This window comes from Equus caballus, chromosome 1 (assembly GCF_041296265.1).
Source record: "Equus caballus isolate H_3958 breed thoroughbred chromosome 1, TB-T2T, whole genome shotgun sequence".
In the NCBI taxonomy this organism is placed as follows: Eukaryota; Metazoa; Chordata; class Mammalia; order Perissodactyla; family Equidae; genus Equus; species Equus caballus.
Genome location: NC_091684.1, coordinates 131,800,939 through 131,940,627, shown reverse-complemented (window position 1 = coordinate 131,940,627; position 139,689 = coordinate 131,800,939). Strand labels below are relative to the sequence as shown.

Genomic DNA, 139,689 nt, shown 5'->3' with positions numbered 1-139,689 from the left:
AAAAGGGCTTAGCATAGTATCTAATGCATAACAGACAGTAAATTTTAGCTGCTATTATAGCTTGAGCCCTCAGGTGGGCACTGGCAAAAATGTGAAGCTGAATTAGACATCTAGTAGGGAAGAGAGAGAGGAAAGCAAATCATCACTAGATAATAAAGTGTGATCAGTTCTACTAGGCATAGACAAGAGTTAAGGATAAAAAATTCTAGATTTTCCAAACACCCTAGTTTCCCTTACAGATATATTTTTCTATGTGCAGGGAGGGTGGTGTGGGTTGTGGGCTCTGCCTATCCCAACTGTGAAAATTAATGAACAGAAACCTCATTTAAAATGGAGTTGAGGGGCCGGCCTGGTGGCACAGTGGTTAAGTTCGCACGTTATGCTTCTCGGTGGCCCGGGGTTAGCCGGTTCAGATCCTGGGTGCAGACATGGCACCACTTGGCAAAAGCCATGCTGTGGTAGGCGTCCCACATATAAAGGAGAGGAAGATGGGCATGGATGTTAGCTCAGGGCCAGTCTTCCTCAGCAAAAAGAGCAGGATGGGCAGTAGTTAGCCCAGGGCTAATCTTCCTCGGAAAAAAATGGAGTTGAGAGGCCAGAAAGGGGACCTCTCACACACCTACCACTCAAGGTCAACACAGACCTCAACAGGAAGAGACCTACCTTGCATCTCCAGTAGGAAGTGATCCTACTTTACTACCTCAGAAGGAGAAAGGAGATTTCTCCTTGCTCAGCAACAGCTCAGCGAACGAGTGACTGTCACAACTCAGCCAATGAAAAGCCGCTATACTGCAAACTCCCAGTCTCCTCCAATAGACTCTTCATTTATAACAGCGCCTCCCAACTCCCCCTTCTCCCCTATAAAACAACATAGCTCTCCTTCGTTCTCCAGATTTGCATGTGGTTCATCATAGATTGCATGTTTCAAACTGCAATTCTTGGCTATTCCCAGATAAACTCATTTTGCTGGTAAAATAAATGGCTGTTTTATGTATTTTAGGTCAACACAACCACCTAAGTTCTTCCTTCCGTGTGCAGAGATATTATGAGGAAATGACTCTAACTCTGGCTTCAGTGGTGGTGGTAGTGGGAGGTACTCCAAGAGTCTCCTGTGCTTAAAGTAATCCCTCATTGTTCTCCCAGGAGGTTCACATGGCTAGAGGGGTGGGGATGAAGGGAAAGAGAGGATTCAGAGGTAGAAGGTATGTGACAGGTGCTGTTAGTCTGATTCTTATGTTTTCCACTTTACTATTCTTTAGTGTATAGTGAAGCTTCCTTTGAAAAGCAGGCTGATTTATCTGAGCCAGGGGACCCCAGAGAACGTCACCCTCCACAGCTGGGTAGAACACTACAGAGAAAACAGTACCTCTCTCTCCCTGGGCATGTGTGGTAGAGGCTGTGGGAATCAGGGTGTGTGTGGGGGTGGGAGGGAAGGCACAGTCAGGACTGTAGCCCTTCACTCCAGGCTCCCTGGATCTTTGGTTGCTGTGCTCCTGGACCCCTCCAGCTGGCTACTCTCCTCCTATGCTGTTGACTGAAGAAGTCTGGGTGCCAGCCCGGTGGCACAGTGATTAAGTTCACATGTTCCACTTTGGGGGCCTGGGGTTCACCAGTTTGGATCCCAGATGCGGACCTATGCACCGCTTGTCAAGCCATGCTGTGGCAGGCGTCCCACATATAAAGTGGAGGAAGATGGGCACAGATTTTACCTCAGAGCCAGTCTTTCTCAGCAAAAAGGAGGAGGATTGGTGGCAGATGTTGGCTCAGGGCTAATTTTCCTCAGTAAAAATAAAAAAAATAATAAAATGATAAATAAAAGATAATAATAATAAAGAAGTCCAAATGTCAGAGCCTTTCTCTACAGGATACAGCAAAGTTACTCCACAGCCAAGGCCCAGCCCAGCCTTTGCCATGCAGGGCTTCTGGTGACTCTCCTGATTAATGTGTGTGTGACTTGTGAGCAGCTCAGCCTGGAGGAGGGGCTAGGGTTTTTTTTTAATAAAACCTTCGTTTTTTTTTTTTTTTAAGATTGGCACCTGAGCTAACATCTGTTGCCAATCTTCTTTTTTTTCTTCTTCATCTCCCCAAAGCCCCCGAGTACATAGTTGTATATTCTAGTTGTGAGTGCCTCTGGCTGTGCTATGTGGGATGCCGCCTGATGAGCAGTGCCATGTCTGTGTCCAGGATGCGAACCGGTGAAGCCCTGGGCCACTGAAGCAGTGCGCATGAGCTTAACCACTCGGCCACGGGGCTGGCCCCAGGGGGGTTTTGAGTCCTGCTGTACCTAGGCAGGGAGGATCAGAGGAGCATTGAGCACTGACTGCCTTCCTGAATCCCACATCATCCCATCCGACCCTCCAGCAAGCCTGTCACGTGGCATTATTATCCTCATTTTACAGAGGAAGAATCTGAAGCTCAGACAGATTAAGGGCCTTGCATGTGATATTTGTCATCATCGTCAAGCATCAGTGAGTCCCTGCTTAGATCATGGCAATTCTTTGCTCAAATCCGCTAATGACTGAGATACTCAGAGGAAAACCGGAAGTCCTCACAATAGCCTATAAAGTTCTGCCCACTGCCTTTCTTTTCTGATCACTTCACTTCCTCCTTGTTCTGCTCACTCTGGTCCAGCCACATTGGCTTCTTTGCTACTTCCTCCTGAATATGACAGACACATTCCCACGTTCCCACCTTAGGGTCTTTGCTCTAGCTGTTTCTTCTGCCCAGAACATTCTCTCCTCCTCACCTCCAAGTCTGTGCTCAAATTTCACCTTCTCAATAAGGCATACCTACACAACCTTTTAAATTCTGCAAACTGCCTCCTACTCCTACCCATCCCCCTTACTTACAGTAGCACTTATCTTTCACCATGCTATATGATTTACTTATTTATTATACTTATTTGCCAGTCTTCCTTCCCCAGAATGTAAGCTCCAAAAGGCAAAGGGATTGTTATCTTGTTCTCTGATGTTATCTCCAGCCCTTAGAACAGACTGTGGCATTTACCACGTTCTCAATAAAATGTGTCCCGTTGAAGGAATGAATGAATGTATACTGACCCAGGATTGAGGGTTGGAAGCCTCTGGGTTCAGCAGGGTTCCTCCTGAACTCCTGAACTCCTGGAGGGTGGAAGAGGGACTCCGAATGTGGGGAGCGGCCCGGCCTTTGAGGAGGCGCTCGAGGAACTACATTTCCCATGAAGCTCTGGGCGTAGAGGGGCCGCGGGTGCTGCCGGGAAGGGCATACGTGCGAGAAGGCAGGTTCGGGGCCGCAAGGATGACCGCTCAGCAAGGTGAGTTGTTGGCTGGGGTGCTGGCCAGCGTGTGGGTGAGACGCGTCCTGGGATCTTTCCAGACTTGATAAGCCAGGTCGAACACACCCTTGGGGCTCCGAGGAAAGATGGATGAGCGCTGGGTAGAGAAAGGAGCACTTGCGACAGGGATTGAGCCGTTATTGCAGCCGGCGAAGGAGGTTCTTCAGGGGAGGGGGAGGCATGGAATAGATACTTCCTGTTCGCTCCCCTTCACCTCAGTGCAACTATCTGCCTCACGTCAGCAGAAGATGACTACTGCCCGTTTTACAGATGGGAACATCAAGACCTGCAGAGAAGAGTCTCAACTACCTACAAACTCCTTACTTGATTTTGTCCGCCAGCCAAAACCCTCAGCTGTGTCTAGTTTCCCTGGACAGTAGGGTCAGGTGTCAGGAGTGGAGTGGAAGCTGACCCTCTGTCTGTGCCCCCAGTTTTCCCACTTTCCTGTGTGGTGCAGCAGTATGCCTGGGGGAAGATGGGTTCCAACAGTGAAGTGGCTCGGCTGCTGGCCAGCAGTGACCCACTGGCCCGGATCTCAGAGGACAAGCCATATGCAGAGGTGAGACCTGGGCTGTATTTCACCCCACTTTACCAGCAGCTGAGACCAAGGGACGTCTCCACTCGGAGAGCCTGAGGCAAGTCATGTGGATCAGCTGGAAGAGGGGAGGCAGCAAAGAAGAGACCCTCTTGGCTCTTCTTATCAGTGCATGTTGATGAACCCAGATGGTGGCATCAAAAGAAGAGAGGTTTTGTCATAGTGGGCTGGGATTTCCAGTATCATTCTTCCCCCATGAACTGTCAGCACTTAGTGAATTTTAATTCAGCCCTCTTTGACAATTAAAATTTTTACTTTGACTTTGACTTTTTTTTTTTTTTGAGGAAGATTAGCCCTGAGGTAACTGTTGCCAGTCCTCCTCTTTTTTCTGAGGAAGACTGGCCCCAAGCTAACATCCGTGCCCATCCTCCTCTAACTTATATGTGGGACGCCTACCACAGCTTGGTCTGCCACACGGTGCCATGTCCACACCCGGGATCCGACCCGACCCGGTTAACCCCGGGCTGCTGAAGCGGAACATGCGCACTTAACCGCTGCGCCACCAGGCCGGCCCCAACTTTTACATTTTTAATAACCTAAAATACATATTTCTCCTGCCCTTTAGTAGAGAAAAAACCCAAAGCATAGGAAGACTTTAGCTTCTACTTCTGAGACTGGAATAAATGACTATTAACCCTTCACAGAGCCATTTGAGAGTCAGAACTTTTCAGTGACCTTGACAGTGCAGGTGTCATTCTCCTCATTGGACAGATAAAGAAACTGAGACCCAGAGACAGGAAATAACTAGCCCAAGTTTAGAGGTAGAGCCTGGGTGTCCTGACTCTTGGTGTTCTGTGGTCTGCTGCCTCCCTATATGTGGGTGATGGCATGAGCATTTATACCCAGTCCTGGGAGACCCATCTCAGGACTCAGCTGCCCCGTGAGGAGCATGGAGTGAGTAGGTTTGGGGCAGGCCAACTGGTACTGCTAGGTTTTCCCCCTTTCCGCCCAAGTTTCCTGTTTTTCCAGATGTGGATGGGGACCCATCCCCGGGGAGATGCCAAGATCCTTGACAACCGCATCTCACAGAAGACCCTAGGCCAGTGGATTGCTGAGAACCAGGACAGCTTGGGTTCAAAGGTCAAGGACATCTTTAATGGCAAGCTGCCCTTCCTCTTCAAAGTGCTCTCAGTTGAAACAGCTCTGTCCATCCAGGCACACCCTAACAAGGTACAGAATCAGACTGGGGCACAGAGGTCAGGGTAGAGAAGAGCTTCTGTCAAGGCCCTCCCACGATTTTTGCTGCTACATTTACCCTACCCATGCCAGGCTCCAGCCCAAAGCTAAATCCAGGCCTGACAACTCCCACTTTAGCTCTGCAAGGCCAGATGCTGGTGACACATGCTGGCAACTAAGTCTAAGTAGACAGGTGAACAGCCTGTGCCAGGGAAGCTTCTCCAGGCTCATTCCTGGGATCTTGTTCCTGGGTTCCCCTTACCCAGCCCAAGACCATTTATGTCTGCCATTTTCCCACCTGGCTCTGTAGGAGAGTTCACTTTCCAGGGCAGGGCAGGGCAGGTACCCTAGCTGTTGCCTCAACTCTACCCCCGTAGTCTTTGCGCACAAGTCTCTGAGTCACAGCCTAAGCATTTGTCTGTCAAAACTCTTCATTTCTAGATGAACAAACGAAGACCCAGAGAAGAATGGGGTTTACCCAAAGCCACACAGCTTGTTAGGGTCAGAGCTTGGCCTGGTGTTAGGGTTCCTTCATTCACAGTCCCGGTCTTTTAAAGTCTGCCCAGCTTTCCCCCAGATTTGGCCCATGTCCCTGCCCTGGGTTGGCTGAACCTCAAGTTTCCGCATTATGCTTTGCCTGGGTTCGTTGCCAGAGGTAAGAGGCCACTGCTGTCTGGTGACTGGGGAGGGTAGAAAGCAAGGGCGGGGTGGGACTTTCCAGCTAGGTGAGGGCTGCACCTTGACCATCCTCCTCTTTCCCTGGCCACCCCACAGGAACTGGCTGAAAAGCTGCACCTCCAGGCTCCACAGCACTACCCCGATGCCAACCATAAGCCAGAGATGGCCATTGCCCTTACCTCCTTCCAAGGCTTATGTGGCTTCCGGCCAGTTGAGGAGATTGTGACCTTTCTAACAAGTAAGGTTGGGCAAAATGCTGAGAGCATGCACACTGGGCCTAGAATGCATGGGGGACCCAGGCCAGAGCTGAACAGTGGCAGAGAACAGAGGCTGAATGCCACAGGAACTGAGGGGCTGGTTGGCCTTACGAATTCTTGGAGCCACTGGGTAGGCCTGTGAGACCAGGCTCAGGTATGGTTGCCGAAGTGGGGAGTGGTCAGTTTTCACTACAAAGTTTGCTTAGCATTGCCTGGCTCCATGGTTAGGGATGGGACGAGGAAGATTCCTCCAACTCCCCACTTCTGTGGGTTCCATCTTGCCATTCCTGATGTGGCCCTGGCCTGGCCTTTCTGCAGAAGTGCCTGAGTTCCAGTTTCTGATTGGAGATAATGCAGCAACACAGCTGAAGCAGAGCATGAGCCGTGACTCCCAGGCCACGGCGTCTGCTCTGCAGAGCTGTTTCTCTCACCTGATGAAGAGTGAGAAGAAGGTGGTAGTGGAGCAGCTCAACCTGTTGGTGAAGCGGATCTCCCAGCAAGGTGAGTATTGTCATAAGCCTGGGTGCAGTGCTCCCTCCTGGGCCCCCAGCACAGACACTAGGCTGTGGGGACAGGGTTCTCAACCCCTTTGCTCAAGTGGAACATTAAAATGGGCCTGACTTAGATGGCCTGTTAGCAACTTAGCATTTCTTTCCCAGTCTTTGTGGAGCAGGGCCCTAGGTTGAGTGCTGCTTCCTAACTTGTCATCTTCTCTAGATGGCTGGAAGCAGACTGGCCTAGAAGTCTCTTAGGATATCTTCCACACAGGCATTCTGAGACTTCTCCAGCCCTACAGCTGCTCCCCATGGATGGATTTGTACTTTGGGGCTAGAGAGCAGGAAGGGGACAAAGAGATTCCCCTCTCCTCCAAAGGGCTGATGCCCAGAATTCTCAATTATGAGATCTTTCCTTAAATACTTGCTCTGTGCCCAACCTTGTGCTAACTAAGGAAAGTTCAGGAAATGACTGTGATGGGTGTGGTCCTGTCACCTTTGGGTTAGGGAGTCAATAGAAGCAGCGTAAAACACAAGGCAGTGGACTCCCAGGTATGACCTTATGTGGCACATGGGGCCCCAGCCCTTTCTCCAGGCAACTCCAGAGCTCTTCTGGTTCTTTCTCTAGGCATTTCCCCTGCTACCTTTGAGCCACAAGGAACTATTTACTTTACCCAAGCATACTGTATGTTTTCTTTGCTTGCGTGTCTCTCCCTTTAGGGCTTCTTGCACTCATAGCAGAACCGATTACTCCTGCCCGGAGCTCCCATAACACCCTGTTTGTATGTCAGGTATAGCCCTTAGCACCTGTGAGTCTATATCATCAGGTGCACACTTGTTAAAACTGGGGTTATCTCCAGGCCAGGGACCTGTCTCCTTGACCTTCGTGTCCTCGCAGTGCTTAGCACAGAGTAGGTATTCAGCAGTTGCTGTATGAAGATTCAAAACCACCCTCCAATCCAGACCAGCTAGTGTCTTCACTGTGGCACTGATATACTATGTTTCTACTTACAAACACCCTCCCCCCTTCTCTGCACACTGCAGAAGACTCAGCGCACTGACCTCCCCTCCGACTTCCCATAAGCCTTCCTTCACCACTCTGGCCCAAGCTGAGCTCATCCTCCTCTGGTCAGTCTCCAGGACACATTTTGGCCATTGGAGCATTCTGCCTCATGCTACCTGGGGTGACCAACCACCTCAGTTTGCCTGGGACTGAGAGATTTTTTGAGACGTAGGCTTTCAGTGCTAAAAAAGAGAAAGGCCTGGGCTATCTGGGACAGTTGGTCACCCTACGTGGAACTCTCAGATATCTCCCTAACTAGATTTTGAGTTCCTAGAATAGTGGTTCTCAACCAGGGGACATTGGCAATTGTCTGGAGACATTTTTGGTTGTCAAAACCTTGCTTAGGGGTGCTAATGGTATCTCATGGGTAAAGTCTAGGGATGTTGCTAAGCATCCAGTGCACAGGACAGTCCCCACAACAAAGAATTATCTGGCCTAAAATGTCAGTAGTGCTGAGATTGAGAAAGACTGTGCTAAAAGGACCACACTTTAGCCCTTTTAGTGCCTAGTATAGTGCTGGGCAGATAGACAGTCAAAATGGGAAAAATGGCACCTCTCTGGGCTGGAGTATCAGGAAGCCTGGCACCCAAAGGACTAGAGGTGTGGCTAGGACATGCTCACCAGTTTCCAGATTCATGTGGGCAGGGACTTCCTAAGAGCTCCCTGGGCAAGGTGGGGCTGTGAACACCACTGTGTGTTCCTAAGTGGCCTTGGGGTGTTCTGTGACCCTCAGTGGCTGCTGGAAACAATATGGAGGACATCTGCGGGGACCTCCTGCTGCAGCTGCACCAGCAGTATCCAGGTGATATTGGATGCTTTGCCATCTATTTCCTGAACCTGCTTACCCTGAAGCCAGGGGAGGCCATGTTTCTGGAGGCCAACGTTCCCCATGCCTACCTGAAAGGAGGTGAGCCACACTGCAGCAGTGAGCCCACTGCCATCCCCTTGTGCCTTGTTTCCCCATTGGGACAAAGGTGGAGAGGGTAGTCAAGCAGACCTTCTTTAAGCTCCCATCCAGCTCTGACCCCCCAGGGTTCCTGGGGTCAGCAGGAAAGCAGCTAGTGGGGATGATGAATGCCAGCTTGGTGTTGTACACTGCTTGAATCTTCACACTAACTCCCCTCGTGATACTCTCATGATAAGTCCTGTCAGAACTACAATTTGAACCCAGGCTATACTGGATCAAGGCTGCTGTTCTCCCCAGCATCACACTGCCTTTGCATGTCTGTCCTATCTACCCAGAGATTTTTACATTAAAATACACGTTACCACAGAAGGGTGTCACATTTTGACTGTTGGCTGTTTATCCACTTAGGGACAGGATTCTGTGGTAGAAGTGGAGAATACAGAATCTGGGGAGGGCTGGGGCTCCTCCAGGGGTTAACATGACTCCCCTGACAATAGTGGGTGATGTGTCACCTGTTTTCAGTATCTGATGTCTTTGGCTGGCTCTCCCAGAGACTGCAATTCACACATTTTTACCTACTTCTGCAGGGGGTTCATGGCACTCAGGTTAGGAGGCCCAGCCCTGAAGAGTCAGATTCCAAGGTATCCTTCATCAGCTTAGCACATAACTGTCTGTCCCCAGACTGCGTGGAGTGCATGGCATGTTCAGACAACACAGTGCGTGCTGGCCTGACACCTAAGTTCATCGATGTTCCAACCCTGTGTGAGATGCTCAGCTATACATCCAGCCCCAGCAAGGACAGGCTCTTTCTTCCAACACGGAGTCAGGAAGACCCCTACCTCTCTATTTATGATCCCCCAGTGCCAGACTTCACTGTTATGAAGATGGAGGTGAGTGGGGGGCCATGGTAGGTGTTGTGTGGCATGAAAAACCCTGGCAAAGGCTACAATTTGGAGTATACCTAGGGCTGGGTTTCCTTTCTGTCCAGCTCACTTCCTGGGGGATGGCCACAGGGCCTGCTCACTCCTCTCTGTAACAGGGACCAGATGTGGGCATCCATGCCAACAAGAGCCTGAGAGGTGGCAGAGCACTCCCTCTCACTGTGCTTGGGGTTGTTGTGGGCCCTGTGAGCTACACTATCCTATTGTTTCTTTTTGCCCAGGTCCCTGGCTCCATCACTGAATACAAGGTCTTAGCGGTGGATTCTGCCAGCATCCTCCTAATGGTACAGGGGACAGTGACAGCCAGCACTCCCACAGCCCAGTCAACAATCCCCCTGCAGCGTGGCGGGGTGCTCTTCATTGGGGCCAATGAGAGTGTCTCATTGAAGCTCACTGTGCCTGAGGACCTGCTGATATTCCGTGCCTGCTGTTTACTGTAGAAGCCACAGCCTTCTGGCTCTCTTCTGCAAGTCACCCTAAATCCTAGTCAGCCTCACCTCCGACCCAGGCCAAACCCCTTCCTGCTCTGGACTCTTTGGGTACACCCTGGAAGAGCTGGGGTAGAGGAGTGAGCTTGAAGGTATGACTCCTGAGCAGACCTAGGCTGATCCATCTTCTTCCTGGGAGGAGGGACCCATGTGAGGACTAAGGGCTGACACTCCCCCTTGTATTGTTGCCACACCTGAGCCAGGCTCTCCTCAACACAGGAGGCAGCAGCTCTGTTCCAGCCTACAGCATTAGGCAGGCTGGTGAAATCTATGATTAGCTCAGCATCAGTCACAGCAAGAGGGTAGGTAATTAATTTCTAAGAACAGGGTTCTGGCCCTGAGACTGCCCATTTCCTTAGGTGCAGAGGAGGAGAAAGGGTAAGCCTGTGGACTGATAAATTGTTCTTCATCACCCTCTTGTTCTGTCAAAGCAATTAAAGATCACTTGTGTAGAGGCTGTGGGGTAAAGAGCACTCAGCCTTTGGCATTCTAGTCTCTGAAGTGGGCTGAAAGATGCCTCCCTGGATGTTATCCCGCTTCTGCTTTATTCCTGCTTCACACAGCTTCCTCAAGTGGGCAGGGTGGACTCCAGAGCCCTTTTATGGGAAGGTGTGGGAGAGGCAGCTGGCTTCAGCCTCAGATGGAGAGCTTTCAGACAAGCCTTGGGCCCTCCAACCCTGCAGACAGTGAAAGGTGGGTCTAAAGATACTATGCATTGTCAGTGCAAGCTGCTTCTCTCTAGTGTTTCAGTTGGCTCTAGGGCACGGATCAGCAAGCTAAGGCCAGCAAGCTGGATCTGGCCACACCCATTTGTTTACATCCTGTCCGGCTGCTTTCAGACTATAATGGGAAAGTTGGATAGATGTGCCAGACTATGTGGCCTGCCAAGCCAAAAGTATTGACTGGCCCTTCATAGAGAAAGTTTTGTCAAGCACTTCTCTAGAGCACATTCAGTCATTCTAGATAGAAGGAAGGACCCGGGGACAGACCGATCCAATTCTCATTGTGAAGAGAAACCTAGCTACTTTTTCTAAACTGGCTGCGGAGTACCTAGGAGAGCATCTAGTCTCCCTTTTCCTACCCTCTTGAGGTGGGACACACCTCCACAGGAGGCTGCACAGCTGTCTGCTTTGCCACTGAAGTTTCTGACTGGTAGTCTTAGATCCTGTCACCCCAGACTAAGCAGAGACCTAGGCTATTGGCTCCTTCCTGTGAGGTAAGGGTTTAGACTGGCACAAAAGGATCTTTCTGAGCTGCTGCCCACAGTAGACCCCCTGTACAATGTAATTCCTTCAAAAAAGTTCTGATCAATCTGTTCTGTTTTTATTGGCTTCCAAATTTTCTTCAGCTAAAAAATAAAATAAAATGACCTGGGAAGAAAGGGTCTGCTAAAGGGAACCCATTTTAAAGAGAAGTGATGTGCAAAGGTCTAGTCCATCTGTGGTCTCCAATGAAGCAGGCCTGAAAATGAGGCCCATTGGGAATAGCAGAAAGGAGAGAATGTCCTAGGAGGAATGGTCACAGTTGGGGTTATTAGCCTATTTCTTCATTTCAGAATTCAGAAAGAACAGTGATTTTTGTCTAGGCCTTTCTTAAAAATCCTATTGCAACACAGAGACAGCTCTACTATCATGATTCTATTTATTCTTAGAAACTTACAGAGCTGTAGAAGCATAAGCCAAGAGTTCTGTACTCTGTAAATACCATACAGTGCCACTCCCACCTGTGAGGTAAGCCCAAATACACACCTCTCTCCCCACAGCGGTGTCACTTGCAGAACACCCAGCACTCTGAATTAAGGCAGTTTGGCTCTGGGCACTTTGGTGCCTTTTATTGGTGACATTTTAGGCCGTGGCCTGGGGCCCCAAACAACTATTTCTACCCTGCCTTGCTGCACAGTGTCCTCTGTTCCAGGTTCCTGCAACTTTTTCCACAAAGGTAATACCTCCCACATGGGGTCAACCAGCTCTGAACATCCTCTCCAGGGACAGCTGCAGCCAAATACACCACTGCTGATTTATAGCAACAACTACCCAGAGGGCCTTGGTCTTGGAGTCCTGCTGCCACCCTCCCCCCCCAGCAGCTGCCAAATGTTCAAGCTACTCTGCCTTAACTAACCCCCACAGAAATGTGGCCCCACAGTTAGCTTCCAGAGCCGCTTTCTGGCCCCCACTGGGTTTCCCACTACCACCACTTTTTTTTTCTTTTTACACTGTCCTGCTTCTGAACCCTTTCTTCATGTGCACTCTTCCACATCTGCAGAGACCAGAAAGGCCTGGATGTAATCTCTGTGGGTGGCCAGGGGCTTCAGAATGGAGATGTTCTCACTCCCTGCAGAACTCTCATTCTCATCCCATTCCAGAACAGAATAACTATCTGCCTCCCCTATTCCCCAGACCCCAACCTGAAGTACCTCTGGTCTCTGTTCCCTCTCGCTCCTGCTGTGATGCTGCTAGATTGTAGAATAAAAGTTAGCCACAGCCCCCTGGATACCGTATACTCCTCACAACTTTCTATGACTTGAGAAAAGCACCAAGATAGATGCCAATTGAGCAGTGAGAGGATTATCCTCACGAGGACAGTCGTATGACAAATAAGGCCTTTTTATCGATGTTTTTCAGTCTTCCAATCACCCCATGTGGTAGCGGAAGAGACTGTGCCATCCCTCATATATTCCTGGCAGTCATAGGACATCAAATGAAGCAAAAGACTGGCACTTTCCCATGTTAAGCCTACACCCCAATCCTGACTGCCATGCCCCTTAGGCTGGGAACTCTGTCCACTCCCATTCAGTCCTCACCACAATTCTGGCTGAGGCAAGAAAAAAAGGAACCATTGCAAAACTAAGTTCTAGAAGGAGGCCTGATATAGCAATAGATGTTATCTAGTGGTAATCACAGGGGAGATCATGCCTGTCTTTGCTGTTGTGTTCAGACTGGGGCCTGAGAGAGGCTGTGTTGCACCCAGAGGTTTACTATAAAGCCCAATGCTGAGTATACACCATGAGGCCCATGCAGTGGTCAGAGAAATCTGGAGGGCTGGATGGCATAGAATGGACCACACTAGGATGCAGGAAGGCCTTCTGCAAAGGCAAATTATCTCCTCAGGCAGGGGCCTTGGGACCCGGCACAGGTCTCTCTTCCCCATCCTGTCTCTGGGCTTCCGTCTATGTCAAAGCCCACGTAACTGTGCCAGTGTACCTTTCACCCATTGCTAGTCAAGTTTAAAAAGCTAAACAAACAGGAAGGCACCTGACTGCTCCCTACAGCTCCCTCTGCTGGTAATCAAAAACTGCAGGCTTCTGGGTGAGCTCCAGTCCCTTCAGCCAACCTTTAGCTCAAAGAGCAGGTGGAGAACTAGCTAAGACCAAGGCGAAGAATGGTGACCAAGGAAAGACAAATAAATATGTACATAGTGGAGCAGTTTTTCTCTAACTAGGGATGGCCTGACCAGAGTCACTAAACCCACTCAGACTGTTGGACCAGTTGGGGATGCCCTGGGTCCAGTGATTCTGGAACCTTGATCCTGGTGTACCATCAAGCAACCTGCTATACTCCCTGCCAAAGTCAGACAGGCACAACCAGATGAGAGCCAAAGGGCCCTGCTTTATGCTCTCTCAAAGGTCAAACATGTAACCCACGTTGGAGCTAGGAAGAGGAGAACACATGGAATTTCTTGAACTGGTCCCAAATAGTTAAATTAGCTTTCAAAGATTCCCAGCTGCAAGTCATAAAGTGCTATTTTCTGCCTCCATATAACACCATCCAGCATAGCCTGGGCACAAAAGCTCTCTTTCCCCCTCCCTAGAGTATGATAACAAATACCAGTCAAGAAGTCTGCAGGTGCTTTTCTTAGCCAACTTTGCCACTCACCATAAGATCCACAATTACCTCTGTTCTTGCCCTTATTAAAGTGGTTTCTCCAAAGTCTGCTCCAACAGCAGAGGAAAACTGCAGAATTCCACCCATCACCCCATGACCCAGATGGGGGCCTCTGGCCTGAGAAGCACCAGGTCACTGACCTTCCCAGAGGGTCAGTGCCTCCAGTGATTCTGGGGCTGACAGTAGTTCCCACTGCACTCTGTGAACTATGAATAATGGCCAACAGGGCTCTGCTGACATGGAGAGCAGGGCCCATCTTAGAGGGTTATGTCTACTGGAGGGTACAGGAGGAAGAGTCCCCAAGACAGCACCAGCAGCAGGAGCACGTTGAGGAGGCCATAGGCTTGGGGGGAATGAGATCCAAGTCCTCATCATCTGGAATCTCATCTAGGTGATACCCATCCTGGAGCAGCTGCCGGCTCACATCCTGGTTCACCTGCTAAGAGCAGGAGAAGAGAGAACTATAAGCCAGGCTGCAAAGCAAAAATAACTGCTACCCAAAAGGCAGACCCACATTCCCTTACCGGAGCTTCCTGTCTATGCTCCCTCCTTAGGCCAACCTGGAGGAACTAGGAGGAAGTAACACCTTTTCCTACCTGTGCCTCGTCCAGCAGTGAGGGGCAATCAGGGGCCTGAGCCAGTACTGTCCAGACTGCACTCCCAAGGGAGATGCTCTCACTAAAGAATCCTGAGGCATCTGATGTAAATATCAGATCCCAGATTATGTTTGAAAGTCAATGCCCTGACCATTCCCTATGAAGGCTTAAGACTATGGGGCAATGATACAAGAACAATGGGGTAGAAGAGTAGAGGAATCTGGTTATAGTGGAATGGGGTGGGGAGAAGCTTTGTCTGCACTGCCAGTTAGATGTGCCATCCTTCGATGCCAGCAGAGCTCGTTCCCTACAAAGTGGACCCTGTCAGCCTGGCTTCATCAGTTCCACTGAGCAGAAGGAAAATGAGACTGGGAATAGTGTAGTACTTTCTCTGGCTCTTGGCTAATTTTTCTTCTCTTAGCTTTAACAATCTTAGACACCCAGATATTCAAGGAAGATACAGTTTATAAACTGCCTGGGGGCCAGCCCGGTAGCGCAGTGGTTAAGTTTGCATGTTCCACTTCTCGGCAGCCCAGGGTTCGCCGGTTCGGATCCTGGGTGCAGACATGGCACCGCTTGGCAAAAAGCCATGCTGTGGTAGGCATCCCACGTATAAAGTAGAGGAAGACGAGCATGGATGTTAGCTCAGGGCCAGTCTTCCTCAGCAAAAAGAGGAGGATTGGCAGTAGTTAGCTCAGGGCTAATCTTCCTCAAAAAAAATAAAAAACAAACTGCCTCTACTCTCTTTGGCAGAAACTTAGGGGGTGGCCAAGAGTTTCCAGGAGAATAAGGAAGAAATACCAGTGGTGTACAATCATGTCCCCAGCACTTCACCTCTGTCAAAGGCAGTAAGCTGCACATGTGAGAACTTTATGTCCCTTTGTTTCTGTCTGGGACAATCACTCTGGAAACATGTCCAAAAGGCCAGCCCAGGAGTATCTCAGTCTGAGTTCCCATAGATGGAACAACTGAAGGAACAGAAGTCGTTGGCCTGGAAGTAAGTAAGCTTGGTGGAGGATGGCTGGGGGAGGGACATGAATGCTGACCTGAGAGAAAGGACAATCAAAAGAAGGGAGACTACAATTACTGTGTGACACTGCAGGGCAGGCTTAGGACCACTGAGTCCAGGCTGCAGGAGACATTTCAAATTGATAATCAAGACTTCTCTAAGAGCTACCTGAAGAAGGAATTGTGCATGTGTGTGTATTTGCGGGAGGGCAAGCAGCAAGGCTTCTTGGAGGTAGTTGAGTACCTAATTATAAGAAGCATTCAAGCAAGCAGAAGCTAGTAAACACTTAGCTGAGATATATCAAGAGGATTCCTTTTCTCAGTAGTGACCTGGACTAGAAGGTTTGTGAGGTCATTTCCATCCCTAAGGTTCTGTGGTCTCCTGGATTTTCAACAGCCCTTCTCAGACACCTATACCTCTGTTGGGGGAAGAGGGCAGAGTAGAAGATTGGAGAACAGACCGGAAGTCTGGCACAGTGCCGTGCACACAGCAGGCACCAGACAAGCATTTGGCAGTGGCGGTGACGCTGCCTGCAGCCTGGCCTTGCGCAGAAAGGCGCTCTGGACTTGCCTCTGCAGAGGAATACCCGGAAGAGTATCTGGATTCCAGCTCCCCATCACTAGGAGAAGAGGAAGACAGTCAGTTCAGGGGGATGCCTGTGGAGCACAGCTGCAAATGGCAAGGTAGAGAGCATGCAAGGGGTCTGGAGGACTTGTGAAGCAAAGGCCACACACCATAGAATTCAAGCCCAGTATCTGCTGTGAGTACAAATAGCTCCTTCAGTTCGCTCCAGCAGGGAAAGGGTCACCGTCACTAACAGTACAGACATGATAGGGTAGGATGACTCCCCCAGAGAAGGTTGGTATTCCAAATCCAAGAGCAACACGTTCACCTAGGAGTCTGCTAACCAAGCCTTCCTGGGAAGGGATAGTGCTCTGAAGACAGCCCTGGAACATGCAGGAAGGGTCTTGGAAGAACAGGGAACAAGCAAAGGCACCAAGCTACCTGCAGTTTTACCCAAGTCACTCCCCAAGGGGTATTTCTAAGGAGAGCACTCACCTGTCAGAGTCGAGGGACACCAGGTTTTCATCTGGACTCTGACTAAGAGCAGTATAGCCCTTGTTAAACTTCACCGACCTGAGGGGAGATGGAGGAGAGACCAAGCATAGATGAAGCACCAGTATTTCACAGGGAAAGCCAAAGTCCTCTCCCTTATGGGAAAAGAAGGGACTGCACTACTCCTGACTTGCCTTCTCCCTGGTCACACAGCCATCACTGCCTGCCGTGTACTATCTGGCATTTGCACTTCCTCGCACCACTCCCCCCTAACTGTTCCTGAGGAAAAGCCCCTCCCCCCACCTTACTTAACCAGAGAACAGAAACGGCAAGTCCCTTCACCTCTGAGTTTTACCTCTTATCTGTAAAAGAAGCACTGAAGAAGCTCCAATTCAGCCCTCAGAGTTTACCACTCTGTTAAAAAAAAATAACAGCGCTGGCTGTTCCCACACTGCTCTCCATCCTCACTCCTGGGGACCCAGCTACTCTGCTCCTCCCTAACTTGGTCAGACAGTGATGGATCGCAGGCACCGACTAAACTCTCTCATTCCAAAGCGCTTTCCCTGAGACCATCACATCCTTAAAGGGAAGGAAAAGCTCGCTCCTCTTCCGGTTTTAAAATAGAGAACCTGACAGGCTGGCGTCATGGGATTCACCAGCCTTAACCGTGAGTACTGTCGCCCAGCCTGAGGACCAGGGCCTTCTCTGGAAAGTGCTTGCACAGGGGAGGTGGCGCCTGCTGGACCTTTTCCCGGAAGAATCGGGGCGCTTCGGCGAGGCCCCCAGCATGCCTTTTCTCCGCAGAACGGCCTTGGCCAGGTCCCGGTGCTTCTCTGGAAGTCAAAGGGCCCGGGTCAGCGGGGTCTTCCCCACTCGCCGTGGCTCCCAAACAGATTTTCGGGGGCGGGAGCGGGCTGCAGAGCCCCTCCGAGGTGGCCCAGAGGGGCTCCGGAGCCTGCCCCGGGACCCGGCAGCCCGCCCAGGCACAGACCCGCTATCGGGCCGCACTCACGCAGCTTGGCCTGAATGGAAGGCGCTCGCGTCACCATGTAGGGCCCCCGCTTCTCCACAGCCGCCGGGGTCCGCTCCCCGAGCCTGGGGACTCCGCTGCCCCTTCGCCCAGAGGGCGGACCCGCAGCTCCTGCCACGCGGGCCGGGGTCCCCCCGGGCCGGGCTGCAGGACTAGACGCCCGCGCCGCGTGCACGCCGGGCTCCGCCGTCGCCATGGTCTGGCCCCGCCCCGCAGGGTCTGGGAGCCCCGCCTCATGGCTAACGAGCCGTCGGCCGGGGGTAGGCGGCCTCTCCTTGAGCAAGATGGCGGCGCGCAGGTGCGGGCCGCACTCTTCCGAGCTTTCCGACCCCGCCTCCTGTGGGGTTGGCCCAACTGTTCCGTCCTTCCGGGGGCTGGGTAGTTTCACTCCCTCCTTTCCGGCACACTGCGGTACTTGTAGTTGGCCTGAGGCTGGGATGTGGAGGCCAGTTCTGTCTCTAGTTGAAACTGAGTATTGATATTTATGGCAGGCCGCGAGTGGGCGCCCGCGGGCCGGAGGCCGAGCCCTTTACGCCCTGGCACGCGCGCGCTCTCCGCAGTGTCTTCTCGCAGGTCATCTCGCCACAGCTGGAGCTCCCCAAGGACGAACCCGGGAAAGCCCGAGTCGAACCGAAAAGAGCTGTATGAGAAAGGGAGTTATTAGAGCCCTTCTCCAGAAAAGGAAACAGGCCTGAGAGAGAGGTTCTAGGACCTTGCGGAGGTCACACAACTAGAGACCTCCTGTGCTGATCCATCTAACTGACGCCAAACCCGCGTTATATCCAACACCACGCGGTGCCTCAGACGTTTGACAAGGCCTGACCCTCCCTAGGCGTCAGTTTCCACATTTTAAAGTAGAACTGACGTCACTACCCGCCTTAGAGGGACAAATAAGGGAAAAGTAGGCCTTGAAAAGAAGGGTGAAAGTGCTAGGAGTCTGTTTGTGGCAGGGCACAGAGCTGTCACGGCTCTTGACTTCTCTGGCCCCAAGGGATGTGCTTGCTTGTGGCTAGCTGGAAGGAAACTCCAGATCCTCGAAGGAATTGCCAAATCTCACGAGGCTGTCCCAAGGCTAATTTATTGGCCTCCTCAGGGTAGGTCAACACTGTGCAACTTCTGAGCCCCCAGGACCACCCAATCAGTTGAATAGAACTATGCCTTAGGGAAGATAGGAGAAAAGAATTTAGGGCTGGAATTTTTGAAAAGTCAGAAGCACAAAGGAATGCTAACTGTTTTGGTAGATTCCACCCGTGTTTTTGACTTCTAGAAACAGCAGTTTCCTATGGCTCAACTTAATCTTCCCAGTGAAGCCAGTTGTTACTGCTGTTATGCAAATAAAGACTTAGACTTGGTCAAATTCACCAGTTAAGTGGTAAACCTTGGAATCTGAACCCCAGCTCCCAGTGGACTCCAAAGAAATGGTTCTTCTCGTGGCTATGCTGCCTGTTAAACTGATGGGGACCCCACCAAGGACCAAAGAAAATGCCATCAAAACCCACTTGATGTCACAAAATCTTTTGTAGTGAAAAGAGTCTGAGTGCCCTCATCTATGCCCCTCCTGCGTCTCCCATCATTAGTTTTCAGTTAATTGCTATGTGATTGAACACGGACCCTGAATCCAGATTATTTGCTCTGCCACTTGCAGGAAAATTATTTAACCTCTTTATGTGTCAGTTTCTTTAGCTGAGAAATGGGGATAATAATAGTATGTATCTAATAGAATTGTGAAGTTAAACTGTAACGTGCTTGGAATGGCACCTGGCATATGGTAAGCACTCAAGAATGTACCCTTACAAAGCTTACACAGTGTTCTAAGGACTTAGTGTTTATTCTCTCACTTGGCTTTACACTCCCCAAGGGCAGACTGCCTTATTCATTTTGTATACCTTGTTTTTAGCACAAAGTCATAGTAATACGTATTTATTGAGTGGCTGTCCTATTTCTCCTCTTAACTTTTAGTTAATTTAGAATCATAGAACTTTGGGGCTGGGAGGGACCTTAGAGACTATATAGTCCAAATTCTTTTTTTTTTTTTTTGAGGAAGATCAGCCCTGAGCTAACATCCATGCCCATCTTCCTCTACTTTATATGTGGGACACCTGCCACAGCATGGCTTGACAAATGGTGCGTATGTCCACACCCAGGATCCGAACCAGCAAACCCTGGGCCCCGGAAGTGGAATGTGGGAACTTAACTGCTGCGCCAGCAGGCCAGCCCCAAATTCATTTTATTAATGAAGAAATTGTGATTGCCCAACTGTCCTGACTTGGGTGTGGGCAGTTCTCTTTTCCACTGAAGATATTATGTTCACTAGGAACCTAAGAAAAATAAATTACTCTTCGCTCCCCAAAACAAACAACAAAGAATAAAATCCAGGTTGTGAGGGGCTGAGTCTCCAGGGCAAGAACTGCCACAGCACACAAGGCACAAAACCCCTCCTGCTCACCCCTGCTACTCAGATCCTAACACAGAATGACTGTGCTCACTCCCCTGATGGGCCTGGGGGTCCTCAGGTCCTCCATTCAGCGAAGGTTTATTCATCTCCTAATGTGTGGCAGGTGTTATGCTAGGCCCTGCAGATCTAATGATGAACAGGACAGATAAGGTCCCTGCTAGTACCTGATTCTCCGTCTTGTTTTATTCTTTGTTGTTTGGGGTAGGGGGTGGATTCTTGGCTGTTAAGAGCAAAGGCTCCCGCCCTGGCTTTCAGGTCTTCCTGCCCACATTGGGGAGTTATATCCTTTATCCTTGGCTTCAGGTCATGGAAATCCCACCCAGTCCCTAACCTTTCTTGGTCCTGGGACGCATGAATCATGATCAGTTGAGAATTCTGGTTCTGCTGTCCATTGGAGCCAAATTCCTTCATCTAGGCAGGTATCTGGGATTAGGCATAGGAAGGGATGGGGGACAGTGGTGAATTTTTCTTTTTAAAGCTTTATTAGCAGGCTTTTTTTGGTGAGGAAAATTGGCTCTGAGCTAACATCTGTTGCCAATCTTCTTCTCTTTTTTTTTCCCCCAGAGCCCCAGTACATAGTTGTATTTCCTAGTTGTAAGTCCTTCTAGTTCTTCTATGTGGGATGCACCACAACATGACTTGATGAGCGGTGTGTAGGTCCATGCCCAGGATCCACACAGGTGAACCCCGGGCCACTGAGGCGGAGTGCACGAACTTAACCACTATGCCACTGGCCAGCCCCTGAATTTTTTTAATTGAGGTATAATTGTCATATAACATTATATTAGTTTCAGTGTACAACATAATGATTTGATATTTGTATACACTGTGAAATGATAACCAGAATAAATCTAGTTAACATCCATCGCCATATACAGTTATAAAATTTTTTTTCTTGTGATGATTACTTGTAAGATCTACTCTCTTAGCAACTTTCAAATATGCAATACAGTATTAACTACAGTCACCATGTAGTACATTACATCCCTATGAGTTATTTATTTTATAGCTGGAAGTCTGTCTCATTTGATCCCTTTCACCCATTTCACCAACCCCCAACAACTGGCAACCACCAATATGTTCTCTGTATCTATGAGCTTGTTTGTTTGTTTGTTTTGTTTTTCAGATTCCATATATAAGTGAGATCATACAGTATTTGTCTTTCTCTGTCTGGCATTTTCATTTAGCATAATGTTCTCAAGGTCCATCCATGTTGTCACAAATGGCAAGATTTCATTCTTTTTTTATGGCTGAGTAGTATTCCATTGTGTGTATATATATCTTCTTTATCCATTCATCCATCAGTGGATACTTAGGTTGTTTCCATATCTTGGCTATTACAAATAATGCTGCAATGAACATGGGGGTGCAGATATCTTTTTGAGTTAGTGTTTTCATTTCCTTTGGATAAATACCCAGAAGTGGAATTGCTGGGTCATATGGTAGTTCTATTTTTAATTTTTTGAGGAACCTCCGTACTGTCTTCCATAGTGGCTGCACCAACAGTGCAAAAGGGTTCCCTTTTCTCTGCATCCTCGCCAACACTTATTTCTTGTCTTTTTTATAATAGCCATTCTAACAGGTGTGAGGTGATTTCTCTCTGTGGTTTTGATTTGCATTTCTCTGATGATTAGTGATGTTGAGCATCTTTTCATGTGCCTATTGGCCATCTCTATGTCTTCTTTGGAAAAATGGTCATTAAGTAACTACCCATTTTTAAATCAAATTGGTTTTTTTGCTATCAAGTTGTATGAGTTCTTCATATATTTTGGATATTAACCCCTTATCAGATATATAATTTGCAAATATTTTCTCCCATTTGGTAGGATGCCTTTTCATTTTGTTGATTGTTTCCTTTGCTGTGCAGAAGCTTTAGTTTGATGTAGTCCTACTTGTTTATTTTTACTTTTGTTGTCTTTACTTTGGAGTCAGGTCCAAAAAATCATCACCCAGACTGACATCAAGGAGCTTACTGCCTCTTTTCTTCCAGGAGTTTTATGGTTTCAAGTCTTACATTCAAGTCTTTAATCCATTTTGAGTTACTTTTTGTGTATGGTGTAAGATGTCAAATTTCATTGTTTTGAGTGTGGCTGTCCAGTTTTCCCAACACCATTTATTGAAGAGACTGTCCTTTCCTCATTGTATATTCTTGCCTCCTTTGTTGTAAATTAATTGACCGTATATGCGTGGGTTTATTTCTGGGCTGTCTATTCTGTTCCATTGATCTGTATGTCTGTTTTCATCCCAGAACTGTGCTATTTTGAGTTCTGTAGCTTTGTAATACAGTTTGAAACCAGGGAGTGTGATTCCTCAACTTTGGTTCTTCTTTCTCAAGATTGTTTTGGCTATTCGGGGTCTTTTGTGGTTCCATGTAAATTTTAGGATTGTTTGTTCTATTTTTTGTGAAAAATGCCACTGGAATTCTGATGGGGATTGCATTGAATGTGTAGATTGCTTTGAGTAGTATGGACATTTTAACAATATTAATTCTTCCAATCCATGAGCACAGATATCTTTCCATTTATTTGTGTCTTCTTCAGTTTCTTTCATCAGTCTTATAGTTTTCAGTGTGTAGGTCTTTCACCTCCTTGCTTGATTTTTTTTTTAAAGATTGGCGCCTGAGCTAACATCTGTTGCCAATCTTTTTTTTTTTCCTTTCTCTCCCCGAAGCCCCCCAGTACATAGTTGTATATTCTAGTTGTACGTCCACCTAGTTGTGCTTTGTGGGATGCTGCCTCACCATGGCTTGATGAGCAGTGCCATGTCCGTGCCCAGGATCTGAACCAGCAAAACCCTGGGATGCCGAAGCAGAGCATGTGAACTCAACCACTCAGCCACGGGGCCAGCCCCTTCTTGGTTAAATTTATTCCTAGGTATTTTATTTTACTTTATTTATTTTGTGGTGAGGAAGGTTGGCCCTGAGCTAACATCTGTTGCCAATCTTCCTCTTTTCTTTTCTCCCCAAAGCCCCAGTACATAGTTGTATATCCTAGTTGTAGGTCATTCTAGTTCTTCTGTGGGATGCCACCATAGCTTGGCTTGATGAGCGGTGTGTAGGTCTGTGCCCAGGATCCACACAGGTGAACCCTGGGCCGCTGAAGTGGAGCACATGAACTTAACTACTTGGGCCCGGGGCCGGCCCCCATTTTATTCTTTTTGATGCAACTGTAAATGGAATGGTTGTGGTTTTTTTTTTTTTGAGGAAGATTAACCCTGAGCTAACATCTGCCACCAATCCTCCTCTTTTTGCTGAGGAAGACTGGCCCTGAGTTAACATCCATGCCCATCTTCCTCTACTTTATATGTGGTACCACAGCATGGCTTTTGCCAAGTGGTGCCATGTCCGCACCTGGGATCTGAACTGGCAAACCCCGGGCCGCCGAAGCAGAACATGCGAACTTAATTGCTGTGCCACTGGGTCGGCTCCTGGAATTGTTTTCTCAATAGCTCTAATAGTTAGTTGTTAGTATATAGAAATGGAACAGATTTTTGTATATTGATTTTGTATCCTGCAACTTTACTGAATTCGTTTATTAGTTCTAACAGTTTTCTGGTGGAGTCTTTAGGGTTTTCTATATATAATATCATGTCATCTGCAAATAGTGATAGTTTTACTTCTTCCTTTCCAATTTGTTTGCCTTTTGTTTCTTTTTTCTTGCCTAACTGCTCTGGCTAAGACTTCCAATACTATGTTGAATGAAAGTGATGAGAGTGGGCATCCTTGTCTTGTACCTGATCTTAGAGGAAAAACTTTCAGCTTTTCACCATTATGTTAGCTGTGGGTTGGCTGTATATGGCCTTTACTATGTTGAGGTACATTCCCTCTATACCCACTTTGTTCAGAGTTTTTATCATAAATGGATGTTGAATTTTGTCAAATACTTTTTCTGCATCATTTGGATGATCATATAGTTTTTATCCTTCATTTTGTTAATGTGGTGTATCATGTTGATTGATTTGTGAATGTTAAATCATCCTTGCATCCTTGGAATAAATTTTACTTGATCATGGTGTATAATCCTTTTAATGTGCTGTTGAATTTGGTTTGCTAATATTTTGTTGAGGATTCTACATCTGTTTTCATCAGGGGTGAATATTTTATCATGCTACTTTCCTCTCAGGCTCTCTTTTCTCATCTCATCAGGTTTCAGACTCTAGCCTTCGACTTTTCCCATTGTTGGTAGAACAAAGATAACTGACAGATGAAACTCATTAATCTGCAGGTCTTTCTGGGCTCCGAGGTCACTGGCCCCACCTTCATCCAGATATTAATTCATGTCACCTCTCTCTGGGGAAGAGATACTTCCCAATCCTCACATGGCACTGTCATACACACTTCACATATGTATAAGGAAACTGAGGGTCACAGGGGTTAACTGATTTGCCTAAGGCCACAAAGTTGTAGAGGTGAGAGTTGAATCACCTGCCTCTAATGCCTGTCCTCCTTTTATACCAGTAAGCTGTGTCCTTTTTTTTTTTTTTTTTTTTTTGGGAGGAAGACTGGTTCTGAGCTAACATCCATGCCCATCTTCCTCTACTTTATACGTGGGACACTTGCCACAGCATGGCTTGCCAAGCAGTGCCATGTCCGCACCTGGGATCCGAACTGGTGAACCCTGGGCTGCCGAAGCAGAACATTTGAACTTAACCGCTGCGCCACCGGGGGCCAGCCCCATCAGTGTATTTTATTCTTGTATTTTTCTGTACTGTTTCATGAACATGTATTATCTTTATATTGAGGAAGATCAGTAAAGACATTTTTATTTGAAGGAAAAAAGGCCACCACCAAAACCTAAAAAAAAAAAAGTTTAAAGTCTTTCTTTATTGTGGTGGTGCTTAAAAATATATATACTTTGAGATATTCCAAGCTATTGGTTTACAGATGAAATGACATGATATCCGAGATTTTATTCAAAATACTTGGAGTTGGGGTGAATGAGGATGAAATGACATGATATCTGAGATTTTATTCAAAATATTTGGAGTTGGGGTGAATGAGGATATAGACGAAAAAGAGTGGCCAGGAGTTGATAATTGCTGAAGTAGAGTGATGAATATATGGGAATTTATAATGTTACTCTATCTTGTAAATGTTTGACATTTTCTTTAATAGTTACTCTCCCTTTCCCTTCTAAATATACCTGCTCCTGCAATTTCAGCCACCAGCTTATTTCACATCTGCCTCCAAATGGCCTTCCTTAGAAATCTTACTTTTTGCTGTTTCGAACCTTAAATTCTTCTCTCTAGTCTCAATCTCTTTTCAGAGCTCTAGGCCTACTTTGCCCATTGATACCTGATATTTAACAGGTCCAGAATGAAACGCAGTACACCTTCTCTACCCTGCATAAAGCCCCTCTTTTTGCTGACTCCTATTTTCCTAAGAATGGCACCATCACTCAAATCTGTAAGATGGGCCTTCCAAGAGTTCTCACTCCCTTTCACTTAATTACACCTCAAAAATGTGACTCTCAAAATTAATCTTTCTATTTCTGCTACCACCCTAATTCAAAATCTTAAGTTATAACTACAGTATATAACTTCCTAAATTGTGTCCCTACCTCCAGTTTCTCCAGGCTCTAATTCTGTCTCTGCCGTTCACTGCTCTATCTTCAGTACCTGGCAAAAAGCTTGGTATATAGTAGGTGTTCAATAATTGTTTGTAGCATGAAGACCATCATAGCACTTATTTCACCCTTGTAGATAGTTGTGAACCTATGTTCCCTCCTCAGGCTGCTCCCATAACCTTAAGAGCTGACACCATTGTATTTTATTTATTTACTTATTTACTTATTGAGGAAGATTAGCCCTGAGCTAACTGCCACCAATCCTCCTCTTTTTGCTGAGGAAGACTGGCCCTGAGCTAACATCCGTGCCCATCTTCCTCTACTTTATATGTGGGATGCCTACCACAGCACGGCCTGCCAAGCGGTGCCATGTCCACACCCGGGATCTGAACCGGCGAACCCTGGGCTGCTGAAGCAGAACGTGCACACCCAACCGCTGTGCCACTGGGCCAGCCCTGAGATCAACTTTTTATAAAAGGTCATTTGTGTTAAAACCTTACCAAAACTGATTTTCTCCTTACGTGGTTTTAGGAGAGAAGACATCTCAGTTTCAACCTGATATTGATCCCGTTCCCTGACACTGCAGTCTGAACTGGCTAGACTAGAAGTCACTTAGACCTGGAACCTCTTTATCCAGTAGCTGGTTTCCAGTACTATGGGGCTTCTGAAGTAAGACAGGATTTGTGTATTTTATTAATTCTCTCAAGAAGTAAATCCATTTAATCCATTTACTCAGTTCTTTAAGCAGAAAGTCTCCAAATCCACCAGGTAAATTCTTTTTGTCCAAGGCTAATCCTGCACTTCGAGGGAAGAACAGGCAGGGAAGGAAAGGGGCACTAACGAGCTGCCCACCACACAGCACGTCCTCAAGACTATCTCAGTGACCACTTTTAAACTTTATTTCACCTCTTTTAGGAAGGCACACAATTTGATCTGTCCCCACAGACAACCAATCCCCTAAGTCTTTGGTGCTTGCTGGTCCCGTCAACAAGAAAATTCCATATACGTAACTATTAGCCTTTAGCTAATTTACCAGCCAGTGCCCAAAGTTGTTTAATTAGCTGACTTTCACATCAGATGGTTCCCAGAGAACTAAAGCAGTTCTCTCAGCGCGTAAGGTGGCAACAATCGTGAAATCAATGGCCCTGTAACAGTTTATTTTCTGCTTTTCAATGTAAACACATCAACAATACCTAATTTCCGTTCAAACTCATTTCCCTTTTATTAAAGTCCAAGTTACCATTACATGGTTTGGTACTCAATAAAGGAAAACTTGTTCAAATAAGGTAATATGTTATCATCAGTATTTCCAGGTGACTGTTTACAATCAAGTAGCATTATCAATAAATCCTTGGGAAGCCCATCTGTAAGAGAAAAAAATGAAGAATCAGACAGGATACAAAAAGGAAGAAATCTTACTAAAACAACCTTTAGAGCAAGAGTCCAGGGAAATCACTGCCTCTGTGTAGCCTTTTCTGCTCTTACTTAATCTTGCCTAGAGTCAACTTACAGGGGACTAGCTGTGACTTTTTTGTTGTTTATACACCTGGTACTTACTAGAGTAGTCTTTTCCAATCAGCAAAGTATTGGGGAGTTGCCCTTTTAAAAAAATTTTAAAAGAAATATAATGCTGCTGCAACTAGAATATATCCAAAACACAAAGATCTTCTGAACTTCTTGGAATAATACTTGATAAAATGAAAATTAAGCCCAAATGTTTAGACAACCTTTTAAGAGTCCATTATGGAATATGAACCACAGACAAGAGCTTCAAAAATATAACTAGGAAATCTTCTATTCTCAATAGTTTTCTCCAAGTACTCACAGAAACTTTTAATAACACACACAAAAAAACTCTTTCCATTTATTACAAAGATGAGCTATCTGATTTTAGGGAGTTGGTGACGATAGTGGTAGTATTGGGGTGGACAAAGATAAAATTAAGACTCCTGCTCCAAAGCAAGCTTTAAAAAGAGATCCCAAAAGTGGATTATAAACCTTAGGCATTTTCTGCTCAGTTTGTCAGTAGGAAGACTGAATATAATAGGGATTCTTTGAGTTCCAAGATTTTTTTTTTTTTTTTTTTTTTTTAAAGATTGGCACCTGGGCTAACAACTGTTGCCAATCTTTTTTTTTTTCTGCTTTATCGCCCAAAACCCCCCCTGTACACAGCTGTATATCTTAGTTGCACATCCTTCTAGTTGTGGGATGTGGGACACCGCCTCAATGTGGCCTGACGAGCGGTACCATGTCCGCGCCCAGGATCCGAACCCTGGGCTGCTGCACTGGAGTGCGCGAACTTAACCACTCGGCCACGGAGCCGGCCCCGAGTTCCAAGATTTTTGAATACATGTTTCAATATGTGTTCACTAATGATGTCTTAACCAGGCTCAGTGGTTCTTTATCTAGTGAGGGATTTGATATTAGCTCCGTAAATAATTTTAAGACCACTTTTATTGAAACTTTTATTGATAAGACAGTATTTCCAGTTTTAAAAATAAACTCCCTCTTACTCTTATGAAACAAATCCTCTCTTTAAGCCTCATTATTTACCTCTGAGAAATAAGAGCATGGCCTTAGTAAATGCCTCAATACTAAAATGGTATATAGGACATGTGGCATAGTAAGGACAATGGACTCCGGAGCCAGATTGCCTGGGTTCAAATGTGGGTTCCACTAGTAGTTGTATGACCTTGGACAAGGTGCCTCAGTTTCCTCATTAGTAAAACAGTAAAATGGGAATAATTATAACAATACTAACTACCTCACAGGACTGCTTATGAGGATTGAATGAGTTAATATTTATAGAGCACTTAAAACAGGCCTGACACATAGTAAGAGTATACACAATATGTGTTTGTTAAATAAAATAAAACTTTGAGTTACTGCTTATATTATTTTCTGTTTCACAAAGAATTTTCTGCACACTGCTCACCACATTAATCCTATGGCTGGTTTTATTACCTAATCTGTCCTTCCATAGAGAACAAGGTATCAAATACTTCTTTTTTTTTTGCAAGGAAAGATCCACTCTGAGCTAAGATCTGTTGCCAATCTTCCTCTTTTATTTTTCCTCCCCAAAGCCCCAGTACATGATTGTATATCCTAGTTGTAAGTCGTTCTAATTCTTCTATGTGAGCCACCACCAACAGCATGGCAAGTGACAGATGAGTGGTGTGGTTCTGCGACTAGGAAGTGAACCCAGGCTGCCAAAGTGATGAGCGCTAAACGCTGAACTTTAACCACAAGGCTGTCAGGGCTGGCTCTCAAATAAGTTTTTATTATTAATGAGTACTTACTTGACTATTAAATTCTAACTTGGGCACACAAAAACAAAGCCATCAAATTAATAAAACTCTGCTATTAAAAATAAACAATATGAATAAAAGCAGGCATGATGAACACCTTGTATGCCGTGGATCACCTTTAGTTTGCGGGAGGCTAAAGGGCTGGAATTAAGGAAGGGTACACAGAGGGCTTCAACTCTATGCGAAACCAGTCATTTCTTGGGGGGGGGGGGGGGTGGTGGAACCAAAGCAAATATGGCAAAATAATAATATCTGAAAATCTGGGTGTGGTTACACTTATTCTCTATGCTATTCTTTTTTTTTTTCCTGCTGAGGAAGATTTGCCCTGAGCTAAGATCTGTTGCCAATGTTCCTCTTTTTGTATGTCAGCTCCTGCAGCAGCATGGCCACTGACAGACGAGTGGTGTAGGTCTGCGTCCAGGAATTGAACCCAGGCCACCAAAGCAGAGCATGCTGAACTTAACCACTAGGCCACTGGCACTGGCTCTCTATCCTTGAAATACTGTATATAGATTTTTAATTAAGGAGGTTTTTACTTGCCTTTACACCAGTAAGAGAAGAATTATAACAATTCTAGCTCCTTAAATTTATCATCATTGGTACTCTCTAAACCTCTATGCTCACAGCCTCTAACAAGGCCATTAAAAGGTCTTACTCTGAGAATACTGAAATGTCGCTCATTCATCTCTCTCTAGATTCTTTCCTGCCTTATTCAGTAGTGAGTTGCTTACCCATGGGGTTTACACTTTGTCAAGGCCCAGTTCCTCTGGAGTGGAGATTCCCAGTTCATTTAAAGTTGGTCTAAGTTCCTGGATCACATAGGGGTATATTTCCTTATGAGGTCCTGCTTTGTCCTGACAGCAAAGAAAATATTCACATTTAGCTCTCTGAAAAGCCATCTCTATTACAATGAACTTGAAAATGCTTTTAATCAAATATACAGAGGATAGTGACAGAGAATACAAGTCACCTACTTCTTTTTAGGACTTTTATGGCTCGATGAGCAGTACACAGGTCTGTGCCTGGAATCCGAACCTGTGAACCCTGGGCAGCCAAAGTGCAGCATGCAAACCTAACCGCTACACCACCAGGCCAGCCCCGAAGTCACCTACTTTTAAGTTAACATATTTGTTCAATAAAGAGAACAACTTATGTAGGCACTATTCAAGGTAGGTTTTTAAGATACCTTGAGAATACCTAAGACAATTAAGACTAAATCCAGGGGGAAAAAATAAATATTTTAAAGCCTTGAGTTACTGGAAAAGAAGGTGGTGATGACAGAATTTGGTGAAGGTAATTAAATGTGCCCAGCAGGCAACAGGAATAATTAAGTTAACACAAGAAAAGTTTTTAAATTTGTCTCTAATTTCAGACTCTAACTGAATTAGCTGCTGGTGCTGAACGGATTGATAGCCTACAGAACCCTTAATTATCGTACCTGTTGTAGAAAAAGTAATGTCACATGTTCCCTCTTACAGACTTTGAATCTCTTTCTTCTAGACCATAATATCTTTTCCTGGAGAGCTACGCTTAGAGAACACTTATTTCCAAGACAAGAGAGTTTTGACGAATACTCATTCACTGTGACATATAATTTTATCTATACTGTCACAGGGTACCTCAGGGACAAACATTAAAAAGGCAAATGGATTAACACAGCGCCAAGCTGCTGTTCTTCTGCCTTTAACAAATTCTAAGTCTTTTTAGTTCTATTTTTTTATTTATAAAATTCTTGTTTAAAATGCATTGTATTTATTTGTTCATTACAGAAAAATCAGAAACTATAATCAAATAACAAATAGCACAAAGGTAAATTGTAGTTAAACCTTTGTATATCCTTTTTTTTTTTTAAGATTGGCCCTGAGCTAACATCTGTTGCCAATCTTTTTTTTCTCCTTCTACTTCCCAAAGCCCCCCAGTACGTAGTTGTATATTCTAGTTGTAGGTCCTTCTAGTTCTGCTATGTGGGACGCCACTTCGGCATGGTTTGATGAGTGGTGCTAGGTCCACACCCAGGATCCAAACCGGTGAAACCCTGGACTGTAGAAGTGGAGTGTGGGAAATTAACCACTCAGCCATGGGGCCAGCCCCTTGTAGATCCTTAATTATTTCTTTAAGATAAATTCTCAAATGGAATTGCTGAACAAAAGGATATCAAGCACAATTTTTAAGGCCTTGGATAAATTCTGCCAAACCGCCCTCCAGAAAGATTCTAACTGCAATGTACATTCCCTCTAAAAATGAGAACTGATTAAAAACCACAGAATATGCTGACACCTAATCAACGGCCCACCCACTTCCAGAACTTCTTTAGCATTATTATTTCACTGACCTTGACAACCTCTAGGATGCGAACTGCACTAGCAAAATCATTTAACCGTCTGCATGCCCGCAAAGCAGCATCAATGATTTTGGGTTCTGGAACCAGATCATAGCCAACAAGTGTATTCATCCCTGTCAAATTAAAAAGAGGGGCCATATCAACCTAGAATATCCTTACTTAAACTACAGTTTAATTATCTATATTTGTATTGAAACAGACATGTGATCTTGTCTGTTTAGGCCTCTATTATCTACAAAATGAGAGAATCTGCCTTTAACAAATTCTAGATGATAAGATCATAGTGGATCTTCCAGGGAATTAGTGGAAAGAAAGAAGTATGCAGTAGCATGCAGACTGAAGGGAAAAAAACCCAAAAGTTTTCTTAAATGCAAACACAATTTTCATAATAATTAGCTGGTTTGTTTTCAAACAAGAGGGCTATTTTCAACTCATATCTTTAGATCTTAGTACAATGTATGTACTTTGGTTGCTTTAAAATAAATTTGATTGGAAAGTAATCTAAAAACACCCAGAGAAATGCTTAAGGAGAGTTAATGAAGCCCAAATGAGGACATTAAGGAGATATAGAGAAATATTAGCGCACAGACTCATAAACATTCAACCAAAAAGTGACTGGACATGATTACTTTAGGCTCTGCACAAAATGACACATCATAAAATTTAAGATTCTCTTAATGGGAAAGCAGAATTGCTATTCTTTTCATCACTTCTACTCAAGATTATTCAATAAGAATTTCCCTGGTTGCAGCAAAATTGAGTCATTACATTCCTGCAGAGAAGTTTGAAGCACTTAGGTTTCTTGCTTTTATTTATTTTAAAATATTTAAACAAAGGACACCAGTGACTACAATGCTAGAATACAGTCATAAAGACTGAACTCTTGGTCTGAGATAAGTTGCCTACACTTAAAAAAAGTTATCTACTAGTCTAACTATCAGACTAGTTATCATTTTTTCTTTAACATTTTTTTTTTCATTTTTCTCCCTAAAGCCCCCGGTACATAGTTGTATATTCTTCGTTGTGGGTCCTTCTAGTTGTGGCATGGGGGACGCTGCCTCAGCGTGGTTTGATGAACAATGCCATGTCCGCGCCCAGGATTCGAACCAACAAAACACTGGGCCACCTGCAGCGGAGCACGCGAACTTAACCACTCGGCCACGGGGCCAGCCCCAAGAGACTAGTTATCATTAATACTACTCACGTTAAATGTGCATCTGCAAATTTAGGAAAAACAAATTCTAGCTTACTTAGACTGGGCACTTATTCAGGGCAAGACAAATCATAACTGAGAATAAAAATAACAAAAAACCCAAATTATTACCAAGAAGGGAAGAGAACCAAATGACTACTTGTATAAATTATTTAAAAGGTACAAAACTGTTAACTCTTGCTCACCCTGATCTATCATGATAGCCGTGGTTTTCAATCAGGGGTGATTTTGTCCCCCAGGAGACATTTTTGGTTGTCACAACTTGGGGGAGCTTGTGGCATCTAATGCATAGAAGTTAAAGATTCTATCTAACATCCTACAATGCAAAGGACAGTGCTTGCAACAAAGAATTATCTGGCCCAAAATGTCAATAGTGCCTGCCTTAAAACAAACACTATGGAAGTTATAAACTTTCTTAACTGCAAGTTGCAAGACAATACCCAGTTTACATGATACATGTTTTTAAAATAGTTGCTTTCAACAAAGTAGTGGAAGACTACAAAGCAGTTCATAATTCTATACCAAAATAGACAAATATGGCTATGTTCCAATTACCTTTACGCAATTCCCAGGCATCAATATCTGGCTTGTTGAAGTACGTCACCCAGCGAGCATCAAACTCCTCATCTGTCTCATGTGACCCATGGGAGTAGCAGCGAACCGACTGGACAGCTACAATGGAGAAAGAGCAATAACTTCAATATACAGAAGTAGCATTTGACACGTCTCGTCAGTATAAGGTTTTTGCTTGTTTTTTCTTTTTATTGCATTAAAATTACACACAAAATTTACCATGTTAACCATCTTTTAGTGTACAATTCAAAGGTATTAAATGCATTTGATTTGTATCATTTTGAATCAATTATCTATGTCATGGTAGGAAAATTATTCAGCAGGTCAAATGAAACAAATCTTTTGTATTGATATGAAAAAAATCTTAAAAATTAGGCAAAGAAAAACCAGTAGAACAAAAAGCACTATATATGTATGTTTATGCTTTCTTCCCATTAATGTGTAATGCTAGCTTGAAATTGTTAACAGTGGCTACCTTTGGAAGGAAAAACTTTACTTCTTCATACACTTCCATAATGTCTGAATTTTTGCAATAAGTAGAGTATTAATTCCTAATTTAAAATAATGTCAATTCTAAGTTCCTAAGTAAATTTATAAGATATATATATTTTTTTTTTGAGGAAGGTTAGCCCTGAACTAACTGCTGCCAATTCTCCTCTTTTTGCTGAGGAAGACTGGCCCTGACATAACATCCATGCCCATCTTCCTCTACCTTATACGTGGGACGCCTGCCACAGCATGGCTTTTGCCAAGCAGTGCCATGTCCACGCCCAGGATCCGAACTGGCAAACCCCAGGCCGCTGAGAAGTAGAATGTGCACACTTAACCGCTGCGCCACGGGGCCGGCCCCTATATTTTCTTGATAAAATTTTTTTAAAATCTTATGCCCTCCATTAAATTATATTTAAAAATAAATTACGGGGCCAGCTCAGTGGCGCAGGGGTTAAGTTCACACGTTCTGCTTTGGTGGCCTGGGGTTTGCCAGTTTGGACCCCGGATGCGGACATGGCACCACGTGGCACACCATGCTATGGTAGGCATCCCACATATAAAGTGGAGGAAGATGGGCATGGAGGTTAGCTCAGGGCTAATCTTCCTCAAAAAAAAAAAAAAGGAAGCCAGGTAATACTTTGCCCAGGGCTTAGCACCTTAAATACTCAGTAAATGCCAGCTATAAATTAATTTTATCTAAAAATGTCTTAGTTGATCTTCTATTTATGTTAATCATAATTTACAGAAATAAACATTCTTCAAATTGCATTTCCTGTTACATGAATTAGACAAGCTTAGTATAATTTCTAATTTTTTGGGGGGGGATGGAGCGTGAGGAAGATTGTCCCTCAGCTAACATCTGTGCCAATCTTCCTCTATTTTATATGTGGGATGCCACCACAGCATGGCTTGATGAGCAGTGTGTAGGTCCATGCCCAGGATCCGAACCTGCAAACTCCAGGCCGCCAAAGCAGAGCACACAAACTTAACCACTCGGCCACAGGGCTGGCCCTCTAGTTATTTTTAAAGGCTTAACATATCAAAAAAACAGTAACTACTCAGAAACCTCCACTGCAGTTCTAAGAATACTCCAAAATCTAAATGTCAGGAATATCCTATACATCCTTAATGCAATAACTGGCAGGAGAAAGAGCAGAGAGAAAAAAAAAAAAGAAAAGAGACAAAGATGGAAAACTGGCCAGTCCTGGAGATGGACTGTCACTGCTAGATCAAGGACAAGAATTCTCACTTAAATTACTATTTGAGCCTATAGCAAAATACCTGCCAAAGTCACAGAGGATCACAACACAAGTCCCAATTTTCTCAGAGACCTAAATTAGCTCCACAGTCCAGGCCCAGAACAAAGTGGGAGATGTACATAAATGGGCTGGAATTGGACACCCTTTAATTTCTATGACAAGAAAAAAGAATGGATCCCTAGATCTAAACGAACTTAGTAAGTGCAAACATTTAAACAAAACTATGTGGGTATTTAATAACTCATAAGGACTAATATTCATTTAATATATTGGAAAGCATAGATCACAACAACCCTCTAACCCACTGTTAGCAAAAACTTATAAGCTACCTTTTTCAAATATTAAAGTTACCCTTAGCTGAATATTTAAAGTGCAAATGTAAAATGCTACAACTTTGGAAGACTGTTTAGCAGCTTAACAAGTTAAACACATACCTATTATACTATGCAGTAATTTCACTTCAAAGTATTTACCCAAGAAAAGGGAAATAAATGTATTCCCTCCCCAGAGGTAATTATTAAGCGCACCTTTCCTATCACCCAGAAAAGTGTTTCATGATAACCAATTCCTTTTGCTCACTGCTGGGCATGGATTTCACCAGGTGACTGGTAGCTGGACTTTGTTTTCCAAGTGAAAAAGATGAGCAGCAACTGCAAATCCTAGTCAAGGACATCAATGCATCACCTTCAATGATTTGTTCACCTTCCTTCTACGAGTCCCAAATTATAAACTGGTTGTACTCCAAAAAGACCTAATATGAAACAACTATTTAGAATACCAAGCACGCACCCCTTACAGGAGGGCAAAAACAGACTTTCCCTCATGGTTTAAATTATATTCCTAATTCCAGGAATGGGTAGAATAGGATCTATTCTCCTAGCTGTGAACATGTCCCCCATATGCTTAATGTTTTGATTCTTAGGTAAACTAGATAGGCATTCTTTCCCTCTCCCCACCAACCCAACTTAAGTACAGTGTACAGCATTTCCACCTAGTTTTAAGGCTTGCAGGGCAACCTATCTTGGAAAACAACTGCTCAGAGCTTTTATAGAACCTAAAGTTTCCAGAGCAGGAAAAAGGAAGTAGGTGTAAAAAACAGGGACACACCTACGGCCTCAAACTAAAAAGCAGAAACTGCTTTTTGGCATTCAATTAAGCACTCTATTAAAAAAAAAAAAAGCTAACATATTTAGAAAATTAAGAGGCTCATTAATCTCTCTGGTTTAAGTTTAGTTAAATCAGATAGCTTTCCATCTAATAACTGATCAGCTCAGACAAAGCCCAAAGAATGGTCATTTTGGTGGTAGTAATGCTAGGAGTAAGAGAAAGAAACAAATAATGTGAAGGGCACATGAACAAGCTCAAAGGCAGGGTTGTTGAGGTCCAAGGCTTAGAGCAGCCCTACACCTTGGGGCCCAAAGGCTGGAAATTTAGAAATGTGGAAGTGGTGCAGAAAAGAAGGTTGGAAGGTAATAAAAAGTGCTACTTAAATTCAGCCCTGCACCAAGAAAGGGAAAGAGAAAACTCCCACCCTTCCAGGTTGTATAGGTTTTGAGGGCTGACTAGAGAATCTAACCAATATTCAAAACATTTTAGGGGCCGGCCCCGTGGCCGAGTGGTTAAGTTTGGGCACTGCACTTCGGTGGCCCAGGGTTTCGCCAGCTTGGCTCCTGGGTGCGGGCATGGCACCGCTTGTCAGGCCATGCTGAGGCGGTGTCCCACATGCCACAACCAGAGGGACCCACAACTGAAAATATACAACTATGTACCGGGAGACTTTGGGGAGAAAAAGGAAAAATAAAATCTTAAAAAAAAACACCAAAACATTTTAATTATCCAATTTCAGCAGTTATTGGAAAAAATTCTGTTTCAAGTTGGAGGCTTCTTTACAGACCAAATATGGAATTTGAGTTACTACTCAACTAGAGCAAACTTGAGGCCCCTCAGGTTAACCCTTCTGGAGCTCTCTTTCAAGTATACTCTCATCTGACCTTGGATAGCCTCATCCAAGAACCTTAATCCTTTCTGACTCACAAGTGCATAAAATCTCTTCAGTTTCATACTGATAACAAACCTCAACCTATAATATACAAAAGTGAAAGGCACTATAATAAAGCAAATACGTACTAAGCATTTGTGGCAGGCAAGGTGCTAAGAGTTACATTATCTCATTCAAACCTCACAACTACCAAATATTATCCTGATTTTAGAGATGAGGCAACTGAGTCTTAAGGTTAACATGTCCAAGGTCACAGCTAGAAAGGAGCTGACATAAATGTAACCAATACTGCCTCCTTGTGGCAAATATTTAGGTATATGGGACAAACACCTAAGATAAAGCTTTTTGTTTATGAACTATACTCAAGAGTGGGAATAGAACGCCTAGAAGATAAAACACTATGTCCAAACTTAGTAAGAAAAGAGGAACTCCTTAATCTGCAGTTTGCCAAAAACCTCTGCCATTTCCGAACCTGCCACAAAATGCAGCTATTCTTTTGAAGGGGACCTAAGAAACCTCCCCAAAACGTATCTGTATGAAAAAATTAAAGCAGTATTTGCTGATTTAGCACTTAAATAAGGAAAGAAACAAAAAAACATAAAATCTGACAAACATGAGGATGCGCCGAAAATAACTATAACTAAGAAACAGAAAATGGTTCCATCACTAATAAAGGAGTCCGTTTCCCAGGACGGGCCTCAGTTTCTTTTTCTATAAGGTGGTCTCCATGGTCTTCGAAGTGTATGCCAGCCTCGCCCTTCTATGATAAAGTCTACATTGAATGAAGCAAAACACACTCCTTAGGTTCTCAAGCGTCTAATTAAAACACTCAAAACAGTCAAGAGAACAACCTTACTGGTTTTGAGTTTCTGAGCTCATGTGTTTAAATATGCATGCTTAGGGGCTAAATTTCATAATGTAGCATATACTAACACCATGGACCACGATCAAAGAGCAGCTACAATAATTAAAAGTGCAGTGCTGGGCACAAAGCCTCCTGGAATACATATAAGACAAAATAAGAGACAGGAATCAGCAACACACTTCATAATCAAGCCATCAGGCTTCTAATCCGAAGCAAAAAAGAACCCTTCCCCATGTTTGCAGAACCCAGTATTTCCGGGTCTGTGGTACCCAATCTTCGAAAAGAGTAATGTTCTCATCATAAGACCTATCAATTCAGACTCTCTTCCAGACCCCCGCAAACAAGCACACACATCTATCTATGGTAAACGTGGCAGAATTAGAACGCGGCACAACAGTCTCTAAAAATGACAGTACGGTCTGTGAAAATGACACACAAGACGCCAACCAGGAAATGCATGATAACAAAGTATACTGTGTCCCACACGGAAGCATACTGTATTCTCGGAAGGCGCTGGGGGCGGCGGTGCCCGGGTCCCCGGAGGGGCCACCCCGCTCCTACACTGAGCAGCGCGTCCTGTGGCTCAATGTCACCTTCGCCGAAGCGCGGCGGGCTGGCGGCGGACGCTCCCAGTCAGGTGGCCGCAGAGGTCAGTGCCAGGGCACGGCCACGGCCCGGGACCCGAACGGGTTCGGTAGGCGCCTGAGGTGGGCTGTCCCCTCCGCGGCGCCCACAGCTGGTCCACACCTGACCAGTAAGCGGTGCCCGAACCAGGAAGTCGCGCTGCGGAGGGCCCCCGGGTCACGTCCTCCAGTCCTCCACAACTGAAGGCAGCGAAGAGAGCGGCCAGTGGTCACCGGGTTCGGCCCCCCGCCCGCAGAGCAGGGACTAGGCCGCGGGGCGAACCAACTCTCGAGTGGCGTCGGGGGCCCAGGTCACCGCAAGGACACGCGGGCGCGGGCAATGGCAGGCGGGGGCCTTACCGGCGGCGGGGCCGGGGGCCGGGGCAGAGTGCAGGAGGCTTCGACGGCTAGCCCGGGCAGCTGCGGCTGCTGCTACCGCGCAGCGGCGAAGAGGGGCGCCCAGCATGACGGCGACGGCGGCAAGCAGGCTAAGGCTCAGTGGAAGCCGAGTGTGAGCTCACAGGCCGCTCCGGAGCGCGCGGGGTCGGACTCACGCACCGACGCACAGCGGGCGCAGCGTAAGGTCCCGCCCACTGCGGCGCTCGCGCCTCGGCGGGAGGGGGCCAACATGCTGCCGCGGGCGGACTACGGCGGCGCGATAAGGACAAACTACTTTGGCACCGCCCCACGCCGGGAATCGGGTCTCGTGGATTGCAGCAGCCATTATGGAGCGAGCATGGAAGGAAATCGAGCGGCCAGCAGTGGACGGTACCGTGGTTTAAGTACGCTTCCGGAGGCAACTCCATCACCTACCTCAAAGTGGGAACGACTATAATAATAATGACAATTTAATAAAAATACCTTCTTTGCTTACACACAGCCTCCCCCATACCCCACCCCTTTGACGCTTAAAATAGAACTAATGGGAAAACAACTGCTACATGTAAGGAACCTTATTAGTAACTATTCTTATATCACAAAACTACAAGTGAAACCGGTATACAGTTAGCCATTGTCAATGAAAATAATCCATAACCAATCTATAAATGAAAATTTGGGAGAGTTTATTCTGAGCTGAAATCTGAGGACCATGGCCCGGGGCCTTTCTTCCCACAGGAATAAAGGGCACCAAAGAAGTGAGGTATACAGAGTGGTTATATACCCCCAAACAGGATATTTCACATATGATTGAAATGTCCTTCCCACAATAGTCACAGGATTGCCCTGTCAGCACAGCGCGTGGACACAGCAGGGAGTGGTCTGCTATCTCGGATGGCCGTAGCAGGAGGCAAGTCTATTGTTTTGAGCTGGGTGGTCACAGGTGAGGGCAGCAATCAGTTCCTAGCCTAAGGAAAGATGCTTAATCCTTAAAGAAATGCCAACGTTGGGAAGGGGAGGGAAGTCAGTTACAGGAGGTTACCAGACAAGCACAATAAAATGTAGATTTAAGTCCTTGCCTTTGGCATTGATTAAGAATTTCTAGAGAGAAGGTCATCTCCTTTCTTCTTGGTACAGAGAGGGAGGCACCTTTACAGATAGAGATTTCCTTTACAATGTAAATGTCTCCTTAAAAAGGGGCAAGCCAAGTTCTACTTTTCATTTGCTTTCCTGTCTGCAAAGAAACCAGCCTCAAATAATCATGCCAAAGAGACATATCTTGGGGTGGCCATTTCCAGGTCCCCACATCCTCATCAGTTGTAGGTCCTTCTGGTTGTGCTGTGTGGGACACAGCCTCAACGTGGCTTGATGAGCGGTGCCATGTCCATGCCTGGGATCTGAACTGCAAAACCCTGGGCTCCTGAAGCAGGGCGCCTGAACTTAACCACTCAGCCTCGGGCTGGCCCCCCACCCATTATTAACTGTGATGCTTAGGCAATATACTATCCTACTCCCACTAGGTTCCTCTAGGTAACATCTCCCTAGTGCCTGGGTCACCATGGTAATGGGTGTTTTAGCTGTTTTTCAGGAATTAGGACCCCCTTGTCCAGTTCAGGCCACCTGAGGCCACCAACCAATCAACTAGACCTGTGAAGGTGCGTGAGAAATGACCTTTTTGAGGTCAACAGACTAAACACTCCACGCTCAGATCATGCTAACAGCACCATCTTGTGGTGAGGCCGTGAAGCTTTACTGGGCTTGTGCAGATCATCAGTTACCTCACTTCTTACCCCCAGTCATCTGTCCCCACACTCCAGACCACCTTGCCCACTACCCCATAAATATCCCTGATTCTCCATTTTGGGGGAGGCAGATTTGAGGCTAATTCTCCCACTTTCTCATGTGGCTGCCTTGTGATTTAAACCCTCTCTCTGCTGCAACCTTGTCATTTTGGTGATTGACTTCCTCGGCGACCAGCAAAAGCAAACCTGGTTCGGTAACACAAGAATTGAAAAATGAGTCCAACCGCTTCTCTTTACAGATAGAAAACAGGCTCAGAAATTAGGTTGCTTGGGCTGGCCCGGTGGCGCAGCAGTTAAGCGCGCATGTTCCGCTTCGGCGGCCCAGGGTTTGCTGGTTCAAATCCCGGGTGTGGACAAGGCACCACTTGGCAAGCCATGCTGTGGTAGGCGTCCTACATATAAAATAGAGGAAGAAGGGCATGGATGTTAGCTCAGGGCCAGTCTTCCTCAGCAAAAAGAAGAGGTTTGGTGGTGGATGTTAGCTCAGGGCTACTCTTCCTCAAAAAAAAAAAGAGGAAATTAGGTTACTTGCTGGCAATCAAGGCTCTTTTCGCCAAATCCCCAGTTGTGAGGACTCACTTGGATATTTCTGACCAAACTCCTGGCCCCATTTTCTACAAGAGGGCTCCTATAAGCAACTGCTCTGAAATGAGGTTAAATTCCAAGACTTAACATCTAATCTGGCCTCACCAAACTACATCATGTCTTTGAGCTCCTGGGCAGTGGGGCCACTTTCCCCAGGCCTGAATTATCTTGCTGCCACCCAGAGTTAACGAGACAGTCTGTTTTGTCTTGGTATCCCTCATTCTCTATCCCTGGACTCACTGAGGAGAGAAAAGATGGACATTCAGGCTCCTCTTTTGCACTCCAGGCCCTCTCTTCTGGGTGTCAGCATCTGCCCTTCTCCTTTTCCTCCCTAGAAGTGTGGCTTTAGAGATTATGAGCCCGGCTAGGAAAAGGATAAAAAAGCTTTTCTTTTCAAGCATCTGACCTCACCTCCTCCCAACAACCTAACTAAAGGACACCTGGGGAAGCTTTGACCTCTGTATTTCAACTAATACTCATCAAACTTCCAAGAGGGGGAAGCCCAGGGTGTCAGGGCTCCTGTAATTAAGTATTGGGATATATTGCAACTGAATTCCAACTAGTCTCTCTGCTATCCGTCTCTCCACTTTTCCTACAGTGCCTTAGATTGGCTACTAGAGTGTTCGTGGTGTTGTTTTTTAATACAGTTATGATCATTTATTATCCCAGCTAAACCTCATGACAACTTTGTGAGATAAGCATTTATCCCATTTTATGGATGAAGGAATAGACTCAAAGGACACTTGCCTAAGAATCACACAGCTAATAAATAGTAGTGCTTAGATTTGAGCCCAGGTTTGTCTAATTCCAGAAATTGTTTGCTTTCCTCATCACCCCTGAAGGTAGGCTTTGCTGGCTTCTCAGCGAATTCTGAGTCCCCTGATACTTGCGGGCAGTTCTCAGCCTTTATCACCTGTATTAGTTTTCTATTGCTGCAAAAAATTTACACAAACTAAGCAACCTAAAACAACACTCATTTATTATTTCCCAGTGTCTGCAGGTCAGAAGTCCACGCATGGACTCTACTGGTTCTCTACTCAGGGTCTCACAAGACTGAAATCAAGATGTTGGCCAGGTCTGTGGTCTCATCTGGAACTCAAAGTCCTCTTCCAAGCTTGTTCAGGTCACTGGCAGAATTCAGTTCTTTGCTGTTGTAGGACTGAGTCTCCATTTTTTCTTGCTAGCTGTTAGTCAAGGACCACTCTCAGATCCTAGAGGCCACCTCCTGGGCCTTACCAAATGGCCCCCTCCATAGGCCCTCTCACAATCCCACAGCTTATTTCTTCAAGCTAGCAGGAGAGTGTCTCTCTGACACTTCACCCTTTTAAAGACTTCATCTGATCAGGCACAGGTCAGGCATATCCAAGGTAACCTCTCTTCTGATTGACTCAAAGTAAATGGATTAGTAGCCTAATCTTGGGAATGATATCCCATCAAATTCACAGATTCCGCCCTGATTATACAAGGCATGTACACCAGGGGGCATGAATCCTGGAGACCATCTCTGAATCCCCCCTACCACATCACTTACAGGGGCCACTGCTTGTTCCCAGGTCTGCCTCCAGTTGTGCCTCCAACCTCCAGGCCATTCTGCTGCTTCTGGTGGGTGTTCCCTCCCTGATGAGTTCAGACCAGACATCCTGGATCTTGCCCAAGGCCATCAAGGTCTTTTGTCTCTTCTTACCATCTTCTGCCCCGAAATGCTTTTCTGTCCCTCTGGAGAAGCAGTAGCTGGACTTCAGATGCCTCACGGATCATCATCACTAGTCCATCAGCCTATGGGCTTCCTGTTGCAGCCCAGAGCCTTCATCCTGGAACAGTTGTGATGAGGCATTTCCTCTGATGTCTGCAGAGGGGAGGGATGATGTTACTGAGGAGCTTGTGAGGAAAAGGACACTGTTTCACCATGTGAATGTCTAGTAAAGGGAAGTTCACATTCAAGAAAAGCTCTTATCTTCTCTGGGGGAAATGAAACATGCATCAGGAAAACAACGAATCCTGCCATTTCAAGGCTGGAAGTGGCCCTTGAGGCCATTAGTCTGACCCTACATTGCTTCCATTTCCTCAGGGCCCTACTCACCTTCAATGATGGTGATGTCCCTACTAGACTGCTTTGAAAATGGGGATGAACAAGATATGGCACCTGAGAGAATGACATTCTTCCTGCTGTTGAATTATAGCTCTGCCATATGCCCTTAGGCGAGTTACTCCAATTTCCTGAACCATAGTTTCCTCTTCTATAAAATGGGAACAATAGTGGAACCTATCTAATAGGTCATTGGGAAGATTACATAAGATAATGCATGTAAAACACTGTGTCCTGGCTGGCATACAGTAAGGGTTCAATAAATGGTAACTGTTACTCTGTAGAACAAGTATTTTCCTCTTGTAAAATCATAGAAATTCTTTTCCTAGGGCAGGGTAGGTTGTGAGATGGGGACAAAGCATGGAGGTGGGGTAGACAAACACACCATATGGATCACTTGAGAATCAGGGAGAAGGGTGGCAGAAGGAAACAGTCTTCAAAGGTAATCCTGTGGGGCCACCATCCAACAGAGATAGGAGGGCTCTGATGATACTTTTTCGTAGTTTATTTATATTATTATGTAATTTCCTAAATTATTATTTTTATGATCAGAAAATCATTAAAGGATATAATTTTGTATTGAAATATAACACATACTAAAATTCACCCTTTTGAAGTATACAATTCAGTGATTTTTAGTATATTCACCATGTTGTATAAGCGTTATCACTAGTTCCAGAACATTTTCATCACCCTAAAAAGAAACCCCACACCCAACGGCACCCACCAACCCCACTAGCCCTAGGCAACCACTAATCTAGTTTCTGTTTCTATGGATTTGCCTATTCTGGACATTTCATATAAATACAATTAAATGACGTCTTCTTTCTGTCTGGTATCTTTCACTTAGCATAATGTTTTCAAGGTTCATCCTCATTGTAACATGACTCATTACTTCATTTTTCATGGCAGAATCATACTCCATTAAATGGAGTTACTTAATGGAGTATAATTAAATAATTTCTCTTACCTTTCATCAGTTTATGGACATTTGGGTTGTTTCCACTTTTTAGCTATTCTGAATAAGGCTGCTTAAACATTTGTGTATGTGTTTTTGTGTGGACATATTTTTCTTTATTTTTTTTTTTACAGATTTAATTTTTTTCCTTTTTCTCCCCAAAGCCCCCCAGTACATAGTTGTATATTCTTTGTTGTGAGTCCTTCTAGTTGTGGCATGTGGGACGCTGCCTCAGCGTGGTCTGATGAGCAGTGCCATGTCCGTGCCCAGGATTTGAACCAACGAAACACTGGGCCGCCTGCAGCGGAGTGCGCGTACTTAAGCACTCGGCCACGGGGCCAGCCCCTGTGTGGACATATTTTTCAATTCTTTTGGGTATATATCTAAGAGTATTATACGGGTCATATGGTAACTCTATGTTTAACTTTTTGAGGAACTGCTGAACTGTTCCAAAGCAGCCTGCACCATTTTCCCTTCCGGCCAGCAATGTACACACGTTCCAATTTTTCCACATCCTTATAATTTTTTTTAACAAAAAAAGCTGAGGGCTGGCCCGGTGGTGCAGCAGTTAAATGTGCAGGTTCTGCTTCGGCGGCCCAGGAGTCGCCAGTTCAGATCCCGGGTGCAGACATGGCACCGCTTGGCAGGCCGTGCTGTGGCAGGCGTCCCACATATAAAGTAGAGGAAGATGGGCACAGATGTTAGCTCAGGGCCAATCTTCCTCAGCAAAAAGAGGAGGGTTGGCAGCAGTTAGCTCAGGGCTAATCTTCCTCAAAAACAAAACCAAACAAATCTATGGTGACCTTGAGCTTCTTCAAAGAGTAGTTAGAACTCAAGGGCCCAGATGGGAAGAGAAGCTGTGGTGCAGATAGGTTGGGCCACTGTCCATGGACTGGACCGTTAAGGACTTCGATGTGGCATCAGAACAGTTCAGAAATCTGGCTCAGCCAGTCTTTATTCACTCAGTCAACAGTTCTCTGTGGGCTTCCTCTGTGTCAAGAGCTGGGTAGGGAACAAGGCAGGCAGGATCCATTCAATCATGGCTTCTGCTTTATTGGGGTGACTGACAACCAGAGGATCACATTGAGGGTACAATTACAAACTAAAATCTGTGCTCTGAGAAGAAGAAACCTGGTGTCACCAAGGAGACTCTCCTATGGCTGTATTTCCTTCCTTCCTCCCTCCCTCCCTTCCTTCCTCTTCACTTCCTCCTTTCCACCCTCTCCTCCTTTCTTCCCTCCCCTCCTTTTTTCAATTACCCCTCTCTCTGGGAGACAGGGAGGTATTTCAACATCACAGTGAAATAGAGGGGACTAGAGTCCCTAGTGACTAAGGTGGGCTTAGCAATGACCAAACTGCAAAACTAATGGGGCGTAATGGGGTGGGGGTTGGGAGACTGAGAGAGGGGGATGAGGGAGGTGTGTGAGTGGGTGGGACTTTATTTGACCCAGGTCGTCCCCCTACTGTGCAGTGAACATGCCCTGGCACGTTTGTGGCCAAGGGACAACAGCTCCTAAAGTTTTTACCAATTTGAAGCTGTGGACACTCTCCCCCGCCCCCCGCAATCCCTCTATTGTTTGGCCCTTACATAACATATCCCCTGGGATGCCAGGAAGGCAGGCCAAGTCCTGGCCAGGCTAAGGTTAATGCTACAAGGAGAAGCTCTCCTCTGTCCTGGCTGTAATGGCAGTGAAATCCTACCCAGTCTGGGGAGCTCTCAAATCTGTCCGCACTACCACTGTCCCATCTCTTATCTCTCTTTAGCCTCTGAGATCCAGTCAGGCCCCTTCCAAACCACCTCCTACCAACACAGGTGTCAGAGGGATCTTTTTCAAACACCAGTCAGCCTGGGGCACTCCCTGGCTTCCATTGGCCCCCCACTTCCTTCAGGGAGGCTCCATGTAACCTGGCTCCCACCTGGTACTCCAGTCCCACCTGCCTCTCACCACGTATCCTTCAGACACTTATGGTTCCCATAACAGCAGATGTAGAATCACCTTCTGTGGTCTGCCTGGAATTCCCTGTCCAGTCTTGTCTAGCTGTAACTCCTTCTGGTCCTTGGGGAACCAGCCCCATCAGCACCTCTGGGTATTAAGTGCCCCTTCTTAGAGCTCCCGCCTTTGCCCACTATCATTATATTGTGCTGTAACTTTCTTTTCTTTCTTTCCACTAGACTGGGACATCATTGAGGCAGGAAAAATGTCTAATTACACTGTGATTCTTCCCCCCAGCTCCACCCTGTGCCTACATTAGGACTTGGCACAACAACAAAGTCCCTCAAGGCCCAGCTGGAGGTCCACTGCCCGTCTGACCACAAGCTCTGGCCTTGGATTATATACATTTATTTTCCCAAATGGATTTTTTTTTCCTGAAGAAGATTTGCCCTGAGCTAACATCCATGCCAGTCTTCCTCTTTTTTTTATTATGTGGGCTACCAGCATAGCATGGCTAACAGAGCAGTATATGCCTGCGCCTAGGAACCAAACCGGGGCTGCCAAAGCAGAGCACGCTGAACTTAACCACTAGACCACAGGGGCCAGCCTCCAAATGGATTTTATTGTGTGATATGACAGCTTTGTGGGTGTGAGCCTTCACTGCCACTCCTAGCCTGCATGTGCCCAAAGGCAGGGCCCAGGAAGCTCCTGGATAGAGGCCACAAGAAAGATGGGGTCTCTCAGGGGGGCTTCCCACTCCCTCCCATTCTGCTACTAGTCAGCTCCCAAAGTGGGCGTCTCTGAGGGGCTCCCCTAGCCACTCTCCTCCTTATTCCAGCACTTCTCAGGTTTTCACCTCAGCCTTGGGATGGGGGTGTACAGGTACAGCTATCGTCTTCCTGTGGAGCCTGCTCCTGGGTCAGCAGGGCCAGAGGATCAGTAAGGCAGGGGTGGGGTGCTCACGGGTGCTGGGTTCCATTAGCATCCAAGAGCACCTATCAAAAGAATGGGAACTGACCCTGCTGGGGTGGAGTGGGGGTGCAGAAAAGAAAGCCAGTTTCAAAACCCGCTTTCTGGCATGGGAAGCAGAAACTCAGCCCACCGTGGGGGCAAGTTAATACTCTGAAGGTGAGGAAACAACATGCCCCTCTCCTCCCCATGTTGCAGGATGAGTTTCTAGGCTGGAAAGGGACTTACCTGACTCAAGCCATCAAGAGAAAGCCTCTGCCTGCATAGTCCTCGTGAACCAGCAATCAGGACTTCAGACACTAACGGCCTTGGAAGGTTGGCCCTTTTCCAGAATCAAGACCAGTCTCCTTTAAGCTTCTACCATGCAGGACCTCTTCCAAGTTTTATCATTTACTTTACATATGGAAACCCAGGACAGGCCCAGAGCACGTTACTTGTCCGGAGAGTTTACATTCTCTCTATTCTTCTTGGGCTGCCCCTGCGAGGGTCAGAGAAGCACACTCAAAAACCCTTGGTTCTCCCCAGGGACTCATCAAGAACAAGAAATTGAGGAGCGTGATCAGTGTCAGATTCTAGATGACAGGGCTCACTGATCAAAAGCTTAAGCAGACAAGGGGGTGGGGGACAACTCCCTGAAGGGCCCCTCCTGTCAGCTGCAGAAACCTACTCTTGTCACCAGCAGAATTTATTTCAGGGTTCTGCCAGCAAAGTGACTTACATTTTTCCCTATCTCCTTTCCAGGGGTGCTGTCGAGTTGCATTGGGTGGGCTCTGCTTCTGAGATCCTGGAGCTATGTGCCCCTCCTTCACTTGCTAGAGTTCTTCCAGCACACAGCACTTCCCCCTACTCCCCCCAGTTGACTTGGAGTTGGGCAGCGCGGCTTATGAGGCTGTTATCTTTCCACAGACAGCTGTGCAGGGCTGCAGGCAGCAGCTTATCAGGGAGCCTGCAGTGATTCACAGCCCAAGTCCCAGCTTCTCTGCTGAATAGTAATTTCCAGCAGTGGATTTGTGCTCAGTCTCTCTCCTCCCCTCTCCAAGGGTGTGCTGTCCTTTCTGAGAGAAAGCAGTGAAGGGGAGATCCTACCATGGGGCTCGGGGGGTGGGGTTGTGCCAGCCTTCTGAATAAGGCTGTCTATTGGCAGGAGGCTGCAGGTTTAGGGACCCCAGTGGGGTCTGCCACCCTTGACAGTGTCCCTCAGCAGAGTTCATCAATGCTCGGCTTCCTTCCCCTCCCAGAAAAGCAATGTGCTGCTCCATTTCCCTTAGAGGTAGTGCACAAGGGGACAAAGGCACCCTTTGGGCCACAAGCCCCTGAGGCTAGAACCAGCCAGCAAGGGCTGGGAGATAGGGAAAAGCCAGGAACTAGCCAATGTGTCCCTTGCACCATTTTGAAGCTCTCCAATCTTTGTGCCTGACCCTGAAGACACCAAAAGCTAAGGATTCCAAGCTGGAGAGGACTGAGACACAAGGGGGTAGGCCAGAGCAGTCTCTGCACAGTGGTTAGGAAAAAACCTGGGGAAAGAGCCATTTTTGCATTTGTTTTATTGGAAGCAAGACTCTAGCTGTGGGGCTCAGGGGAGCAGGCATGGAGACTTCTGTCCTGGGTCTCTCCCTCTGAGCCAGCCGGGGGTAGGGGGCTTGTTAAAAGAGCTAGAGGCCATGGAGATGCCCCTGCCACGATTTCAGGATGCTCCTTAAAAGTAGGGGAAGGAAAACTAGAAAGGGAACTGTGTTCTGGAGCGAGGGGCAGAATAGTGCCCCCCCACAACTCAGACTCCCCTCTCCTCAAGCAGTTTCTCAGCCCTTGCCCTCTGCTGCTAGTGGTGGGGGTGATTACAAGAGCTCTCCTGGGCTTCCACACTCAGAGGCCCCCACCTGAATGCTGGGTACCTTTAACCCTCGGGGTCCCTGAGCAAGGCTCGAGTCCCCCTGCCCACCATTCCCTCCTGAAGAAGGTCCCAGTATGGCTCAAAAAAGCTGAAGGTGGAGTTCTGCGTCTTCAGGCAACACGGGTGGAGGAGCAACCAGCCCACGAAGCTTCCTTGGGGTCCCTCTCTTGTCGCCTTGGGGTCCATGCTGCCAGTCTGAGGAGTTGTGTCCAGGTTGTGGGCTCCAGAGTACCGAGGCCTGAAAGGCTGAAGGTGCGTCTCAAGGTCCATCTAGGTGGCCCAGAGCCGGGAATTCTCAGGCTGTCTAGTCCTCTTGCGCAGCACCTGGCTCAGGTTGTGATCGCTTCGCGGAGCCTTCTCCAGCCGCAGGTTCCCCTAGGCTCCTCTTGGATGTGGGCGTGGATGGCTGGGAAGAGGGGCCAGCAAGGGGGTTAGGGGGCTGGTAGCCCGGTTGGCGCGGATCCAGTGCATCCTTGGAAAGTAGGATGGCGAGGCTGGGCACGTTCTTAACTACACTGAGACTGGTAGCTGGGTCGCCAGGCTTCTGACTCGGCGAGGGCCCAGGTGGCTGGCTCTGCCACACCTCGCGCACACTCCGGTAGCGCAGCCGCGTGACCTGGTGCAGGCCCGCCAGGCGGCGCTTGAGGATCTCCGCGCACGTGACGGTCTTGGTGGTGGCCCGACCGCAGCCGCTGAAGACGATGGCGCGCGTGGCTGGCTGCGCCATGCTGGCGGTGGCGAAGGCCAGCAGGTTCCGGATCTTGCTGCCCTCTTTGACCCGCATGTGCACCGCTCCCGGCGCCAGGTCCGCGAAGGGGCCAGAGCCCGGGCCACCCCCATCGGCCCCGCCCCCCACCGGCGCCTCCTCGGAGCGCACCTTACGGAAGTTCTCCATGCGCCGTCGTTGCCAGGACCGCGGGGACGCGAGCTTCGCCATGGGGCCGCCTCAACCCCGGGGCTGCATGGCCGCCAGTCGCGTCCGGCAAGGGCCGGGAAGGGGTAAAGATGCAGGAGACGCGTGGACGCTGGCAGGCGGGCTAGGACGGCGCGATCCTTGTCTCCCACTTCTCTCCAGTGGGCGCTGCTCTACTCCGCGCTCTCGGCACCCTGAGCTCCGCACCTTCAGCGGAGGCCCCGCCTGGGAGCCTGGGAGCCCCCGCCCCTTCCGCCAGGCCCCGCCCTTAACTCGGCCCAGCCTGCCCGGGTCCCAGCCTCGCCATCCTCTCGGATTCAGTCGGGTCCTCAGCTACGGGGGCGTGGGAGCGGTGCACACGCTGGGGCGCAAGGGCAACGCCAGGCGGTGGGTTGTCAAGCGAAGTTCCCTTATGATCTCCATCAGTCGTCTCCGAGCCAACCCTCATAAACGGGCAACCTAAATAAGAACTGCGTTTGTGATGCAAATGCCGCCACAAGTCGGGTCCCCGAGCACTTCCGCGTTCAAATTGAAGGCTACCCCTTGTCCCCTCCCAAGGAGAGATTTCTAAGTAGGCTGCTGGGGCCTCTTTCCTCCAATCCTCCAGAGAACTCCCCTACTCTGTCCCTTCCGCTCCCGAGCCAGTATTCTCGCCTCAAGGACAGCCTGTGCACGGTCAGCAGAGTGCGGGAGGCGCTGGCTCCGGCTGTGCTCCGCGCCTACCCTCGGACGACTATTCACGGCGTGGTCCTCGCAGGGCAGCCAAAAACCGAGATGTCAGCCTCGGTGCGCCTGACCGGAGCTGGAGGCTCCTGGACCCCCGTACACCCCTGCGTGTGGGGAGTGAGGCTCTGCGTCAAGCTGTTCCCTGAGGTGAATGGGAAAAGGAGACCCCCTTCTCCAGGGGAGTTAAGCTCCCTCCACCCATGCCTGAAAGCACACCATTAGAGCTGCATGCTTTAGGGTGAGCCGAGCATGCTTCCCTGCTAACGTGAGTCCCTTCTTCCCAAGTGGAATTCGTTGTCAGTCAGCCTTGACCCCCTGAGACTCAGTGGGATCCTTTTTTTCAAAAAGGAGACGATGAAGGCAGGTTTTGAGAGAGAGAATGGCGGAAGGTGGGAAGTTGAAGCTTTGGGGGTATTATGAAGCTACTGGGTGCCCCTCTCAGGGAACTCCAAGGGATGAGGAAAGTGGCCCTGGATCTCCTCCCAAGAGAGATGAGCAGTGAAGGGAGGGGTGAGGTTGGGATTGAAGGACTGCTGATGAGAGGGAGGGGGTTTGAGAAGGAGCTGGCCCCTCTTTAGAACTGCTCTGGGGCATCGCCCTTCATCCTTCCACCCCTCTCACACACACGCACAGTCAGAAACGAGAGAGTGGGGCGCCTGATCCGGATGGGGCAGACTAGAACTGGGTGTAGCGGGGAGGCGCACGGAGAGCTGCCTTGGGCGGGAAACTCTGAAAGTGCTGGGGGCATACCAGTGCTTGGGGGTGCTGGGCCCCAGTCATGAGACAGGGCTGTCACGGTCCCCCTCTCCATCTTCAGGATCTTCTCGCCTCCTCAGCATCTTGTATCTTCTAGTTCTCGGCCCTTGCTGTTCAGAACCTGGGGCTGACCCCATTACCGCCCCTTGGGAGTTGCTGGAACAGGTGGATCTTTGCGCCCCAACGTATGAGCGACCGCCCCTTCTCCGATCTCTTGCTCGCGCGTTGGGATTAAGGGCCCTCGAGGTCGCAGTCCACTCCAAATATGGACTTTAGCCGCTGCCCTTCTCCCGCGGGCCCCCTGAGGAACAGCCATAGAAGCTGGAGGTACAGCGGCCTTGAGAAGACACAAAGATTGTCTGCAGCGCGTAGTGGGGCGCGGGGAACCTCAGGCTCTGCAAGACCCAGGCAGTTGTGGGACTTAAAGGTGGCAGTTTCGGCTAGGCTCGAGAAAAAGTGCCTGAACGGCTGGAATTTACGGTAGAATAGGCTGGTTAGGGAAGAAGCGAGCTCTCCATCCAAAGGGGGATGCAAGCCTAGGCTGAACGTTCACTTGGAGGGGATATAAGCAGGAGTCTGTAGTTTGGAGGCAAAGGCCTAGAAGATCCAGGTTTGGCGAGGGTAGGGTAAGGATGGGGCTGTTCTGCGTCCGCTTCGGTTGGCCCTCGAAGGCACCTACCCTCAACCCCCCTCCAACTGCCGCCAGCGGTAAAAGACTCGGATTCACTTCGCTCCCCAGTCAGTGAAGGGAGAGCGTGGAAAAGGCCTGCATGCCCTCCCGCCGAATCCCTCCCTTTCCCCCCTCCCTCTGCAGCACTTAAAATGTAAATGTACTTCGTGATTAGCCGCCGGGTCGCTAATTACCGCTGTAGCCATTCATTACACTGTCAGCGCGCGTCGTAGCCCGCCGGCTGTGCACCCCTGCCGGGCCGCGGAGTGGCAGGGCTGGCTGGGAGGGTGGGGGGAACGCGTGGATGGGGGGGTACTGAGAATGAGGGTAATGAGGTTGGCTGGGAGAAAGTGGAGGCGGGAGAGGGGCGGGTACGGCAGAAAACCGGGTGGGCGGTGAAGTACCGGGGCGGGGCAGGGAGGGGGCAGAAATGCCGGAGGCAGCTAGGAATGCGGGCGGAGGAGAGAGCGAAAATGCCAGGGGAAGGGGGCGGTGTGAGGGAGGAAACCCGGTTGAACGGGGAGACGGGAGAATACCCGGGGAGGCAGCGAGGAACCCCGGCGCCCTGGCGGACGCGGCTGGGAGGGGAGTGGAGGGCTCAACTCTGCGAAGGTGAGTAAATACCTTGGAGCATCTGTGGCGAACACCCTGCGACGGTTAGAAGCGTGGAAAGGCAGTCAAGATTTTCTGTTAAAAGAGCCGGATGCCGGCTATACCCACAGTAGGACCGCAAGTATTCTTTAAAAGGGGGCGAGTCTATTTCCGTGTGTGCGTGTTTATAGATGCATATATATTTTTTAAATATCTGCAAGAAAACAGCACACTGTCTCTTACCTCTGAGGCCACATCCAGTTTCTGTGGGCGTCCTTAAGGAAAGAACTACTAAATATGAATCCAAAATTAAGCAGAGTCTTGGAACAACCTGTGTACGTGAGGTACTGACCTTGAAGCCCGAGCTTCATTAGCTTCTTTTTGCCTCTGTGACCTTGGGCATTTTATGCCTTGGTTTTCTCAGCCATAAAGTGGAGCTAACATCAGAACCTACCTCATAAAGTGGTTGTGAGACACATAACAATCTTAGAAACTTGGCTGGTAAGTTCCCAGGAAATATTGACTAATATTATTTTTCATATATTATTTGTGATTAAAATAAATTTTAAAAATTTAAAAAGGGAGGCAAGGGAGAAAAGAAGCTCGTGAAAAGGAAAGGAAATGGACAAAGCCTTGGAAATAGCAATTTTCCTAATATGTTAGGGACTAGTGAGTGGCAAATTAGACTCCTTTTACCCTCAGAGGAGGTGGTGGGGTGGCTAGCCTGGACCCCAAGCCTGGCCAACACGGCACCATCCTCTGCTCTGAAAATGGACCTTTCCAGAAGTATATCCTGCCTCTCGCCTCTAGTGGACAGATCTCCTCTCACCCCAAGACTGGAAGAAAATCCCTGGCGCAGGGCAGGTCTCCTCCTCCTCTGTCTCCAATGGTGGGAAGAGGATGGGAGCTCCTAAAGCACCTGGTCCTGTCCTAGCCTCTCTGGGCAGGGACTTGGGAGCATGCAAAGGAGTCAGGACTGGAAAGTGAGAGGGGACCAGAGGGAGCTCAGATTTATCAGGCATCCACCAGTGCCCAGCACAGGGCCAGTTACTCTCACAGATCTGTTATTCTCTTATTTAATCCTCACAATTTTCCTTTCCATCCTTGTTTGACAGATGTGGAAACTGAGTCACAGAGAGGCTAAGTAACTTGCCCAACGTCCCACAGCTAGAAAGCAGCAACTGTAGATATTTGAATGTATGTGCTCTGACTCGTTTTACTACCTTACCTGAGTATAAGAGAAAAAGAAACTTTTAAAGGATTTGAGCTTCCCAGTAAAGGTATGAGTTGGTTTTGCAGAGAGAGGGGGTTCCTACAGTGGGGAAGATTATTGGTTATCTATTGCTGCATAAAAAATTTACCCCAGGGGCTGGCCCAGTGGAATAGCAGTTGAGTTTGCTTGCTCTGCTTTGGGGTCCCGGGGTTCGCTGGTTCAGATCCCAGGTGCGGACCTATGCACCGCTTATCAAGCCATGCTGTGGCAGGCGTCCCACATATAAAATAGAGGAAGATGGGCACAGATGTTAGCTCAGGGCTAATCTTCCTTAGCAAAAAGAGGAGGATTGGCAGTGGATGTTAGCTCAGAGCTAATCTTCCTCAAAAAGAAAAAAAATTACCCCAAAACTCAGCAGCTTAAAACAAAAACATTCATTATCTTACACCGTTTCTGAGGGCTAGAGATCCAAGAGCACCTTATAGGGGTGGTTCTAGCTCAGGGCCTCTCCTGAGGCTGCAGTCAGGATGTTGGCTGAGTCTGGAGGACCCACTCTCAAGCTTATTCACAGGTTGGTCAGAGGCCTCAGTTCACATGGATCTCTCCTAGATCTGCTCATGACATAATAGCTGGCTTCCTGCAGAGTGAGCAATGAGAGAGGGAGAGAGAACAAGCAGGGAGCCACAGTGCCTTTTATGGCCCAGCCTCCTCCGAAGGGGAGTATTTGGGGGCAAATTTAGGAGGAGGGGGAATCAGGAATCAACATATTGAAGCAAATATGTGGAAAGACCTTGAATCAGGAGAGCTGGACTTATTTCCTGGCATACAGCAAGCAGTGAATAAATGTTTTTTAAATGGATGCATGAGTGACAACTTTTCTAAGATTATTTTCAAGTCATGGGCATAAGAGCAGTCACCGCTTTATAGGGCTCTCCTGAAGGTTGAGTGGGATTATGGCTCCCAGAGCTCTTTATAAATTTAACACTGCTGGGCAATGATGCCTGGAGGTGAACGTGGCTTAGGAGAGAGGGGGAGAGCTCTACCATACAGAAGTCCCTGTCCAGGCCAGATACCTCTTCTCTTAGACTGCGTCTCAGGTCCTGGGGTGCTGCTCTGATTGCAGCTCCCCATCTCTGTCTCCACCTCAGTCCAGCCTCCTCACCATATGTCACCTCCAGTCATTGCTTTTCCCCTTGGGCCAGCCAGGACAAGACCCGGGAGTCCCAATACCAGCCAAGCCTCTGCCTTCAGGATGCTCCTCTTCCTGTGCTGGCTTGGCCCCCAAGATGGGGAATGGGGGTTTGCATTGCAGACCCAGTGATGGTGCTATTTAGGGACAAGAGCCATTAACCTTGCATGAAATTCTACTGCTTTCCTAGCAGACAGGCTAGGAGTCACCTATAGACAGCAGACAGCACCTAGAGGACAGTCACCTGAGTCCTGGGAGGGAGAGGAGGAGAGGGGATACGTGGGGCCTAGAATGAGTGAGGAGAGGGGTAGGAGGGGGAAGGGGAGGCAAAAGAAGCCATTGGAGTTCCTTCTCTAGCTCCCCAAGAGTTGGGTGTCTCCCCAACTTCCTTCCAGACTCCAGAGGCGAGTATAGTAAGAAGCCACCACCTGAACAAAGTTAGAGTTCCCAGGAGAGTGCTTGTCCTCAAAAGACTTCCCAAGAGCCTGCTGTGATGCCTGAAATCCCCCATCATTGCTTTCCCCCTTTGGATCAGCTTTGCCATCTAAAGATAAGGTCATACTCCTAATTCCAAAGTGGGAATTGATCAAAAACAAGAGTCAGGATGTTTGAGAACCTTGGGGTGGGAGGAAGGTATAGAGCTGATCAGGTGAGGGAATAGTTGCCAATTACAGCTGACATTTACTCAGCACTTACTATGTGCCAGACACATACTAAGCACTTACATGTACTAACTCAATTAATACAGCAAGCACTATGTGCAACCGCATTTCGTTAGTGAGGTAGAGCCAGATCCAGAGTCAGACAGTCTGGCTCCAGAGTCTGTTGTTAATCATGGTACCAGACCACCCGCAGGAGGAAGGGGAAGCAGGGCAGAGAGCCATCAGTTGTAGGCCTCCCTGGCTGTCCATAACGAAAGTCCTGGAACTCCAGGGTAGAGTTCTGCTTGGCCAGGTGCTTGCCTGGGTGGGGGTGGGGGGATGGGCGGGGGGCACTGGACGACACCAGAGTGGCTCTTCCTCTGGCTTTGACCTGGGGTAGAGGTGGGGTGCTTGGTTTATGCCTTCCCAGAATTATAGCTATCCTTCGGGGGTGCATTGAGTTTTTGTAAACTTACAAAATACTTGCCCATCTTATACCCAGAAGCAGCTAGTGGGGTGGTTAAGAGTCCATAGATGCTGGAACCCAGCTGCCTGGGTTTAAGTCCCAGCTCTGCTCCTTGATAGCTGTGCTCTTGGTCAAGCTATGGAATCTCTCTGTGCCTTTCTTCTCCTGTAAAATGGAGATGATGATGATGATGATAGTACTCCTTGGAATTGTCTCAGGTTATCCCCCTAGTATCTCCATGGGGGTCATCACTCCCACTTCGCAGATATAAGCTAAATCCCTTGCCCTAGGACTCAGCTGCTGAGCAGTATAGCTTGAGGCAAACCTGGAGGACAGGGTAAAAAAATAGAAAGGCAGAGCAGGTTGCCAACCTCCATGGTGCACCCAGGGCTCATGGGTCCTAGCTGTTTGTTGACAGGCAGGAATGCCAGCCCAGTGGTTTTTATTTTGCTTGTGTGTGATTTAACATTTCCTGCTTCATTTCAATGGAGAGTGATTGTATCAGCTTTTTTGAGTGTTGCATATATATAGAGCCCTTCTCCCATCACATCCTGCTGGAGTCATGCTTATGATAAACAATGTAATTGTGTTGCTATAGAGGCCCCTAAGGTCTGGAGCACTGGAAAGAAGCCAGGAAATGATTCTCTTTTTCCTGTGTCACCTCTCTACCTGGCAATTATGCCGTCCTCACCTCTCCGTGGTGGTGAGAGTGGAAACAGCTCTTTTCACATAACATCTCTGTAACCCCCATCCCCCACCTGCTGGCCCAGAACAGAGCCCCCAAATCAAGCTGAATAAATTGGGGTTCTTCCCAGTTCAGAGAGCTACTTGGTCAAATGCTCTTTATGGCCATGATGGTCCTCTGTCACCACCAGATAATTAATTGTCTTCCCTTCTCTTGAGCAAAAGATGAAGTTACCCAAGTGTGTCTCCCGTCTATTGTTCTGAAGTAAATCACAAGGTGCCCTGTGCATAATGTCCCAGAAGATAAAAGTTATATATTTCAACAAGCGAAAAAGAGCATATTTTGTTTGCAAAAATCCTGGGCGGACTCTCCCTCTGCCCAGAAATTGTGTGTACTTGCTGATTAATGATCTGCCTGGTGAACTTGCCTCAGGAAAGATAATAGAGTTATGATTGGGTGTCACTAGTTCCCATCCTTTCCACCCCTGGAGAGGTCATGGGAGCAGGCAGAACTCCTCCTTTCTCTGAAGCAGTTTTCTTGTTGTACCCACAGATTTTCACTGTGGGTCGTGGGCACACCTCTCAGATTCTGCCCTGAAGTCCAAGTGAGCAATGCAGATCCAGTGTTTTCAAAAAAGAAGCCAATAATTTCTTGTTTTTGTGACAGTTTCAGGTTGTTAAATGTTGTCAACTGTTTCAGCAACCTATTACTGGTAACAAATCACCTTAAAACTTAGTGGCTGGGGCCAGCCTGGTGGCGTAGTAGTTAAGTTTGTGTGCTCCACTTTGGTGGCCCAGGTTCGCTGGCTCGGATTCTGGGCGTGGACCTACGCACAGCTCGTCAAGCCATGCTGTGGCAGCATCCCACACAGAAGAACTAGGACTCACAACTAGGATCTACAACAATGTACTGGGGCTTTGGGGAGGGGGAAAAAAAAAAGAGGAAGATTGGCAACAGATGTTAGCTCAGGGCCAATCTTCCTCACCAAAAAGCATACCTTTAAAAAACAAAAACAATCAAAAACAAAAAATTAAAATAAAACCCTTATGGCTAAAAATAACAATGATTTGTTATTTCCAATTAATTAAATTATCCAGCCCCTGTGGTTTGACTGGACTCCACTGCGCAGCTCCTCTGCTCCATGTGGTGTCTGCTGGGATCACTCATTCATCTGCATTCAGCTGAGAATGAATGCAGGGCTGCATTCATTTACTGGGCTGGAACAGCAAAGATGGCTTCACTCACATGTCTGGTGCCTTAGCTGGTGTTGTTGAAATGGCTGGGGTTCTGGCTGGGCCTCTCTCCACGTGGTCTCTAGCAAGTTCAAGATTATTTCTTGGAGTGGCTTGATCCCAAAAAGATGAGAATGGGGGCTGCAAGGCCTCATAAGGTCTAGGTGTAGAAGTCACACATTATTTCTTCCTCTGTATTCTATTGGTCAAACCAAGATACATGTCCAGCCCAAATTCATGATGCAGGGAAATAAACTCTGCCTCTTGGGGGAAGGCCTGACATGCATATATAGGCATGAGAACCTGTAGAGAGATGGCAGCCATCACTATGGACAGTCCAGTATGTCAACCAACTCATATCTTTAAAACACATGTATCTGCAAGTCAGTGTGGCCCACGGTTGCAACTTCTATGTGAAACTTTTAAGGATTTCACCTGGAAATCTGTCATGACCAGGGACTTTTTATGGCAGGAGGAAGGGGTAGGCAGTAGCAGGGGAAGGAGACCATGGGCTTTCTCTGGGGTTTATGTGAACTCTGTTCATTGGAGGAAAAGCATCAGGAACTAGGCACTGCCCATGCCTGACTATTATTTCCTTCTTATTAACTTACTTTGGGACTACTTCCATCCATCAGCCTGAATCCCAAAGCTACCCAGTCATAACCTGGAGGAGAGAAGGCCAAGTGATTGCTGAGATCTCTTTTAATACCCTGGTGGGCTGACCAGGTTTGACTTTAGCCTATGAAATCATTGCAGGATTTTAGTCAGGCCTGTCTTGATTAGATTAGTACTTCAGAAAGCTCACATAAGATGCTAAGAGGCCTCTCTTCCAGTTAGCAACTGCTGCATAACACATTATCCAGGATTTAGGTGTGTAAAGCAATCATTTATTATGCTCACAGATTCTGTGGGTCAGCAATTTAGGTAGGGCACAGCGAGGATGGTTTGTCTCTTCTCCGCCATATCTGCGGTTCCAGCCGGAAGGCTCAAAGGCTGGGGCCGGAATAATCTGAAAGTTTGTTCACTTATGTGTCTGTTGGTTCTTGCTGGCCATCAGCTAGAAGCCTCAGATCTCCACGTGGACCTTTCCATGTGATCTTTCTGCTTGGATTAGTTTGGGCTTCCTCACAGCATGGTGGCTGGATTCTAGGGCAAGCATCCAATGGCAGCAAGAGAGCCAGGCATAAACCACATTGCCTTTTATGATCCAGCCTTGGGTGTTGCATAATGTCACTTCTGCCACATTCTGTTTATCAAGGAAGTTACTAAACCCTGCCCAAGTTCAAGGAGAAAGGAAGCAGATTCCATTTCTTGATGGGGAATGGCAAGGTTCCGGGAGAGCATGTGGGACTAGAAATATTGCTATGGCCATTTTTTGGAGAATATAATCTGCTGCAGCCTCAAAGAGGGGCGTGAATCCAGTGAAATCATCATTATCCCTTCAAAGTATATCCAGAATCTGAGCACTCCTCTGACCTCATCTCCCACCAACCTCCCCTCACTCATTCCATTCAAGCCTCACTGGCTTCTTTGCTTTTCCTGAAACACGATGAACACACTTCTGCATCAGGGCCTTTGCACTTGCTGCTCCTTTTGCCAACTGATATCCTCTGTCCCTCTAATGTGCCCCCAGCTCTCTCCCTCATATCCTTCAGGCTCTGCTCAAATGTCACCTTCTCCAGAGGCCTCCCTGACCACCCTAAAATAACAGTCCCCCTCCTTTAATCTCTATTCCCTTCTCTGGGTTTATTTTTCTTTGTGGAACTTATTATCACCTGACATAACTGTATTTTTTTATTGTTTATTACCAGTCTCCTCCCACTAGAATGGAGGCTCCATGAGGGCAAGGACTTTGTTTTGTTCCTGGCTGCATCTCCAGCTTGCAGCATGGTATCTGATACTCAGTAGGTGCACAATATTTGTTGAGGGAATGAATGACGGGCTTCTTTGGGTGTGAAGAGTCAGCAACCCACCCCCAGGACGTGGTTTAGAACAGTGGTTCTTAAAGTGTGATCCAGGGATCTTTGGGAGTCCCCAAGACTCTTTCTTGAGGAGGGAGATTGTATGAGATAAAAACTATTTTTGTAACAATACTAAGACATTATTTGCCTTTTTCATTCTTATTCTCTTATGAATGTACAGTGGAATTTTCCAAAGATTGCACTGACATGTGATATTGCAACAGATTGAATGCAGAAGTAGATATGAGACTCCAGCTGTCTTCTATTAAGCCAGCTATTAAAGAGATCTGCAAAATTGTAAACAATGCCAATCTTCTCGCTACTTTTTTGTGTTTTTTATTTCTTTATTTTTCCTTTTTCTCCTCAAAGCCCCCCCCATACATAGTTGTATATTTTTAGTTGTGAGTCCTTCTAGTTGTGGCATGGGGGATGCCACCTCAATGTGGCCTGATGAGCAGTGCCATGTCCGTGCCCAGGATCCAAACCAGCGAAACCCTGGGCCATGGCAGCAGAGCGCGCGAACTTAACCACTTGGCCACGGGGCCAGCCCCCCTTTGTGTGTTTTTTGTTTTGGAGAATATAATTGCTTTAAATTAATATGTATATATATATTTCTTTTTTGGTGAGGAAGATTGGCCCAGAGCTAACATCCATTGCCAATCTCCCTCTTTGTTTGAGGAAGATTGTCCCTGAGCTACCTAACATCTGTGCCAATCTCCCTCTATTTTTTGTACATTGGTTGCTCCCACAGCATGGCTTGATGAGCTGTGTGTAGGTCCACACCCAGGCTCCGAACCAGCAAACCATGGGCCGCCAAAGTGGAGTGTACGAACTTAAGCACTATGCCACCGGGCCAGCCCCCCCAAAATATATTTTTTATGTTAACATGTAATGAGTTTATTATTGTTAAATGAATCAATGCATAAATATTTTTTTAATTTCTTGGTTTTAATTTATAATACAGTAAATATTGGTAAACAACTGCATTTAAAATATTCCATGGGGTTGGGGCTGGCCCCATGGCCGAGTGGTTAAGTTCGCGCGCTCTGCTGCAGGCGGCCCAGTGTTTCGTTGATTCGAATCCTGGGCGTGGACATGGCACTGCTCATCAAACCATGCTGAGGCAGCGTCCCACATGCCACAGCTAGAAGGACCCACAACGAAGAATGTACAACTATGTACCAGGGGCCTTTGGGGAGAAAAAGGAAAAATAAAATCTAAAAAAGAAATATATATATTCCATGGGGTTAAAAATTTTTAAGAATGTAAAGTAGTTCTGAGAATAAGAAGTTTGAGAGGGTAGGAAATAGAGAGGCTAAATTGTTCTCCATGTTACAGGATTGGGAAGCTGATTGTCAGCAGTTCCAGAGAAAGATAAGAATTAGGAGGAGGCTGAGGGGCCTGGACCCAGGGAGGAGTTGAGGTGCACAAAAGAGCCCAGTGTCACAGTGGTCCATGCACTCATGGAGGAACAAGGCCAGGGCAACAATCTCTGAGATCAGGGAAGACCAGAAATGTTCTGGGGACAGTCATGTATGATATTGACTGTTTATTGTTTTAATTGATCCAAAAAGATTTCATTTGTTTGGGAGAATATGCATAACAATGTTTTTATTTTTGTAGTAAGTTGCATATAGTAACAAAAGAATAAAGCAGCTGCCAGATCCTTGAAATCAAAAGTGACAAGCATAATACTGGTACAAATTGCTTCAGTTTCTAAAATTAAAAGTCAAGCAGGGAAAGTAGTATTTTTCTTCTTATTAAATAGTGAATAGCCACAAAATTACCAGTTCATGAAAATGAGGCTGTCTTATAGCAAACTAGCTCACAAGAGTCTGATCAATAAACCAGATACAAACTGGTAAAGAGGCCGGCGGTCACAGCCTCTGAGTAATCACACCCCTAAAAAAGGGAGGCCAGATAATGACAAGAATTATGATTGATGGGTCTTGAGTTAGAGCAAGAGAGTTAGTTATATGACTTACCTGATACCCTTCCAGTAAATATCCTGTCTGCTCACGTTAGCCAGAGTTGTCTTCTTCACGCTTACAGCTGAGAAACGTTGGCTGATCAGGTAGTCTTCAGCACACGAGGGATATTTACTGCCCTGGAAGTGGCTGAAATCATCCAGGGATGGGAGTTAGACAATAGCTTGAATGGGCTGTGGACAGAGGAATAACGGTTTTGCTTTTTATTTTGGGAGATGTTGGAAGAATGAATAGAAGAAAGAAGGAGAAGTTGAAAGCACTGAGGAAAGAGGATAACTGATGGATCAGACTCCCTGAGGAGATAAGAAGGGGTGGGAATCAGAGCACAATTCGGGGACTGGTGTTAGCTTGGGAGAGGGAGGAGAGACAGCTGCCTTGGTCAATTTGGGCTGCTATAAAAAACATACCACAGGGGTCGGCCCTGTGGCCGAATGGTTAAGTTCGCATGTTCCGCTGCTGCGGCGCAGGGTTCAGATCCTGGGCGCGGACATGGCACTGCTCATCAGGTCACGTTGTGGCAGTGTCCCACATGCCACAACTAGAAGGACCCACAACTAAGATATACAACTATGTACGGGGAGGGGAGGGTTTGGGGAGATAAAGCAGAAAAAAAAAAAAGATTGGCAACAGTTGTTAGCTCTGGTGCCAATCTTTAAAAAAAAAAATACCACAAACTGGGTGACTTATAAACAACAGAAATTTATTTTTCATGGTTCTGAAGGCTTGCGATCACGGTGCCAGCATGGTCGGGTGAGGGCCCTCTTCCCAGCTGCAGACTTCTCCTTGTATACTCACTTGGCAGAAAGGGGTAGGGAGCTCTGTGGGGTCTCTTTTACAAGAGTACTAATCCCATTCATGAGGGCAGAGCCATCTAGTCACTCCCCAAAGGCCCCGTCTCCTAATACCTTCACCTTGGGGTTAGGATTTCGACATGTGAGTTTTAGGGGGACACAAACATTCAGCTTACAGCAATATCTCTTCCTCTGAGACAAGTAGTTTGAAAGGATACACAGGGAAGTTGGTTAATTTTTCCCACTGATAGAGTTGAGATTACCTGCTGAGAATGAATGGAATGGGCAATATTGACGAAGAATTATCCCCAAAGGGCTTTTGCAGGTTTCACATTCCAGTCAGGTGACAGAGTTTATTGAAAAAAGAAGCAACACTGTTATTAATCATTCATTCATTCAAAATATCATTGGATCTCTATTATGTAACAGGCACTGTTGTGGGTGCTAGGGATACAGCAGTGAACAACACAAGACCAGTTCCTGCTCAGTGGAGCTCACACTCTAGTGAAACAAAAATAACCCAGTAGATGTGCTCATCACTACCTCCACGGCACTGAGTCATCGGATGAACTGAACTCCCTATTGCCTCTGCAGACAACATGCAGAATGAAGCCCACAGTCCCCTGAATGTGCTCAGTTGGTAGCAGGCTGCTCTCTAGTGTGTTTGTGCTCACCAAGTGTGGCAGACAAGGCTGGCAGCCTCCTCAGTAGCCATTCTCCCCTTCTTCCTTAGTAATACAACTCTGATTTTATTGGCAGAGACAACGTGCTCAGCTAAAAAGCTAAAGTGTGTCACGTTGTCACTTCCTTGCCAAATAGGAGTGACTGTGTGACAGTTGAGGCTAATGAGAGATAAATGGGAATTGCTGCATAGAGCTTTCTGGAAAGATGATTAAATGGGGGTGCAGACTCAGCTGGCATGCACTTTGGCCCTCTGCTCTTCCTCCTTCCAGCTGCCTGCAGTATACCCATGATGGCTGCAGGTGAGAAGCCATCTCAAAAGTGTGAGGGAAAGACTGAGAGAATTGCAGAGACTTCTACCCTGAATCTTTTTTTCTTTTTAGTAAGGAAGATTGGTCCTGAGCTGACGTCTGTTGCCAATCCTCCTCTTTTTGCTTGAGGAAGATTGTCCCTGAGCTAACATCTGTGCCAGTCTTCCTCCAGTTTGCATGTGGGACACTGCCACAGCGTGGCTTGAGGAGCAATGTGTAGGTCTGCACCTGGGATCTGAACCTGTGAACCTTAGGCCATGGAAGCTGAGTGCGTGAAGTTAACCACTACACTCCCAGGCTGGCCCCTACCCTGAATCTTAAAGTCACTGAACCAACTCGCTTATTCCTGGACTTCTCATTATGTGAGAAGAAGAAGACCTGTCTTGTTTAAGCCACTGTCATTTAAGTTTTCTGTTACATGTAGCCAAGCTAAATCCATACCTAATACACCAAGAAGCAGCTGTTTGTTACCTATGGTGGCCATGAGAATGGCTTTTCACTTTTTTCTTTTTTTTTGAGGAAGATTAGCCCTGAGCTAACATCTGCCACCAATCCACCTCTTTTTGCTGAGGAAGACTGGCCCTGAGCTAACATCCATGCCCATCTTCCCCTATTTTATGTGGGACTCCTACCACAGCATAGCTTGACAATTGGTGCATAGGTCCGCACCTGGGATTCGAATTGGTGAACCCCTGGCCACTGAAGCGGAACTTGCGAACTTAACTGCTGTGCCACTGGGCCGGCCCTGCTTTTCACGTTTTTTATTGCAGGGAGCATAATTAGTCAAAGGACCCAGCTGCTGCACTCTGAAATCCATCACTGCATTTGTGCCAAGGCCAAATTTCCCATGGGCTGCTCCCAGCTAATAAATGAGTGCAGGTGGGATATTAAAGCAGTCCACTCCTGGGAGACAGACAAAGGATGGGTGGCTTTGGCTGGAGGTCTCCCCAGTGGCCTTGCTGAACTTTCCTTAGAACTGTACTACAGTCTAAGATGCTTCTACCCAACTTCCTTCCTTCCCTCTTTCCTTCACTCAGGTCAGACTTGTAGCATGGTTTGATGACTCTACCAGGTTCTCCTGGCTCCCTCCTCACTTTCTCTAATAGATGGTTTCCCCTAATAAATGTGTATATTTAATCCTGTCTTGGTGTCAGCTTCTCTGAGGACCCTGAGTAACACATTCCTAAACATGTTAGTGCATTTTGTGCTCGTTATTGTAAGTACAAAATTTAATTAAGTGTAACTAAACCATAGAAATATGAGTGCAAAAGGAAAGTAAATTGTTATTTCTATGAAAACTAACTTTACTGCTTTGGAAAGTTTTGAAAAAGATGTTTCGCCAGTTCGAATCCTGGGTGCGGACATGGCACCGCTCATCAGGCCATGCTGAGGTGTCATCCCACATGCCACAACTAGAAGGACCCACAACTAAAAAATATACAATTATGTACCGGGGGGCTTTGGGAGAAAAAGGAAAAAAAATAAAATCTTAAAATAAATAAATAAATAAGTATTTTTTAAAAAAGCTGTTGAGAGGCCGGCCCTGTGGCTGAGTGGTTAAGTTCGAGTGCTCTGCTTTGGTGGCCCAGGGTTTCGCTGGTTCGGATCCTGGGCATGACATGGCACCGCTCATCAGGCCATGCTGAGGCAGCATCCCACATGCCACAACTAGAAGGACCCACAACTGAAAATACACAATTATGTACCTGGGGACTTCGGGAGAAAAAGAAAAAAAAAATCTTAAACAAAAAAAAAAAGCTGTTGAGTTTGGCTTGGCTAGAACACTGTAAAAGATTTAGAAAACTCTGTAGAAAACCAATAGTCTGCACTTAGATTGCTTTGCAAGTATCCTTAAGCTCTTATCCGCTTTACAGAATCGGGAAGTCTAAACAATTCGTTATGGGTATTGTTATGCAGGAAAAGAAATGTGGAATTCCAATCAGCAGACCCATAAAAGAAAAAGCCTTGGCATTACAGCAAAAGATTGGCAAGTTAATACGCATTTATATGTTTTAAGTTAAAACAAAATGTCCAGATATGTATCATTTTTTATGATACTCCTGAGTTTTTTGTTTAATTGACCAACTTCTGGTATCAATTGCATCAGATAAGAGGGCTTCTACTGAAACAATAATATTAAATGTGACTTGCTGTATCGTGCAGTTACTATATATCCAGAGTGAAAGGCTTAAGTATAGATCCAGCAGAAGGATGGGCAGAAAGGAGAAATGTTCCAGGGATCAGGATTTGGCTGATAAACACGGCTCAGGGAACGATGTCCTTCAAGGTTGAAGGACACGTGTGGGGGTGCAGAGAGTACTGGAAGGAGAGAAGGCTACAGTCCAGAGGCAAGAGGGTAGGGTGTGATTCTTGGGTAAAACCATTCCACATGATGACAAGGCCTATGGTGAGGCCACGGGAACAGGTGGGTGGCTGAAGGAGAGACAAAGGTCACTGGAGTGAGGAGGAGTCAAAAGTCCAAGGCACTGGGTGGGTCATCCAAGGAGCCCAAAAGCCTAGACTGGCTGCAAGATTGGGCCTGGAGTGGGGCTGGCCCCGTGGCCGAGTGGTTAAGTTCGCGCGCTCCGCTGCAGGCGGCCCAGTGTTTCATTAGTTCGAATCCTGGGCGCGGACATGGCACTGCTCATCAGACCACGCTGAGGCAGCGTCCCACATGCCACAACTAGAAGAACCCACAACGAAGAATACACAACTATGTACCGGGGGGCTTTGGGGAGAAAAAGGAAAAAATAAAATCTAAAAAAAAAAAAAAAAAAAAAAAAGATTGGGCCTGGAGAAAAAATTGAGGGCTAGTGATGTGCTGGAAGCGGCTCATCCTGGCTCATGAGGGCCAACTCTTAAATTTTCAATGTTGTGTTCTGGTTGTTAAACACTACCATTATTAAAAATTTAATTATATTAACTTGCAACTAAGTAGCTTATATTAAAACCAAGGTAATAAATATTTAAAACTCATCACTTTCTAATAATTTTATGACATTTTACTATTGTACTCTTGAAGCTTTTACATTTCTTGCATCTGTGTGGTGGAAATACTAAATCATGGTGTGCTGTGGTGCATCTTTGCCCAACTTAGCATTCGGCGACATCGTTTTGGTAGCTCAAAATAAGCCAGAGCGGAAGTATTTGCATCACAAAAATTAGCAAACACTACAAAAGAACTTGACTTATTGTTTTGTTAGTTATGTACACTCATTCATCAATTGTAACTGTAGGTGGCTATGGATATAAGAGTTAAGGAAAAACCAACGAAAGCATTCTGTGAGAATCAATTGACTATGTGGAATTTACAATAAAGAGTATGGTATATTTTGTGAGGTGTAAGTTGTATGTTACACATCCTTTATATCAGCAAAACTTATAATAAATGTATGTGTACATTTATGTATACATTTTTCCCTGAAGAGCTGGTTTTTAAACATTTACCAAACACACCACTTAACCAGGGTCTCCTTTCCTTGAGACTGGCAGCGGGGTGATGGTGAGCAATACAGATGTGCGCTTGCTCCCTCATCCCTGCCCCAAACTCACAGCCTCATGGGGAGTCAGGCACTTAAGTAACAACACAGCAGTGGGTGGCAAAGAGGGAAGATGCTGAGCACCAAGTAGAGCATCTAGGCCAGGGAGGCATCCAGAGGATGTGAGACTCATGTGGGCACTCAAAGGATGAGTGGGAATCAGCCAGCCAGAGGAACAATGTGCGCAAAGCCTAGTTGTTGACAGAAACAATAGGGACAGAGGTGGGAAGTTGAGGGACACAGGGTGTGGTATGCCTGCAGGCAGAAGAGAAACCAGCAGGCCGCGGGGTGCTCCTCTTGGCCCTGTGATACCTGGAGGGTGAGGAAAGAGCAGTTTTTACTCGAGAGGGTTTTTGGGACCCCAGACCTAAGAAGAGTAAGAATTTCTGGGCAAAGGAATAAGGACAGGAGTTAGGTGAGGGGAAGAGAGGATGGAACAGCATGTACAAAAGCACAGAGGTGAAAGAGAATCTGAATTCTTAGACCTGCAAGCAGTTCTGAGTGGCTGGAATGCCTGAAGGGGAGGGCATGCAAAAAATGAGGCTGGAGAAGTGGCCAGGGGCGAGGTCAGGGGTGCTATGAGCCAAGCTAGGGAGAGGGTATGTATCAACAGGAGCAGTGGGGAGCCTCAGGAGGGCCCTAAGTAGAAGAGTGGCATGATTAAGATCTTTGTGGCTGCTTAGAAGAGAATGGCTTGAGGGGTGTCAGGTGGGGAGAGACTAGAGGAGATGATGTCTTTGGGGAGACTATTGCAGAGATGATGGAATAGGGCAGTGGTTGTGGGGATACAAAGAGGAGGATTCGTTCTAAAGATATGGGGAGGCAGAATTAATAGGACTTAACTTCCAGGGATCTGGCTTAGGTGACTGGGTTGGCACAATCATTTTTGAAGAGTACTGGTCAGTTATTTTGTAGAATGAACCTCAATTTGGGTTTGTCTGATGTTTCCTTGTGACTAGACTGAAGTTATGCATTTTTTGGCAAGAATATCACAGAAGTCTGTGAATCATTTCAGGAAGTATATGATGTCAATACGTCTTATTACTGATAACAGGGCCATTTTGGAGGCAGGGTCACAGGGGGAGGAACAAAAATAGGGAAAGGATCTGGGGTTCCAGTTTAGGATGGGGCTTGAGGGCAGAAGAGAATTTGGACCAGCAGCAGAGCTCTGGGAGCGCCAGGCACCTCAGAGGTAGCTGAGGACTTGGGAGGGGTGAGGTTGCTAGGGGAGAAGGTGTTTGGCTGAGGAGGAGGATGGGAGACAGTGGAGGTAAAAGACTGGCTTTGCAATACATCCAAGTGGTCGGGCAGGTGAGGACTGGAATGTGTCCTGTGGATTTGGCATCCAGGGGCTCAGCCAATGCCCAAGGCTGTGACTTGTGAAGGGCATTTTTCTCTCTGGACAGTTAGTGAGAGCCAGTTTGAGTGGGCTCTCCTGTTCTAACTCGACAAGTGAGCAGTGGGTGGTGCATGTTCAGAGCTCATGGCTGGGCTGCAAGAGGTGGCATGGTGACCATGAGCTGTGTATAGGCCAGTAAGCTACCCAGGGCCCAGCACTTCCAGCTGCCAGCAGAGCAACCTCACTGGTGGAGAATTAGCTTTACCAGTGTAAGTCACTGCAGACGTGGGTGCTGCCCAGTGGTCTGTTGGAGGCACTGACAGTAGAAGGGAAAGTGAGGGGTGGCCATTGACCCCGGCGTCCTATATAGGCAAGAGGTTGGAGGTCTGGAATCATCTTGTTCCCTAGACTCAAGCTGCCCCAGGAATCCTCATTTTCTTTATGCTAACAATACTTTACTGACTTATAGTTTGCATGCAATCAAATACACAGATCTTGGGTTTTCAGTTTGACAAGTTTTGATAATTTTATACCTTTTAACTACCACTCAAAACAAGATCTAGAATATTTTCATCACCCTAGAAATTTCTTTTTTTTTTTTAAAGATTTTATTTTTTTTCCCCAAAGCCCTCCAGTACATAGTTGTGTATTCTTCGTTGTGGGTCCTTTTAGTTGTGGCATGTGGGATGCTGCCTCAGCGTGGTTTGATGAGCAGTGCCATGTCCGCACCCAGGATTCGAACCAACGAAACACTGGGCCACCTGCAGCGGAGCGCGTGAACTCAACCACTTGGCCACGGGGACAGCCCCTAGAAATTTCTTTTCTGTTCCTTTCCAGTCAATCTACCTCTCTCCCCAACCAGCAACCCCTGTTCTGATTCCTATCATATTAATTTTCCTGTTTTTGAATTTCATATAAATGGAGTTATATAGTATATATTTTTGGTCTGGCTTATTTTGCTCAACATATTTTTGAGATTCATCCATATTGTTGTATATATCGGTTTCTCATTCATTTTTTATCACTGAGTCATATTTCATTGTATGAATATACGATAATTTGTTTATCCATTCTCTTGTTCATGGCTGTTTCCAGTTTTTAGCTACTATGAATAAAGCTGCAATGGATTTGTAAGACTTTTGTGAACATATGTTTTCATTTCTCTTGGGTATATACTAGAAGTAGAATTGCAAGGTCAAATAGTAACTCTATGTTAAACTTTTTGAGGAACTGTCAGACTGTCTTCCAAAGTGACTGTACCATTTAACATTCCTACCAGCAGGGTATGATGGTTCCAATTTCTCCACCTCCCCAGCAATACTTATTATTTTCTGTCTTTTTGATTATAGCCATTCTAGCAGATGTGAAGTGGCATCCCATTGTGGTTTTGATTTGTATTTCCTGGATGACTAAGGATGTTGAGTATGTTTTCCTGTGCTTATCGGCCATCTGTGTATCTTCTTTTTTTTTGAGGAAGACTAGCCCTGAGCTAACATCTGCCACCAATCCTCCTCTTTTTGCTGAGGAAGACTGGCCCTGAGCTAACATCCGTGCCCATCTTCCTCTACTTTATATGTAGGATGCGTACCACAACACGACTTGCCAAGCGGTGCCATGTCCACACCCAGGATCTGAACCAGTGACCCCGGGCTGCCGAAGTGGAACATGAGAACTTAACCACTGCGCCACTGGGCCAGCCCTCTGTATCTTCTTTGGAGAAATTTCTATTCAGATCCTTTGCCCTTAAAGTGGGTTATTTGCCTTTTTCTTACTGAGTTGTAGGCGTTCTTCATATAGTCTATATGCAAGTCTCTTATCAGATATATGGTTTGCAAGTACTTTCTCCAGTTCTCTGGTCTGGTTAGGGAGAGAAGACAAACAGAGAGTGGGGTGGTGGGGAGGAGGTGTGGAGGAGAGAGGCACTGTACAGGGAGGTCTAGGAGGAACTCTTTGAGCTTCAGGATTGCCCACCTGGGTAGTGAGAGAGGACTGGATGAGCTGCTCTAACATCACCATGGCTCTGCAGGCAAGAATGTGTGTCACTGTACACTCAGTGCTGTGCAATCAGTCATACATACTAAGTGTCAGGGACTTGGCATCTCATAAGACCAGGAGCATGGAGCGGGGTTGGGGGAGTAGGACACTCTTTTTAAAGAAAGGAAGCTCCATATTGCAAACTTTCACAGGACTAATGGGTTACCTTGGAGGCAACATTTTGTGGCTTGAGAGCCAGACAGACTTGGGTTTTGATCTTGGTTGTTAGTAAATGCCACTACATAGTGCCCTCCTCATACCCCTGTAGCTATTCCTGATGGCTTCTTACTGCAAGCCCCTGGGATTTTCTGCCTGAGGGCTTTCTCTGCTCAGAAGGCACACAGGGAACTCTGGAAGTGCCAGCGGCAGCCCTCAACACTTAGTTTCCTCCTTCCTTTGGTGGGACAACTGCATTGTATTCTACACTGTGTCCCAGAGGTCCCCAGTAGGATTGACCACTATTGCCCACAGTGGTAACCTGCTTATGATTGCACCTTGAATTGGTTTCCTTTTATTTCTTTATTTTAACTCCTTCCACTCCTCCACTAGTGCTTCCTGGGATCATCTCTCAAATAGACCATTTGTACTCACATCCTTATCTCAGTGTCTGCTTCTAGGGAAACCCAATCTAAAGATACTGGTTCTTCCATTTCTTGGATACATCATTCTATTTCCTTGGGCAGATCACTTTACTTCTCTGAACCTCACTTTCTGTTGGTTTGTAAACTGACCCCTGTGCACAGAGGGCAAGGAGAGACTAAAGAAAGAGGCAGACCACTCCACATTGGTAGGTGGTAGTTTTAACAAGCAAGGGAACTTATGAGGCCTGTCTTGGGCAGCAACAAGACCGGTAGATCTCTGCACTCATCCACCAGAATCTTAAAAGTTTATACAGAGATCTTAACTGGGTTCAGTCACATACACTATCCAGACGGTCTCAACAACATTTTAATCTCTCAAGGCTATGTCCTTAGAACAGTTACCACAACGGTAGGCAGAAAGTACATTCCAAGGACAAAGGAGTGAATGAGGAGCCTCTGATTGCCTGGGTCCAGTTCTCAGGTCAACCGGTGGTCACATACTCTCAATTGCCTCCTCCAACACTTTCCTCATCTACAAAATGGGGATAAAAGCACTTACTTCATTGGATAGTCATGAGGCTTAGCATCTCATTCAGACATACTAAGGGTTTAGTAAATGCTAGTCCTCTTTTCTTTTCAGTTGTTTACTGGCCTGTAACATACATACTCTTCCAGAGACCCTTGGGTGTACATGCCTCATTCAGCCATAGCTGGGCAGGAAAAGACAAACAGCCTGGAGCTGGCCCTGTGGGTGATTTGGATTACTGCTCTCAGTTACTTGCTCCCTCCCTGCAATAGGATTAAACATCCCCACTATTTGTTATGCCTTGCATCCTCTAGAGGGAGCATGTATCCCTGTCATGCCTTAGTCATAAGACATGCTTTGGTGAATAGCATGTGATGTTCACCACATTTGAGAAAAAGCTTTAAATGTGTTATTGCATGGTTTGGCTTGGGCTTTCTCACTCCTGCCCTCCACCATGAGATAGACATGTCCTCAGAGCCTAGCACACACTATGAACTAGCACTTATTAAATACTTATTGTGTACCAGGCACTGTCCCATGTGTTACATGTGTCTACATGTGTTAATTCATTTCACTCTCATAGGAACTCTAAGATATTGGTCCTGTTATCATCATCCTTATTTACATATGCGGAAAACTAAGGTTTAGTAATGAGTACCTTGCTCAAACTTACATAGCTGGGAAGGGGCAGGCAGTCTGCTTTCTAGGTCCATATTCTTAACCACTTCACTATACTATTTCACATAATAGGTGATCAGCAAGTGCTTGTTAAATAAAACTTTATTTAAATGACTGTCACTACTGAAGCATTGTTCTTTTCCATTTACCCAAATTCCGAAGGCACAATCCATTGGGACAAAGATGGGCTTCTGACTTTGGACCTGGGCACTTTTCCTGCCTCAGTTGTTAGCCAGATAGGAGGCCATTCTGATTCTCTGGATTGGGGGAAAGTCATCTGTGGTCATGAGATGGGAACTCAAACATTTCTCCTGTAGGACTCACATGAACCACAAGATATCTCCTGTAAATTCCATGTGAATCCCATACATCTCCCCTGTAGACTTTAATGTGGACCTCAGACCCCTCTCCTGAAGGCTCGTGTGAACCCCTATATCTTTCCTGAGGCCCACATGGACTCCCAACATCTCTCCCATAGGAGCCATGCTTGATAACCTCCTCAGGTTCCCATTCGTCAACTCACTGGGTCCTCCCCACAGCTCTGTAAATCAGCCAAAGCTTGCATTATAGCAGGGATAGAGCGCAGTGACCATGTGGGTGAACCAGGGCCAGGACTAACAGCAGAACTCCGTTGTCCTGCCTATAGTCCCTGATTCTTCACTCCTGATTGGCCCAGTGGTTAGGTTATGCTTCCTGCTCAAACTTCCACAGCCTCTGTGGCTGCCCCCTTCTCTTCCCTCTCTCGTGCTAGTTCTTGTTTGTCTTTCTTCACTCCCGCCCCCTTTCTATCCCAGCTGTGGGAGTGAAGCCTTACTCCCAGCAGGCTGGAGCCAGACAATGGGCCCTTATTCTGGGCAAAGAATCCCTGCAGTGTCTCCCACCCAGTTAGGCCCCCTTCCAGGCCCAGGATGGTGTGGGCGGAGGGCACAGTGGAGGGCAGGAGCCATTGGCTGGCAGGATAGAGGGTGTCCCTGCTGTAAAGATCCCACAGGAGGTTTACAATGTAAACACACTGACAATAAAAGCTTATCTTTCACTCCCAGCCCCATCTCTCCAAGTGGGTCTCACTCAACAGTCATCAGTCCTGGGTTTTTAAACATTTACTCTGGTCTCTACTCTCTTTAGGTGTTCATCTCTGCATATCACAATCTCTTTCATTCTTTTTTCTGTGTCTCTTTCTCTTTCTAAGTCTGTCTTTCTATTCCTTTGTGTAGCTTGCTGGTCCCTATTTTTTATCTCTTTCTCACTTCATCATGCTCTCTCTCTCTCCTCTTTTTTTTTTTTAAAGATTTAATTTTTTTCCTTTTTCTCCCCAAAGCCCCCCAGTACATAGTTGTATATTCTTAGTTTTGGGTCCTTCTAGTTGTGGCACGTGGGACGCTGCCTCAGCGTGGCTTGATGAGCAGTGCCATGTCTGCGCCTAGGATTCGAACTGACGAAACACTGGGCCGCCTGCAGCGGAGCGTGCAAACTTAACCACTTGGCCACGGGGCCAGGCCCTCTCTCTCCTCTTTTTTTCTATGTTTTTTTCTTTCCAAATCTTGATCTCTCCGTGTCTCCATATCTCTGTCTCTCCATGTTTCTATGTCTATGTTTGTGGCTCTCCTCTCTTGTCTTTCTATGTCTATCTTTCCGTGGATCCGTGTGTCTATGTCACTCTCTGTCTCCTCTCTCTCTTCTTGTCTCATCTCTGATCTTCCATCCTCCATCCCCTCTCTGTCACTTTGGGCCTGTGGATCTGAAAGATCTTCATCAAACACCATGTTCTCCTGCTCACAAATCTCTTTCTCACTCCTTTCTGGTACATCCCAGTGGCCCCTGGGACCGCAGGGGTAGTTATTCTCCCCAATTTACAGATTTGGAAGCTGAGGCTCTGGCTGTTGGCACCAGGCTCCCATCTCTGAGTCTCTTCTTCCACGTCCTCGCGGCGCTCTTGTCCCAGCAGTGCCCATCAGCCACCTGATCAGGCCAGGGCCCAGGAACGTAGCACCTCGGACAGCTCCTGTGAGGCGCGAGGGCGGCCAGGCCTTCCTTCTCGCGAGCGCAGGAAGAGAAGCCCTAGAGGTGGCCCAGGAGTCTCGCGAGAGCGGTTGCTACAGGCTTGGGCGGCGCGCGCACGCGAAGAGCCGGCTGCAGGTGCGCGCGCGCGCTCCCCGCCTCCAGCCCCGGAGCGGCTCGCCGCCGGCTCCGCGCTGCAACGCTGGGTGCAGCTCAGGGCAGCGCAGCGCGGCGGCCTTTCGGCAGCCGAGCGGTAGCGGCGGGTAAGTCCCGGGCCTCAAGTCCCGGAGAAGGGCTTTGCAGGGAAGATGGGCGAAGGGCGAGAGGGGGGTCACCCCCTCCCCAGCTCTGTTCCCCCTACGCTTCACCTTTGAATGCAGGGAGCAGACCACGCTGCTGGAGAGGTAGAGAGTCGAGGTGACTTTCTCTGTTTGGGCTGGGAGAAGAGCGCCCGGGGTGCCCCTAGGCCCCCAACCCCCCACATCCCCATCCCCGGCTGCCTCAGAGGGAACCCGGGTCTTGGGTGACGTCAGACTCCTGGATGCTGGAGCCTGGGCCTTGGGCCCTCCATCCCCACCTGGCGTTCCCTGGAAACTGGCTTCCTCTTCTGCGGATGGCGCTCGCGGACAGGGATGGGGGCGACTGGAGGCGGGTTAACTGTGGCCTTCTTTGGGTCCTTCCTCACAAGAGGCGCCTGCAAATGGACACATGTTGTACAGCTCCAACCTCTCCCCCCCCCCGCACCCTCCACCCCCGCCCCCTCCCGGAGACGGCCGACCTTTGGACGGCGGTCTGAGCCGCCTCAGGGTTGTAGGGGATGGGTGCATTGGCTTGCGCCTGGGGTCCACCAGGACTTTGGGGTGGTGTATTGGCAGTGCCGGATGTAGCACATTCCAGCGCTGGCAGGGGTCGGTCATGAGGATGACAGTGAGGTGTCTGGGAAACCGTCCCTGTCCCTGCCTCCAGGAGCTCCTGGTCTGGGGGTTGGGGGAACCAAGTAGAGACTCAGACTGAGAATTCACCGTCTCAGGCGGTTCAAACTGGTAATGCTCCAGCTCTGGGATCTGGCGTTCATGGAGGGCCAGGCAGACTTTCCTGCGGAAACAAGGAGAAAGGGAGGCAAGAGCCAGTTAATGAGAGACTTCCTGGAGGAGGTGAAATTTGCATGGGAGGAGAGGCAGGGGAGGGCATTCCCTGGGAATGGTCTGGGCAAAGGCACAGAGGTGGGAGTTAAGCACAGCTATTGGAGAACCTGGCCTGTGAGCCCAGCCACGTGGCTGTGGTCATGGAGTGGGGGAGTCTGGAGAATTTTGCAGCCTGTGCCCTACCTGTTCTAACTCCGCTGAGCAGGGCTTTGAAAGAGGGAGATGGTTCTTGCAGGTGCATGACTGGCAGAGAAGTTTTGTTTGGGCTACACAAGTCTTGCTAGTTTAGATTTGATCTAGGCTTGGTGAGCCTGAAGGTGGAAGCCCCAGAGCTGAGAGAGGACTGTCTCTAGTGAGTCGGCCACAGCAAGAGGGTCTTCTTAGGTCTAGCAAACTCCATGGAAAATGAATGGGCTCCTGGGAGGGGAGCTCTGGATAGGGCCCTTGGGCTCTGTAGCTGTTTCTTTAAGCCTTTCCCTGGCTGGCTGGCTATCTCTGAACAAGTTGATTCCCTTCTTGAGCGTCTCTTTGCCAGCACCTTTCTCTAAGGATGAAATAATAGGACTAAGTACTGATTTCTCCTGAGGAAGCTGAGTGTTCTAGTTTAGAACATCCCTCCCCGTTCTCCCTCTTCCTTTTTCTTTCCTCCGCTCCCTTCTCCCTTTTCTCCCCCCCCCCCCCCCCCATAGCATTTGCTCTATAGGCTGCACTTCCTTCCTTGCTGCCAGTGTGGAGTCTCTGAAGGTTTCCTGGAGGAAGTGTGGTACAGCAGGCTTGACAGAAGCTGTGGGCTTAGCCTGATTGGGAGAGGGCATCAGTTGCTCCACTCCCACCCCTTGGGAGGGTGTCCAAGTCTAAAGCAATTCATTGTGCTCTGTGCCCTGCTCTGTTCTGGATCCCTCCTAGAAGCCCATCCATGAGGGAGCAAGGAAGAGATTGGATGAGAATGAATGAGCACTTGGTGCCCAATAACTGGTTTAGAATTTTTTTTTTTTTTGAGGAAGATTAGCCCAGAGCTAACTGCTGCCAATCGTTCTTCTTTTTGCTGAGGAAGACTGGCCCTGAGCTAACATCGTGCCCATCCTCCTCCACTTTATATGTGGGACGCCTACCACAGCATGGCGTGCCAAGTGGTGCCACGTCCACACCCGGGATCCAAATTGGCAAACCCTGGGCCGCCAAAGCAGAACATGCTAACTTAACCACTGTGCCACCGGGCTGGCCCCCTGGTTCAGAATTTAATGAGTGGGATGCATAGCAGGGATGGCTGGAAAGGTTTCCCAGAAGAGGTAGGATGTGAGAAAATGGTAGGACTTAGAGGAGCTGACAGGGCTCTGGTGTAGGGGCACTGGAAGCAAAGGGGGTGGCTAGATGTGATCTCCTGCATGAAGCTGGGTTGAGTGGGAAACAAATCATCCTATGGTACAGAAGCAAAGGGTGCCAGATGGGAATTTGTAGCTGATTGACACAAGGCCTTGAATGCCAGGCACAAGATCAGTAGGGGCTACTGAAGAGTCATCATAGGACAGTGATAGCAATGCCAGGAAAGTGCTGTTTTTTAAGGATGGTTCATAGTTCTGGGACTTCAGGGGTGGGGATGGGATTAGAGGACCAGAGGTAGAGCAAGAGGGGAAACTTCCATCTTACCAGATAGCTGCTCTGGGCAGGAAGGGAAAAAATGACTATTTCTATGCCAAGGATGAGGGGCTCATGATAGGGATGAGGGGCTCATGATAGGGACGAGGGAGGTTGGAGGTCTGGTGAGCAGGGAGCCTTGGAACTAACCCCAGGTCTCTGTCCTGATCTGAGGCCTGGCTTGGCTCCTTTCTTTCTGCCATGGACCTCACTCTCTCCACTGTGGGAGCTTCCGTCCTCCCAACTTCACAGTAAGAAATGGAATAAATTTTATCTGGGTTTTTGGTACAAAATTCAGGTAGTATTTGCTATTTTATTGATAACTAAAGAGGTGCTTCCTTAGGCCTGCATCTTTGGTGGGATATGTAGTGCTCCCCCAAACCCCCGAATATTATGAAAGACTCAATTGAGGAACAAATTGCTAATTCTCCCATTTTGCAGCCTAAGAACTTTGGTTTGTAGAGGCCAGTCATTGCTCTCCCCTGCCCCCCGCTGCCCTCCCCCCCCCACCCCCGCCTCCATCCCTCTCCCTCACTGCCTCTCCCTTTCTCTCTCACATACATACAAGTATAAAGGCTAGCCCTGAAATAAGAGCATCAGAGCCTGGAGGCTTCCATTCCTGTGACCTCAGCCTCCTGCAGCCCTCCCAAGCCTAAATTCCCTCTGGCCTAACCTTCATATACAAGTCTGGCCCTGAGCTCTGGTTTCTCCCACCACCCACACTTTGACTTCTCTGTAACCATGGGCACACTCTTGGGAGATAGCCTGGGACCAGAACAGGGGTCAGGCTGGACCCAGCTTCCTCTTTTGAGGCTCCTACAATCTAGTTATTACCTACCCTTCCCCCACCTCTCTTCCTTGTTTTTCTGGAGAACTTTGGTGCTGGACTACAGTCTTCCACTTCACATCCATTGTCTCATGGGAGGCAGTGCCTCCTTCAGCTACCCTTTCTGCCAGCCACACCTCAGTCTGGTCATCATTGGCATGTGGCCACCTCTGAAATCTTAACCTCCAGTATCCTTCTCTGACCACAAACTTCTACTTTACCTGCTTTGTGACCTCATGGAGCTGTCTAGTTCTCTGACACCTCCATTTTCTCTATCCCATGAGCATAACACCTTCCTTGTCCTTCCTGGACCCCATGGTCCAGGATTTTCACCATTCTCTGGCCCATGCCCTCAATGACTATGCCACTTTGCCTATGTGTCCCGCTCCAGCAGCAGACCCCTCTATTCTGGATTCCACCCTCAGAATGTGGAAAGCTTCTGGGGGCTATCACATACCGGGGCAGTCTGGTTCTGCTTCCAAATAGGGTCTCCAACCTCAGCTGTTCTTCCATCACTTCTAGAAACCCTTCCCCTCTTCTCATCAGCTCCCCATTCCATTCCATGGGAGGAGTATTCCAAACTGGACTACTCTCCCGAAGCCCTTGACTCTCAGAGAGAGTGGTTGAGGGGTGTGTGGGCGGTGGACCCACGCATGTTTCCTCACTTCTCAAATCCCTGTAGGAGCGCTCCTAACCTAAGGCACCCACCCCGTGCTATGAATGCTGGTCCTTACTGTCTCCTGAGGTTCCAATGTCCATCAGCTATTTCCCCCTCTGCTTTATCTTCAGCCCCACCACTATCTTCTCCAATACCTTCCTCCCAGCTTATGAATATGCTCAAGTCTCCTATCTGGAAAAACCTTTCTAACCCCATGTCCTCTAGCTGCTGCTGTTTTAAACTATGGCTTTGTCTTACTGCAAAAGGGATATAAAACCACTGTAGAAATTTTTGGAAAATTATCTTTTTAAGATTATAAGAAAATTATCTAAAAGAAAAGAACCAATTTATAATCTCACTTTCAAGAGATGGCTACAATTCATCCTTTGGTGTGTGGTGTTACAGTGTTGTCACTGATAGTCGTTGTGTGTGTGTGTATTAAAATTTCAGCCAAGTTTTTTGAAAGGCTAGTCTGCTAGACTTGTCCCTTCTTCCTCCTCCTCATCTCTTGGCAGCCTGGCCTCTACCCCACCACTCCCTGAAGCTGTGACCTCTTAACTGCCAAATCAGCCCATGTCACACATGACTGCTCCATGGCTAGGGACGTTGACCCGATTGGCCAGTCATTAAAAAGATTGAGATAATCTGTATTTATTGACATGAAAAATTTTGATGAGATATTGTTGAGTAGAAAAAAACAGGTTATAAGACAGCACGTATAAAACGATCTCATTTTTGTCATATATGCTTATATATACATTAAAAATCAAAACCAAAAACCTGAAGGTCAGACTGTTTAAAGGAGTGGTCTCTGAGAAGGTGGCATTTGGAAGAACTTTTATTTTCTTCTTTATGCACTTTGATTTTTTTAGCTTGCAGGTATTTTTATACATAGCTAAAAAGCAACATATTTTCACTTTATTTTACAGAACTTTGAGGCTGTATTTTTTAAAAGAAGAAGAACAGAATCCTTCAATGGTTCCCAAGGCTCTGAGGATAAACCCCAAATCCTGCCCACGGCCTTCAAGGCCGGGATGACCCAGCCAGTCCCACCTTTCAGCCCTGTTTTTGCCTTTTCTTCCCTCCGCTTTGAGCTTCATCCTTGCTCTGCTTCTTTCTATTCCTTGAATATGCCATGCTGTTGCTTTCCTGACCTTCACATCTGCTTTCCTGACTCTTTCTTGGCCAACTCTTATTCACCCTTCAGAATTCAGCTCCGATATTGCTTCCTCTATGGAGCCCTCCCTGGCTCCTCCCGGACAGACCAGGGAGGTGCTCCTCTGTGTTCCCACAGCTCTTTGTACTTCTCCCAGATCACTTCTCAGGCCATGTTGTAATTGTCTGTTGACTTAACTGGGCCCTCTGCTCTTACCTCCTGCCTCTCAGTTCCAGCCTGTCTCCTGTATTACAGAGAAAATGGAAGCAGATACCCAGGACTCTCTCTGTCCTTTCCAAGGCCTCGAACCTGCCTGCATCAGCTCGCATCCATGTTCTGCTTCTCACCTGTTAGGATCGAGGCTTGTCCCACCTGCTTGCCATGGGACTCCATGCTTCTCTCCTTCTCAGGGGCTTCCTCTGTCAACCTCTGTCTCTATTGTAATTACAGCTGTTCCCTGGATCCTTCACATCTCTAGCTTATTTCCATCTTAAACAAACAACTCTCAGCTGCAGCCCTCCCTGGAGCTCCCCCTGTATCCCACCTGTAGTACCCTATCTCTATTCTCTTCCTAGGAAGGCTTCTTCAAAGAGCTGTCTATACCTGCCCTCAGCTTACCTGCTCAATTATAGCTCTAATTTGGCTGCTCTTCCCACCCACCCTCCCAACCCCTCCATGGCCAACAAAATAATTCTTGCTGGGGTCACAGATGACTTGCTATTGCTGAGTGTAATTAATCTTTTTAGTCCAGCCCTTTTCATGCTGGTCTGCTCAGTGCCATCTGTCACATTTGTCCACTCTCTACTCCTGGATTTGGAGACTCCACACTCTCCTGGATTTCCTCCTGCCTCATTCGCTGCTCCTTCTCATTCTTTGCCAGCTCGTCCTCTTCTGCCTTTTTTCATTTATTTTTTTGAATAGGTAATACATTTGCATGATTCATAATTCAAAAAGATGTCCCAAATTTCATCAATTCTAAGATGAACATTTTGATATTTCTGAAAACATTTTAATGTCTGTCTTAAGATTTTTGGCATCTTACGATTACAAGTTGGCAGTGTTTTTTCTGTCTTTTGGTAAATAAAATAATGATCTATCTTAAAATTGATGGTATCTTGGATTAGATGATATAAAGATACATATTGAAAATTTTTCCTCCCACCTATTCCACATTTATTCAGTTTCTCTGTCCGCAGTGATTCACAATTATTATTATTATTATTGTTATTATTATTATTTTTTTGAGGAAGATTAGCCCTGAGCTAACATCTGCTGCTAATCCTCCTCTTTTTGCTGAGCTAACATCCATGCCTGTCTTCCTCCACTTTATATGTGGGACGCCTACCACATGGCTTGCCAAGTGGTGCCATGTCTGCACCTGGGATCCGAACCGGTGAACCCCGGGCCGCCGAAGTGGAACGTGCGCACTTAACTGCTACGCCACCAGGCCAGCCCTTGCAATTATTTTTTCCTTGATATCTTACTAGAGATTCTTTGTATATTGTATATATTACCAAAGAAAAAAATATATATTTCCCCTTTTTATTTTGAAAATTTTCAGCGCTAAAGAAGTTTAAAAAAAAAGTGCAATGGACACCTGTACTAGGGTACTTCACATAGGTTCACCAATTATTAATATTTTGTGACATTTGCTTTATCTATCTAATTCTTTTTGCAGGACCACTTGAAAGTTGCAGACAAGACACAGTATCTGTAAATACTTGAGCATGCATCTCCTAGAAACAAAGATATTCTCCTGTGTACCCACAACACCTAGGAAATTTAACATTGAACAATGATATCTACCATGCAATCCATATTCAAATTTCTCTACTTCTCCTGAAAATGTCCTTTATAGCTGTGATTTAAAAATCCAGGATCCACTAGAGGATCACTTGTTGCATTTGGTTGCATGTTTCTTTAGTTTCCTTTAATTTAGATGAGTCCCATACCAATTTTTGTCTTTCATGACATTCACGTTTGTCTTGGAGAATTTCCCACAATCTGGATTTGTCAGATTGTTTTTTCATAATTATTTTCAGATTAAACATTTTGGCAACAATACTACATAGATGATCTTGTGTCCTTCTGTGTGTATCTCATCAGGAGGCACGTAATTTCCTTTCATCCCATTATCAGAAATGCTGGGTTTGGTCACTTGGTTTGCCAGGTCCTCTCATTATAGAAGTTCCTTTTCTCTGTTATGATTACTAAGTAATCTGGGCGGGGGGGGGGTGGGGGTGACACTCAGATTGTGTGACTCTCCTCTTCCCCAGCCACCTCTCACTCAGTGGTTTTGGCAGCCACTGATGATCCTTGCCTGTATCAGTTCTTATAAAGGGATTGCAAATGGTGATTTAAAAAAATTCTGTCATTCTTTCTATATTTATTAGGGCTTCCCCTTTCTCCCCTCACTTTCTTTTGTATATCATCATGGACTCGTGCATTCTTTTCATTCAGTGTGTTATAATTCGTTACTGACATTATTCATGTTTTTCTCCAACTTTTTATCTTGAAAACTTTTACACTAAACTAAAGTTGAAAGAATAGTACAAGAGACACTCATACAGCTTCACCGGTTGTTAACATTTTCCACATTTGCTTTGATTCTGTCTGTGTCTATCCATCCATCATTTCTTATTTTATGAACTGTTTGAAGCAAGTTTCAAACTTCATGACACTTGACCCCTCAGCACTTGAGCACATGTTTCCCAAGAACAAGGACGTGCTCCTGCATTACCTCAATACCCTTATCACACCCAAGAAATGTAACCTTGATGCAATAATACTATCTAGTTTAGATTCCATGTTTAAGCTTGCTCTGTTATCCCAGTGATGTTCTTTATAGTGTTTCCCCCTTGAACCAGGATCCAATCAAGGTTTACATAGTGGATTTGGTTGCCATGTATCTTTAGTCTCCATTAGCTTAGAAAATCCCTTATCTTTTTATTTTTAAAATATTTTTGTCTTTTAGAGTGTTGGCAATTTGTGTGTGTGTGTGTGTGTGTGTGCGCTGAGGAAGATTAGCCCTGAGCTAACATCTGTGCCAGTCTTCCTCCACCTTATACGTGGGTCACCACCACATCATGGCTGATGAGTGGTGTAGGTCCATGCCCAGGATCTGAACTCACAAACCTGGGCTGCCAAAGCAGACCATGTCAAACTTAACCACTACCCCATGGGCCAGCCCCTAGAATGTTGGCAAATTTTGACAGTCTAAACCAGTTTTTAGAATGCTCCACAACTTGGATTTGTCTGATTGTTTCTCATGATTTGATTCAGGTTAAACATTTTGGGGCAGGCATGCTACAAAGGAGATGTTGTGCCCCTCTTGGTGCATCACTTTGGGAGTCCCATTATTGGTGAGGTTAAGTTTGATCACCTGGTTAAGGTGGTGTCTGCTAGCTTTCTTCACAGTAAAAGTGCCTGTTCCCCTTTGTAATTAGTAACTCATCTTTGGGCTGGTACTTTGACACTCTGACTCTTTCTCCCCAGTGATCTTTCGCCCAATGGTTTTAGCAGCCTTTGACAATCCTTGCCCGAATCAGCTATTATGTTAGTGATTGCAAAATTGGGAAATTTTCTTTCATTTTTTTAGGAAGATTGGCCCTGAGCTAACATCTATGCCCATCTTCCTCTACTTTATATGTCAGACGCCTGCCACATCATGGCTTGATAGGCAGTGCATAGGTCCACACCCGGGATCCGAACCAGGAAACCCCGGGCTGCTGAAACGGAATGCAAGAACTTAACCGCTATGCCACCAGGCCGGCCCTGGGAAATTTTCTAATTTTGTCACTCCTTCTACACTTATAGCCAGCATTCTTCTGCAAAGAAAAACTTTCTTGCTTCCTTCCTCTTTCTCTTTTTTAAAATAAGATTTGTTACTTTAGACTCATGGATTATTTTTTAAGTTCAGTATGTTATAATATATCACTGTCATTATTATTTTTGATACTTTTTCTTTTTGAGGAAGATTAGTCCTGAGCTAGCTGCTGCCAATCCTCCTCTTTTTGCTGAGGAAGACTGGCCCTGAGCTAACATCCGTGCCCATCTTCCTCTACTTTATATGTGGGACGCCTACCACAGCATGGTGTGCCAAACAGTGCCATGTCCCCACCCGGGATCCGAACCGGCAAACCCCAGGCTGCTGAGAAGCAGAACGTGAGAACTTAACCGCTGCACCACCAGGCTGGCCCCTGCTTTTGGTACTCTTAATTGTCCAGATATGGCTGGTGGTAGCCCCTTCAAACTGGTGTCCTTTTGACATGCCCCCATTAGTTGAATACCTGCTTGTTTCTGGCACCACAAGATGTTCTCGGCTAACCTTGTATTTCCTTGTCCTGGCTTGGGACCAGCCACATATATTTTTTAAGTCATGAGTTCATACAGATACCTCCAGTTCAAATTCAGCATCGAGGGGCTCTTTCTCACCTCACATTCCATATTCTGTCTCCAAACTCTAACAGTGAGAACCCAGGTTCCCCAAAACAGCACATTTACTCATATGCTCTCTCCTGCAGTTACACGTGACAAAGTTTCAGAACCACCATACTAGTACCAAGAGTAACAATAAACCTGCTAATATTTAAGATTTCTTTCCAGTTAGTTTTTTCCTTGAGATATATCCTTCTAGGAGAACACAGAGTACTCTGATCAAGTTATTTGGCCAGTTCCTTTCTCTGTATGATTGTTACCAATTTGCTCTACAGCAAGCTTTATGAGCTTTATTATTATTTTTTGTTTGTTTATTTCATTTTTAGGGTTTTCTTTTCTTTCTGGTGTAAGTTTTTGAATGTGTAAGATATTATATGTATAGAAGTATGTAAAAATCTTTACCCAGAGAAGTCTCACTACTCATTCTAGTCCTTCCATCATGTAGGAAGTCATTTTATTAGTTTCTGGTTTACTCTTCCTGCATTTCTTTTGCAAAAATAAGCAAATTTATATGCATGTTCTTGTTTCTCCTTCCTTCTTACATAAAAGGTAGGATACTATTTATACTCATCTGTAGTTTGTTTTTTTCACTTAGCATATCCTGGAAATCATTCCATGGCAGTTCACAGAGATCATCTTCATTCTTTTTTGCATCTATGCAGTAGTCCATTTGAATAAACCATATAGTTTATTCAAACAGTTGCATTTAAGTTGCTTCCAATGTTTTGCTATTGCAAAATAGTGTCACGTTGAATAATGTGTATTTGTTGTTTCTTATTTGTGAGTAAGTAACCAGAAGTAGGATTATTGGGTCAAAAGGAAAAAATATTTTTATTCTCCTCTCCCCTCCTTCTTTTTTTAATATGAAAGGTAGCATATTATATATAGACTGTTCTTCATCTTTCATTTTTTTCAATGACTAATAGTTGTGGAGATCTTTCAATATCAGTATTTTTTTAAATAGCTGCAGAGCATTTTTAAAAAGAGCTTTGGAGCAGTCCATGGTCTGATTGTAACATTTGTTTAATCAGTCCCCTGTTATGGACATGTTGATTGTCTCTAATCTTTTGGTATTACAAACAATGCTACAATGAATGCAACCATGTATGGATATCATTTCATGTGGGTCTCTGTCATGCCTGTCTTTTTTCCTTTTGTGGTAAATGTTGTTGGGTTTTTATATCTGTGTTTGATTTCATATCACAAAATTATAACCACCAAAGATTATAATTGCCCAGACTTTTAATGGCTCCAATGGAATTTAACTGGAACTCTAGGAGGGTTTTTTTAAGCACACTTTCTTTTTTTCCCCAGGGGAATTATTGGGGGTTTTTGTTTGTTTGTTTTTTGTTTTATTTTATTATTATTATTATTTTTTGCTGGGGAAGATTCTCCCTGAGCTAATATCTGTGCCAGTCTGCCTCTATTTTGTATGTGGGACATGGCCACAGCATGGCCACCAGTGAGTGGTGTAGGTCCACGCCCGGCAACTGAACCTGGGCTGCTGAAGTGGAGTGTGCTGAACTTAACCACTAGGCCATGGGGCCGGCCTGTTATTATTTTTTTCATTGAGGTAACATTGGTTTATAACATTATATAAGTTTCAGGTGTACATCATTATATTTCAATTTCCGTGTAGATTACATAATTTTCAGCACCCAGAGGCTAATCACCCCTTTTGTCCTCCTCCCTCTCCTCTTCCCCTCTGGTAACCACCAGTCCCATCTATTCTCCATGTGTGTGTTTGTTGTTGTTATTATCTTCTATTTATGAGTGAGATCATATGGTATTTGACTTTCTCCCTCTGACTGACTTCACTTAATATAGTACCCTCAAGATCCATCCATGTTCTTGCAAATGGCAAGATTTCACCTTTTTTTGTGGCTGAGTAGTATTCCACTATGTATATATACCACATTTTCTTTATCCATTCGTCCCTTGACTGGCACCTAGGTTGCTTCCAAGTCTTGGCTATTTTGAATAATGCTGCAATGAACATGAGGGCGTATTGACATGCTTTTGTGTTTTCATGTTCTTTGGATAAATACCCAGCAGTGGGATAGCTGGAACGTATGCTAGTGCTATTCTTAATTTTTTGAGGAATCTCCATACTGTTTTCCATAGTGGCTGTACCGGTTTAAGTAAATTCTTTTTTTTTTTTTTTTTTAAAGATTGGCACCTGAGCTAACAACTGTTGCCAATCTTCTTTTTTTTTTCTTTCTGCTTTTTCTCCCCAAATCCCCCCAGTATATAGTTGTATATTTTAGTTGTGGGTCCTTCTAGTTGTAGTACATGGGACACCTCCTCAACGTGGCCTGATGAGCAGTGCCATGTCCGTGCCCAGGATCCGAACCAGAGAAACCCTGGGCTGCCATAGTGGAGCACGTGAACTTAACCACTTGGCCACAGGGCCGGCCCCATAAGCAAATTTTAATTGAAGTATAACACATCGGAAAGTGCACACATCATAATTGTATGCTTGATGAATTTTCACAAAGTCAGCACCTCTGTGTAACCAGCACCCAGACCAGGGACAGACCGTTACCAGATGCTTCTGCCCCCTCAAGGGTAATACTCTCCTGACTTCTAGTTGTTTTTGCCTGGTTTGAAACTTTATAGAAATCTCTGCTCAATGTATAAGTGTTGCATTGCTTTAGCGCTTGGTTGTAGACCATCTTCTGTTTTTTATTTTGCATATACATATATTTATATACACCAAAGTTACCGTTCTAGCAAGATGATTGCCCATTCGCTTCCTTGCCATATGTCACCAACCATTACTTAATGTATGTCTTAGCCCAGGCCTCTCACTGAACTCCTGACTGGAATATTCCCAATGCCTACAAGGCGGCTGCAGCCCTGTCTGGGGGTCTCACAGCACCTCAGACTTGGCATGTCTGTAACGCAGCTTCTTGTCTTCGGCAAGGACCCTGAGCCTCTTCTCATGGTGTTTCCCACGATGGGGTTCTCAGTAAATAGCCCCACCATCCACTCAGTGGTTTAAGTTGGCAAGGAGGCTTCTTGATGGCCTCCCTCCCCCTACTCCCAAAATCCATCTCAGGACCACTTCAAACTTGCCTTATAAGGGCCTCAAGATTCATTCCCTGCCCACCTCAGCTCTCCAGCCTCCTCTCCAGCTGCTTCTGCATTTACACTCCTTGCTTTGGCCACTGTGGCTTTCTTTCCCTTACTCAGAAGTGTGAAGCTCCTTCCTGCATCAGGGTCTGTGCCTGCTTTCCCCTCTGCCTAGAAGGCTGCCCTGCCCCAGGCAACTCCTCTGTATTCTTCAGGTTTTTCACTTACTGCTTACATTTAATTTCCATGACTGCCTAGACTGGGTTAGATCACCTTGATATATTCTGTGCATGTTTTAATAGCAGCCATCCTTCCCTTTTATATTATTTACTGCACAGGTTATTGACTCTTTCATGCAGAAGGCAGGGACTACATCTGTCTTACTCGTGCTGTCTCCACACTGCCTGGCAAATAATAAATCCCCAATAAGTGAACAAATGACTGAAGGCAAAAGCAGGAGGGGAGGGGAGCCCAGCCTGTGAGAGAGGCCAGGGCTCTGCCATGTTCAGAGTTGAGGAATAAATTTCTTCTTACAGAGGTCTATGGTACCCTTGGGCTTTCTCTGTCACTTGGCTTTCCCTGCATGAGGTCCCCTCCCAGGTTCCTTTCCCACCCTTGGATGGAGTTTTCTGAAGGCAAAGGGCAGGAGTCCCTGGCAGGATGTAGCTGGTAGAATGGTGGCTCTGTGAAGTAGGAACTGCCTCAACGGAGTTCATCTCGCCATGGGAGTATGAGGTGGGTCCTGCCCCAGGGAGCTTCCAGCCCACCTGGGGATGAGAGAGAGTCTGGGTTGGGCTGGGTCATGATCCTCATCCTTCTTTGGCTTTTCCTTCCTTCCAGTTCAGGACAAAGAGGCATAGGCAGGCTGCTGGGCCGGCTGCTGCCATCATGGCAGGTAAGGAGAGGGTGGGTCTTGTCGGTAGGATATGGTAGTAAGCATAGTGTGGGTGACCCTCTTCTGGGTCCTTTTATGTCCCCTAGTTTTTGGAGGGCAGGGTCTTTCTGTTCTCTAGTCCCCAGGTTTTCCCTGGTTCCCCACTGAGGTCTGTCTATCCGAGACCCTCACCATGACAGTATCTAGCCCTCTGTCAGACCTCTGACCCTGGGGACCAGGGATGGAACATCTTGATGCCCTGGTCCTACTCTCCATCTGACTGTTGAGTGGCACGGGTGGCTCACTCCTTGTCTCCTCTGTCACCATTGCTCTCTAATGGTTTCTGAATTGTCTGGTTTCCAAAGGCTCAGGTGTACAATGCCAGAGCTGGAGGGACCTTTAGGGACTCTCTAGCTCAGCCTCCACCCTAGTGGATAAACTGAGGTCCCAGGGGTGGTGACTTGCCCAAAGCATGAATATTGGAATGCAGGCTGGAGCCCCCCCAGACTCGCACATCTTGCTTCCTCTGCCCGGAACTGTCTCCCAGCTGAAGAGGGTTCCGCAGCCCTGATGGATAGCATTTATTGTTTTTATTCTTCTGAGAGACAGTGACACTGCCTCAGGGCCTTTAATTACTTTGGGAACCTCACAGCAGACCCAAGGAAGCAGGGATGGCTAGGTGGGGATAGTAAAGTAGCCTGTGGCCACAGGGGCTGAGAAGGCAGCTCAGGCCAGGGAAAGAATGATCATATTGGATTGTTGGGGAGGGGAACATTCAAAGTGATACCATGCAATGTGCCTTGGCCACAGAGAAAGTGAACAACTTCCCACCGTTGCCCAAATTCATCCCGCTGAAGCCATGTTTCTACCAAGACTTCGAGGCAGACATTCCTCCCCAGCATCTGAGCATGACCAAGCGCCTCTACTACCTGTGGATGTGTGAGTGCTGTGGGATGGGGGTGGGCCAGGGTGGGTGGGGTGGAGGAGGGAGGAAGGCTGGTGGGTGCTGGGCATTGGGGTGGGATACCTGCAGGCCCAGCTGTCCTTCAGCCCCACTTGCCGCATCTGCATGGGCCAGTAGGCCTTTCCCTCCCTGACTCCTAGTAGGCTCCTCTCATTGCCTGACTCCCCAGCTGGGCATCAGCAGGCCTCTCCTCATCTATTCACAGAACATCTAGATAGGTCTCTGCCTGCAGTGTAATTCCTCTCTTCTTTCTCTCCCTTCCCCTTCCCACTGGAGTAGTTTTCAGGGGAATCTCTGGTGACTGCCTCAGGATTCTGGAGAGGAATACTTCCCTCAAAGCCTCATTTTTCTTGTTTTCTCTGGAAAATTGCTCACAAAGGATAGCATTCAACTGGGAGTTGGGAGATATGGGAGCAAGCTGGGCTGGTCACTCCACTTCCCAAGCAGCAGGTTCCTCATTCGTAGAAAGAAGGTGTTAGCTTATTGACTGCTGTGGTTCCATGCAGCTCTGTGTTGTGTGGTCTGCACTTCTAAGAGTCTAGAGTTCTAATGTTCTAAGATTTTGAAGTCAGGAATTTCAAGGCTCAGGTTTCTGATGGTGTATGGCAGGTTGGTGGGAAAGGTGTCGTCTTAGAGGGATGGGACTTAGCGAGCCCGGGCTGGTCAAAGGTACCTCTTAGGCATGTGCAAGGAGGGTAGCCTGGCTGTCCAATGCTGGGTCTTGGCCCCGAGGTACCCCAGACACCTGCAGTGTGACCATCTCCAGGGTCTGACATGTGTGCTGTTGCCGTGAGTCAGGCCAGCACTTAGCTGCTTACCTGGGGAGATGATTGGTTGTGCCAGGAACATGGTAAAGAAAACTGTCTTTGTAGCAGGTCCTTCATGGAATGGGAGAAAGAGTATGGGGACAGATGGACTCAGTTTCAAGTCCTGGCTTGGCCTTTGGATGGGTAGAGAAGGGATATTTCCCCTTCTAACATGAGAGAAGGAAAGGATGGGGCAGGTGTGGGTAGGTCTGTAGATGTTGAGAAGAGAATGAGGAGGTTGCCTCTGATGGCTTCCATTTTTTTCCAACAAATATGATGTAGAAGTGGGGATGGGAGCTTTGAGGAGAGTAGGATTAGAATGAGAGCACGTTTGTGGACAGAGAGTGAGGACATTATCCAAAGAAACATGACCCCTAAGATTTCTGGGCCATGCACAGGGTCCTTTTGAGGTTGGCTGCCATGAGTTTATAGTCCTGCCAGGCTTCTCTGTCGGGCTCCTTTTTTCCTAGCAACATTCAGCTCAGGTACAAATGGGAGTTGTGTTCATCCAGGGTGAATGTGACCAGAAGACAGGGCAGGGGAAGGAATAAGAAAATGAGTGTAACGAATTGTGGACTCTAAGTTGGACAAAGACAGTAGTGGAGACAGAAAAACACTGATGGCTAAAGAGGAAGTGGCCAAATCCATGCATGTCCGTTCCAAAGAGGTGGCAGAATAATTGCAGTAGAGGCGCTAGGTCAAGTGAGCTGGAGAGAGATGGGACTGGGAAGACAGATGTGAACCAACGTAAAAACAGGTTAATGTCTGTTCTGTGTAAAGAGCAAATAGAATCAGTAACAGCACCAAGGTTCCAGGAAATTTGGAGGCAGTAAACAGAGATGGAGGAAATACAGCTGAAGAGCACGGGAAGAAATGCTCACTCTCATTAAGAGGGGCCCCGGGATGGGTGTACCTGCGCAGGTGACTGTGTTATCCGGCCAGACTTGGAAAGCACTTCACCTGACCCTGGGCTCTGGGAACTCTGCCCCTGAGAAGATCTCATGCAGGAGCTGGATTTAACGGCTATATATATCCTTCTAAGTCCTCACTAGGCACCTGCCAGATGCTTTGCTCCCAAGGAAATGTGTATAACCCTTGAGATGCTTAAGGGTTCTATTCAGAAGCCAAGGCCATAAATGCCCGGCCCGTTTGAGGCCAAGATTGAGCCCACCTTTCTCTGTTTATTCAGCAGGTCTTTTTGGAGCCTCAAAGGGACTCAGCCTAATGTTTGAGGAAGGGAGTACCGTGATGTCAGAAGACCTGGGTGTGTGTTAGGGCCAGCATCAGAGGAGGAGTCTTTGAGGTCCCTGCTGGCTGTGACTCAGTGATACCATGATTTGGAGGTTCAGCTAGATTATGTGGGCACAGAGGAGAGGGCGCCTGGGTCCTGCTCTTGGGAGCTTCTAGTCTGGTTGATGGGCTGAGATTTGTACTTGGGGAACCTTGAGAACAGTCCAAGGATGGGAGATGAATAAGGTTGCAGTAATAAAGGGAAAGACTTCTTGGGGGAGGTGGCATGATAGTTTTCCAAGAAATGGATTAGATAAAGACTGAGATCCCAGCCACTGCTGCCTGCCCCATTTACCTGCAGGGCAGATGGTAAGACGGCTTGAAGAGATGTTTCCACAAGGCCTTTTACTTTCCCCTTTTCATGCCCCTACCTCACAAGAGATGTAAGGAGGCCATTCCTAGAAGGGGAAGGTCATGTCTACCACTCTGAGTCTTTGGAGCACTTCAACGGGGCTTACTGGGCTGGGTTCCTGCTCTGGAGACTCTTTGTTCTCTGAATTTCTCAGATCCCCAGGAGCAGGTGTGGGGAGGGGAGTTGGTCTAAGCTCCCAGCTTTCTTTCTTACAGTCTGTACTCCCTCTGTGTGTATATGTGTGTGTGTATCTCATGTATCTGTGTGTGTGTATTCACTGATGTGGGTTGTTGACGTGAATCTGTATGAATGCGGTTTGCATGTGTGCTGTGTGTGTCTGCATCTCTCCACTTACACCGTTTGCATGTGTTTGATTGTTTGTCTGTGTTGAGTTATGGGTGTGTGTGTCCATGTCTGGGTGCTTATGTATCTCTGCATGGGCCTGGGTGTCTGTGTGCATGTCTGGTGTCTGTCTCTGTGTGTGCTTCTGTCTGCAGTGAACAGTGTCACGCTGGCCGTGAACCTGGTGGGCTGTCTCGCGTGGCTGATCGGAGGCGGGGGAGCCACCAACTTTGGCCTCGCCTTTCTCTGGCTCATCCTCTTCACACCCTGCTCCTATGTCTGCTGGTTTCGGCCCATTTACAAGGCCTTCAAGTAAGTGGTTGGTGCTGACCCTGGCTCCTAACCCTGTCTCTGCCCATCTCCCCTGTCTCTTCTCTACATATTTTCTCACTGTTTTTTTTTTTTCCGTTCCCCAAACTCACTTTCACTTGTTCAGCCTCAGCTCAGACTGCCAGGTAGGATTTGGGCTTCCTGGGAGCTCTAGGCCAGGGTGAGAGGGCTGGGAGTCAGAGCCTTCCTCTTACTTCCTTCCTTCCTTACTCTCCCTTTGGGTGGGGGCAACATAGAGACCAGGCCTGTTTTTGTTTTGTTTTCTCTAGGCAGCTTCATGTTAAATTTTGCCAATGTGACCACCTGTCTGGATGGAACTGTCCATCTTTGTACCTGTGGGGCTAGCAGATTTGGTGCCAAATGGACCATCTATCCATGTGCCAGTGGAACCAGCCATCCATGTACCACTGACACTATTTATGTGCTAATGAGGTCATACAACTCTGTGCCAAAGGGACTACCCATCTATGTATCACTGGGCTTAGCTATCTTGGTGCCAATGGGTGTCTACCTTGTGTCAAATGGGATTTTCAGTCTTTATGCCGATGGGACTATTCATCCATGTACCAATAGGCTGTCTGTCTTGGTGCCAATGGAGTATCCATCCCAGTGCCAATGGGGCCTTAAATGTCTTTGCCAATCCATCTATGTGCCAATGAGGCTATTATCTTGGTGCCAATAGGGTGTCCATTCTTGTGCCAATGGGACCATCCATCCATGTACCTGTGGAACTAGATGTTTCGGTGCCAGTGGGGTAGTCCATCCTGTGGACAATGGGATTGTTTATTCCTGCCACAATGGACCCATCTATTTCTGTGCCAGTGGGACCAACCATCCATGTACCACTGAGTGGTCCATATGTGAGGAGATCTCTCCCTATGTAATTATGCACACACAGGACTACCACGTGGAAACTTGCAAGGATCAAACGTTGTCCCATTTTGGCCTCTCAGTTAAGGCCTTTAAATGTCTTCTGTCCATTGTGTACTCACTTAAATTTGGAAGGGTTTGGGAGTCTTGATGGCAGGGAAGCCCTGGCTCTCTGCCCAGTGACAGGAGCCATCTCCTCTGCTGCAGGACTGACAGCTCCTTCAGCTTCATGGCATTCTTCTTCACCTTTATGGCTCAGCTGGTCATCAGCATCATCCAGGCTGTGGGCATCCCAGGCTGGGGTGTCTGGTAAGAAACTGGGGTGTCCGTGTCTGACCCAGGGCTCGCATGGGTGGCACCTTGGCTGTATCTTTTGCTTACCTCTGTGTGCTAAGCTGTATAGCCTGTGGGGACACCATAAGTTATTGGAAGTGTGAGGATTCAGGATAGTGTAGTAGACACAGCCATAGAATCAGAGGGGAAGGAGAACCTTGCAGTGGTTTTTGGGGGTACTGAGGGGCGTCAAGCATCATGAGAGAACCTAAGGCAAAGAAGCCTTATGTCTGAGGAGCTTGTCTCCTGAGCCATGGGAAAGGGTTCTTCCTGAACCACTGACACAGGCCCTTTGGATATCAATAAGGTGGTCCCTTTGCATCCAGTGGTATGGTTCCTCCCTGTGACAATGAGATGGTCCCTTGCTCTAGTGGGGCAGCTACCCCTCACCATGGTGGGTAGCCCCACAGCTGGCCTCTTCCTGCAGTGGCTGGATCGCTACCATCTCCTTCTTCGGAACAAACATTGGCTCAGCGGTGGTGATGCTCATTCCCACCATCATGTTCACGGTCGTGGCTGTCTTTTCCTTCATCGCCCTCAGCATGGTACGTGGTCACCTCAAGGGTGAGAGGGTGGCTTTGGGAAGGGTCTGTGATCTGTCCAAGTTATAGGAGGACCCAGAGGTCTTCCAAAGGACTCACTCTGGAATGGCTTGGTGGGCTTTGCTCCTGGTGTACGGGGCATGGGTGGGGTGGGGGGGGATTGGCTTTTACAGTGACTTGTTTCTGGCTCCCATGTCTTTCCTTGGTGGGCTGCCTCTTCCCTTTGATTAACCCTTCCTTGTGCTCCTCCTCCTACAGGTTCATAAATTCTACCGGGGCAGTGGGGGGAGTTTCAGCAAAGCTCAGGAGGAGTGGACCACAGGGGCATGGAAGAACCCACACGTGCAGCAGGCAGCCCAGAATGCAGCCATGGGGGCGGCCCAGGGTGCCATGAATCAGCCGCAGACTCAGTATTCCACCACCCCCAACTACACATACTCCAATGAGATGTGAGCCAGCTGAGCCTACTGGAAGGCAGGGCTGGGAGCCAGTGGGATGGGGGCTGAAGCCACATTGTCTGTTGTGGTGACCAAGCAGGGTTCCCCCTTCCCTTTTCTCCTCCCCAACTTTGTACAAAGAATCAGAGTTATATATATATATATATATGTGTGTGTGTATATGTCCACCCCCAGCCCCAAACACCCTTTGGATTCTGCTCTTGGCATTCTTAGAGCTGTGGGCTGCAAGGGGAGCTGTCCTGTGCGGTAGTAGCTGTGTCTGTGTCCCCTTGTGAAATAGTGTGCAGTGAAGGTCTCTGTTGTTGTGGTGCTAGATGTATGTTTAGAACTAAGCCAGCCCCCCATCCTCCACCAGGCTGCCCCATCTAACCTTGACCCAGGGACCCCTCATGGGATAGGGGGAGGCATAGCAGAGAGCCTGGCCCCCTCCCCAGGGTTATGAACTGAAACTGTTTCCACTTCTGGTCTTCCTGGGAAGCAACAGTATTTAGCATTCATGGGGGTGGTAGGTTGGCGGGGGGCGTGGACAGGCAGGGGATCTTCCCTTGCTCCTTCTGATCCGGGTCTGCTCCCCCTCAACTTCCTCCTCCTCTCCTCTATTCCTGCTCTCATATTCCCTGTGGTCTCTTCTCTCACCCAGGGTCTCTCTCTTCCCCATGTGGCTTTTCTTTGTTTTCCCCAAGGCTGAGTATCCCTGTTGTATCTGCTCCTGAGACTGAGCCCATTCCCATATCAAGGAAGCAGGCTGGGGAGCTGAGCCTTAGCCCTGATGTGGGAAGGCACATAGCCGGAGACACAGAGCCCACCTGGGTACCTGCCTCCCAGGGAATGGAAATGTTGGGTTGTCTCCTTGACTCTCAGAGCTTGGCCTGCCAGGGCAGGCTCCTGTTTTCCCTGCCTTGCTTCCCCTTTCTCTTCCCAGAGCTCCCTCAAGCCCCTCTGCTTATGTCCCTCCCTGCACCCACAGCTGCTGTGGCCTGATCCTTCTACCTTCCCCCTCCATGTGCCAGGTGGTGTCTGCCATCCACAAGGGTAGATTCCACTGCCTTCCCTGAAGAGCTGGATGGTGTCCAGGCAATTTTCAGGTATAAAGGTACAGCTGGAGCAGAGGGTATGTAAATAATTATTGGTTCCTGGGTGGAATTATTGGCCCAAGCCCACTGGGCAGGTGCTAGATGTCTCTGAATGACCATTGGATTCCTGGGAGCAGTAGCTGTTCTGTTTGGATCTGGTAGAAGGGACAGGCTCAGAGGCCTAGGCCTGGAGGGGAAAGCAGAGGAGAAGGCAGGCAGGACCCAGTGAGAGGGGAGCATGCCCCACACCCCCACCCCAGCTTGCTCTTGGTCACAGGACAGTTCTGGGCATTTGAACTCAGGGCCTAGCAAGAAGCACAGGCCCAATCCTATCCACAAGCACAAGGGCCGGGATGGATTTCAGGGTAGGCAGGGTGGGAGGGGAGGCTCTCTGGCTTTTTCTTTTAATGAAGATTACTTGCTCCCTCTGCCTACCAGACTTGATTCTTGCCCTCCCTCATCCTGTCAGAACCCCCTTTCCCTTCCAGGACAGCGATTTCAGGTCTGGGGGGCTGTTACATGCCAAGCATTGTGAGAATGTTGCTGGTGGAGGCCCTTGCTCTCTCTGAGGCTTGTAGGGAAGTGGGTTCCCACCTAAGGAGCAGTTGCCTGTTTCCCACCCCAACTTCTGCCTGGGCTGTTTGGCCTGAAAAACCAAACCCCGCTTGGCCACTCAGGGCTGGCTCCAGCTTGGAACCCAACACCTGGAATTTCAGGTGCCATCCTGAGCTTTGGGCTCCAGGCATACCATTTTTCTGTAAGAGGATCCAGGACCTCTGGAAAGTTCTCTTCTTAATGGTCCCTTAGGCTTGGGCCAGAGTGTGATTGGCTGTCTCCTCTATCACTTTCTCTCTGGAAAGCAATTACAGCCCTTAGTACCTGAAAAGAGATCTTAGGTTTAGGCTCTTTCTCCCCTTCCCTCTCCCCCACCAGAGACCCCTGGCTCCCTTTCTCTTAGTCTGTCTGGTCACTCTAGGAGGCCTGTGGTCCAGCTGCCAGCCCAACATCCACGACCTGTTGGATGCCACTTCCAGTCGATCTCCTATCCTATCTGCCTTTCCTCTTTCCTGGCTCAGACCTATATGGCCATGCCCTGGCTCTGCCCTTGGGAAGGCCTGCTACCTGTGTGTGGCCTGGCTTGTCCAGGCCCTGGGATGCTGCATCTCCAGGCAACTATGCACTTTGAGGGGAGGAACTGGGCACAGATTTATCTTTGCTAGATGGTCTGGCTTGGGGGTTGGGTGGAGGAAGGCCCAGGTCAGTTCTGGGAATCCTCAGGTCTGCAGCCAGCCAGTGACCTGCCTTTGCATTCTGTGGTGCCCACTGCTCCTCCTTGTTTCTGGGAGACACAGACCATTCTCCAATTGGCAGTTGACCTGCCTGAGCCAGTGTGTCTGTCTGTGGTAACTGAGTGAACCATAATAAAGGGGAACATTTGGCCCTGTGTGTCCTGCTGCGTCATGTGTCTTCATGTGGGCCTGTGTGGAGCTTCACCGGGGGCTGTGGGGCATGGAGGTAGGAGTGGTCAAATGGGTCTGGGGCCTGTCATTCCCAGGGGCCAAAAGTTACACACCTCTGTGTGGTTCTTTCTCTGAGGCAGCCCTGAGTAAGCCTTGAAATTGTCACAAAGGCCTCCTGCCTATCAGGAGGAGGAGTTCAGAGCTCCCTGAGGAGGAAGTAGAAGGCTGGATCAGTGGGTGGGGGTCAGTTTGGCCCAGACGGCTCCTGCAGGCAAGGGCAGGGGCAGAGCACAGAAGGCCCCACCTCAGCTCTCATCAATAGAGACTGGCAGCTGATTGAGTAGCCTCACAGAACACAAGGGGACCAGTGGCCTGTGGATGCTGAAGAATGAAGAAGGCAGGGAAGCATACCCAACGTGCTTTCTCCTGCTGCTTTCCCTTTGCCCAATGCCTGTCCTTCATTTGGTGTGCTGTCCTGGTACTCTAAGTTCCTGGTCATCCTTCAAGATTCACCTTGAGTGACTCCTTCTCTGAGAGTCTGTGCTTCCCTGCCTCTAGTTGCATAGTCCCCACTGCTTCCTCAGGGACCTCAGTCCGTAGTTTTCTGTGTCTCTGCTTGTCTCAAGAGCAGAGAAGAGTCCAATTTATCTCTGTATCCTGTGCACTTAAAACATAGAAAAGGCTCAGTAAATATTCAGTATGAAGTGCCGCAGTGATGAGCACTGTGTCTGTGTGGGATGGGGGTGGAGGGTGAGGGGTCGCACGATTACACCAGACCCAGGCTACAGCACAGCAGACACCAAGAACGCGAAGCCAGGGTTCGCGGCAGGATTCCCCCCAGTGGACTACAACTACCAGGAGGCAGAGAAATGGACTACAACTCCCAGAAGGCTGCACGAGCGCGTAGGCTGCCAGAGCCTCTCGTGACGTTGCGTACCAGTAGGCATCACCGGGAGGAGTGACCGAGCTACCGCGATATTTGGGGGCCGCCCCGAGACGCGCCTGGCGCGGGTGAGGAGGCAATGGGGGTCTCCTAGGCTATGTCCTCCTGGCGGGAGGGAGCCTGGAGAATCACTGTTTGCGAGTTTGGGTCAGCCCGACTGTGTGTGTATGTGACGTCACTTTCCGTGGGTTGGGGTGTGTGTGTGTGAGTGACCTGACTTTCCCATGTGTGCCCACGAAGCTGTGCTCGCGACTGTGGGTCGACCGCTGTGTGTGTGTGTGTGCGTGTGGTCTGCTCCAGACCGTTTGTGTGTGTGTGGCGGGGGACCTCCCTTTCCTACCTGTGTGCGTGGGGCCGGAGCATTCGGGAGCCCTTCCTTGCTGGAGCCTGAAGCGAGGGATTTGCATCTGTGCGCTGCCATCCCTGCTTTGTGATGCTCTGAGACTGTCCGGTGCTGTTTCATCTCGTATAAAAGGTGGCCCTGTCAATTCCCCACACCTACTGCTTGTCTTTTAAAAACAGAAACCATCAGTCTGCTTCCAAAAAGGAATAGGGGCTCCCCAAAGTACAAACTATGTTTTTAAAGTTGGTAAAATAGAAAAAGGAAAGCCCTGGAGCGCTAGAATTATCCCCTAGATCCGCTGAAATGTGCTAAACGGCATTTAAAAATTAGCGAGGCCAAATTTTGTCAGAGGAAAACTTTGTACTGACCTTTGAAGTATTGGAGGGCTGTGCCAGATGATGGGCAGGAGAGATTCCCAGGTTGGGGAGGTGGTGGGTGTCTTGGGAGCAGGGGTTTTCTACATCTTTCCCAGTGGTTGAGGTGGCAGTACTCAGTCACTCCCTCGCTAGTAGCCGGTGTGTGTGAATATAATATATATATATTCCCAACATGTGGCTGTGAGGAGGGAGGGTGCCTGTTGGGATTACAGGAGCATCAGAGTCAAGCATGTCTGCCTCTGGTTTGAGAGGAGAGCAGTCTTAGCAGAATGCCAAGGCCTTGAGCTCTCCTGAAGAGTTCCTTGCCTTTCCTTGGGGGAAGGGGTTTAAAGTGCCCCTGTGGCCACGAGACTCCTTTTAATGACTTTGAGTTTGGGGGCAGAGTGACACTTTGGGAGGCTACAAGTGGTTCATTATTACTGAGGCAGAGAGTAGACTGTGTTGATGGGTAGGAGATAAGGCCAGAGCAGAAGCCTGGGGCCTGTAGTGAGGGCCTTTGACATCAGGCTAAAGGATTCAAGCTCTTAATGGATCCTGGATCCTGGATCCCTGCTCATCTCCTCACACCCACCCCAGTGCTGGAGTTTGATTCTGCTTTGTCCTAGGCTCCACCCCCCTCCTTCCTGTGTTTCGCTGGGCTCATACCACTTCTGGCGCTTTTTAGCTCCCATTCTCCCCTTGCTCGACACCTGCCCATATTGTGACTGGCAAGTATTCCGAAACGTTTACTTAACTCCACCCTAATTAAACTCATCAGGGAAGATTTACTCATCACAAGCCTGCCACAAGCTGAGGCTCTTTATCTAGCCCTGTCTTTCTAAAGGAGAGAAGCTGCCATTTTTTGGCTGTGGCTTACCTGGGTGGCGGGTGCCCTGGGAGCTTGAGGCTCAGTAATCATAGAACTCTAACCTCTCTGGTTGCCAACTCTTTCTGCTGCACAAGAGTTCCTATGAGTTCAGCAGAGCCCAGGGAAATAACTGAGGTGCTGTCTGCAGCTACCTTGGCTGTGCAAATAGGTGGTTCTAACAGGAACTGGGTAGAGTAACAGACTTCCTAGTTCAGAATTTGATCACTTTTGAAAGTAAACATAGTGAACTCCTGCCAGCTATCACCCTCCATGGGACTGTCTGATTGAAACAATTTGACCTTGCTTTCAAATGTTGGTTAAATTATCCCCTTTCTGTTCCTCAAGTACATATGCCTCCCCACCCACCGACCGTTTTCTAGAAAGGTAAGTAGGCTTTGGCCTTTAGCAATGCTTGCTCAGTAGGCTGAGTAGTAAATCCTGGGCTGTACTATCTACTGTAGGGAAGTAGTTGAAGTTACCAACATGGATTCCTGCCCCAAGTTTAACTGACTGCTTTAAGTAACCTGTTCCTTAAAATGATATCAGCTTGATGTGGAGGAGATTCAGGGGCTGCAGAGGTGAAGTTCAGCTTCTGGTTTTGCAGGAATCTCCTTGTCATAGCGCTAATTGGCTAGGGTGGGGCAGGGTCAAGGTTTGAGATCTGGCAGGTAGGTTTCCCTAGAGAGTCCAGAATGTGCCTCCATCACCAGTGTGGGCGCTGATCAGCATGCTGATTAGTTCTGGGAAGAACCTGGCAATAGGCCCTCTAGACCTTGCCAGTTGCTAACAGGGCTTCCCAGGCCCTGGAATAGACTCAGTTCGGCTCTGGGCAAGCACGGCCCTGGCTGAGGCCCGCATGTAGAGCCGAGATTGAGATCGCTGGCAAATGGAACTTTGGAGGTGTCTTGCTCTAGGGAACTGGCCTGTGCTTAACCCCTGCTGAGAAGGGTCTGGGCCTCTGGGAGACTGAAGTTGGAGTGGGATAATGGACCCCAACATGATCCTCAGCTCATGTGGGTATGTGCCTGAGTCTTAAAGGAAATACTGGGCAAAGAGGCCCTAGGGAACCAAGGGGTCTGTGAAGTGAAAAGGAGGCCTCTGTGAGTGCAGCCACAGAGTTAGCCATTGGGCAATTCACAGGCACTTCCTCCTCGGGGTCTGCCTTGGTGTCCCCTCCCTCTGCTGATTCTGCCCATTTTGAGTGCATCTTCCAGGACCCTCTTGTACAGAGAGCCCTTGCCATTGTCTTTTATGCATTGACTCAGAAGTTTTCTGCTGGAAGGAGCTTCAGAGATCACCTGGTCTTACCTCTGCATTTTTCAGATGAAGAGACAGGTTCAGGGAGGGAAGTACCCTGGGCCAAGGTCACACACCAGGTCAGGAGCACAACCATGGACAGGGCCCAGGGCTCCTGATTCACAGGCCAGGCTTCTGTCCTCTGCCCCATCCTCCTTTAGAGGGTACAGTTTATTATTCATTAAGCAGTTCAGGACCTAGAAGGTGCCTGGCAGTTGGCGATTAGACCTGGTCACAGATTCAGGGAGCTTGTTCGTGGCGGTGGTGATGGTGTTGGGGAAATGGAGAGGGAGAGGCAAGGAAGCTGAGGAACAGATCGAATCAATAATCACCAAAAAGGTGCATCCCAGAGAAGAACCCATCTCAGATGATTTCAGGTGTGACTCTTGTTTTCTCAACTCATCTACAGATTCCCTGAAGGCATTGGCTGTCTTGCACAATTCTTTTGTCCAGGGTTAGATGTAATTGGTCCTCAGAGGTGGTTGCTGATGGAATGAGTACATTTTGCTGGCCCAACCTGCAGAGTGTATATTTTGGTGTGTCCATCAGCCATATTATCATGGACACTCATTCTAGAAATATCTGAGGTCCAGAGGAAGAAACCAAGAAGCTGCTTTCATGGGGTGGCCTCTATCCCCTTTATGCTTGTCTCTTCCTGGGCTTGGATTAGTAGGGTGGTGCCCAGTCTGATCCACAGGGACAGAGACAAGGAGGCAAATCTCTCAGCTCCCTGGAGTACCCAAGCCTCCTTGTTGCCTAGGGTTCTATCTCAGGCATCCCTGAAACCCGTTTTGTCCTACCACTCTTTTCAGTCAGTCAGCCAGCCCAGCCCACTGCAGTAGCTCCTTCCCCTGCCCCCTCCAATCTCTCCACCACCAGGGCCCTCTCCACACTGTCTCCAACACCAGCACCATCTTTCTAAAATGAAAACTCACCTGGCCCTCACCACCCTTGACACTCTGCCCTTGACCTGGTTTTGCAGCCTTACCTCCTGCCCCCCATCACACTTTAGCATCACTACTAAGCTACTCCCAGTTCCCCAAACCTGCCACCCTCCTTCAGGCTGCTTCACTTTTGCAAGATTGCTCCTTTTTGCAAAGTTATTTCCTTCTTTCTCTAGAAAACTTACTTGTCCTTCAGGGCTCAACCTATATGTCATTTTTGTGGTATCTGATATCCTCAGACTGTTATTCCTGGGCAGCCACAGCCCCTGGTTATAGACTTTCCTCACAGCACTGGCCACATTACATTGTAACTGACTTGTGTGTGACGAGGTGTCTGACCTTCTTATCAAACGGTCTGCTCCCAGAGTGGGGACTGCTGACCACTTAGGAATCCCAGCATCTCGTCCAGGGTCTAACACAGGGTTCTCAATAATTTCAGTCAAATGTATGAATGAAATGGGTACACCTTGTTCTGCTTTTAGATCCTAAATCCTGACAGAGCTTTATGGAGCCCAGTCCTTGCAGGCTCCCTGAACTTGAAGCCGCCAGACCCCACATGGAAGCAAGGGCCTCATGTCCAGCTGCTGCACCCTTGGTGGAGAGACAGTTCCATGTTCTTGTGGGTGTCACTGGGAGTGTTGCAGCTCTGAAGTTGCCTCTTCTGGTGTCAAGGCTTTTGGACATTCCTGGCGTGAGTATCCTTACTAGACAAACGTGGCAGCCTCTGATATTAGACAGCTGCTGCTCCTGGGGCCAGCCCATTTTTGAGTAGTGCACAGGCTTTTCTTTTTCTTAATCGTAGTGTTTGTGGAAGCCCTCTGTGTGCTTTGGTATGTGGGGGACACAGGAGACAGAGACCAGTGTGACAGTATAACCAGGAGCTAGATTAGATAGTGTGGACAGAGTGTGAAGGGAGATTGGGAAAGGAACACCCTGGTAAATAGAGGGTTTGTGTTCCCATATGTTGACCCTGAGATTCCCTAAGGTCTTGGTGTGGGAAGAGGGCTGGCTGGAGAAATGTAGCAAGTTCTCAGTATTCCCTTGCTACCGTGGGCTCACCACCCCTGCTTTGACTCCATCTTGAACACGGCAGCTCTAGTCTCCCTCCTTGTTAGACACCGTGGCTGTCCTCTCAGTCCAAAAGCACGGGAACCTCAGGGACTCCCTGTTGCCCACAGCTCTGGTTTCAGACTTTGCTCTTCAGGTGTTCAGAGATGCCCATGGGCCACCACAGTGTATTTGGGGTGGAGGGTTTAGCCCCCTGTCCTTGGCCAGACCACCTCAACTTTGATCAGTTGTGTTTATTGGGGTTCTGGTGCAGATTCTTTTGCAGGAAAAGTTCAAGCCTTTAAACAATGTGAAAGCCAGCAGGTGATAACCCCACTTCTTCGTCTGGTATCCAGAGCCCTTCACTCGTCTGTCGATCTGCCACTGCCCCATGCTCCACCCTGATGGCCTTTGCTTGGCCGGGCCCCTGCCAGGCTGCACTGTCCTCCCTGCTTCTCTCGGCCTTTGCAAGTTCTGCACACACAGTTCGTGCAAAAGCCTTCCCGACCTGCCTCAGCCAATGCGGTCTTGCTGCCTTCCTTTTAAAACTCACTTGGTGTATTAAAGAAAAACCGGAGCTGGACAGTGAAGTGGTAAAAACAGATTTTATTCAGAAAAACTATTGCAATAAAGGAAAAGATGCTTCCATATAGATAGAATTGAGTTTAATTCCGAATACAGGGAGAAGTGGGGATTTATAGCCAGGAGCACATAGGGGTCAGCGGATGAAAAATTCCAGAGGGAACATCACGGGTCGGGGGATTCTGGCTAAACCGTCCTGGCAGGATTCCTGCTGAAGGCAGGCCAGGTGATCAGACACTATCTGGGGAGTGCTGGGGGATGAGGAGTCTGATGAGATATCCAGCCTGATCAGATATTGAGGGTGGGGGATTCTGGTTAAATTGACTTAGCAGAAATTGCTCTTGAGGACAAGGTTCAAGGAGAGGCCTTGTTGACAAAGTGTCTCAGAGGAGCCTGACTAGAGTTTGGTCAAGGAGAGAATCTTGACCAAGATGTAGAAGCATGGGTTGCCTTCGACACTGCTTGTGTTGTCGGACGCTGGTTTTGTGGGGTGTTGTTAAGTTGCTGGGACTCAGGCGGTGCTTTTTCCTTGCTTTTTTCTGCACAGCACCCAACACAGGGTAGCACAGGTGGATGTTCCCAGCATGTCCAGCAGGGGGCAGTGCTCACTTGCAGATGACCATGTCGAGACTACAGGCAGAGGCGGGAAATCTTTCATTTTTTTACTTTCTACAAACTTCTACCCAGAAAGTCACCCCCTCACCCTACCCCCCAGGCTAGGACAAGCAGTGAAGCAGGCAGCCAGGGATGCCAGCCAGACCAGCAGGGTAAAGGGAGGAGAGTCTCCTGGCTGCTCTGAGGCTAGGCACTGGTGCTGCTGGGGCAGTAGCGCCTGGGGCCTACCACCCCTCATGTGCCCAGAACCGTTGGTAGCAGCTGGCCAGCTGGAGCCGTGAGGGCGGGAGGCCTGGAAGGGGTTGCGGCAGGGACAGCCTTGGCCAGTGCCCCCTGGGGAGGGAGGGAGCCAGGCAGTTCCCTTTTCCCATAGCCCCAGAGCAAGTGAATTTCCGGACTGTGGGTGGTGGGGGCAGGGAGTCCTATCCCAGGAAACAGATGGGCAGCCTCAGAGCGGAGGGAAATGGCAACTCCACCACTTCCTGCCGTCCCACGCAGCCAGCATTATAGGGATGTGAGGAAAGGGTTGCCTGAAGGAGGGAGGCTCTGCAGCCCGCCCCAGGCCTTTTAGCCCCCCTCTTGCAGGGACAGGCCATGTCTGGAACAGGACTTGGCTCTCCCTCCCTGGCTGCAGTTGAACCCTAAAGTCAGGCAGCCACAGGGCACTGACCTGGAGCAGAGGACTCCCTGACTTAGCCTCTGGGAGCCTGCCTTTCTCGTTTTTAAAATAAGTATGATTACTGCCACCCATCACCTCAGGCTCTTGTTAAGGCTGGGGGCAGGGGACACAGATGAAACAGTTTGTTGTCTTGTACCAACAACTGGGTGCAGCACCTGGCATACGGAAGCACTTAATGGTATTTATTTCCTGTCGTTCACCCTCTCCTTTCCCCTTGTTGTCATGTCCTTTGGGCCAGCCACGTGGTGTGAGGTGTTGAGTTGGCGAGACAGCCCCTGTGGAAAGAGCCATGGAGCCACAGTCCAACTGCTCGTGTGGAGGGGCCCGCATCCTTCTCACTTCTCATCCTGCAGGGAGGCAGTTCACCAAAGAACTGGGTTTCCTCGGTAGGGTCATTGTGAGTTTGGTAACCAAGAGGGATCCCTGGATTGCCTTGTGTTGGCCCTGAGGCAGTGGCCTTTCCTCACATTCCCTGATGGTACTGATCTCCCTGTTGCTGCCTTTCTGGCTTACCCTTAGGAGCAGTCTTTGTTCTCTAGAACAGTCATTCTCAGCTCTTTGCCTGCTAAGTCATGGGTTCACATGCTCAGCGCTTTCCGGAGCTCCCTTAGGCATACTGAATTTTGGCTAGCAAACAAGCAGCTGGGGTGTGGGCTGCAGGGAGCTAGGTGATTCTGCAGACCTGGCTCAGAACTAATCGTGGTTCACCAGTGTGTCTGGGCATCCCAGGAGAGCCACTGACCTAGAGCCAGACCAGGGGACTGTGAGGGGGTGATGGAGAGGGGTGGATTTGGCTTCATGCTGCACATAGCAGTTGGGGAGAGTGGCCAACAACAAAGAAATCTTGGAGCTTTTATGTGAGGTGGGGGGAGTTGGACCTCAGGGGCCAGCCCTACCTCAAGAGAGGTAGCCGAGCATAGAGGATTTCTCATGCTGGGATTCTGGGCAAGTCAGTTCTTTATGGCCTCAGTTTTCTTATCTGTGCAATGAAGTGGGGGGTGGGTACTCACATGAGCCATCTCTGAGGCCTCTTTTGGCACTAGTGGTGGAAGATCCTAGATGTGAGGGCAAAAAGGACCAGGACCTGAAGGCAGCCTGGGAGAAGGTCCTGGGGTGCAGGAGCTTCAGGGCATTTTGCAGTGCCGTGACTGTCTTGTAATTGGGTAGCAGTTACAACAGAGCTGTCAGCTCAGTTTCTGCCCTTTGGTTGGCACCCTTCTCACTTGGGAGGAGAAGACAGACACTGCTCTAGCTATTGCCAGAGCAGGTGGCAGCAGGCCTGAGAGCCAGAAGGGGATTTCCAAAGGTGGAGAAAATCTCCCACTCAGGAGGTTGCCAGGCCCTGGGCTTAGAGAAGGATAAGATTCTAGAATGCCTGTCGGGACGTTCAGGGCTGTCATGGGTGAGGGAAAGAGGGCCCCACTCAAACGCAGTAGGAAATAAATTTTGTTTTTCTAGAGGACCATTTGGCAATATCTAGAGAAATCAGAAGTGTTCACAGCCCTTGATTCACCCATAGCATTGAACCCTGTAGGGTACAAAAGTCACCATATGTACCAGGATGTTCATTATAGCATTATTCATCATTTCAAAACAAAGCTGGAAACAAACAAACGTCCAACAATAGAGAAGCTGTGGTGCAGTTGTGGTCCAGCCTCTCAATGGATTATGAGGCAGTGGTTCAGAAGAATGGATGGATCTCTGTGTGCTGATGTGGGACAATCGTTAAGATAGAAGTGAAATGAGCAAGGCGCAGGAGTCAGTAAACCGTAGCCCACAGGCCAGACCTAGTCTCGTTGCCTGTGTTTGTATGGCCTGCAAGCTAAGGATTGTTTTTACGTTTTTAAGTGGTTAAGAAGAATCAAAAGAAGAATATTTTGTGACACATAAAATTACACGAAATTCAAATTTCAGTGTCCGTAATGTTTAATTGAAACACGACCACACTCACTCATTTAAGTACTACCCGTGCAGTCTTGCTACTACGGAGTTGAGTAGTTGTGACAAAGCCTAAAATAGCACCTGGCCCTTTATAGAAAAAGTTTGCCAACTACTGGTATATGGTATGATTCCTTTTGTCTGTTCACATATCTGAGTTACTGCCTGCAATTCTCCCTGGAGGCAGTTACCCTTGTGGAGAGATGGGGGCAGGAAAGGAGCTTGCATTTTTCATTTTGTATCATTCTATTCAATTTTAACTTTTTAACCTCTGTGTCTATTTATTCTATTATTAAAGTTGGTGGGGCTTTTGGTGGGGATATTATGGAACATTCTGTGTAACTTTGTGCTTTTTTTTTTTTTTTTTTTTTTTAAATGCTCACCGAGGAAAGGAGAGCAGGAGAAACAAGGGCTGGTTTGAGGTTTTCCTTTCTTTCTGGGCCGGGGCTGCCCACCTGCTCTGTGTTCCTGCTGTAGAAACTGGTCTTTTCAACTGTAGTGCTTTGAGGCATTTATTTGGGCCTCTGCTGGCTTGGCTGGCCCCTTCCTTCCCTGGCCTGCTCTTCCAGGGAGTGACCTCTGCAGGCCATTGGTCAGAGGGAGCCAGCCCTGGACTGAGGGGTCCTGTATTGTAGGGTCCCTCCCTGACAGCCCAGAACAGTGTCTCCATGGAGGGCCTCTGCAGTCTGCCTGTCTAGTTCCATCTAGAGAATTTTCTCTAGCTGGGGAAGGGCACAGAGGGATGGGCGGCTTGGTGCTGCTTGAATGGCAGGAAGGGCTGATGTGACCAGAATACCAGCTCCCCTAGGAGGCCCGTTTGGAGGCAGATGAGAGAACGACTTCCCCTACAGAGCCTGGTGGGAAAGGGCAAGGGTCACAACAGGGCTAGATGGCTCATCCAATTCAGAGAGAGCTGGATGGGCCCCTGGAGGCCGTATAGTCTAAATGGCTCATGGCTCAAAAGGGAAAACCAGGGCCAGAGAGGAAGAGGAATTCACCCAAGGTCCCCCAGCCCTTGAGTTGGCAGAACTGGCACTCGAGGCCAGGTTTCTTGACTCCCATCAGCAGGTGAACTTGAGGAGCTCAGATCTGGAGCATGGGCATTCTCTGCTCAAGCAAACGAAAGCTGTGAGGATCAGAATCCCCAGGAAATTGTGGACTCTTACCTGGTCTGCCTTGCTTTATGGTCAAGGGTCATATATACCTCACCTACTTGTTAGACTGAGACCTTACTGAGGGCAAAGTTCATGTCTTACCAGCTCTGGCCCCCGTGCATATAGTCCGCTCAGTAAGTGTTTGCAGAGTCGAGACATCATTTGGAGGCATTGGGACACCCACTCAGCCTACCAGAACTCCCTCAGGGATTCGTTAATGAGGCCACCTCCTCCACAGCTCCCTGCCCCACGTGCTGACTGCCCTGGGCACCAAGAGTCCTTACCCCCATGTTCAGCTTTGTGTCAGCTTCTTGGCTGGCCCCCAGGCCCTGGGCACTGCCAGTGTCAACACCAATGTCAGGGGCCTCTGCTGCATGTGCCAGCCCAGAGGCCTGAGCCACCAAATCTCTGGGTTCCTTGCCTTGTGGCAAGTTGAGTCATGGTTGGTGCTTCCTCTTTAGAATCTTCATCAGTCTCCTGTGGAGCCATCATCACACGCCCTAGTAGAAACACTTGCTCTTTTCTGGCCACTCAGCTGGGGGTTTCAGCTGGGGCTTTTCTTTATTTGTATATACCAGAGCTGTGCTATCTAATACAGTAGCCACTAGCCACATTCAAATTTAAATTTAAATAATTAAAATTAAATAAAACCAAAAATTCAATTCATTGGTCACACCAGCCACACCTCAAGTGCTCAATAGTTGTGTGTGGCTAGTGGCTGCCATACTAGACCACACAGGTATGACATATTTCTATCACTGCAGAGATTTCTATTGGATATTTCTCTAGAGTAGTGGTTCTCAACTGGGGCCGTTTTGCCTCTCAGGGCACATTGGACAATGTCCAGAGACACTTTTGGTTGTCATAATGTGGGGAGGGGGTGCAGGTCTCATGGTTATAGTGGGTAGAGGCCAGAGGGGTTGGAGGTGGAAATTCAGGCCATGGGATTTGTCTCATCCTGTGGGTGTGAAAGTGCTTCTCTACAGGTCCCGTTGATAATCTGCCCCAGAAGCAGCCTGGGTCAGACTAAAAGTAGAAGTGGAGGTATCACCCCAAATTGTGTTTGCATTTCCCCCCCGACTCTCCAGGAGCTCCAGATGGGATTGCTGATGTATCTTCAGAGAAAAGGAAACCAGACTTGCTAACTGATTTCAGGAAGGAATCTCTATAAATGCCAGGCAAAATGCAGGCAGCTTATATAACAGGGTCTGGCTAAGCCTTGATCACATCACTCAAAGAGGTTCAGGTTAAACATATTAGATATAAAAACTGTTGGCAGGAGTCTCGCCAGGGGACCAAGCACAGAGCTGCCTCTCAGGAACTCTGTAGTGTGTGGGAGATTGTTTATGCCCAGCCCTGCTTCTACCAGCACCCAGGAGGGTGTGAGAAAAAGCCAAGAAGGGCTCTTGCCCTCGGGAGTTTTCGGCCCCACTAGGGCTCCTTAGCATTTGCTGGGGGAAAGGTCAGGGTGAATGAGTAAATAGTCTGAGTTATTTAGTATGTCAGAAGGTAGCACAACATAGTGTGTGTGTGTGTGTGTGTGTGTGTGTGTGTGTGTATAATGTATGCAAACCCAGGGCCCAGACCTTGGCTCCCAGGACCTTTTGGCATAGTGAATGAAAATGAAAGAACAAAGCCCGTAGGGCTGATGAATCAGATCAAGTGACATCCCTCTAAAACCAGAAAAACTGGCCTGGGCCTGCCAGACAGCACTGGGGTCAGGGTCACTGCTAAGGAGAGGTGGCTGCTTCATCAGGGTCAGGGGAGGGGCATCAGGAAGGATGGCTCATCACATACTCTTTACATTACTCTTTAGGTAAAGACATTGACCCCAGGAAGCGCCCTAACAATGACTAACCTGGGAGAGAAGCCAGAGAGGGATGGCTGAGAGACTGGGGGAGGAGCTTTGAGGGAAGATCTCAAGCAGGGGCTAGTGCCCAGGGTTGGAGGCCTACCTGGACCCCTGGTGGGAACTCCCCAGGGGCCAGGGGAGGCAGTATGAAGGCTGTGAGACCATGAGGTGGATGTAGAAGGAAAGAAAAGGTAGAGCTGGGAGGGAGGAGGGAGCCTCTGAACAGGGCTATTACCAAACTGGCAATGTTTCTGAAGGCTGGCCCTGGGCACAGTCCTCACTTTGAAAACTGGCAGGCAGTTTAGGAGTTGAGGAGAGTAGGGGAACTAGCTCTTCAGGAAGCAGCTTCTAAATTTCAGAATAGAGAGAGGATGAACTGGGACATTCTTAAGTGGTTGGGAAGCTCTTAGAAATGAAGGAAAGCAATCCCTATGAGGAACAGAAGGCAGTGACCGGAGCTGATATGGCTACCTGGGAAGCCCTCTGTTGAAGGAAATTGGAGAGCAGTTAAATGGAAAGGAGGACTTGTAACCACAGAGGAAGGTAGAATATGGTTAGAGGCACCAGGGTGAGCTGAAGCTTGCCGTGAAACTCAGGATGACCAAGGGGCTGTTACATACTTTGGAAAAAGAACAATGAAAACATGCTTTGTCCTGGAGGCCAATGGTGTAACATTAGGAGGGGACAGAAAGAAGTGGGAGGGACTCTTGAGTCCCATTTTGTTTTCGTTTTTTCTTTTGAGCTTGAAAAAGTAGGACAAATGGTGGTAGAAGGGACTTGAAGTTGGGTGATTCATGTCCTGCCCTGGGCACGTTCTGTCTTGGGGTACTGAGGTTGTGTTTGGTGACCTACAGGATGTATGGGAAACAGCAGAGGGGCTGGAGGCTGGAGATGACTAGTGTCCATTTATCCAAAAGGCAAAGGAGATGGGCTCCACAAATTACTGTAGACCAGGCTTGCAAGCACTTAGAAAATGATGTCACTGGGGCTTGATTGGGAACAAGGCATACCAATTTTAGTTTAGTTTTTGGATATTAGACAAAGTATTTTAGATTTAGGTGAGGCCTTTGATGGAATCTTAGGACACCCCCCTGGACTACCTGGTGATGTTGTCAGTGTGTTTATAACTGGTGAAAGATCCTACTTGGAAAGGGTTCATTCTTGATTCTTTCCCACCTGCCACATCCAGCCTGTGGACCTCATGGGGAGGCTCTGCTCATGACCTTGTTCTGTTCATGATTTGGATTCATGTCTCAGGGTGCTGGGTGAGAACAAGCCAGGAAGAACAGGATTGACATCTCAGGAGCTCTCTGTAGACCAAGCAAACAGGGACCAACTCCTGGAAAGGTAGAATTTACCAGGGAAGTGTGAGGGACTGCATTTGGGACCAGAAAGTAACTGGGCAGGTACAGTTGGGGCTTGTAGCTTAGTAGCAACATGGATGAGAAGAACCCTTTTGAGTTTTTGCTGACTGCAAACCCTATGTATAATATCAGCAGGAGAATGTGGCTTCCAGAAGAGTTGATGTGGGCTCAGGCTCCATTGACAGACACTCAGTGGGCCAGGGACTTGGTACTCAGGTGCCCTGAGCCTAAGGGTACAACACCTTCTTAGACCCCTAAAGGCAGAAGCGATGGCTCCCACCTCTGAGTTCTTCAGTTCTGGGAAATTTCTTTTCATTTCTTTCATAATTTTCTCCTCTCTGTTTTTCTGTCCTCTCTTTCTGGAACTCATTATTAGTCAGATTTATTTCTCCAGGGCTGGGTTCTATGAAGGGAGGGCTTTTTACCAAGGCTTGTTCAGGGCTGTCCTAGAGGGGATCCCTCTAGGACAAACTCAGTGGGAGTTTGGTTTAAATGACCTTTAAAAAGGTCCCTGAGGGCCAGCCCTGGTGGCCTGGTGGTTCAGTTCAGCATGCTGCACTTTGGTGGCCTGGGTTCATTCTTGGGTGTGGACTTACACTGCTCTGTTAGTGGCCATGCTGTGCTGGTGGCCCATATACTAAAAAATAGAGGATGTTAGCTTAGGGCAAATCTTCCTTAGGAAAAAAAAAAGAAAAGGTCTCTGAGATTTTATGTAACTTCTGGGGATGGTAGATTCTAAGGAAGAGTGAGAGGGAGAATGGACAGGTTCAGGAGCTCTCCAGTAGAGCTGGGAACGCCAGACCATCTGCAGTTCTTCTGCAGTCTGCCTCTCTGAGATTTCTACTCCCTTGTCCCAGCTTTGCTCTTGGGTGCAGAGTAGAACACTGTCCTACACAAGGCAGGAAACAAATGAGCAGAGTGGGACTTGGTGAGATGATAGGGAGGGGCAGGGACTAGGTTGAATTATCATGGGTTTGCCCCATCCAAGGGCATCCAAAGAGGCGCCATTACTCAATGCCACCAAGTCATTATCAAGTGGGAATGTGGGCCCAGCAGTGCCAGAGCTTACAGTTTTTCAAGAGAAGCCAAGAAATTGGATTTCCTCTGTGAAATCTCCTGATTTGTATGTATTGGCTCAAAAATGTGTGTAACCCCGTGCAGGCCAAATGGCACTTCTGCAGGCTGGATCTTGCCCAGACACTGCCACCCACGACCCTTGCCCTGGTTAGTCAATGATTGTGTCCTTGTCACTCTGGACTCTTCTCCCTCCTAGATAAATGTCCCCCAAAGGTGTGATTTCCTAGACCCTTCCCCTCCCAGCCACTTCTTCTGGGACCCTCTACTCTGCCAGCTTGTTAGTCTGACCTCTCATTTTACAAATGAAAGCAACCCTTCTAGAGCCATTCACACTACTGGGTACTGTTTCTCACAGCCATTTATTCGTTAAGCACCTTAATCATCCTTCTTGTTTGTATTATTAATTTATCTAGTAAATGACCAATGTGAAGGTAAACTTCATTCTTGCCCCTGAGTGTAGGGCACACAGGTTTGGTTTTCCTGGAGCTTGTCTGCAGCTGGAGCCCATGAGGCCTTGTTCCTAGAAGTACGTGAAGGGATTCTGCCTGCTTTCTTGCTATGATGTGAGTGCAGACACGACGTGCAGGGCTCCAGCTCCCCAGTGCCTTGGCCTGCAGTGGGCAGGGCTGAAGCGTGACCCAGAACTCAGGCCCTCTGCCCTCCTCAGGGTGGCTCCTCATGCCTGCCATGGCCTCTGTGGCCCTCTTGCCTTGGGTTCCCTTCCCATCACCTGCCTGCATCTGTCTCTCGTCTCACTCTGCCTGAGCAGCGGGAGCCTGCAGCTTTATATGCACTGGGCAGTTGTTGACTCATTCCTCAGCAGGCCCTCAAAAGGGAAGTGAAACGGCTGCACCTGGGGGGCCTGACCTTTGGGTGACAGCGGAAGTAGCTATGCAGACATGTGGCTCACTGCTGCAAAGGGTGAGCCACAACTAGGCTGTGAAGAAAGCCCTTGCCTGGTCTGGCCCTGTGTGGCCTCTAGCCCGGCGGCTCTGGTAACAGTTTTTCTTTCCCTCCCTCCCCCCGCCTCCACTTTTTCTTGGTGACAGCTGGAAGTAGCAGTAGTGACAACTGAGAGAGCCAAACATTTCTACACTCCCCAGGATGTTCCTGTCACCCTCTACAGCGATGCTGATGAATGGGAGGTTAGTGTTGGGGGCCCCTAGGGCTGAGTCCGATTGCGTTTCTACCAACAGGACAGGACTGTCCTCCCTGCAGCCTCTAGTCCTGGTGGTGGGAGCAGATAGGCCAGGCTCAAGTCAGTGGTCAGGGCCCTCTGGGCAGAGGTGATGAGAAAAACATCTGTCTAGCTTCTGGCCTGTGGGAGGCCTGCTGCTCCTCCCACCCCAGGCGAAGCTCAGCTTTGGCCCTGTGCCTGAGGTTGAGTGTCCTTGTACTTATCTGGGCTGATGAAACCACAGAGGAGCTCTGTTCCCACCACCCTTGTCCACGTGGCTCCCAGTGTCAGGGCTGTCCAGAACGCCTCACTTCCCACGGCCACTGGGCTCTGCATCTGCTCTCCCGCAGAGGGGCGGGCATGGGCCGATTCACCAGACATCGAGTGTGGGCCTCACAGGGGTGCCCTGCCAGGCATTTTTAAACATTCTCAGCCTAGAACATTTCTGGCTGGCCTGTCTTCCTCGCCCCACCCCCTCCATTTCTCACCGCTCCAGAGCCCTTCCACTGGCTTAGACAATCCAAGCATCCGCCTCAAGCAGACAGGCCAGGAGTTCCCTGCCAGATGTCAGTTCTCTTGAAAACCAAACCATAAAGGGAATAGCTTGGAGAGACAAGGGGCGTTTGTTTCCTCAGGCCTGGTTTCTCTCAGGCTGTTGGCTCCACAGTCAATGCTCACCAGCTTAGCTGTGAGAGGCAACTGCAAGTGGATTGATGCAGGGTCACCCTCGGGTTCCTGACTTAGTGTACCTGGCCTGCGTTGGCCCTCCACCTCCCCCTTCCTCCTTCTACACTGAAAGAGTGGCTGGCCCAGTGACCCCCTTCCCTTCTCTCTCCCAGATGTGGAAACGCCGATCTGATCCAGTTCTCCACATTGACCTGCGGAAGTGGGCAGATCTGATGCTGGTGGCCCCTCTTGATGCCAATACTCTGGGGAAGGTGGCTAGTGGCATCTGTGACAACTTGCTTGTGAGTGACTCCCTGTGCCCTCCTCCCTCCCTCGGCCTCACTCGCAGTTTGCTAAAGTACAGACTGCCTTTGTACAAGGTTCTCACCTTGGAATTCTTTTATAGTGGGGCTGGTTTGCTTAGAACACAGTCGCCCTGGACCGCCCCCACCCCGACCTTGGTCTCACCTACGCTCTGGCAAGTGGGCAGAAGACCTGGTCCTGATGGAGTGACTTGACTTGTGGATACTCTCTGAGGGTGTCTGCCTCTCACCTGCCACACAACGCTCAGCTCCTCCTCCGTTGTCCTTCATTCATGGGTTGCCCTTGACGTGCTCTTCTATTGGTCTCCCTACCCAGCCCCATTGCCTGCCCTCTCATCAGAATCTGCATATCCACATGGACAATCTGATAAGAGTATTTACTTCCTCATGGATCCCTCAGGCTCACTTATCTTTCCTGTAGCATTAGCCACAAGGCTGAGATGCGGTTTTCCTGTATATTATGGAAAGCTTAGAGGGGAAGAGAGGAGAAAGACAAAGTGAGAGGTGCAAGCTGATGGATGTGGAAGAGAGGAACAGAAGTCCAGCTGTACAAAGTAGGGATTGTCTTAGGCCTAAGGGACCTCTAGGGAGCTGTTGTCCTTAAAGAACCTTTGTTTATATGATCATCCTGGGAAGGTTTAAGCATGATCTCTCTTCTCTCTCCCTCTCCCTCTCGCCCCTCTTCCCTCATTCATTGAGCTTTTACCTACCCTAAACCAGGCCCCAGGCAGAGGGACACACAAGACACACAGTCTGGAAGGGGAGGGTTTTTGGTCACCCATGCAGGTGAGAAGGGAATGTGCTCTGGTTTGTGGTACAGTCTTAAATGACCCCAGTTGACAATGGAGTCACCACCTTGCACAGAGCTGGGCATATAGTAGGCATTCAATAAATACTTATTATGTGTATGAGGTAATTAGTAATTTGACTTTGGCAAACAACCAGGAGTTTTTCAGAGTTTTATATGGTGAAGAAGTGAATAGCAAAGCGGGGTCATGATTTTTGGAGGTCAGATAAGAGGTTAGTCTCCTCGTATGTTTATTGATGGGTGCTTAAGGTACTTCTTGAAGAGTCTCCTGGTGATTTAAGCATCGTTTGAGTAAGAGCACAGGTGACCAGGAGGAGAGCAACACCCAGATTGTGTGGTCAGGAGCAGGGTAGGGAGTGCAGAGAAGGGCAAGCCTTGGGGCAGTGTTACCAAGAAGGCTTCCCCGTGGAGCTGGTACCAGGCTGACAGGGCAGCTGGAACAGGTGAGGCTCCTGGCCGCTGTTGCCTAAGAGGGTCAGAGTTGTGTGTAACAGTACCATCTCACCAAACCTCCAGGCTTCCCACTGGCTGGTCAGCAGCCAGCTGATGTGGCGAAGCACACTGACCTCTAGGAGGTGACGCCTGGCCTGGAACGGCTCTCTGAGGGCTCCTTCCTTCTCGAAAGCTCTGCTTCCCTTTTTTCTTCAAAGCTGCCATCCTTCCATGAAATCTTTGGGGTTCCCTCCTCTTGAGTCGGCTGAGCAGTGGGGTATGTTCCCAAGACCAGGCCCTAGGCCATTTGCCTCAAAGGGTTTCACTTGAAAGCACAAATATTTCAAGGAATTGCAAATCTTATAAAGTTTAATCTGTCATCATCTTTGGTTTGTGGCTCTGTCCTCTCTCAAAACATGCTTATATCCCTGAAAAGAAGCTCACCCTGCTGCCTCCCTCTTTCTGATCTTTCCCTCTCCAGTGTCCAGAACTTGAGGTGCAGTTAGAGCAGCATGCTAGGTATGAACCTGTGCACCCAGCCTCTGGGACCTTGGCCTAGGTGATGTGCATCTCCACTGCCCTCTGCCCACTCGGGCCCTGCCCCTTCTTTGTGCCAAATAGCCAAGCAGATCCAGAAAGAGGAGGTGACTTCCCTGGGTCATAGTCTAGTTGGGAGCTGGTCTCCTCACAGGGATCCAGGCCTTTTCTCCGCAAAGCAGATTCCCAGGGCCAGAGCCTGAGGTGCTGAACACCACATTGGCTAAACAGAAGTGACCATGGGAACTGGTGCCTCCTCTCATCCCTCCTGCTGCTGGACGGTTCGGAAGAGCTGTGGTTTGTCTAGGAAGTGCTGAGCTGAGGTGGGAAGAGCTAGAGAGGTATAGAACATGGATGTGTTGGGTTTCTGCTCTAATTGGTGTGCTTTGCTTTGAGGACACTTGGAAACCCCAACCCAGCCCCCACCCCACCCCGCACGTAGTCCAGGGGCTCTTCTAGGTACGCTCATGACTTCTACAGAAGCAGCAGGTGGCACAGGACCAAGAGGAAGCATGACTGAAACCATCCACTCATAGCCTGGTTGCCAAATTAGGAGGCCTTGTGGGAAATAAACGCTGGTGTCTGAAACTACGCAAGCAGCCAGATCCTGAGGCTGTGTGCTGTCTCGCTTCCTTCCTGTCCCCAGGAGAGGGCAAGGGCACCAAGGGGAGGCATTGGCCCTAGCCTGTTTGTGGCATTGTTCTCTGGACTCCCCCATCATTTCCTAGACCGGCTCCACGTCAGGGAAGGGGTGTGCCAGCTACTGTCTCCCTGAGAGGCCTACGGCCCAGGAGGAGGTGCTGGAGCAGTTAGAGCACGGGGGAGCTCACTCCTGTGGACCCCAGAGTTTATTTCTCCCCATGGCAGCCCCTGGCCCAGGGAGTCTATGCCTGTGATCATAACAGGGGCTACTGTTTCTGGAGGCTGTATTTTGTGCCAGGCCCTGTGAGACGAGCTTTAAGCATTTTTACCCTCTGTCCTCATGACCACCCAGTGAGCAGGAGCTTTTGCAGAGAGAAAGCTGAGGCTCCAAGCATTAAATAACTTGTCCAAGTTCTCACAGCCAGTAATAGTAGATAGCACAGCCGGGATTTGAACCCCAGTCTATGTGATTTCACAGCCCACAGCACTAAGGACTCTGTGAGCTGGTCAGTCCCTTTCACAGCTGCCTTGGTCTGTGACTCAGTGGATGACCTGAAAATTAGGAGGTAGTGAGGCTGCACGGTGTGGTGGAGGATCACATGGGTGGTGTGCAAAGCCTCAAGCCCCAGATGATTGTCTCTGTGTGAGCTTGGATAACTGCTTACCTCCAGGGAGTGCAGCTTACAGGGTCGCAGCGAGGGTTCATGGGATAATATATGCAAGAGGGTTTTTGTCATGCGTAAGATGTTATTTTCATTGCCAAGCTTTAATTGGCCTCAAAGTAGAGCCAGTATCAGGGTAGATGGGCCGCACCTGATGAGCATTCTGGTCCTTAGCTTTGTGAGGATCTGCAAAGCCTGCTTTCTGCTCTCCAGGGTTGCTTCTCTGTGAGGTGTGGCCCACTGTGAAGAAGCCTTATGCTTGGGCACAAGGAGACCTTTCTGCACAGGACGGAAGGTCTGCTTGGAGGTGGCTGGGCCATTGTGCGCATTGGTGGAGCATCTTCTCTGTATAGGGCTCCATGCAAGAGCCTTGGGAAGGTGGAGAGGGGCCAGGAGACACATCCCTACCTCCTGAGGGACATGAGACAGCTCCCTGCAGATAGCAGTCATCCCGAGCCCATGGCTGGCTACGGCCCAGAGGACGGTGCATAGGATTTGGAAGGGCTGGGGAGGGGTGGCAAGCAAAGCAGCAGACCCACCTATTCCCTACCTCTGGCCCTTCTTCACAGACCTGTGTCATCCGGGCCTGGGACCGCAGCAAGCCTCTGCTCTTCTGCCCAGCGATGAACACCGCCATGTGGGAGCACCCCATCACTGCTCAGCAGGTGGGCCAGCTCAAGGCCTTCGGCTATGTTGAGATTCCCTGTGTGGCCAAGAAGCTGGTGTGTGGAGACCAAGGTGGGCATCTGGTCAGGCTCAAAGCCTGTTCTCACAGCCCAGGGCTGCGGAAGGGCTCAGCTTTGGAGTCGGCTCTGGGTTCAGATCCTAGCCTATAGTGACCTCGGGCAAAACCATTTACCTCCGATATTATCTTTCTCATCTGGGAAATAGAAGTCCTAATTCCTCCCTCTTAGAGGTGTTAGGATTAAATGAGATAGTGTATGTAAAGTGCCTGGTATCATCCCTGGCACACAGCCCATATACAGTTCATGACGGCTACTATAAGTATTCCTGGGGTCTGTCCTGGGGGTGTCTCTGAGGGGAATTGATGGGTCTGGCTCAGGCTGAGACGGTCCTGGCCTTCTCAGGCACTGGGCTCTGGGTGGAGCACTGAGCACTGGGGAAGTACTGAGCAGGGTCGGGGAGGGATGATCCCCTGCCTCAGTCTGCAGGGCCACAGCAGAACTTTGCTCCTAGGTCTGGGGGCCATGGCTGAGGTGGGCACCATTGTGGACAAAGTGAAAGAGATTCTCTCCCTGCACGGTGGCTTCCAGCAGAGTTGAACCCAGGATTTCTGTCGTGTGTGTCCCTCTGCACTCAGCGTGTTTTCAGGCCAAGTTGGTGAAGAAGATGGATGTTGGCAAAATATGATGAAGAGTCCTGCATTTGCTGAGTAGGGGTCCAGCCTGGGCCTGCTCTGGAGCCTCCCGAGGGGTCTGACTTGCCCCAGGTTAAACTAGACCAAAGGCCCAGGTCTCAATTCCTTCCCACTTAGAAGACACTCACTTTCTGGAGCCCCTCCCCACCTTGTCCTGGGATGGGCATAGCAAGCAAGAGGAGCAAGCTGCTGTATTGTCCCTGTGCTCTGGGAGAGGGACCGAGGAGTGACTGAAAAACCTTGATTCTACATTGTGCCCAAGAGCTGCTTTTAGAAACAGCCAAAGCTGGAGATCCCCAGCATGGTGGGCCCCTGGCCAGGCCTTTGGAGCTTCAGCTCCTTGGTAGGGTGCCCAAGTACCATGCAGAGTCAGGGAAGCCTGTGAGTTGGCAAGTCCCTGAGATTCCCCAGAGACCATGCTGTGAGATCAGGGGTACTGGAGAATAAAGTGACCATTTAGGAGACTCTGTCCTTCCTTTATAGCCCCTCTGTGGTCTCAGAGATTGGAGGCATTGCTAGGTATGGCTGGGGAAGGGTCTGGGCTGATGACTGACTGGCACTCCTTAGTCCCCATGTCATGTGGTGGTTAAGGCCAAAGGACTCTGAAGCCAGACAGCCCCTAGTTCAAGTCCCAGCTCTGCCACATACTAGCAGTGAGACCTTGGCTCAGAGCTCAGCCTTTCAGACCCTCACTTTCCTCATATGTGTTATCATCCAACTCTCATGGAGTGTTGAAAGGATTAACACCCCACTGAGTGCCTCGATGTCAAATAAACAGAAGTTAAAGCTAGATATGTATACATACCAGTGAGCTTTCTCAACATTTACTGAAATAGACTGTCTCATTTTAGGAAAAATAAAATCCTGACCCTAGTTGATGTGGCCTTTATGCAAGTGATAGGTGCCCAGCCAGCAAGGTTGGAATCTGCCCTAGAACCCAGGCCCCTTGCTTCCTGGTGTTGTCCTCAGCAGCTTTGCTGTGCCTGAGATGGGGCCTGGGTGTCTGTCTCTCCCCTCCCCCCATGTGAACTGGGGAAGTAGATTCCAGAGAGACACGTGCTCTGCCCTAGAAACCCTCCACTGCCCTGCCTTTGACCCAGTTGCTGTTTGGTGGCTGCGGTGGGGAGGGGCTTCTTTGCTTGTTTGGTGCTGAGGTTGAAGCTGGCTTCCTGCCCTCCTGCCTTCTGGGCCAGGGGTGAGTGGGCACCCCATGCATACCTGTGGACCACTGAGGGTAGAGGTGCCTTTGAGGGGCACCAGGAAGCCTGCTTGCTGGAACCTAGGTCTCCAGCAGCCTCCAAGAGCCTTTATCTCTACAGCACTTGACTTAATCAAATGATCCTTTGGGATAAAAAGCCTTAGGTCACTAAAGAAAATATAACTAAAATAGTAGCATCAAGAACCAACCTCTTTGGCTGGTTGGGGGTCAGGCATGGGGAGGGCCTGGTAACTGAAATCCAGAGACAATCCCAAAGTTCCATTTAAATGGTTTCCAGCTTCCCTCCTCGTGTCCACATCACCCTTCCTCTCAGCAAACTGCTAGTGAATGGTGAGGCTTTCCAGTGTTCACAGAAAGTGCTACCATTTACTGAGTGTTTATCGTGTGCAAGGCTCTGTGCTGGGCACCTTAGGGAAGACAGTTGCTCGGGAGACCTGCTACAAAATACCTAGTTTAAAAGGCCACAGAGGCAGAGAAGTTCACAGGCCTCTGCCTGGTACCTCTGCAAATGGCTGTGGCGGGACTGAGCCTTGCTGGCTGGAAGGAAAGAGATGTCCCCGAAGACGAGGGTCAGCTGGAGGCCCCATCCCTAGGGGTCTGCCATTCCAGTCCTGCATCCCTGTTGCCCATTTTGAATGGGGGTCTGGATGAATTGTCTGGGGCTGAAGAGCCCAATTGTTCCCTGAGCCAGGCTGGAGCTAAGAGGAGAAGGCAGTTAGTGTCTGAGCAGCATTTACCTGGCCCCATCTGCCAGAGAGGCGCTGAGGTGGGAGTGATAACCATGGCCTTCCCCACCACGAGTCAGAGCTCTTAAAGTTGTCATCTTGGGTAGGAGTGTTTCTCAGAGGAGATGCTAGCTTCTCTGATGATTTTTATAGAATTCTGGAATTTTGACAGAATAGAACATTTGGGTCTGAAATCCGCACTCTTGTTTAGCACCCTGGAGCCTCTTTAGGCTGTTGTGGCTGCTGCTGGGCTAGAGGCAGAAGTCTTCGAGCCCCAGCCCAGCCTCCACACTGGGCTGTCTCCAGCTCTTCCTCCACGCTGCTCATGTGTCCCTCTGCTGCCTCCTCACTGCCTCAGGGTAAGGCCCTGGCTCCTGGGCAGTACACACTTGGCATTTGTGATCTGTCCCTGCCTACCTTTGTAACTCCACCTCTAACCACACACCAACCCTGCAGGGCTCCCTGTCCTCTTGCCCGACTGGACAACCTTGACTGAGCCCTGTTGCTTCTCGCTTCTTGCCTTTGCACATGCTGCCACTTTTACGGGAAGGACGTTCTTCACCTGGCTGACTCCTACTCATGCCTCTGATGTACCTGGGGCCACCTCCTTTGGAAAGCCTTCCCTGGCCAACCCAGGCTGGATTAGGTAGTCCTTGCCCAGGTTCCCATTGTGCCTCCTCTTATTTATTATAACACAGAATTGTAACCATCAGTTTACTTTGTGTCCCCCTAAAATTGGGATCTCCTGGGGGGCAGGAGTTATCCTGTTCCTCACAAAACCTAGCAAGTCATTCCAAGCTCCTTGTACTGACAAAATTTTTAAAAAGTGTGTATGGGGGGGCAGTCCTGCTCATTTCTGAGCAAGACACAACCTGGGAGCCATAAGAGCAAAGACTGATCAATTTGGCTACAGAAAAATAAGCAATTCCACCTAGCAATAGCCCAAAGGCAAGGCCAAAAGACAAACAACAAATGGGAAATTATCTGCAGCTGGTACAACAAAGAGCTGATTCCTCTCATATATAAAGAGCTCCTATACATCGATTAGAAAAAAACTAAGAACACAAAAAAATGAGCAGAGAATAAAGACAGTCCACACACACACACACATACGCAAATGTCGTTGAAACATAAAAAGCTACTAAGCCACATTCATGAGGAGAGCAGTGCAAATCAAACTACACTGAAATGAAAGTTTTCACCTAGGAGATTGGCGAGGTGTGGGGAACTGCACCCTCATACATTGCTGGTGGGAGTGCAAATGGATACAACTTCTTTGGAGAACAATCTAGAAATGTCTTTCAAAATTACATATGCACCCTACCCCTTGACCCAGCAATTCTGCTTGTAGGGTTTGTCCCACAAATACACTCATGTATGTGACATGTCTGAACAAGGCTATTCGTTGCGGCATTGTATATGGTAGTAAAAGACTGGAAACACCCTCACTGTCTCACAGTAAGGAGTTGATTAAATAAATTAGAGTTGTTCCTACGCTGGAACACTGCATAGCCACAAGACAGTGTGAGGAAGCTCTCTAGGAACTGATATGGGATGATGTCTGAGACACATTGTTAAACAGAAAATGCAAGATGCAGAATAATGTGTATTGCATGCTAGCTTGTGTATAAAAAAAGGGGAGAAAAGGAGGATGTATTCATATTGGCTTGCATATCATCAAATACCTACTGAAAAATAAACAAGAAACCAGTCTACTGTTTGCCTTTTGGCAGGGAAACTGGGTGGTTGAGAAACAAAGGTGGGAGGCCAACTTCATTTTATGTTTTGAGCCAGATGAATACATTATCTACCACAAAAGCAATAATTACATACATTTTTAAAAGGGTTCCTTCTGCCCTTTATCCGGAGGTTCTTAAAAATGACTTGGCAGGGGCATCTGGAGAGTTCCATCAAAGCCTTTGGAGTAGAAACAGGTCTGTTTTTCTTGTCATGAGCTAGTAATGGAAGATGACTTCTGAATACCCCTGGGTGCTCCTTATAAGCCGTTGAGGTCCCTGATCTCAGGGAGCTAATGGTCTTATGGGAATAAGACTCAAGGATTTAAAACAATTAAAAAAATGAAAGAGAAAATCAAAAGCGAGACCATGTAGCACAGACTCTAAGTGCCATCGTTCAGAATTGAGAGGCAGTCAGGGTGGGCTTTTGGAGGGAGCAGAACTGGGGCTGGTGCTTACTGGAAGACCAGCGCAGTTAAAGGTGGGTACCATGGGTGAAGACGCGCTGCCACACACTTGATGTGGGACACCTGGATGGGGACTTAGACTCCATGTGTTAGGGAAGTTGGGAGCTATTCAGCAGGAGAGGCACACGGTGAGTGTGGAGTGTGGTAAAGCTCAGCTGCGTGGTGTATGCAGGACAGATTGGAAAACTGAGAAGCTGGAGTCAGGGAGGAAGCCAGATGCTAAGCCAGGGCAGCCAGGTTGTGCTGAAGGCCTTGGCCACACCCATGGTTCTGGAAGGGGAGGGGTGCAAAAGTGGGGGATGAAGTGAAGGAGAATCAGCATGATTAGCAAGTGTAAAAACCACTATCCTTGTGGCTAGTGGGGGGAATGGGAACTTCATGACCATTGTGTGCCTGCCTGTTGGTGCAAGACTTATTAACAGTCCCTAGTCCCACCCACTAAAAAGAATTTTGCTTTGCTTACCACAGTGTTTTCTCTCAGGATCGCTAAGTCTTCCCTCATGGTTCCCAGGCATTTTGTGGTGTGGAATTAGAGAAAACAGATTGAGATACAGAACTGAGAAGATAGGAGGAAAAAGGAAAGGAGTTTTACTTTTGGGGTTGTTGTGGCAAATTCTGGTAATGGGTGAAGGGGGTGAGGGATTAAAGCACGGAGCAGAGACTCAGTTAACTCCTTAATGACTCCTGAGAGGAGCCTGGCTGGAGGTGTGGCAGCAGAGCTATGCAGGCTGGCCACGAGTTGGGGTACAGTTTGGGGGTTGGCTTAAAAGAGTCTCTGAGCTGCTAAGGGGTACAGGAAGATGAGGGTGGGAAATAAAGGGATTTTGAGGAATGTTGCTGAAGATTGTGACTTGGACACACTTTCATGTTCTTCAAGAGTCCCAAAGAAAGATTGAGGTTCCTTTTAAACTTCTTTGCCAGTGTGTGCTTCTCTGAGTCGACTCTCTGCAGGGTTGAGCCATAGGGAGCCCCAGATTATATTCAGGTTATGTGTATGTGTTGTGTTCCCTACATTGCTAAGAGTTTCTTTGATCTCAATTCACCCTCCTAACAGGACAGCTTCATGATAGAGTCAACTAGTATATTTAATTCCATTTTATAGACGGGAAGGTGAGGGTCCCCCAGCCAGTTTCTCTTTTTTTTGGAGGAAGATTAGCCCTGAGCTAACTGCTGCCAATCCTCCTCTTTTTGCTGAGGAAGGCTAGCCCTGAGCTAACATCCATGCCCGTCTTCCTCTACTTTATATGTGGGACACCTACCACAGCATGGCTTTTGCCAAGTGGTGCCATGTCTGCTCCCGGAGTCCGAACTGGTGAACCCCGGGCCGCCAAGAAGCGGAACATGTGAACTTAACCGCTGTGCCACCGGGCCGGCCCCACAGTTTCTCTTTTTGCCCTACAGCCACCTCCAAACAAGCTGCTGCCCTCATTAGCATTCACTTCCCTGGGATCCGTGGAAACATCCCATCTACCGCATACCACCACCACCACCAAATATCACTTTTTTTAGTCCCAATTTAGTAGCTGCTTCATTACCTTTTTCTTCCCATAGCTTCCTTCATACATATATTGTGGTTTCTAGGGCAGCACGAAAATCTGAAACGTCACACAGCTGCCTCTGAACAAAGAGCCCTGGAGTCAGATCCTAGTGACTGACAGGTTGTTTACACTGAGAGCTTCCTGGTGGAGCCAAATATTCTACAGTATTCAAGGCAGGTTTGGTACCACCTGGGGCAAGGCAATGGGAAGGATCAGGTCAGAGGAACTGCCAGTTGTCTAACAGCAAAGGAATGCCGGGAGTAGGCGGGTGTGAGGGCAAGAGGCAGATGGGAGATTTGAGCTTCAGGGACTTTGGAGGACATGCAGCTCTCCAGGTGTGATCTGGGAACATGTCATCCCCCTTGCTGCAACAGGTTGGTCTCATGGTGGCTTTGTCTGCTGAGATTACATGGTTACCGTTTGCCTGCTGGCCCAGATAGCTGGTCCCTGGGGATTGGAGGCCCAGCAGACTCCTTTTCAGGCCTCTGGATTCCTGAAGAGGGGAGAGAGTTCAAAGGTGACTTCTGTTCATGTGGGCAAGGTAGGTGAGGGCTGAAGGGTTTCCAGCTCTAGCGATGGGCTTGGAAACAGCCAGTGTAGGCAGAAACACACAGATGCATGCAGGAAGGAGAGGCTGGGACGCCCTCAGAGCCTGTAGTGGAGCTTGGGAATGCAGGTGAAGATCGTTTCTTGCTCTCGGGAGAGATCATGGCTTGGGAGCTCATATGTCACCTAGAACTTCTGAAAAACACTCTCATCGTAGGGGAGAAGTTGAGCTCTACAGCCCCACTCTTGGGGGTAAGTTGGCATGACAGGAACGAGGGAGAGAAGGTCATAGAAGGGAACGTGTTTATCTGACATCTGGCCTGTACCAGACATGTGCTTTGTTATACCTTATCTCATTTAATCCTTCTAATCATCCTTCCAGATAGACATTGCTAACCCTGTTGGAAAAAATAACAACCTGAGGCTCAGAGAGAAGGGTATAAAAATTCTCCTAACTACAAACCAAGACATAGCCTCTTAAAGGGGAGAGTAGAAATGGGTGGTGCTGTTTACACAGGCTGGACCTGAGTTGAGAATAGAAGGAGGTACAGGTTGGCTGACCATGTATTGTTATCCAAAGTGGGTACTTCTGAGAGTGAAAAGGGGCAATAAATATGCCGGGACAATAGGCATCAACTGGGACTGTCCTGGGCAAACCAGGATGTGTGGTCACCCTACACACAGGGCACGAGAGGGAAGTACTGCTCAGAAGCCACGCCCTGTGAAGTAACAGCTACCGTTTAGAACTTAATCCTCATAGCAATCCTTAAGGTGAATATTACTATCCTCAGTTGACAGATGAGCAAATTGAGGCTCAAAGAGGTTACTTAACTTTCTCAAGGTCCCACAGCTTTTCAGTGGGGAAGCTCTGGCTGGCTTCAAGCCCTTGCTCTTTCTGTGGGTCATGCTGCCTCCCAGGCCCCAGGGCCTTTGAAGGAAGACTGAGGAAGAGACCACCTGGAGAAACAGAGCTAGAAGGCTTGGGTCTTGGAGTGTAACAGACCATTTAGCAGGCCATCCCCGCAGTCTCTGTGTGGCCTCTCCCAGGACTTGCATGCAAGCAGTGGCTGGGGAAGGTGAGTGAGTGTGTGGTGGGGGGCTGGGGCAGGGTGGAGGCCCCACAGTCTTCTGCAGACTTCTGTGATCTTCCTGGACCTCCAGTGAGGTGACAGCCAAGGCAGGGAATTTCTAGGATAAAAAAGTCTTCACTGAGTTGCCCCATTTCTATGATTGGTGAACAGAAACACTGGGAGATCTACCGGCAGGTATCTGGGAGCCAGGAGAGTCCTCTCTGGTCTACTGTGGTTCTAGCTCCGTCCCTCTGGGGCTCCCTCTGGGTCTATGATACAGGAATACTCTTGGTTAGGGGCAGAAAGTCTGCAAGATCATGCATGTGTGGAGCCTCAGGGCTAGTTCCTCCCACATTGAGCAGCCAGCCTGGCCTTCCAGAAGTGGGTCAGGAACCATAGCACAGACAGTATAGGGCCCAGTCCAAAGCTCAGATGGCTTTTGCAGGCCCCTTGACTTACCGCATCACAGGTAGATGGGCAGGGAATTGGCTGCCGGTCATCCACCTAGGCAGAGCACACCACCTGTGTGCACCCAGGCCTGGGCAGGTTGCAGGCTGGCAGGACTGACAAGGGAAGGGAATTCCCTGCCTTCAGGGATGACCAGTCTGCCTGGGGCACTTCACACAAGTAGAGTAGCCTGAGGCATCTGCAAGCCAACGTTGCATAATCAAGGGCTGATGGTGTTTCTTCATCATTCATTAAAAAAATTTTTTTTTAATTAATAGACTTTGTTATTTTTTTTTGGTGAGGAAGATTGCCCCTGAGCTAAGATCTGTTGCTAATCTTCCTCTTTTTGCTTGAGGAAGATTGTCCCTGAGCTAACATCTGTGCCAGTCTTCCTCTATTTTGTATGTGGGATGCTGCCACAGCATGGTTGATGAGTGGTGTGTAGGTCCACACCTAGGACCCGAACCCGTGAACCCTGGGCCGCTGAAGCGGAGTGCACAAACTTAACCACTACGCCACTGGGCCAGCCCCTAATAGACTTTATTTTTTAGAGCAGTTTTAGGTTCACAGCAAAATTGAGTGGAAATTACAGAGTTCCCATATACCCCCATCCCCACACAAGCACAACCTCCTCATATTCATTCGTTTTTCAAATTGTATTCCAGACACTGCCCTGGACCAAGGCCTAGCCCTGTTCTCAAGGCACTTCCAGTTCAGTAAAGTAGACAAAAGAGCAGATAGACCAGCCTGAGGAGGGGGTAAGGGATGGAGGTAAGTAAGCTAGGTGCCAAAGGAGCCCTGCAGGACAGCCCGCCCAGTCTGCAGTGGAGGGCTGAGCAATGAGGAGGGGGCTCCCAGGAGGTTCCACCTGGGCTGAATTCTAAAGGAGGTGTAGGTATTGGCAAAGAGGGCAGGGAGGGAAGGAGTAGGGTGCAGTGTGTGCAAAGGCCTGGGACCAGACAGCGCGTCTGACCCTGGTTCTGGGTCTGGCTTTGAGGTTGGACATGGTAGGTGGAGGCAAGAGGAGCCTCATCCTACAGAGCCCAAAGCTAAGGGGTTTAGTTTGAGGAGGGAGGGTCCAGGTGGGCCAGAGCAGGCAGGTGGGGCTTACAGGTGTGGGCGGGGCCAGCACTGGCCCTTGAAAGAGTCTGGGAAAGCTCAGTAATGGATTGTGCAATTTGTGGCTTTAAATGTGTCCTGAAGATGCTCCAAGAGTTTTCACTAACACCTCAAGTGCCAGCCCCTTGAGCACAGGGTAATTTTTCTGATGGCCCAGGGGCCAACACTCCCTTCTCTTCTGCCCAGATACAGCAACAGTCTCACATCTCACAACGAAGTAGATATGGCCCACCTGGTGCAAGTCTGTGCCTGGAAGGGCTTCTCAGTCAGGTCAGGTTTTCTCCATTTATTCATCCCTGGTGGCGGTTCCAGGAAAGAGGACCACGAGAAAAAGGAACCCCTTTCTAATAGAGCCAGCTGACCAAGGCATTAGGAGGGCAAGGACTTTGGACGCCTCTCTCCAGCAAGCTAGAGCCAGAGCCAGAGTTAACTGGCCCCCTGAGCCCCCTGTAAGGGGCAGTGGCCAGGCTTGGAGTTGGTGAGGGTGCCCTGGCCAGAAAATGGAGACGTAAAGTGTGCCCTTTTCCTGTGGTTCTGAAAGAGGGACCAGAATGAACGGGCTCTGGGGCCGTCCAAGAGCAAAGATGGTCCCACACTGGATTAGAGAATTCCCAGAGCAATCCTACCCTCTTCCCCGCCCCCACTGCTCTTGGCCCGCAGCAGAGGACCCTGCCAAGGTGATGAGAACCTCCTTGTTAGAGGTCTTGGGATATGAACACCCTCCTCTCACCAGCATCCTGGAAAGGAGACTCATAGGTTCTGAGCACTGTGTGTCAGGCCCTTCGCATGTGTGACTACTTCGTCTGTCATCCTGTGAGGTGAGTACTGTTACCATCCCCATTTTGCTGGTGAGTAAACTGAGGCTCGGAGAGGAGAGGTGAAGTGACTCAGCAAAGGCACAATCTGCTAAGTGGCAGTGCTGGAACGCAGGCCCAGGTCTGCCTGTCTCCAAAGCCCACGCTCTACACCGCATCCCCTTGCTCCATCTGTGCAGGGTGGAGTGGTGTGGCCATTGAGAGGCATTGCCTAATCAGGTAAAGATCACCGTGCCTCATTCATTCTTTCATTCACTTGATCCATCTTTACTGCATATGTACCCCATCGAGGCGCTGTGCTCAGTGTTGGGGATACAGTGAGGTGCAGAAGCAGATGTGCCTCTGTCCTCAGGGGCTAACTATCTAGCGGCAGAGAGAGACTTTTATCAAACAAGGAGGAGGAGACACTCTCATAAGCACCATGAAGGAAAAGTACAGGTCTTATGAGGGGCTAACCACGGGGTCTAACTTAGTGAAAGGGAGAGCGGAGCTTCGGGTAAGACTTCCTGGAGGAAATGAGCAGAAGAAAGATGAGTGACCAGGAGTTAGCCAGGGGAAGACGAGCCAGAACATTCCAGGCTGAAGCTACTGGATGTGCAAAGGTAGGAAGGAGAGGGCTAGCTGGGAAATCTGAAAGAAAGGTCATGAATAGGGCAGAGGGTAGTGAGTGAAGGGGTGTGGGGTGGGCACAGAGCCAATGAGACAGGCCCTGGGGGGTTAAAGCAAGTGGCTGTGGGAAACCAAGGCAGGTGCTTGTGAAATGAGAGCTTCCTCTCTTTCCCATGAGCTAAATGAGAACACACAACAATGCATATAGCTTCCCCAAAAGTTTGGGCTGCATTAATAGTGGCATAGCATGCAGGTCAAAGGAAGTGATTATTCCTCCTTCTGGATCAGACTGCACCTGAAGGGTTGTGATCCTTTCAGGGCCCCTACTGCCCAACATCAGCAGGAGAAGAGCCAGTGTGCTGAACGGCTGTACAAAAACCAGACTGGATGAGTGGGGAAAAGCAGCCTCAGGGGACAGGAGTGTGTCCTATACCTCTGAGGAATCTCCTGGAGGCAAGGTTCAACCCCTTAGAGAGAAAAGCATCCTGGCACTTAGGGCTTAAGAAAAATGGAGTAAGCTACTGTGAGGTAGTGAGCTCTTGCTCTGCGGATGTCTGAGCAGATGCTGGAGGACCAGAGATGTGGCAAGAGACTCTGCTTGGCTTAATGGGTGGTCTAGATTCAATCCTCAGCATGGATTGAGCACATACTGTCTGCCCGCTCCCTTCCACTCTGAGCTGGAGACTCACCACACATGTCCCCAGAATACAGAGTCTTGGGCCACACAATGGTGGGGCTGACCCTGGCTAGCCTGGGGTGGGCTCTGGCTTGTTCTGCTTACACTGCTTTGGGGAGACCAGGAATTCTGCTGGGAATGTGTGTCTCCAGGCCTGTGCATATCATCCTGAGGGTGGTAGGTTTGAGACACAGTTGGCAAACTCTACACTGCTTCATTTAATGGGGCTCAAGGGGCACCTCCTATGGGCATTGCGTTGTGCTAAGTCAGGTGCGGCGAGGCAAAAACAGCAAGCAGGATGCATCCTTATCCTCCTGCTTGGCTGCTGTTGATCTCATCACCATCTAACATTTCCCAGGGCACCCTTTTCAGAATCCTGAGTGTTTTCTGGTGCCCTGGACCTTCCAGCTGCCTGTCATGTGGTCCCCACTCAATCAGAACCTAAGAGAAGCCAACAGATCTCTCCCCTACTTCCCCATCAACTGTGTGTATACCAAGGCTTCCCAGAACTCCCTGGTTTCCCTAAAGAAAGGGCTTCCCCGTGTCTTGTACCCCAGAACTCTCACTCCTGGTCCCCTCTGTCTCTGATATTCTGTTAGTTCCTGTTAGTCCCTGGGCCTTTGCCTTCTTTCTTGACAAGGGCTCCAACCCATGCTCTCAACTCCTTCCCACTTCCACCTGCAGGCCTCCAGACCTGGCTTCCCCAATGGTCCTGCCAGCTGCCGTCTGCTCCTGACTTGGCCTGTCTACTCTCTGCTGAGTTCTGGGGCAAGGGCCAGTTAGAATTTTTTTCTCTATTGAAGTATAACATACATATATGTATAAACATATCTATATAAAAGTGCACACATCTTGAGTGGACAAGCTTGATGATTTTTGCATGTGCATACACATGTAACCACCACCAAGATCAAGAGAACATTTCCAGGTCCATTCTTTTAAAATGGCTCCATCCTCTAGGTTCCTACAGCTTTATTATTGAACACTTGGCAGGTATTGCCTTTCATTCCAACTAGCTAGAGGATAGGGATGCATTCTGCTTGCTGTTTTTCCTCGCCCCACCTGACTTAGCACAATGCAATGCCCATAGGAGGTGCCCCTTGAGCCCCATTAGATAAGGAGTGTAGAGTTTGCCAACTGTGTCTCAGAATATGAGCCCAGTTGCCCCTCAGAAATGCAGGAGAGGTGACAAAGATGAAAGATGGAGTCACTGGAGTGCAGGAGAAGCCCTGAGCACTGAGTGTCCTGTTTCTTTTTTTTTTTTTTAAAGATTTTATTTTTTTCTTTTTCTCCCCAAACTCCCCCAGAACATAGTTGTATATTCTTAGTTGTGGGTCCTTCCAGTTGTGGCATGTGGGATGCCACCTCAGCATGGCTGGATGAGCGGCGCCATGTCCACGCCCAGGATCTGAACCGATGAAACACTGGGCCGCCTGCAGCGGAGCGCGCTAAATTAACCACTCGGCCACGGGACCGGCCCCTGTGCTATTTCTGCTCAGGTGACCTGCCACCCCCAGGATGATATGCACAAGCCAGAAGACACACATTCTCAGCAGAGGGCTCAGATGTGTGGAACTCCTTGTATAGAATGCCCTTCCCAGAGGGCACTGGCTACAGTGTGGAGTTGGCCAAGCTCCCGTCTGGGCCCAGAGATCCCTGGCTTGAGCACCCACCATGGCAGGTTCAGAGAGCTGAAGGAATAGGGCCAGGCCTGGCTCAGGGGAGCCTTTGAAATCAGAATCCTGGTGCAGAATGCTCTGGGGCAGGGCGGGGCAGATTCTCACTTGGAGACCAAGACCTTACCTGCTGGTTGCCCTTGTCTGAGAGACCCTATCCGTTCCCTCTTTTTGGCTCATGGCCTTGCTTGGGAATGGTACCCTCAAGGAAATAGAGCCTTGGCCTGGGCTTGAGCAGCAAAATAGGGGCAGCAGGGAGTTGGAGGGAGGTGGGGAGGCAGGGCAGTGTGGGTATGTGTTACATGAAGACTAACAGCTGTCCTGGAGAACCATGTCTCCAGGCTTTTGGAAGATTTGAAGATCTGTGCTCTTTGCCCTAAGACACGACCCTCCAATTTCTTTAAAGAGCAGAGAGGGACCCTTTTCTGGGGTCCAGATGCCAGTTGTCAGTGAGGGTCTTCCTCTTGGGTGGGCTCTGAGTCCCTCGGGCCATATTGTTCCCATCTCCTCCCATCTCTTTAGTAAATAGGGGTCTCACCCAAGGCTTGGGGACACTGGGTGAATCTTTGCTGTTATATAATATCTGTTACTTCAGGGCTCAGTGCAGGGCTTGAGTCCCAGATCCACTTGATACCAAGATTTGTCTTGTTAACCACTCTGCTTAAGGCAGCATGGTGGCAAAGTTTTATTATCAGGGCTGATCTGTCCCTCCATGATTTGTAGAGGCATGACCATGAGCATATGGTGTTGAATAGGAAAGGAAAGAGAGAAGGAAAAGAAACGCACATCAATGGTCAATGCAGATGATAAGGATTGACTAAAGTACCTTAGATCAACTTCTGAATGGGGAAGGGTGGGATGTTAACATTTCCTGAGTATCTGTTCTGTGCTAGGCACTTGCCTAACTGTGATCTGCAAGGGTGTATTATTATCCTTATTTTATTAAGAGGGAAACTGACTCGGGATTTACCCAATCAGCCAAAAAGCTGGAAAATGTGGAGGAGGGTTTTGAGCCAGATGTGTCCAACTCCAATGCTGGCTCTTTCTCCTTCATAGAAAGTGATCTCCAGGTGCCATAAGCATGCCTTCAGGATGGGATGTCTAGCCCCAAGACAAAGGACCAATCTCCAGACATTTGAGAGAAGTCTTCAATATGTAAGAGAGTCCAAAACAACAGAAAAAGGAACTCAGAAACAAAGGTCTCAGAAACAAAGATGCTGCAAAGAGCAGAAAAAAACTTCAAAGAAACTATCGATGATAATCTCAGAAAGACTGGAAGAAATACTGCGTCCTGAAACAAGAACAAGATGCCACAAAAGGGGAAAAGTCAAAGAACAAGTAAGAAATTTAAAATGTGATAAACAAGTGGTAGAAAGATAAAGTCAAGGAAACCTTAGGGGCCAGCCCAGTGACGCAGCAGTTAAGTGCACACATTCTGCTTCAGTGGCCCAGGGTTTGCCAGTTCAGGTCCCAGGTGTGGACATGGCACCACTTGGCAAGCCATGCTGTAGCGGGCATCCCACATATAAAGTGGAGGAAGATGGGCACAGATGTTAGCTCAGACCCAGTCTTCCTCAGCAAAAAGAGGAGAATTGGCAGCAGATGTTAGCTCAGGGCTAATCTTCCTCAAAAAAAAAAAAAAAAAAAAGAACTAAAGGAAGGTATGATGATAATATCTCACCAAATAGATAATATCAATAAAAAGATAGACATTCTAAAAAAAGAACCAAATGGAAATTCTGAAATTGAAAAGTACAGGAACTGAAATGAAAAATCCGCAAAAGGGGGCAACAGTAGATTTGAGCTGGTAGAAGAAAGAATCAGCACATTCGAAGATAGGGTTAGTAGAGAATATGCAATCTGAATAACCGAGAGAAAAAAGAATGAAGAAAAATGAACAGAACTTTAGAGAAAAGTGAGATAATGTTAAGTGCACCAACATAAGCATTATAGGAGTACCGGAAAGAGAAGAGAAAGAGAAAAGAATATAAAAACATTTGAAGAAGTAGTGGCTGAAAACTTCCCAAATTTGATGAGAAACATTAATCTAAACATCTAAGAAGCTTAATAAATTCCAAGTAGGATAAATATGAAAAGACCCACACCCAGACTCATTGTAGTAAACTTTTGAAAGTCAAGGACAAAGAGAAAATCTTGAAAACAGCAAGAGAAAAATGACTTGTCATGTCCAAGGAAACCCTAATAAAAATAACCACTGCCTTCTCATCAGAAACAATGGAAGCCAGAAGACGGAAGGATGACATATTCAAAATACTGAAAGAAAAAAACTGTCAACCAGGAATCTTATATTCAGAAAAACTAGCTTTCAAAAATGAAAGTGAAATAAAGACATTCCCAAATAAACAAAATTGAGAAAGTTCATTGCTGGCAGACCTACCTTCCAAGATATACTAAAGGAAGTTCTTCAGACTGAAAGCAAGTGACCCCAGACTGTAATTCAAAACCACATGAAAAAACAGAATACTGGTAAAGGTAATTAATTATGTTATTATAAAAGACAATATGTGTGTATTTCTTCTTTCTTCTCTTAACTGATTTAAAAAATAATTATATAATACAATATGTCTATAATTGTATTGGTAGGTCTATAACATATAGAAATGTAATATGTATGACAATAACAGCACAGAGGAGGTGGATGGAAACAAAGCTGTATTGGAGTAAGGAAATGACAAAAGATCCTAACTTGGAACCACAGGACTGCAGTTAGAAATCAATAAAAGAAAGAAATTTGAGAACTTCACAAATATGTGGAAAATAGGAACATACTCCTAAAAAAACCAATGAACCAAAGAAGAAGGGAAATTAGAAAATACTTTGAAGTGAATAAAACTGAAGACAGAACATATCAAAACTGATGGGATGCAGCTAAAGCAGTGCTTTGAGGGGAATTTATAGCTTTAAATGCCTATATTGAAAAATAAGAAAGATCACAAATCCATAACTCTACTTCCCACCTTAAGACACTGGAAAAAGGAGAGCAAACTAAACCTAAAGCAAGCAGAGGGAAGGAAATACTGAAGATTAGAGTGGAAATTAATGAAATAGAGAATAGAAAAATAAAGAGAAAAACAATGAAACAAAAAAGTCAATTCTTTGAAAAGATCAACAAAATTGAACAAATTTTTAGCTAGACTGACCAAGAAAAAAGGTAAAGAAGATTCACATACTAAAATCAGGGATGAAAGAGAAAACGTCACTACTGACCTTAGAGACAAAAAGGATTGTAAGAGAACGTTATGAACAACTGTATGACAACAAATTAGATAACTTAGATGAGATGGACAAAATTCTAGAAAGACAAAAACTACTGAAACTGATTCAAGGAGAAATAGAAAATATGAATAAACCTATAACAAGTAAAGAGATTGAATTAGTTATTTTGAAACTTCCCATAAGAAGAGCCCAGGCCCACATTCCACTGGTGAGTTCTACCAAACATGTGAAGAATAATTAACACCAGTTCCTCACACTCTTCCAAAAAATAGAAGAGAGAAAACTTCCCAACTCTTTCTATGAGGCCAGTATTACCCTGATACCAAACCAAAGACATTACAAGAAAATAAAATTACAAAATATCTCTTATGAATATAGATGCAAAAAATATCATCAAAATACTAGAAAAGTAAATCTAGCAACATGAAAAGGATTTTACATCATGACTTGTGGGAATCTTCCCCAGGAATGCAAAGTTGGCTCAACATACAAAAATCAGTATACTACACCATATTAATAGAATAAAGGACAAAAACCACACAATCATTTCAATAGATGCAGAAAAAGCATTTGAAAAAATTCAGCACCCCTTCATTATTAAAAAACAACAACAACAACCACTCAGTAAACTAGGAATAGAAGGTAAATGCCTCAACCTGATATAGGGCATCTATGAAAAACCCACTGCCAACATCATACTTAATGGCAAAAGACTGGAAACTTTTCCCTCTGATCAGGAACAAGATGAAAATGTTTACTCTCACCACTTCTATTCAACATGGTACTAAAGTTTTAGCCAGGGCAATTAGCCAATAAAAAGAAAGAAAAGACATTGAAATTGGAAAGGAGTTTCTATTTGCAGAGGACATGATCTTGAATACTGAAAATCCTAAGGAATCCACTAAAAAGCTACTAGAACTAATAAACAAATTCAGCATGTTTGCAGAGTATAATATCAATATACAAAAGTCAACTGTAATTTTACACACTAGCAATGAACAATATAGATATGAAATTGAGAAAATAATTCCATTTACCATAGCATCAGAAAGAATAAAATATTTAGGAGTAAATTTTTAAAAAGAAGTGCTAAATTTATACTCTGAAAACTCAAATATTATTGAAAGAAATGAAAGATGATCTAAATAAATAGACATCTCATGCTTATGAATTGAAAGATTTAATATTAAGACATCAATATTCCCTAATCTAATTTACAGGTTTAATACAGTCTTTGTCAAAATTTCAGCTGGCTTCTTTGCAGAAATTGACAAGCTTATTATAAAATTCATGTGGAAATTCAAGGAATCCAGAATAGCCAAACAATCTTGAAAAAAAAAGAGCAAAATTGGAAAATGCACACTTCCTGATTTCAGAACTTACCACAAATCAATGTTAATCAAGACAGTGTGGTACTGGCACAATAACAGACATACAGATCAATGGAATAGAATTGACAGTCCAGAATTAAACTCATACATCTATGGTCAACTGATTTTCAACAAGGGTGCCAAGACAATCCAATGGGGGAAAGAATAGCCTTTTCAACAAATGGTTCTGGGACAACTGGGTATCTACATGTGAAGAATGAAGTTGAATCTTTACCTCACACCATATACGAAAGTTAACTCAAAATGGATCAAGGACCTAAAAAAAGAGCTAAAACTAAAAAATTCTTAGAAGAAGATACAGGGTAAACCTTCATGACTGTGAATTTGATAAAGTATTCTTAGATATGACACTAAAGGCATGAGCAACAAAAGAAAAAAATAGATAAATTAGACTTCATCAGGAGTGATATCAGCAACATGGTGGAGTGAGCAGTTCCCTTTGTCTCTCCACCTTCAAACTACAACTAAATGGACATTCATTGATCAACGAAGGATACTGACACAGCACCTCAGGATGGCTGAGAGACCTGCACTGCTGTACATCAGAAGGTGGATGGACTACCCCTGGGGAGGAGGTGGAGAAAGGTGAGAACTCTCTGGCTCCCAGACAGTCCAGTACCTGTGAGTGACTGTTCTCTGGCTGAAGTGCTCATAGCACTGCTGCAGCCCTGAGGGTGGGCATGCACCTTGGCATGACTGTGGAAATAGGTGACTGCAGCCCTGAGCCCCCTGTGATTTCTCTTTGGGCCAGTGGGAAAATCCACAGTCCCACCACGGCCCCAGGGAGAGACTTGGCTCTGCCCTGGTGGAGAGGCCCCGCTCACCAAGCACAAAGGCTGATGCAATCTAGGAGCAGATGTGGTGCAGCCGTGAGTCCAGGTAAACAAACCCCCAATTGCCTTAAACGCCCATAGCTCTGCTATGGGCCCTAGGGACAAATGGGACCCAGTTGGGCTATGGGAGCAGGCAGTGACAACCCTGAGCCCTAGCATGATTGCTCCTAGGTCCAGTGGGAAAGTCCACAGTCCGTACAACTGGCAGGAAGCCGTGGAAGCAGATGACAGCTGCCCTGAGCCCCTGTGTGATCACTCTCTCCACCAGTGGGAGAGTCTCCAATCCCACCACAGCCCCAGGGAGTGGCACAGAATCAAACCCAGTGGTGAGGCCCCACCCACCAAGCACAATAGCTGGTACAAGCTAGGACCAGACAGTGGCAGAGGTGCAAGTTTGGGCGAACAAGCTCCTGGCTGCCTTGAAGACTTATAACACTGCTGCAGTCTCTAAGCAGGGAGCATGTCTAGGTGGTCTGTGGGAGCAGGCGGCAGCAACCTGGAGCTCCCATGTGATAGTTCCCACAGTTGCTGGGAGACCCCACAGGGCCACTGCGATCCCAAGGAGTGGCCCATGCTCAGTCAGGAACAGCTGACAGCGATCCTGCTGGGTGTGGATTACACAGCTCCTGCCCCCTCCCCCCAGTAGCAGCAAGTGGAAGCAGTAACCAAATTCTATCTCTCTGCGGAGGCACAAATACACACCATCGAGCAGTAGGAAAAAATATATTTAATCTCCAGAACAGAAGGAAAATGACAAGTACCCAGAAAACAATCCTGAAGACAAAGAAATCTATAACCTAAATGACAAAGCATTCAAAATAGCAATCATTAAAAAACTCAACGAGTTAAAAGAAAATGCAGATAGACAACTCAATGAGTTCAGGAGCTACATCACAAAAGAGCTTGAAACTATAAAGAAAACCAATCAGAAATGTTGGAGAGAAAAACACAATAGAAGAGATAAAGAAAAATCTGGACTCCCTGAACAGTAGGGCTTATATTATGGAGGACAGAATTAGCAGTCTGGAGGACAGGAATATAGAAATGCTTCGGATAGAGGAGGAGAGAGAACTAAGACTAAAAAGAAATGAAGAAACTCTCTGAGAAACATCTGACTCAGTTAACAAATGCAACATAAGGATTTTAGGATCCCAGAATGAGAAGAGAAGAAGAATGGAGCAGAAAGCTTGTTCAAAGAAATAATAGCTGAGAACTTCCCAAACCTGAGGAGGGAGCGGAAATCCGTGTGACAGAAACCAATCGATCTCCAAACTTTATCAATGTAAAAAGACCAACTCCGAGGCATAAGTAGTAAAGCTGGTAAAAGGCAATGACAAAGAAAAAATGTTAAGGGCAGCAAGGCAGAAGAAAATAACCTACAGAGGAACCCCTATCAGGCTGTCAGCAGATTTCTCAGCAGAAACTTTACAGGCTAGGAGAGAGTGGAATGATATATTAAAAATTCTGAAAAACAAAATCTTTCATCCAAGAATACTCTATGCAGTGAAAATATCCTTCAGATATGATGGAGAAATAAAAAGTTTCCCACATAAAAGTTAAAGGAGTTCATTGCCACAAGACCCCTGCTACAAGAAATCCTCAGGAAGGCCCCCATACCTGAAAAAAAATGAAAGGGGTTACAAAACCCTGAGCAAGGAGATAAATAGATAGACAAAATCAGAAAATTGCAGCTCTCCATAAGAACAAGTTAGCAAATGCTTAATTAAAACATTAAAGATAAAGGGAAGGAAAACACCAAGAATAAGTATAATCTTGTCATTTTAACCACAAGCTCACAACACAAGAAGAAATAAGATGTGACAATAACAGCTTAGAAGGGGGAGAGGAATGGGATGGAACTGGCTTAGTCTAAGGTAATAAGAGGCTATCAGAAAATGGACTGTCTCATCTATGAGATTTTTCATACAAACCACATGGTAACCACTAAACAAATAATTAGAACAGAGACACAAATTATAAATAAGGACAAAACTAAGAAAACCAGTATAGAAAACTACCTAACTGAATTGGTAGTCTGAAATACATGGGACGAGAAACAAAGGAAATGCAGGAGAACTGGAAAACAACTGATAAAATGGCAGCATTAGGCCCCCACATATCAATAATCATGCTAAATGTAAATGGATTGAATTCTCCAATCAAAAGACATAGAGTGGCAGGATAGATTTAAAAACAAGACCCAACAATATGCTGCCTCCAGGAAACACATCTCAGCCCCAAAGACAAACACAGACTCAAGAGTGAAGGGATGGAAGATGATACTCCAAGCTAATAGTGAACAAAATAAAGCAGGAGTTGCCATACTTATATCATACGAAGTAGACTTCAAGACAAAACAGGTAAAGAGAGACAAAGAGGGGCAGTATATGATGATCAAAGGGACTCTCCTCCAAGAAGACATAACACTTATAAATATTTATGCACCAAACACAGGAGCACCAAAGTACATAAAGCAACTATTAACAAACCTAAAAGGAGATATCAACAACAGTACAATAATAGTAGGGGCCCTCAACACCCCACTTACACCAATGGATAGATCATCCAGACAAAAAGTCAACAAGGAAATTGTAGAGTTAAATGAAAAGCTAGACCAGATGGACTTAGATATATATAGAACACTCCATCCAAAAACTGCAGGTTACACATTCTTCTCAAGTATGCATGACGTTCTCAAGGATAGACCATATGCTGGGAAACAAAGCAAGCCTCAAAATTTAAGAGGACTGAAATAATATCAAGCATCTTTTCCAACCATAATGCTATGAAACTAGAAATAATTGCAAGAAAAAAGCTTGGAAAGGGGCAAAGATGTGGAGATTAAACAACATGCTACTGGGTCTGGCCCTGTGGCCGAGTGGTTAAGTTCACGTGCTCCGCTGCAGGCGGCCCAGTGTTTCATTGGTTCGAATCCTGGGTGGGGACATGGCACTGCTCATCAAACCACGCTGAGGCAGCATCCCACAT

At 47.7% G+C, this 139,689-nt stretch overlaps 6 protein-coding genes across 26 annotated transcripts; 3 read left to right on the top strand and 3 right to left on the bottom strand.

The window, feature by feature from the left end:
• The first annotated feature begins 3,169 nt into the window (after window positions 1–3,169).
• On the top strand, window positions 3,170–11,326 carry MPI (mannose phosphate isomerase). Of its 5 annotated transcripts, none has more exons than XM_005602919.4 (8): window positions 3,170–3,292; window positions 3,745–3,872; window positions 4,878–5,078; window positions 5,859–6,000; window positions 6,338–6,520; window positions 8,310–8,483; window positions 9,165–9,373; window positions 9,646–11,326. In XM_005602919.4, the coding sequence occupies exons 1-8, from the start codon at window positions 3,277–3,279 to the stop codon at window positions 9,862–9,864; spliced, it is 1,272 nt and encodes a 423-aa protein (XP_005602976.1). In that variant the 5' UTR covers window positions 3,170–3,276; the 3' UTR covers window positions 9,865–11,326. The 5 variants fall into 5 exon arrangements, with proteins under 5 accessions (XP_005602976.1, XP_023509221.1, XP_070089469.1 ...); XM_023653453.2 differs by having other exon boundaries at window positions 3,179–3,292; window positions 3,745–3,948; XM_070233368.1 differs by having other exon boundaries at window positions 3,211–3,292; window positions 3,584–3,872.
• A 210-nt stretch (window positions 11,327–11,536) lies between these two features.
• FAM219B (family with sequence similarity 219 member B) lies at window positions 11,537–17,949 on the bottom strand. 8 transcript variants are annotated; one of them, XM_023653487.2, is made up of 6 exons: window positions 17,467–17,796; window positions 17,200–17,287; window positions 16,458–16,535; window positions 15,969–16,017; window positions 15,728–15,816; window positions 11,537–14,232 (listed from the first exon to the last, which is right to left on the bottom strand). In XM_023653487.2, the coding sequence occupies exons 1-5, from the start codon at window positions 17,678–17,680 to the stop codon at window positions 15,733–15,735; spliced, it is 513 nt and encodes a 170-aa protein (XP_023509255.1). In that variant the 5' UTR covers window positions 17,681–17,796; the 3' UTR covers window positions 11,537–14,232; window positions 15,728–15,732. The 8 variants fall into 8 exon arrangements, with proteins under 8 accessions (XP_023509255.1, XP_023509263.1, XP_001493813.1 ...); XM_023653495.2 differs by having other exon boundaries at window positions 11,537–14,229; XM_001493763.6 differs by lacking the exon at window positions 15,728–15,816 and having other exon boundaries at window positions 17,467–17,949.
• Window positions 17,950–26,700: 8,751 nt separating this feature from the next.
• Window positions 26,701–38,823, bottom strand: COX5A (cytochrome c oxidase subunit 5A). The gene is made up of 5 exons (XM_023653440.2): window positions 38,537–38,823; window positions 32,921–33,037; window positions 31,144–31,265; window positions 29,543–29,665; window positions 26,701–26,867 (listed from the first exon to the last, which is right to left on the bottom strand). The coding sequence occupies exons 1-4, from the start codon at window positions 38,640–38,642 to the stop codon at window positions 29,552–29,554; spliced, it is 459 nt and encodes a 152-aa protein (XP_023509208.1). The 5' UTR covers window positions 38,643–38,823; the 3' UTR covers window positions 26,701–26,867; window positions 29,543–29,551.
• Window positions 38,824–41,903: 3,080 nt separating this feature from the next.
• Window positions 41,904–51,337, bottom strand: RPP25 (ribonuclease P and MRP subunit p25). Its single transcript, XM_070233386.1, has 3 exons — window positions 51,169–51,337; window positions 47,117–50,151; window positions 41,904–42,787 (listed from the first exon to the last, which is right to left on the bottom strand). Exon 2 carries the CDS (start codon window positions 49,714–49,716, stop codon window positions 49,084–49,086), a length of 633 nt encoding a protein of 210 aa, XP_070089487.1. The 5' UTR covers window positions 49,717–50,151; window positions 51,169–51,337; the 3' UTR covers window positions 41,904–42,787; window positions 47,117–49,083.
• Window positions 51,338–73,345: 22,008 nt separating this feature from the next.
• SCAMP5 (secretory carrier membrane protein 5) lies at window positions 73,346–96,900 on the top strand. Of its 2 annotated transcripts, none has more exons than XM_023653382.2 (7): window positions 73,346–74,551; window positions 88,061–88,115; window positions 88,905–89,033; window positions 92,004–92,160; window positions 93,256–93,357; window positions 93,809–93,926; window positions 94,182–96,900. In XM_023653382.2, exons 2-7 carry the CDS (start codon window positions 88,109–88,111, stop codon window positions 94,374–94,376), a joined length of 708 nt encoding a protein of 235 aa, XP_023509150.1. In that variant the 5' UTR covers window positions 73,346–74,551; window positions 88,061–88,108; the 3' UTR covers window positions 94,377–96,900. The 2 variants fall into 2 exon arrangements, with proteins under 2 accessions (XP_023509150.1, XP_023509156.1); XM_023653388.2 differs by lacking the exon at window positions 73,346–74,551 and adding an exon at window positions 87,757–87,955.
• A 137-nt stretch (window positions 96,901–97,037) lies between these two features.
• Window positions 97,038–122,254, top strand: PPCDC (phosphopantothenoylcysteine decarboxylase). 9 transcript variants are annotated; one of them, XM_070233352.1, is made up of 8 exons: window positions 97,913–98,332; window positions 99,770–99,808; window positions 101,060–101,097; window positions 102,147–102,355; window positions 113,022–113,117; window positions 113,989–114,117; window positions 117,789–117,957; window positions 118,417–122,254. In XM_070233352.1, the coding sequence occupies exons 4-8, from the start codon at window positions 102,170–102,172 to the stop codon at window positions 118,500–118,502; spliced, it is 666 nt and encodes a 221-aa protein (XP_070089453.1). In that variant the 5' UTR covers window positions 97,913–98,332; window positions 99,770–99,808; window positions 101,060–101,097; window positions 102,147–102,169; the 3' UTR covers window positions 118,503–122,254. The 9 variants fall into 9 exon arrangements, with proteins under 9 accessions (XP_001491766.2, XP_070089458.1, XP_014589417.1 ...); XM_070233351.1 differs by lacking the exon at window positions 97,913–98,332 and adding an exon at window positions 99,183–99,284 and having other exon boundaries at window positions 100,910–101,097; XM_070233349.1 differs by having other exon boundaries at window positions 97,908–98,332; window positions 99,770–101,097.
• The last annotated feature ends 17,435 nt before the right edge of the window (window positions 122,255–139,689 follow it).

Excerpts from the sequence above, each read along its gene's own strand:
- RPP25 (XM_070233386.1), bottom strand. The coding sequence starts at position 49,716 with ATGGCGAAGCTCGCGTCCCCGCGGTCCTGGCAACGACGGCGCATGGAG.
- FAM219B (XM_001493763.6), bottom strand. The coding sequence starts at position 17,680 with ATGGCGACGGCGGAGCCCGGCGTGCACGCGGCGCGGGCGTCTAGTCCT. Across the intron at positions 17,288-17,466 it reads TTCCATTCAGGCCAAGCTGC|AGAAGCACCGGGACCTGGCC; the intron begins GTGAGTGCGGCC and ends TTTGACTTCCAG. Across the intron at positions 16,018-16,457 it reads GTGTCCCTCGACTCTGACAG|TGATGGGGAGCTGGAATCCA; the intron begins GTGAGTGCTCTC and ends CTCTTCTCCTAG.
- COX5A (XM_023653440.2), bottom strand. The coding sequence starts at position 38,642 with ATGCTGGGCGCCCCTCTTCGCCGCTGCGCGGTAGCAGCAGCCGCAGCT. Across the intron at positions 33,038-38,536 it reads GGCCCCCGGCCCCGCCGCCG|CTGTCCAGTCGGTTCGCTGC; the intron begins GTAAGGCCCCCG and ends TCTCCATTGTAG. Across the intron at positions 29,666-31,143 it reads GCATCCTAGAGGTTGTCAAG|GACAAAGCAGGACCTCATAA; the intron begins GTCAGTGAAATA and ends CTTTGCTGTCAG.
- MPI (XM_005602919.4), top strand. Across the intron at positions 5,079-5,858 it reads TCCAGGCACACCCTAACAAG|GAACTGGCTGAAAAGCTGCA; the intron begins GTACAGAATCAG and ends GCCACCCCACAG. Across the intron at positions 6,001-6,337 it reads GATTGTGACCTTTCTAACAA|AAGTGCCTGAGTTCCAGTTT; the intron begins GTAAGGTTGGGC and ends GCCTTTCTGCAG.
- SCAMP5 (XM_023653382.2), top strand. Across the intron at positions 89,034-92,003 it reads CCTCTACTACCTGTGGATGT|TGAACAGTGTCACGCTGGCC; the intron begins GTGAGTGCTGTG and ends TTCTGTCTGCAG. Across the intron at positions 93,927-94,181 it reads CCTTCATCGCCCTCAGCATG|GTTCATAAATTCTACCGGGG; the intron begins GTACGTGGTCAC and ends CTCCTCCTACAG.
- PPCDC (XM_001491716.6), top strand. The coding sequence starts at position 102,170 with ATGGAGCCCAGTCCTTGCAGGCTCCCTGAACTTGAAGCCGCCAGACCC. Across the intron at positions 113,118-113,988 it reads GCGATGCTGATGAATGGGAG|ATGTGGAAACGCCGATCTGA; the intron begins GTTAGTGTTGGG and ends TCTCTCTCCCAG. Across the intron at positions 117,958-118,416 it reads GCTGGTGTGTGGAGACCAAG|GTCTGGGGGCCATGGCTGAG; the intron begins GTGGGCATCTGG and ends CTTTGCTCCTAG.